General features: G+C 39.4%; 10 protein-coding genes and 2 pseudogenes across 13 annotated transcripts; 8 read left to right on the plus strand and 4 right to left on the minus strand.

The window, feature by feature from the left end:
* Positions 1 to 3,656: 3,656 nt before the first annotated feature.
* Positions 3,657 to 12,351, plus strand: LOC147860810 (CRM-domain containing factor CFM3, chloroplastic/mitochondrial-like). Of its 2 annotated transcripts, XM_087323988.1 has the most exons (12): positions 5,011 to 5,148; positions 5,553 to 5,611; positions 7,864 to 8,387; positions 8,538 to 8,668; positions 8,773 to 9,081; positions 9,187 to 9,343; positions 9,484 to 9,776; positions 9,860 to 9,919; positions 10,022 to 10,105; positions 10,720 to 11,041; positions 11,305 to 11,435; positions 11,843 to 12,351. In XM_087323988.1, exons 2-12 carry the CDS (start codon positions 5,568 to 5,570, stop codon positions 12,278 to 12,280), a joined length of 2,493 nt encoding a protein of 830 aa, XP_087180114.1. In that variant the 5' UTR covers positions 5,011 to 5,148; positions 5,553 to 5,567; the 3' UTR covers positions 12,281 to 12,351. The 2 variants fall into 2 exon arrangements, with proteins under 2 accessions (XP_087180113.1, XP_087180114.1); XM_087323987.1 differs by lacking the exon at positions 5,553 to 5,611 and having other exon boundaries at positions 3,657 to 5,148; positions 7,889 to 8,387.
* A 6,111-nt stretch (positions 12,352 to 18,462) lies between these two features.
* LOC147860811 (zinc finger CCCH domain-containing protein 30-like) lies at positions 18,463 to 21,328 on the plus strand. The gene has a single exon (XM_087323272.1). The coding sequence runs from the start codon at positions 18,463 to 18,465 to the stop codon at positions 19,072 to 19,074; it is 612 nt and encodes a 203-aa protein (XP_087179398.1). The 3' UTR covers positions 19,075 to 21,328.
* On the plus strand, positions 19,387 to 20,517 carry LOC147860812 (zinc finger CCCH domain-containing protein 24-like). The gene has a single exon (XM_087323875.1). It carries the CDS (start codon positions 19,387 to 19,389, stop codon positions 20,515 to 20,517), a length of 1,131 nt encoding a protein of 376 aa, XP_087180001.1.
* A 4,444-nt stretch (positions 21,329 to 25,772) lies between the features above and the next one.
* Positions 25,773 to 31,705, minus strand: LOC147860813 (pentatricopeptide repeat-containing protein At2g39620-like). The gene is made up of 3 exons (XM_087323668.1): positions 30,137 to 31,705; positions 27,375 to 28,734; positions 25,773 to 26,470 (listed from the first exon to the last, which is right to left on the minus strand). The coding sequence occupies exons 1-3, from the start codon at positions 31,607 to 31,609 to the stop codon at positions 26,439 to 26,441; spliced, it is 2,865 nt and encodes a 954-aa protein (XP_087179794.1). The 5' UTR covers positions 31,610 to 31,705; the 3' UTR covers positions 25,773 to 26,438.
* A 1,489-nt stretch (positions 31,706 to 33,194) lies between these two features.
* Positions 33,195 to 36,978, plus strand: LOC147860814 (pentatricopeptide repeat-containing protein At5g27110-like). The gene is made up of 2 exons (XM_087323669.1): positions 33,195 to 33,401; positions 33,609 to 36,978. Exons 1-2 carry the CDS (start codon positions 33,303 to 33,305, stop codon positions 35,712 to 35,714), a joined length of 2,205 nt encoding a protein of 734 aa, XP_087179795.1. The 5' UTR covers positions 33,195 to 33,302; the 3' UTR covers positions 35,715 to 36,978.
* A 1,350-nt stretch (positions 36,979 to 38,328) lies between these two features.
* Positions 38,329 to 42,073, minus strand: LOC147860815 (pentatricopeptide repeat-containing protein At2g03380, mitochondrial-like; annotated as a pseudogene). Its single transcript, XR_015530127.1, has 2 exons — positions 41,939 to 42,073; positions 38,329 to 41,800 (listed from the first exon to the last, which is right to left on the minus strand). The product of XR_015530127.1 is annotated as a pentatricopeptide repeat-containing protein At2g03380, mitochondrial-like (transcript).
* A 3,794-nt stretch (positions 42,074 to 45,867) lies between these two features.
* On the minus strand, positions 45,868 to 52,132 carry LOC147860816 (ABC transporter B family member 19-like). Its single transcript, XM_087323667.1, has 11 exons — positions 51,614 to 52,132; positions 51,367 to 51,421; positions 51,070 to 51,245; positions 50,640 to 50,840; positions 50,112 to 50,371; positions 49,694 to 50,013; positions 49,376 to 49,599; positions 48,736 to 49,106; positions 48,156 to 48,637; positions 47,818 to 48,059; positions 45,868 to 47,708 (listed from the first exon to the last, which is right to left on the minus strand). Exons 1-11 carry the CDS (start codon positions 52,094 to 52,096, stop codon positions 46,434 to 46,436), a joined length of 4,089 nt encoding a protein of 1,362 aa, XP_087179793.1. The 5' UTR covers positions 52,097 to 52,132; the 3' UTR covers positions 45,868 to 46,433.
* A 19,558-nt stretch (positions 52,133 to 71,690) lies between these two features.
* Positions 71,691 to 73,380, plus strand: LOC147860817 (uncharacterized). The gene is made up of 2 exons (XM_087323525.1): positions 71,691 to 71,983; positions 72,906 to 73,380. The coding sequence occupies exons 1-2, from the start codon at positions 71,741 to 71,743 to the stop codon at positions 73,251 to 73,253; spliced, it is 591 nt and encodes a 196-aa protein (XP_087179651.1). The 5' UTR covers positions 71,691 to 71,740; the 3' UTR covers positions 73,254 to 73,380.
* Positions 73,381 to 74,430: 1,050 nt separating this feature from the next.
* LOC147860818 (putative aldo-keto reductase 1) lies at positions 74,431 to 77,551 on the plus strand (annotated as a pseudogene). The gene is made up of 5 exons (XR_015530116.1): positions 74,431 to 74,605; positions 75,580 to 75,747; positions 75,855 to 76,055; positions 76,745 to 76,953; positions 77,299 to 77,551. The product of XR_015530116.1 is annotated as a putative aldo-keto reductase 1 (transcript).
* Positions 77,552 to 109,516: 31,965 nt separating this feature from the next.
* LOC147860819 (uncharacterized) lies at positions 109,517 to 112,421 on the plus strand. The gene is made up of 2 exons (XM_087323848.1): positions 109,517 to 110,973; positions 111,931 to 112,421. The coding sequence occupies exons 1-2, from the start codon at positions 109,587 to 109,589 to the stop codon at positions 111,942 to 111,944; spliced, it is 1,401 nt and encodes a 466-aa protein (XP_087179974.1). The 5' UTR covers positions 109,517 to 109,586; the 3' UTR covers positions 111,945 to 112,421.
* Positions 112,422 to 121,298: 8,877 nt separating this feature from the next.
* On the plus strand, positions 121,299 to 127,411 carry LOC147860820 (calcium-dependent protein kinase 13-like). The gene is made up of 8 exons (XM_087323384.1): positions 121,299 to 122,226; positions 122,962 to 123,085; positions 123,161 to 123,304; positions 123,414 to 123,566; positions 123,644 to 123,759; positions 125,954 to 126,121; positions 126,726 to 126,956; positions 127,050 to 127,411. Exons 1-8 carry the CDS (start codon positions 121,732 to 121,734, stop codon positions 127,188 to 127,190), a joined length of 1,572 nt encoding a protein of 523 aa, XP_087179510.1. The 5' UTR covers positions 121,299 to 121,731; the 3' UTR covers positions 127,191 to 127,411.
* A 657-nt stretch (positions 127,412 to 128,068) lies between these two features.
* On the minus strand, positions 128,069 to 132,961 carry LOC147860821 (abscisic acid 8'-hydroxylase 1-like). Its single transcript, XM_087323385.1, has 9 exons — positions 132,628 to 132,961; positions 131,522 to 131,855; positions 130,627 to 130,776; positions 129,971 to 130,234; positions 129,742 to 129,840; positions 129,417 to 129,495; positions 129,203 to 129,309; positions 128,989 to 129,107; positions 128,069 to 128,700 (listed from the first exon to the last, which is right to left on the minus strand). The coding sequence occupies exons 1-9, from the start codon at positions 132,834 to 132,836 to the stop codon at positions 128,592 to 128,594; spliced, it is 1,470 nt and encodes a 489-aa protein (XP_087179511.1). The 5' UTR covers positions 132,837 to 132,961; the 3' UTR covers positions 128,069 to 128,591.
* Between the last annotated feature and the right edge of the window lie 11,218 nt (positions 132,962 to 144,179).

The raw sequence follows: 144,179 nt of genomic DNA on the forward strand, positions 1-144,179 counted from the left end.
AGCTCATGAACTCCATTGGTGGTGCACCGGTTCATGAGATAGACGGTCGTCGATGCCGCGTCGGCCCAATAGAAGTTTGGCATGTGCTTCTCATGCATCATGGCGCGTGCTACCTCGAGTATTTGTCGATTCTTCCCTTCGGCTACTCCATTTTGTTGGGGTGTGTGTCGGCACGAGAATTCTCTCCGAATGCCTTCACTTTGGAGGTAGGAGATGAATTTGTTGGAGAAGTACTCCTTCCCTCCATCCGATCGTAGGCATTGAATGTGCCGACCAGTTTCTTTTTCGACTTGCCCCTTGAACTTTTGGAAGTGGGAGAACACTTTGCTCTTCTTCTTCATCGGGTAGATCCACACGTAGCACGAGTAGTCGTCGATGAAGGTTACGTAGTATCGGCATTTGAGCCGATCCCCATACATCCAAGTGTATGACGTCGAGGAGGCCTTTGCTTGCGTAGCTCTCCTTCGGGAATGGGAGTCGATGTTGTTTGCCGAGTTGACACGCTTTGCATACTCGGTCGATTCGTTTCGACTCAAATGTTGGAAGTCTGATGACAACTCCCTTTGTTTGCATCGCTCATAGCCGTTGCACCACAACTCGATGTTCATCTTGTTTTTGAGACTTTTGGCGTACATTGTTGATTTCACCTCGTTCGAATCAAGGATGAACATTCGGCCGTCTCTCCGCCCCTTAGCTATGAGTCGGCCATCTTTCTCAATGAAGCAACCTTCGTTGTTGAAGCGGACTTGCATGCCTTGCTCCACGATTTAGTCGATCGAGACCAAAATCTTTGTTATTGTGGGCACGTGCAAGACATTCTTGATGCAAGTTTGCTTGCCTTCTTTCCCAAATGGGACATTGCCGATGTGCCGAATGGGGTGCGTGGTGTCGTCTCCCGTCTCTATGAAGCCGAATCGATCCGACGTTCGTAAATCACGAAACCACTCTTTGTGAGATGTCATGTGATGTGAGGCTCCGGAATCGACGAACCACACATCTTCCGAGTTGGAGGTGCTTGCGGAGTTGGAGGCCATCATAGAGTTCGCTCTATGCCTCATTACGAACATTCCTCCACGGTCGCCGTAGTCGGAATTCAATGCGTGATTCATGAACATTCCGCTACAATTGTCGTAGTTGGAGTTCGATGTGTAATTTGTGAGTTGTCGACTTGTTGAAGCCGACTCACTTCTCTTTTTTCGACACTTCGCCTCGTAGTGGCCGATTTTGCCGCAATAATTGCAAGTTGCGGGCCTCATTTACCGACCTTGTTCGGCTTGGAAGCTCCCCCTTCTTCCGAAGGTTCCTCGATGGCTTCCTCTTCTACTGCCACGACCTCTTCCTCGACCACCGTCCGAATTCGAGAAGAACATTTGTCCTTTCGGTGCCTTGCTTTTGGTTCGAAAGTGGTTTTCTTTGACCAATAACATCGATTGGAGGTTGAAGAACGAAGGAGGCTTTTCTCTCGCCAAGATTGTCGTCCGTAGTGGATCAAATCATTGTGCGAGGCCGCCCAAGCATACTTGAACCATCTCTTCTTCGTCGACATTTATTTTGATGGAGCCAAGCGAGTCGCAAATGCTCTTGATCTTGGCAGTGTAGTCCGACACGGACATATCTTCTTGCTGGATGTTGTTCAACTCTTGTCAGAGTTGAAGCTTTCGGGCAGTCGTGTTGGCGGCGAAAGTTTTCTTTAAATTCGCCCACGCCTCTTTAGGCGTCTTGGCATCTCGAATGTGGCTAAGCATGTGGTTGTGGACACATGTTGTCAAGCAATACATTACCCGACTCGCTCCTTGCTCCCACGTTGGGTAGTTGGTGTTTGTGATGTCGGGCTTGTTTTCGAGTGCGCCATTAATGTAGCTCTAATACCCTTGGCCGACGAGGTATTGGGTCATCTTGTATTCCCAAGATGAATAATTGCTCCGGTCTAGCTTTTCACTAGGGAGCGAGCTACCCATTTGTGTGTTCATGTTGATTGTGTCTTCTCTTCTTTTACTTTTCTTCCTTCGATCACGTACACGTGCTACGTAGCGGCACTACAGTAGCCGATAACCAGATTTTGTCGTTGGCATCTCGAACACACAATCACAGAGTCAGGTGGGCTTAGTGGATTTTCTAAACCACACGCTCTGATACCATGTTAAGAATTAGGTAAGTAATTAGGGGTTAATTAACACCTAATTATGTGATTAAGTTAAGTGCGGAAGATTAAGTGATGTGTGTGTGAGAGGAAGAGAGAGAGAGAGAGAGAGAGAGAGAGAGATACACTTATGAATAACACAAGATGGGGGATGAGTAAGTATATTAACTTTGCATTATAATCATCGAATACAAAAATACCTACAATGTAAGTCTTATATTAAATGTACTTGGGAGTGGAGGATCTAGAATATCCCACTTAAGTACAAGGTCCTATTTAAGGCGTTATAGTCAACACTTCTAACTAGATTCTATCTAGGTAACTACGAAGTTACATGGTTGACTAACTAACTAAACTAAGTTGAGCTTGATCTCTCAACACCTCCATTCGATTGTAACTCTTAGAGTTTTGAATTATACAATTACATTGTCTTGTGCCTGTTGTGATGTCTCTCTTCTCCTTATTTTTCTATTTGATATTGCTTTACTATGCTAACTTAGTGAACTTCTAAGCATAGATGTTATTCTAGTTTTTGCACTGACGGTCTCAAACTTCAACATCAAGGGGTATTAGGTGAGTTCACCAAAGTCGGTAGCATAAAACAAACCTGAACCTAAACCACAAATCAAAACCTAAACCCAATTCAAAGCATGATGCCAAAGTCGAACGCACATTGTCAAAATGAGTGTATATAGTATCAAGGGGTAATAGGTGAGATGACTAGATCCGACGCCATAAACCCTAGTCCAAACCTAAACTCTGAAGTTGAACCTAAAGCCCGAACCCAAATCCAAACCTAGATCCCAGCAAGAGCCCAAAGCTAAACCCCACATCCGAACCCAAAACTTGAGCCTGAGCTTGAGTAGATGTGGCTTCGACTAAATCTCTGGTTCCGAGAGCTTCATTATGCATATATGTAGAGAAAAGAGATGCTAGACAAGAAGAGAAATGAAAGAGAAAGACAAGACAAACAAATGGATATGTATGTATGTATGCATGCATAGGACGTAATATACTCGAATGCATTGGCGAACCTTCATTTTCGGATGAATGTGAACGAATGCGTATGTTATCAAAACATTTGTGCCTTTTTTTTTACACTTTTTACCTTGACTTTCTTACCTTAAATTACCTTATATATAATAAATAATGAATACAAAAGTATGGTATTTGCCATAATTCGAGGGTGTTTACCACATTCGAATGATTGAAACATTCTCGAATGCATTGGCGAACATTCGTTTTCAGACGAATGCGTATGTTTTCAAAACATTCGTGTTTTTTTTTTACACTTTTCACCTTGACTTTCTTACCTTAAAATAAAATTACTTTATATATACATAATAAACAATGAATACAAAAGTATGGTATTTGCCATAATTCGAGGGTGTTTACTACATGCGAATGATTGAAACATTCTCGAATGCGAATGTACGTATGGTACGTATGGTTCATTCTATAGATTGGATAGATATTTTGGCAGAGAGAGAGATGATGGTGTGCTTCTTGTAGCAGGAGCAGGAGCAGGAGCAGGAGGAGTGGATATGTCGCTTGCTCCATCTCGCCTTCTGCGAGCTTCCGAGCCCCCATCCTCTGTTTCCATAACCCACTTCTCCTCCTTCTTCTTCAATCCTCCATCCCTCTTCACGACTCGAAGGAAATGCCGCTCCATCTCCTCCATTGCCAAGCCTTCGGACGTCCAGGAGCAGTACAGAAGGAAAAACCCTAACCCCAATGTCCGTTCTCCGATCGATCGGCGGCGCAGGAATGTTGTTGATGATGATGAAGAAGGCCTCGATTTCGATGGTTTGCAGAGGTTTTATGAGCTTGAACATGGGAGAGATGCCCTGTATAGGACCAAGAGGTCCGTCCTTTCAGAGAATAGGGATTCTGTGCCAAAAGGAAGATTTGAAGAAGACCCAAGTAGCGTTAATGATCAGCCATGGAATTACAGAGTCAGAGATGCTTCTTCATCCATGGATGAAATCAAAGAGAGTGAAGATGGTAGATTATCATGGACAAACAATGGAGACGGGAATCTGCGGAGGAGAGAAGATTATAATAAGAAAGAGGACCATAGGTCCTTCTGGCAGGATGGAGGAGGTAAGGTTGGCATACGGGATGATAGGAAAAAGCATCAGTGGGAACAGGGACAAAGAGTAAGAAGAACAGAGAATCCCCCTCCCCCTCCATGGATTGATGGATATGGAGATATTAACAGGAAGAATTCATCATCTTTCCAAGCAGAGAGAAAACACATGAGTTTCCCTCCAGGCTCTTCTTCATCTTGGCAACCTGAGAGAGCTTTTCGGAGTGGCACAGAAATGAAGCAAAGTCTGAGGCATGGTAGAGAAGGAAATTCTAGCTACGATATGAAGCTCAGAGATGGTCTTCAAACAGGGAAGAATCAGAGCTTAGAGGATTCATGGCCGTATGCTCAAACTAGGTATGGTTCAAATAGTGAAGATTTGACAATGGGATATAATGAAACAGGGGAAGGATTAGAAGAGAGTAAACATGTTACGAAACCACATTCGGCTATAACTCAAATCATGGATAAACTTAGAACTATCAAAGAGAGGAATACTGTGCAAGAGGTCGTAAATAAATACCCTCAAAGTCATATAGTAGAGTCATTACATCTACCTAAAGCTAGTGATTATATGAAGAATATGGATATAACACGTACAGAACCAATAAACCCTCACAAAGAGGCCCTCAGGACGAAGTTCCCATGGGAAATAGAACAAGATACTGAATCTGATATTAAAACTGGAAGGACATCAAGAAATCTAACATTGGCCGAACTCACCATTCCGGAACCCGAGCTTAGAAGGCTTCGCATACTTTCTCTTCACTTAAAGCAACGTGTTAAGATTGGGAAGAATGGGATTTCAAAAGATCTTGTTAAAAGTATTCATGAACGATGGCGGACTTGTGAGGTGGTGAAGCTCAAATGTGAAGGGCCACCTGCTGGGAATATGAAGAAGACCATGGAAATGTTAGAGGTTAGTGTGTTAACCTCAAATTCTGCTGTATTTATTCAGTGTGGTCTCCAGCATATCCACATACTTGTATGTCTATCTAGTAAGCACTAAATTATTGTGATGAAACATGAAATAAACTTTCACAAATATATGCACAGTGTATGTATGGATTCAATATAAATCTGTATATATTGTATATGTATGCATGTATGAATGAATGAATCTATGTGGAATATATTAGCCCTCAATTTACAAGGAATATAATTGGAGTTAACTTACTTGTAATCATTTTATACCAGCGTACTGGCCCGAGATAGGATCCATGCATAAGTATAACTGAAATGCACAGTGCTTCTTAAAAAAATATTGGAAATTTAAAATTCAAGAAAATAAGTAATTTGGTCTAGAAATGAATGCCTTTGCAGGCAAGCCCTTAGAAGATGGTCTACCTGTCTTCAATCTTCTTTTATAATAGAACCCCAAGGTAATTTAGCTGAATGTTTATTATATCAAATTTATATTCTTCAGCCTGATAGGATACCCTTTGGGATTGTTTGTAATCGGGAGTTTAACTGAAATTCTGGGCATCCTCTTTCCCCATGTCCAAAATTTCCACACCAGAGCATGCAAAAACAAACTGCGACCTAGGATCCAGCTAAGATGTTTGAAATTAATTGAATTGAATTGCCATTTTTGGTAGAGTTGGTACATCAACGTCTGTGATGGTAAGCAAAACCAATTCGTATCAAGATCAAGATTTGGTGGTAAAGACAAATTTTCTCAAGGAAAGTCTATTATTCCCACTCATGTCAGACAACGACAACAAATGAAATCTGATATTTTGCTTACATAGGATGGGAGAAAGGAAATGCATGAACCATTTACATGTGATATTCTACATATGAGTGATGTAATACCATCTAATGAGATTTTTCCATTCATAGAAGCTTTTTTATTTCACCAAAGTACAGACCGTAAATCACATTTTTCGAGAAGTGCATCCGGGAATACTTATATGGTGCATTAGGAAAGAAAATTACTTCTCATCTTTGTGGGAGCATTGTTTACAATAATGCTTATTATTTATTTAGACTTAGTTCATTCACACTCTTCAGAGTCAGATTGGATGCATTTGTGCTCTTACTGGGCTGTCTAGGAGATTTGGCCTATCTCCCCCACGATCAGGAGCAAAGTTGACTTATATGTTATTTTTAGACAAACTATAGATAATGGCATCGCTGTTCGCTTCTTGGCTGCTTTGACAGTACTTTTTCATCCATGTACAGGTTTTTCTTTTGTATCATTTGGATAGATGATATCATGGATTCAGGCACATTATATGCAGCGTATGGGTTGTTTATACCATTTTTTCGTAAACATACATGTGTGCATATATATATCCTATATATAGATAGAAAAGACCAAGGTCAATGAATCCTAATGATATATAGTACTGTGTTTGATAACAAGGAAAAAGAAGAAATAGAATGTGGCCAGGGCAAATAGAGCAAATATATGACAATTGAACATCCATTATAAGCTGCATGAGAGGCCATCAGTATTGCTCATTCATTGGAAGACATATGGAACTTGTGAGAACTCCTCCATGGGTCTCTTTAGAATGCTATCAATTTCTGCCATAGTAAGATGCCTTGCAGAGTATGCTTGGTGGCAGTGGTGCACAATGATACTCTGGATTAACTAATGCCATTTTCATCTATAATACACCTAATCATATCAAGAGCAACCAAACGGAATGGCTGCATCCATAGTACATAACATACTCGAATGCATTTGCAATCATTCCTTTTCATACGTTTGCAAACGGATGTGTATGTCATGAAAACATACTTATGTTTTTTACCTTATAATAAATAATGAATACAAAAGTATGGTATTTACCATACTTCGAGGGTGTTTACCATACTCGAATGCGAATGCACGTATGGTTCATATTATGGTTGCATCAATGAAAACTTGGTACCCAAGCAAGATGTTACTATTATACCATTGATTGTGGGATTGACTTTCAAGTATGTCTGGGTTGTCCCCCCTGAATAATTCAATGTCTGGGACCTTGTGGTCTGGTCAACCTTACTTGGGAAAATCTCTAATAGTGCAAAATCTCCAGAAAATCAAGCCCAGTTATCTGTGATCAAAGTAATCCATTGCTTGATCTACCCTTCTCTACAAGGCAATAAAATTGTCATTACCTTGTTTTAGGTTGTGCTCCTTCATAGATTGTCACATCTTGTTGCATGGAGAATATATATATATAATATTTATTTGCACGTACACTATATATATTAATAACCAGAAGAAGTACCCTCTTTTCATTTAATGCTACAGCATATCTATTCCTGGGTGTGATATTTGCCACTAAATGCAATGTTTTTTACATTCGATGTTGATCATATGAATTTCTAGCTATACTTCTGTATACTACATTACTCTGTATTCCTGGGGTGTGTGTGTGTGTGTATAAACCAGAAGAAGTGCCCATTTGTTAGTAATGCTACAGCATATCTATTCCTGGGTGTGACATTTGCCACCAAATGCAATGTTTTTTATGTTTGACAGTGATCATACGAATTTTTAGCTATACTTCTGTATACTACAGTACTCTTTACAGAAGAAAAGAGAGGGAGATTATATCAATATCCCAAAATGGCCTATGAAGTCCAAAAGGCTATAACAGGACTTGAGAGAGAGATCTGGATGATTAATGACTTGCAGTAAAAATAATCTTCGTGTGCAACAGCAAAAGACTGGGGGCCTGGTAATTTGGAAGGCAGGGAGTGTGGCAGTTCTTTATAGAGGTCAAAATTTTGGTCAACCTGTAGCTGAAATTGTTGATGACCTATTGACAAAGAAGATGGAAAGGATATCGGCAGCAAATCGTCAACAAATGTGGCCAGAAGTGGATCAAACTAATGCTGAGGATACTCCATATAGTGGCTCATCAAATGAATTAAATGAATCACAAGCATCAAAGCCCAAGAGATTAAAACCTGAACTCCACAATATTGAGGAGTATACAAAGGAAATGAATGATATATTGGCAGAATTAGGTCCTCGATATGAAGAATGGACAGGTGCCCAACCAGTGCCTATTGATGCAGATCTCCTGCCGAGGATTATTCCAAATTATGCTCCACCTTTCAGGGTTCTTCCTTATGGAGTCAGGGCAAGCCTTAATAATACTGTTGCAACTCATTTACGCAGGATATCTCGCCCTCTGCCACCTCACATTGTAATTGGTAATCTTCTGATTTCATTTATGCAACTGCTTCTATGCATGTTATCTGGTTGTTAGAATTGAGCTGTAGCAAGCTGCATTCTTTGGGTTCTGTTTTTGGATTTTTGTTCCGTTATTGCACTTTAATCTATTATCTGTTTCTCGGCAAAAGGGAGAGATAGAGATTTGCATGGCTTAGCTGCCACAATGGTGAAGCTCTGGGAGAAAAGTGAGATTGCCAAAATTGGCTTCAAGAGGGGAATTTTAAATACCAATCAAGAGAGGATATCAGAGGAAATTAAGGTTTAAGGAACTTTTATCTCATTTTGCTATTGTTTGTTACCATTATCTCAGGTGTTAACAAACTAACAATGTCAAAGCTAACACGTTAATGCCCATTTTGACAGCAACTTACTGGAGGCTTTCTTCTTTGCCGTGATAAATATTCTGCAACCTTCTTTAGGGGGAAGGATTTCTTGCCTCAAGAGATTGCTTCTGCTCTTAGTGAGCGTGAAGCAATGTCTCAAGCATTAAAGGATGAAGAGAGAGCAAGAGCTGACAGGAGCATTATGGTTCAGCAAAGCACTGGAAGCCATGATGTAAGACCAACCTGGGTTCATATCATGGATCCGGAGGAGCAGATTCGGTTAAGAAGAGAAGCAGCTAGATTAAGACGAGCACAGGTGGTAAACTACCTTGAAAGAAAGATTCAGATGGTATGGCAAGTAGTTCGACACTCTAAATTTGGGAAGTAATGGAGATCTAGACAGTAGTAGTAAGCACATGGATTATTTTTTTAAATGTATTTTGGACTTTTGTAGGCTTTAAGAAGGAGGGAAAAAGCAGGGAAAGAACTTGAGAAGGTTGAGGAGCTTTTGAAGCCAGTAAATCCGCCTGCTGATAAGGAAACCATTACAGAGGAAGAGAGGTTTATGTTCAAAAAGCTTGGTTTGAGAATGCAAGCATTTCTGCTCGTAGGTGAGACCAGACATGGAAATTGTTTATTACTGTCAAAAGAGAAATTTTTCACGATAGCATATTCCAGACTTTTGTTTTCCATTTTTCCTGTTTGATCCATTTCTTTTAATGATTGTCGATGTTGGTAATGGTTTCTGCAGGTCGGCGAGGTGTGTTTTCTGGTGTAGTGCAGAACATGCATTTGCATTGGAAGCATAGGGAACTTGTCAAGGTTATCATCAAAGAGAGGGATCCTGTACAGCTTAAGCAGACTGCAAGGTTGCTTGAGAATGAAAGTGGAGGGATTTTGGTTGCAGTAGAGAAAACATCTAAAGGTTTTGCCATTATTGTCTATCGCGGTAAAAATTATGCCCGGCCATCACAATTACGGCCTCCCAATCTATTGACGAAGAGATTGGCATTGAAAAGACATGTTGAAATGCAGCGGCGTGTGGTACTGTGCTCTATGCTCATCTAGATGCATCCAAATTTTCTATGATCATTTGATAGACATTTAAGGACTTATTAATATTTCAGTCTCTGGAAAGACATATTCGAGCTTTGGAAGAGGAGATTGTTTACTTGAGAGCAGGGCTTGTGAGTAATGCTATCCTGCACTGATTTTTCTGAGTTTTAACATATATAATTTCATATTTTATGGAGGTTTTCTTATGCATTTATTATATCAAAAACTTTCAGAGCAAAATGAACAAAGAGAGAGTTGCGAATGATGAAATCGAGGTTTCAGATGAGGTGAATGCTGATTGTGGCATCTCTACAGAGGTATTTCGGATTTGCAATTTTCTTCCTTGAGGCTTCATATGGCGCGCATTTTTGCAGCAATTTTCTTCCTTGAGCCTTCCTTGGATTTCTGCTGCATTTTTCATAAACTTTCATTGCTAGGCTTTCGGATGACACTGTGAACATGTGTCTAAACTTGGGACGTTGATGAAGTGCTTAGGGGGGGGGGGGGCATGTAGCGTGTTGCGAATTTATGTTCTAGCACACTCCTTGTTTTACAGTCGTTCTGTGTTGACTGATCCACTTTTGGAATCATCAAGAAAACTAAATTATAAACTGGAATCTCAATGGCAAACACTAGTAGCACTACATGTAATGGAGCTCAAGTAAAAAGAGGTTGAAATCTCTTCTTGGCAATACTATATTTAGAAAAACTTCAATTTACCTCTATAAAGCATAGATTAGATCATATCCAATAAAAGTAGGAAGGATGCTTGATGTTTAGTATGGTGACAACTTAATACAACCTAGGACCACTTAGAAATTTTGATGCCATAAAGTTCTAGCTATAAAAGCTCGACATTGAGTCTATAACAAATTTAAGAAGGCTGGCTGAGTCCAGAGGACCTTTGTTTTGTATTTTCCTTTCTTTTCAGGAGCAAAAGAATCATGTGGGGCCATTAGAACAATTATCTCTTATCGACACGGGAAACAATGATCAAGACATCGATGAACAAGATGGATTTGATGCATCATCTTTCAGTGAAGATGATGAAGAAGAGATATCAGTTGAAGATGATGAAGAAGAGATATCAGTTGAAGATGACGAAACGTCTCCCTTAAATATCAGCAAACGCAAGCTTCGACGACTCTGTGAGATGGGCCCTGTGTTTAGAGCAGAGCGTCTTTCTTTGTCTGAGAGGCACTCATTCCGAAATGAAGTAGAAAGCATGAGTAAAGCAGCTCAATATCTTGTTGGTATGTAAATTGCGATTATTTCTTTACTGTTATATAGCAGTATTGATTGGCAAAAATACCCAACAAATCCCATAACCAGGAAAGCAAACACCAAAAAGTCATTTTCTCCAAATGTTTTTACTGCAAAACATGAAGGGGTATTTGTTGGCGATAATGAGTTAGATTTGGCTATCAATCTTTCATTAAAACAATAGTTGTTTTTATTTTGGGTGTCCATATTTATAATGATTCTCTAATAGTGATCATTTTTTCTCATGCTCTAGGAAAGAGCAACCCTTTATCCAAGATTGCAGATGCGATCCGGATGTACTTCCTTGATCATGCCTTTGTAAAGATTGGAGTGAGAGGCCGACCAGCAGGCACATCAGTCCAAGATATTGCAGAAGAGCTTGAGGTTGGTAGCTATTTTAACAAATTTAGAAAGGTCAAATTATCACCGAATGCCACTCTAGTTTACTGTAAGTCTGAAAATGTCACCAAATCTTTTGACGTAACCAAAATGCCGAACTATTCTTGTAAAAAAATGTCTCTGGGAAACCTAAATTATAAATGTAGAAATTTACGTTTGAGTATCACTATTAAGTTTCAATTAGCAACTACTATGAAATTCCGTGACTAGTTTTTTTTAGCATGATATTTTGATTATTTCTCTGGATCAAATTATCCCAAAATAATACTTAATTTTCAAACAATTATGGGAAGCAGAGTGGAATTTTAATATTTGATATGCCCAAATTTAGAAGGTTCCGCTATTGAGATACGTGAGTGGTTGCTAAACTTGGATGTTTGTTTGTTTGCTAGGACTTGACTGGTGGAACGGTGTATGCCCAAGATGTAATCAAAATCATTATGTATCGAGGCTGGCCAAGTGGTACGAAAATGCCCACATCCGATATCTATAATGTCCTCTCACCAGAGCAATGTGAGGTTCTGGAGGAAGAAGATGATGAAGATGAGTGGTCGGATGATGGTGAAAACATTGAGGAAATAGATTCTGAAATAAACGGTGAAGGTCATAACTACGAAGATGAGAGCTGGGGCATTTTGGCTGAAAAAGAGTATCAAACTGATGCAGAGGAAACTGATGAAGAAATCGAGTCGGAGATAGATTCTGAAACAAATAATGAGATACTAGATTCTGACGATGAGGAATGGGATATTTTCGGAGCGGAGGCTCAACAATGTGACTATGATGTCGATGCGAAAATTGCAGAACTTGATTTAGATGAAGATGTTTGACATATACATTGGTGTGCCTTGGAAATGTATGTTATGACTCCTGATCAAGAATATATAATCCGTTGGGCCCCTCTCGGTGCTCTTAATTTCTCAGACTCGATTAAAAAATTTGCAACCCAGCCAAATGGGTTTAGGGTTTTAAAATCCGATCGTTGTGCTTGGCTTCTGTTGCATCACAGAGCGTAACGAAGTCTTGGTGTTTGACGATTGCATTTGTTTAGATATATGCCCCACCCCCCTTCATAGATATAGGTAAAACCCATCAAAGCTTTACATGGCCATATATTTTTACACTAGCAGATTTCAAATGTTAGCAATGGCTGAATCATAAAAAATGCTGAAAGAGAATGAAAGGAAAGCTAATAACAAGAGGTAGGAAGCGTCCATGTCATTAGACCATATATCACAGCCATGGGAGGTGGTTGTGTGGACATGCAATACAAGTGTAAAACCATGTAAATCCGTTATCAATTCTAATGTATGTGCATGCATACCCACACATTTATGTGGTAATTGTAAATGCTCAGACAATCACATTGGTTGTTGGGCTAAAGTTCCTTTTCACATCCTTGCTATGTGGCAAACATAATAGTTGCCTAAGATGGAACTCCAGCCTCCTCTCATGCTTATAGAGAGCACCATATGCAACTCATATTGATTGATCTAATGAAATTGTCTTTTACTTGATTGATCGCTCACTTAGTCACCCCTAACTCCATCACTCGTGCACATGTGTAAGCATTAGGAGCAGATGATAATATTCCTTTGATGATAAATTAGAATAAAATTTGCTTGGGTAAGACTATTATATTCATTAGAATGATTGATGAACCACAGCACATAGGGGGATTCTTGCCAAAGTCAATAAAGGCCGCATTGATTGAGATATGTTATGTTGCGACTACCTATACTTTTTTATTTCCTAGATAAAATCAAAGCTTTAGCTTAGTGCTCAAAAAGATAGCACTAATGCATTTTTAAGACCACTTGATATTCAAAATCTTATCCATAAAGATATATGCTTGGAGTACTTAAAAGCTATTCTCTTTTTTATTGTCTAAAGAAATAAGTTATAGTGACGAGACACATGCTCATATATGAGGCGAAGGCAAGGAAATGTCTATGATGATGATGACAACGATCGAATAATGTAATAGAGAAACAAAAATACAAAATGCCTCGTTCAATGATGCATTTCTTTTTCTTTGATGTCGAGCATGTGGAAAGAATAAGGGCCATTTGTCTACATTCTGTATTTTAAAGGTCGGATTCTAGTTCACTGAATGCGAAGGCTTCTTTTTGACATTTGGTATCTTTTGGAACATTTAAAAGGCAAAACCCCAACAAGGATTATAAAATTCGATTCTCTTGGTGTTTCCGCATCAGAGTAAATCTTTGAGGTATGTTGGATAGGGGCCAAAAAATACGAGCTCGTTTGGTAACTGAAACCTTGGATTTGACGATTGTTGATTCGCAAAAGGGATGCTAAAAAAGAGAACTCAAGTGGGTCATATCATGTGTCTCTTAAGGTGATCAATGGACTTTAGCAAACGTTTGGAACGTGAGGATAATGTAGGGATTGGACTAAAGACTTTGTGAGGGTAAATATGGTGATTAATCTAACCTACGATAACGTCTCAATCATTTATAAATATATGGAGAAGGAAAATACATGCAACATCAACCCATATGGGATCCAAGGAGAAACAAACATAATATTGGGCTTCAAGATAACACCTAGCAACATAAAACATGCCCATATTCGTGACGAAAGAGGGACTATGGAAATATTGTCACATTGCATTTAAAACATAGCGAGGTAAAAAAAAATAAACCTTCGTTAAGAGTTAAAAAATAAAATACTCTTTTAATTTTAAGCTTTACAAAGGCTAAAGGTCATGATGATAACATTGGAGCACTACGAGATCTTTTGATCCAAGAAGAAAACTCAACGAATAAACAAATGTTAAATTGTGCTCGAAAATTGTAGTTACTATCATTATCATATAAAAAGCATCGAAAAATTTTAAGTTTGGTTAAAACATCATTATGTACCATTTCAGTGTTATCCTACAACTTTTACTTTCAAAGGTCTTTTATTCATAATTTGCAAAGGGTCCATTCACACAACACATACACACCAGAGTTAGGTTTTTATATACACATTTAAGGATATGTGTACCCGCTACTACATATATATATATGTGTGTGTGTGTGTGTGTGTGTGTGTGTGCGCTTAGCAAGGGTGTCCTCTCATATGTAAGGTTTGAGAGACGTGGATCGACATTTCAAAATAAATGTACACAACTTTCAATAAGAGCCCAATTAACGATAATAGGATAGAATTGACTACCCATCGATGATAGAAAGAACGCAACTCATATCTAAAATTCTCGTTGGGAAAATGGTAGGTGAGTCAAGGGTTTTGTAATATAGACCCGACGACATATTGACAAGTACTTGCAAGATGAACATTGGTTGAACTATGAAAGACTTTGCAGTCTACCATGATAAGGAATCACATAACATGTGACACATACATACTGTGTGGCTGAAGCCACAAAGGATCAAGATGACATGGTTGGGGAGGAGGGGGGGGTGGGCTCAATGTGTGTCGATGCCCTTTGAGTTGCAAGGTCGCAGAAGTGTGGACCATGATATGAAGGAGGGGTGACATAATAAATATGAAAAGAAAAGAAAAAAAGCAACACCACAATAGTAGTATCACTCAATTAGCACCTCCACCTCCCTTCTTTTCTTATTGCTTCTTATGTAGAAATCTAATAATAACAGATGAGAAGTAGATTCTAAAAGAAAAAGTAAAGAATCACCGGACAGATCTAATAATCATCGAATGGAAAACAAACAGTGATACTTGAAAGATAAGCGAAGAAAAGTCAGTGTCATGGATCGGCGAGGGGGTTCAGGTAATAAAGCATCGATGAAACAGTCCCAAGTGGGAATGGTAAAACATCGAGATAAAGAGAGGCCCCTGTCATGCAAGACGGTGACAAGTGTGTGTGTGTGTGTGTGGTGGTGGTGGGGGGTCGAGAGAGTGTACACATTTGTGTCATGGATTTCCCTAAACTGCACCGTTTGTTCCATATATCTTCCTCGTGTGTTTCTGAGTGAGTATGAACGATGTAAAAATCCCACCCATCCTAGGCAATACCAACAGAAACTGAAAGGCAAATTTTGTTTTCGTGGATGTAATTGTGAAAGCCTTTTGATTGAGTATGTGTGTGTGAGAGAGAGGGCTAGTTTTGGCATTTCTCTAAAATAGGAAAATTGTAATCCAGCCTTATCCATCAGGTAAGCCATAAAAAAGAAGAAGAAGAAGCAGCAAAATAGACATAATATGTATGTACATATATGAATACATTATACATACATATATAAAAAAGACACACACACACATACATACATACATACATATTATATATATAAAAATAAATATATAGTTATTTTTTTATGTTGGAAAAATTTGATGTAACAAAAAAAATAAACAGACAAAAATCAGCAATTATTGTCAATTGAATAAACAAAAAAAGAAAAGGAGCAAATTCGGACCAAATAAAATCCAGCAAATAATTAATAAATATATATTAATATATAAAACAAGAGGAAAAGGGCCAAAAAGAAGAAGAAGAAAATAAGAAGAAAAGGAAGGGGGGGGGGGGGGGTGGGGGGTTCCAAAGAATAAATAAATGAAAAAGCGAAGTTTAAAATATAAAAAATAGAAAGAATATTACTATTACTAATAATAATAATAATAATTATCATTATTTATATTATGGGGTTTGGGCGGGGGGGGGAGGCGGGTCCCAGAGCGCACCCAGTCCGACGTGGCATTTGACGGCGAGCGGGCGTCAAAGATGACGGCGGAAGAGCGGGGTGGGGCCAGACAGGCGGCACGTGGCGGGAGGGGATTGGGTGGGTGGGTGAGGGGGAGGCTCCGTCGTTGGTTCGCGTGACAGCACGTGCGTGGCTTATATATATGAGAGACAGAGAGAGAGAGAGAGAGAGAGAGAGACAGACATAGAGAGAGACAGAGAGAGAGAGAGAGAGTACGTTGGTATGGCGAACGCCATCAGACACTGACGGAGCACACTGACGGAGTAGACGGACGGGGCAGACGGCGCTGACGGCGACGGACGTCAGCGGCAGGCCGCCTCTGCAGCCACTAAGCTCACACAGACACAGAGAGAGAGAGAGAGAGAGAGACAGAGACAGAGAGAGATAGAGAGAGACAGAGACACAGAGAGAGAGAGAGAGACGGAGACTGGCTGAGAAGGAAGGAAAGCCGAAGAAACCATGGAAGGAATGATGAGGCAGAAGAACCGTCTTCGCCGACGAAGGACATAACCAGAAGGAGCAGGAGAAGCAGCACAGAATAAAGAAGAAAGCAGAAAGAAGAAAGCAGAAAGGAGAAAGAAGCAGAAGAAGCAGGAAGAAAGAAGAAGAAGAAGCAGAAGAAGAAGAAGAAGGAAGCAGAAGAAGGAAGCAGAAGAAGAAGAAGGAAGAAGAAGGAAGAAGGAAGAAGAAGGAGAAAGAAGAAAGAAGGGAGGAGAAGGAGAAACACAGCCAACAGATCAGAAGAGGAGACAACTATCCAAGAAGAAGAAGAAGAAGGAAGAAGAAGGAAGAAGAAGAAGGAAGAAGAAGGAAGAAGAAAGAAAGGAAAAGACGACTGTTGAACAAGAATCAGGAGAGGAAGAAGAAGAGGAAGAATTGGAGAAGGAAATTCGTCAATTACCCTTCTGCACAAGTCCATAGCCATGCCTCCCTCTCCTTCTCTTTCTTCTTCTTCTTCTTCTTCCCCACCTCCACCACCGCCTCCTCCATAGCCACTTTGTTTTCCTCTCGAGGAGCTTCTCTGAATATTCTTCTCTGTCAGCATAGCAGTTGCTACCTCCGCAGATCAACGAGAAAAATACCTCTCCAGGTTAGTGTTTGTATTCTCTCTCTGTCGCCTATTCTTCCCTCCCTCCCTCCCTCTCTCTGCTTCACTACCTCCATTCCAAGCATTTTGTGCAAAAAAAAACTTGGTTATCTTCTTGCGTCTGATTTCCATGCTTTCTGTGCTCCGCACCCTCCAACAGACACACACGCACACATTTTCTCTATATCCTGCTCCTATGGAAACCGTCATTTTTCACTTCATTTCTTTCTTAATTAGTATGTAGTTCACGACATTTTGTCCTCTTCTTCAAATGGCCAGGTGTATTCTCCCACTCCTGAGTTGTAGAAAAGACCAGTCTCTTGAATGCCGTGATGATCACTATCATCTTCCATATCCACGAGATTCAACAGTACTAACCGCATGATTTTCCACAGTATCTGTCTCTGTATATCAAACACACATGTTTTCTAGCCATCTTGAGGTGGAAGGGCATATTTTCCTTTTAATTATGGCAATTCTCCCGTGTCACCTTCTCGAGTTTTTGGTATTGCTTGTCTGTGTATACTTAACATACTCGATCTCTCCTACTGTCTGTAAAATTCACTTAGTTGTGCACTTCTTTGCACCTTTCCCCCTGAAAAGGACAGCTACTTTTCTGTATTGTATGCCATGAAGATTTCATCACTCATTTACTTTGTTTTATGTGTAACTGGGAATGCCTGTTTCTCCTTACTTCTGGAAGAAGCTTTCATCCTGATGTCTGCGTATGAAAGAATGTTAATGACTGATTTCACTGGATTTTATCTGATTTTGAAAGAAGATTTCATTCTTTTTTGAGAGAGAGAGAGAGAGAGAGAGAGTAAATGTGTGTGTGGTTCTTCTTACTTGATTCCCACAGAAGATGCCACTCTTGTATTCCTTTCATTTTTCTGTTATAGTCGGTTCCTGAAGAAGATTCCATCCTCTTACTTTCTTCTTCTGGTGGTTTACTTTCAGCAAGCTGGCTGTGGCAAATCTGGAACTGAAGTGTGGAGGGCATGGAAACCCAGACAAAGATCCCTCTCATCCAGAGAGAGAATCTTCTTCTTCCTCAAAAGAAGGCAAACCAAACATCCATGACAAAGAAGAAGAAAAAGAGGAGAAAGAATCATCTTGTCATTATCTTCTCGAGCTTGCTGCTAACAATGATTTGCAGGGTTTCCAGAAATGTGTTGAAGAAAAGCATGCTAAAATCAATGGAATAGGAACTTGGTATGTTAGGCAGAATGGATCAAAGCAAATGGTTCTCGAACAGAGAACTCCAGCTATGATTGCATCTTTGTATGGAAGCTTAGAGGTTTTGAAGTATATAGTAAAGTCTTATATCACGTATGGTGCAGATATAAACCAAGTTTGTGGTAGTGATAATACCACAGCTCTTCACTGTGCTGTTGCAGGAGGTTCTATGTTTGCTGTAGAAGTAGTGAAACTGCTTCTTGATTCGGGTGCAGACATTAGTGTTGTTGATGCAATGGGTAGAACACCAGCTGATGTGATCAGCCTTTCATATAGGCTGGGGAACATGAAGAGACTGGCCATGGAGGAGCTTCTAGTTCGCCGAAGGGCAAGTGAAGGAGGAAGTAGTGATTTCTCTGATGAGTATGAGAACTGCTTTCTTCAAGAGCCTTGTGATGCAGTGTATGGAGAATGCTTGTCAATCTCCTCCTCATCATCTTCTTCATCCCCAAAGTCTACCCAATTAACTAGCTCAAAGAATGGAAGTGAGAAGACACGTGATTATCCAACTGACCCGTCTCTTCCAGACATCAAGAACAGTATTTATACCACCGATGAGTTCAGAATGTATACGTTCAAAGTTCGACCTTGCTCGAGAGCCTATTCACATGATTGAACCGAGTGTCCATTTGTGCATCCAGGAGAGAATGCTCGTAGAAGAGATCCTCGTCGATATCACTATAGCTGTGTTCCTTGTCCAGATTTTCGGAAGGGTGCTTGCAGAAGAGCTGATTCATGTGAATACGCACATGGAGTCTTTGAATGCTGGCTGCATCCTGCGCAGTATCGAACCCGGCTTTGTAAAGATGGCACTGATTGTAACCGAAGAGTTTGCTTCTTTGCTCATACTCCAGAAGAGCTTCGACCTCTTTATGTTTCCACTGGATCTGCAGTTCCTTCTCCAAGGTCATCGTCTTCTTGTTTGGATATGTCTATGATGAGCCCCCCACACACATCAGCATCTCCATTGATGATGCCATCATTTTCTCCATCATATTCTCTTCAAGGATGTCATGCGAATCCGACTATGTCTCCTCAATCAGCCTCTGGAAATGGAAGCTCACTGTCTTTGTCGCAACCCAATAATGTTCCTACACTTCACCTCCCAGGGTCTGCCACCCTTCAAACAAGTAGGTTGAGAGCCACGCTGAATGCTCGGGATGTCCAGTTGAATGATTCAATTCTATTCCATGATTTTGAAGGAGAGCTAATGGGCGAGTTCCAATCATTAAATGTACAATCTCTCTCAACTCAGGCTCGTTTAAATGCAGCCTCGGCCAATGGGACAAACCAATCTTCAAAGTATAGGAATTTGGGTCTCATTGTAGCTCCAAACAATCTTGATGAGATGTTTGTGTCAGAGAGTGTCTGCTCACCTAAGTCACTAGGGCATGAATCCACCCTTCTTGCACAATTTGAAGCTCACATGCACTCACCCATCCAATTTCAAAACCATATGTCTCCCCAGGCCTCGGTTCAAATGCAACTACAAGCCCATCAGCAACAGGCAGCTATGGAAGCTCAGTTAAAAGGAAGTTTCTTAAACTCTCCTAAAAAATCATTGTCTTCATCACCCTTCAGTCTCGGCCCTCTTTCTCGCATGTCTCCACTCAAAGTAATGGATATTGAAAAGCAGCAGCAACAAGAGTACAAAGAAGCTTCACAAAGATCATCATTTGGTCAACATGATAAGCTTAATCACAATCATAACTACAGTCATACTTCTCGAGAGCTCCTCGAGAGTGGTTTGCTATGGTCTGATTGGGGATCTCCTACTGGGAAACCTGAATGGGGTTTCCCAGGAGATGATTTATCCAAACTAAGGAGGTCAGCTTCTTCAGGTCTGCGAGCACCCGATGAACCAGATCTATCATGGGTTCAAAAACTTGTAAAAGAAGGGCCGTTGGATGTTGACACGATCTCTTCTGCTAATGGGATCATTCGTCTCGAAGCTAATAATGATGATAATAATGCCACTATTGGTCTTGAAAGAGAGAATGCTGATATGCCACTTGGTTCATGGATTGACAAGCTCCACCTTGATCATATTGTGGCATAACAACAGACATTATTTCCTTGATTTCTTCATCCACTTAAATATTGGTCCATTCTTAACCAATACCTTTATATTCTGTCACTATTTCCTAACGGATGGGAGCTGCTCCTAGTCTAGTTTTTACCCAAGCTCAAGATACTTTATTTATTTAAATACCCAAGCCAAGAAAGAGGAGGTATATATACATTTATATATGCCTATCTATCTAAAGGGTTTGTATTATTTCTTTGTCTTACTTGCTGCTGATCACTGAGTGGAGATGGAAAGTCAGAAGATAAATTTCCACAGAGGTTAGTGAAAGCTTTAATATATTCTTACAAGAAGAACAGATTTAATCTAGATTCACAGTTTAATTTTAGTTGGAACAAAGGAGGGTTTTGTTCTAGAAGAAGCTAAGTTGAAAGTGCAGGTTCAGTGTTCATGGAGGATGAACATATGTTTTCAGTAGACACACAGGTGGGTTCTATTTATTGATGGGATTTCTATATCTGATATTGCTACAGGTATAGATCTGCCTTTTGTTACAGAAAGAGGAAAAAAGGATACAAGATTGTCCATATATTTTTGTTATGTATCAGAGCATAGATTCTGTTACCTTAGCTTTTTATTATTATATGCAAGCAAATGTATGCTTATTAGAACCATAGCTAGGATGTATGAGGTGAGCAAGGTTTCATTGCCACATCATTCCATTTCTCTAGCTTCTTATTAGAATTATTATTGCTATATATTTATGCCATAATTATGCTACATTCTTTTTGGAAGTGATCAGTCAGTCAATTAATCAATCATATATTATTGTATTCATTCTATACTTTGTTCCTTTTTTTTTCTGTTTTCGCAAACATTGTGAAATTAGGCAGATATTTTGGAGCTTAGAATTGCTATCTTTAGTGAGGATCTCAAATTTTTGCCTTATCATTCATTGAAGCGGTTACCTTGTGTATGGGATCATTTAGAGTGTATAGCCCATTCATAACTAGACTTCTGCTCAAGTTGATTGATAACTTCATTTCTTAAGGTGGTGGAATAATCTTTGATAGCTTGATTGATAATGTGAATTGTTTTATTTAGAGGATAAAACATATGAAAACTAACATGGATCATTTAGAGTGTATAGCCCATTCATAACTAGACTTTACACCCAAGCTTGATTGATAACTTGAATTATTAAGTTGGTGAAATAATCTTTGACGGCTTGAATGATAAGGTGAATTATTTTGTCAAGAGGACAAACCTATAGCTAGAATAGTTTAAATTATAAGTGTTTTGTGATCAGAGTGTGCTGTGTTGAATGAATCTTGAGAAGTTGAAGACATCTCTTAAGTTATTGGTGTTTTGAATTGATAACTTGACTATATTATCATGCCGAGAACATATTCATCAACCTTATGGCCATCTATGGCTAGGATAATGTTAGGCCAAAGAAGAGGCTGGGCAATATGTTATGCACTGTAGAAGTTAAATACTTGCTATTGTGTAATCAATGTATAGATGACACTAGCATATATTACTTACTGGTGTTTTGAATCTATACCTTGATTATATTACCATGCTTATGATATATTCATGCACCTTATGGTCATCTGTGGCTAGCATAAGCTTAGGCCCAAGTAGAGGCTGGGCATAATGTTATGTGTTGTAGAAGCTAACTGGAAATGCTTGTTATTGTGTAAATAAGGGAAGTACCGTAAGTAGATGATATTAGTATGGCCTTCACATCTTTTCAATAAAACAAACAGAAGGAAAGATTTATTTTGGATGTGATGGACACAGCATAATAAAGAAGTATGTACCATAAATGGATGACATTAGTTTGGCCTTATTATCTTTTCAATAAAACAAACAGAAGGAAACATCTGTTTGTGGATGTCATATATGTTTATGAGTTGGCTTGCATGATCTTAGGTAAGGGTGAGAGCCTTTCTTTGCATGATCTTCATAAAAGTGTTATTAAAGTCACTAGTTGAGAGAAACTTTAAATATAACTGAGGGTCATTTCAATGTTTGTTGCTTTCTCTTGTGAGATAAGGAATGAACACTATGTAATTGATGTTGGACGGTAAATTTATTTTATGGAAATTTGTATGGAATGGTTGGCATTGGAATAGGATGGAAAGCCATTATCTTTGTAGAGTCGGTGGATGTGCACATCACATATTCACACACAAATCATGCATGATTGATGTACCATGTTTAAAATTCAAATTTATGTTGGTAGCTATGCTCGAGTGGAATCAAACAAAACACAATGGTACGGTTTTTCTATGAGAAATAGGACGAACAATCATATTCACGAGATGAAGAGATTCATTCACACATGTGAATCCATTCCCACACAGTGTACATGATAGAACAATTTGCAAGTGTAGATTCATGTTACTTTTATAACTATCGTCCCTGAACAAGTCATTGAAAAAACCTGTATGTTTACGTTGGTATAGGATAGTAACTCTGATTTACTTGCAAAAAAAGGTTCACACATCCACGCATGCACCCAACACAATCTACATGATGGAAGTCTCATTTAAGATTCATGGTACCTTCATGACTTAACCATTTTTCCTTCCCCCAATATAAGTGCCTTCTATATTTATTTGGGATGCGATAAAAAGTCATTATTTATGCAAATTATACATCATGCTTTCGGTTTATTGGGTGATACTATTACATAAAGATGTTTATATTGTTGTATAAGTATGCTTTCCAAATGGTTATATTAATTTATCAAGTGTAAGTTCTACATCAAAGGAAATATGGTGACTTATTTGATAAACATAAACATGCAAGATCAAATACAACATTACCAAATGTACAAATGCATTGGGTAAAATAACATGCAAATTTGTTGGTCCTAGTATGCTTGATGGAAATTTGTGGATTATGATCTCCATCTCTAATGAGTTTATAAAGTATATGCAACACTCTCACTTTGAACTATTGTAGTGATTCAATCATAGGAATGGGCATGCTATCTCAAATTACAAGACATCACTTAACATTCATTGAGTTTTGCTATTGTTTTCCATGTAAGAGTTTTTGGTGATTAAGAGATAGCTGAAACTTAACGATTTTCTTTATAAGTCTTTAGTTCCTAATGTATGTGCTCACCCTTCGAGGGAACAAACCCTCATTCAAGGCGCCCCCAAACCCAACTATGTAGAAGAGTGCCCCAAAGTTCCACCCTACCGCACAATATATAGCTCCATTGGTAGGTTCATAATCCTAGCATATATTGTATGACAAAACATTTCCACTTTCCCCAAGGTTTAGGCTATATAAAATAGTCCTTTTGTTTGCAACACCTATCACGCATGCCACTGGGCTCGCTACACTACTGTTTTTATGAAGTTCCTAGGATGTAGCAATCACTATATTCAATTCACTCCTACCTCGGAGAAATACATACATAAATAAATATGTCCATTAGAGATATTCAAAGTTATGCATTTGCTCCTTTCATATTTACTACTTCCATGTGCCAACTAACATAGAGTTTTATGTTTCCTTCATGTATGTGAGCAATTCTTGTTTTCCATAACCTAGTCTCATCCTAGTAAGTTCTATCATACATAACATATGTATTTCTTCATAATGCCAGGATTCTAACTGTTTATTGCATCTATATGTGTCTCTAATCACCAAGATCATTGCCACAACTTACTTCTACATCATATAATTCACACATGTTAATGCATTACTCGCTCGCCACATAATTAGAAGTCTTATATACTATGTTCATAATCAATATATTTACTATGATCAATGTTTCTTTTTGTTTGAATTGCACTCTAAACCTTGTCCACTATAATCAATGTTAGGTTTTGTTGAATTCCAAAACGAATTCTACATTAAGATCAATTGCAACTTACACATGTTTTAGGTTACAAGGCACTTCTATGCCCATTGATTTTATGTGGGGAAGTGGTATTGAAACTAGTCAACACATTTACGCTTAGAGAGTGTTAAAATAATTTGTTTGCACTACATAGCAGTCAATTCAAGCCATTCGAAGTACGGAGATTTAATTGGCACATTCCACTTTGTAGGATCATATTCATTGCTTCTTAGTTCTTTTAATATATATATATACATATATATATTGAGTGAATGCATCATTATGAGCATGGACAAATATTCTCCAACTACATATATGATTGGTTTTTCTTATCTTATGAATGATTTTGGTGAGTTTGCAGTAATGGTTTGTAATTGGGTAGAAAACTTGATGTTCATCATTTCTCAAATGGTTCTCTATAAATTAATATTTTGATTTAGTGAAGAGTTGCAATAATTCTATGTTTAATATGGGCTTATTCTACATGTTACAAATTAAACTAAAAACACTACATTGCAGGATCAAAGGATCAAATCTTCCTTTCTATCACAATTATTAGTTACACATATCCACTTTGCTCAAACAACATGCTAAATAAGAAAGACACATTATGATGTTGCTATGGATGAAAACAAATTCAACATTACACTTTAAAACATTAGCCTTTTACAGGCTTTTGATATATGACCATTAAACATATGTCATGATGATATTGTACTAAGAGAAGTGCATTCATTACACAATCCTTGCTTTAAAGAGTGGGATATCGAAAGCCTTGACTCTTTTAAAAGTGTGTGCTATTGATTTCAACATATCTAGATAACCAAGCACGTTTTAGCTATAACATACCCCAAATCCATCAAGCAAGTCGGTTAAACGGAATGCCCTAACTTTGGTTTATGGAACTTAGGTTTAGGAAGTTTTTCAAAAAGCTCATAGAATGAAATAGAGAAAATATAACTCATAAACTATAATGCTTTTGGAAGCTAGAAGAAGGCGATGGAAGAATTGGCAAGTAGTTAATGAAAATTAAGGACAATGTCTCTAACTTGCTTCCCCAAAAATTTCTTTCATTCAAGTCGGTGGAAGACACTTGTGAATGGTTTTGCAAGATGACAAGTTGAAGAGGCTCTAAATGTACATGTATAGGAAAAGGAAAGGATGGGAAAACACTAGGCCATGTTATACTCAACCACATCAAAATCCCTCCACCTGTAATGATGATCAGTCCAAGATCGATCTAAGTTTTCGAGATAGGGGACAATTAACTCTTGAGAAATCTTTCTCGGAAGTGTGGGGTCACTCAACCCAAGCTTGGTGTTCTTGACTTCTCACATAACCATCTCCTCAACCTCAAAATCCACAACACGCATTTGTTTCCAAGCTCTACCTAAATGTGAATGTGCTCTTGAATGGTGCCCTCTAATCACTCAATGGGTGTCACAATCCCACTGATATCCAATTGGACTGGAATGAGACATGGCGCTTGCCCATTTGAACATACCTTGATAAACTTTCAAAGTTCTTTGGGTTGTTCCAATGGAAAAGCTTTCTTCAAGAACATGTCCCTTTGACCTTTGCAATGTTGGCATTCATAGAAGCAAGTTGAGTTGCACCACCCCAACACATCTTGGAAGCTTGGTTGATGTAGTATCCCTTGACCTATCATGCAATAAGATAGTTGGAAGGTTGACATATAATATTGGAATGCTCAACAAGGTCATAAAACACCACTTCTATGTAAATGCATTGTTTTGAACTAACCCCAGTCAAGTTGGGACAATGCAAGAATCTCGTAACACCAGACCTAAATTCCAATTACTTCGTAGATTCCATAGCACCTTCTCTTCAACACATCAACTCGTCAAGTAGTTGCCTTAATCTCTCCCACAACAATCTCTTGGGGTCCATTCTTGCAAAAGTCTCGAAACTTGGTGTTTTCGAAATTCTTATGGTTCTCTCACAATGAGCTCATAAGGGATGATGAGCTTGCTCACATGACTACTCCTATAAACTCCACACTGGTTGGTTCACTCCTCATATTCTTCTCCCTATTCATTCTCCTCATTGAAGGCTTGCTCATCCTTTATATATTTTGCAAGCTTTCTTTGATATAATCTATATGCAATAATCCATGTTGGATGTTTAAACCCCTTCGTATTTCAATATCAATAGAAGAAAGTCAACATTTCAATCCATTAATGTGTATATAGATAAAATGAACATTTAGACACCTCAAAAGTTTGCGAGAAAAACACCCAACAAGATGAGATGAAAAACACTTTCCATTGTTGTAAGGTAAGATGAACCAGAGATCGAGAAAAGAAACTTGAACAAGGAAGAGCAAAAAATTGTGGTCACGAGAAGTTTTCATGCAGAAAAATGTATACAAATGCAAATATGTAGTGTTTCCAAATTTCACAATAATATAATCAAATGATGGTGTCGGGGCCAATAAAGAATCTACATTGAATACTACAACAGGTCAGCAATTGTGAACGAAACTAACCCAGAGAAGTGCAAAAGATAGTGAAGTTTAAGGATTGGTGAATTGGGTTTAGTGACTAGTCTATGAAAGAATATCATCTCATAGTGGACAATACAAAGGAGATCATAGGGGGTCTACATCTTTGGAAAATCTGAACAGCAGGAACCGTATCTCTATAAAGGGGTCGCAGTTATTTCAGTTTTCTTCGACTTTCTCTTTGAAACTATAATGGTAGGAAATATTCTCCATTTACGATTATTTATGCCAATTTCCCTTCTGTCAGAATACAATACAACACACATTGCTGTAGATAACAATCCATATTGTTTGGAGAATTTTAATAACTTATCAATAGCTTGTCTCCACAAAGTTTATCCAAACTATTACTATGATGCTGTGTGCAACATGCACAATGAGTTCAAGCTAACTACCAAATAAAAGTAGTCTTTGCTCATGCTTGAAACAAGCGGCATCAGGTGCGTAATAATGCATAGTTTACATCGAGGTTTCAGAATTGTATGGAGCAATGCTTACCTGCAGATACATATGTATTAGCCATAAGGACATGAGCTGAAGCAAAATGATTATTGAGTTGTAGTAGTTGATTGAACGCAAACCTTCCGAGCTCAACATTTCCCCATCTTTTACAAACACTCAAGAGTGCGAGCCAAAGAGGAGGATAATCTGATGATGGCATTGTCCTAATCATAGCCATGGCTTTGTCAAAGTGTCCAGCATGTCCAAAACTAAAAACCATGGAAGTGCAATGCTCTAAATTTGTTGTTATGCCATACTCTCCACTCATTTTTTTAAAATACAATTGGGCCTCATATAACCTTGTCTGAGAGAATACTTTGAGAATACATAACAAACTTATGGCATCAGGAGAGATACCTTCCCTTCGCATCTGTTCAAAACAGTTTAATGCTTCTTGACCTTGCCCCTCACGGGCATATCCTGAAATAAGTGTATTCCAGGTCACAACATTTCGTGCCTGAAGCTCATGAAGAAGCACTTGCTTTGCCTTTGTAAGGGCACCGCATTTTGTATACATATCAACCAAAGCATTGCAGAGCTCCATATTTTTCTCTAGCAAGTTCTTAATGACAATCTCATTGTGAACTTGTTTTCCTGTGTTAATAGCTCCAGCACCACTGCAAGCAATCAAGGCAGAAGTGAATGTGATTACATCTGGAGAAAGGCCTTCACATTGCATACGCCTAATACTGATTAGTGTGTCATGAACTTTCCTCTCTCGCGCATACATTGCAATCAATGCATTCCAAGAGACAACGTCTCTAACAAGAAGCTGCAAATGTTGCTCTTGTGCTTTCTGAAGAAAACCACATTTCGCATACATATCCACCAAAGCAGTGCCAAGCACAACATCATTCTGTAGAAAGCCCATACTCACAATCCCATCATGAATTTGTTTGCCCTTATGAACATCAGATGTATTACCACAAGCCTTCAAAATACAAGTGAGCGTAATTGCATTTGGACAGACACCTTCCCTTTGCATCTCGTCAAAACAATCCAAAGCTTTTTGACCGTGCCCGTGTCGGGCATACCCTGCAATAAGAGCATTCCATGAGACTACATTTCGAATTGGAATTCTCTCAAGTATTTGTCGTGCCTTTGCAAGCATGCCATGCTCCACATACATACTGATCAAATTGTTTGCTACAAAGGGGCTCTTTTTGGGAATGTCCTCTATGCTAATACATACTCTAGTGAACTCCTTGTTAGTACAAGACCTGAGAAAGTTCTCAATTGCAAAATCTTTCTTATCATTTTCATTGTAAAGTTTCTCCTTGCCCATAGAGGATTTCCCATGACTGGGCCTCACAGTTGCTTTTCCTTTGAGCTTGTGGAGAACACAATCAGAATTGTACTATCCACCAACACAGAACAATGTTTCATTAATTCTGTGTCAACGTTCTATCAAGTCCAGATTTGTGCTAGAATGAAGTCATTGATACACCAACTTGGTAAATGCATTAAGACAATAATTTAGAACAGTGTTGACAAAGATTAGTGAGATAGTGTATGAACTTGAACCAAATCCTTGGGAAAAAAGTTGAGATGATGCTCCTCCCAGATATATCCCATACAAGTGCTCAAAGACATGATAATATTGGATAACCTTAATGCCAATGTCAGAAATATGCACAAGCATGCTGCAGAACTATTACTCCATGGTACAATAAGAAAACAATGCACATAAACTTCTGTACGATTGGGCTGGGTCATCAATGGATAACGAGTCCAAACATAAGGCGTCATCATGATGAGAATTATAAAGATTAAATATATAGTTGTGATAAATAAAACAGAGAAATTCGTATGTACAAATAGATTTACTTGCTTCACATTTAAGAATAATACATGCACACCATGCCTTCATCAGTGAGAGATCAGGGAGATTCGAAATCATCATTACTATACATGGAGGATAGGGGTTGGTATACATCACTTGCACCCAAAGGCAATTTTACAGTGTATTTTTTCACGCAGTATCTATCCATGTCATATATCACTTGACAGATATGCTAGATGAGCATTTATCATTGTCAGCATTACAACGTCAGTCTTTGTTATTAAATTTACCTTTTGTACCTTTGTCATTTTCATTTGTTTTAGATACATGATTTGTTACATAAGCTCATTTTGAAATCTCCAAGAGGTAAAACAAATTGTTTCTTTATCTCTTTTCTCGTGCTCAGTGGGCATATCTCTCTCTAAAGGAACTGCAATTCGTGTTTCTACTCTTAGAGATACAGAGACAGAGGAAAGAGGATAGATTTGATGTGTGTATTTAGTACAAATAAAAATTAGAAGCACGTGACCCAGATAGCTGAACCGTCAACAATACAAGATAGTGATTGTGTCTCTTCCAAGCAAAATTTTGGGAATAAGGCTGACCTGAATTTAGCAATGAAATGTGTTCAATTTTATGTCTTTTTTTTTTCATTTTAGGGTATACCCTAGTGGTAAACTATATTTTGACATTACTGGTAGCTCATGAGTTGATGTTCAAATCTCACTAATTATCCTAATTTAATATATGAAATGTAGAGGTTGAATGCATGCCCTTCCTATCTCAACCAGACAACCTTATCAATGAGCTTACATCTCTTTCTCTCTCATCCCAGGTCTGATCCTTGCCATGGGCTAGGCCAATCTCACAGATTGTAAACGGTCTTCCATGGATGTTAAAAAGATATTTCTCTCTCTCACTCTCTCATACACACAAACAAGCAGATGATAAGTAAAAGAAGTTCCATGTTCCTCACCTTAGCACTGTGACTATCAAACCAGGGGAATGATTGGAAATGAAGGCCATCATACTCATTCAAGCAGACTTCAAATTTAGCGTACATATCCCTCAAAGCAGTCTCAAGAAGGCTATCTTTCTCCAGGAATCCTCTAGTAATTATCTCATGGTGAATTTGTTTGGCCTTGTCCCTATCTCTAATGCTCCCACAGGCCTTCAGGATACAGGTGAAGGCGACTTCATCAGGAGAGAAACACTCATTTTGCATCTGTTCAAAGTAGTTTAACGCTTCACAGAAGTATCCTTGTTCTGTATAGCCTGCAATCAATGCAGACCAACTGACTACATTTCTACAAGGAAGCTCATCAAGCACTTGTTTTGCTTTTTCGAGCACACCACATTTGGCATACATATCCACCAAGGCCGTGCCAAGAGCAGTATCTTTCTCCAACAATCTTCTTTGGGCAACCTCATTGTGTATCTGTTTGCCTTTCTCAAACGATTTTGTACTACCACACGCTTTCAGACCACAAACGAAGGTAACGGTATCTGGAGAAAGCCCCTCCATTTGCATCTGATCAAAGCATTTTAATGCCTTATAACCTTGTTCTTGTTGTGCATACCCTGCAATTATTGCATTCCAGGAGACCGAATCTCGAATAGGAAGCTCATCATGCACTTGTTGTGCCTTTACAAGCATACCGCATTTCGCATACATGTCCAACAAAGCATTCCCCAGCATAATATGGTCCTCAAGCAAGCCTCTAGTCAAAATCTCATGGTGAACTTGTTTGCCCTTGCAGATGTCTCCTGTTTGGCTACAAGCCTTTAGGATAGAGACATAGGTGACAACATCTGGAGAGAGGCACTCGGTCTGCATCTGTTCGAAACACTTAAAAGCTTCATATGCTTGCCCTTGCTGTACATATCCATCAATAAGTGCATTCCAAGACACTACAGTTCGAACCGCAATCGTGTTAAGCACTTCCTCAGCCCTTGTGAGCATACCACACTTAGCATACATATCCACCAGAGCAGTGCCAAGCAGAACATCTTTATGTAGAAAGCCTCTGTGTGCAATCTCTTCATGAATTTGTTTTCCTTTCTCGAGATCTCTTAGGCTACCGCAAGCTTTCAAAGCACAAGTAAAGGTGATCGGATCAGGAAGAAGACCCTCGTTTTGCATATGATCAAAGCAATCCAGAGCTTTGCGGCCTTGCCCTTGTTGAGCATACCCTGCAATGAGAGCAGACCAAGAGACTTCATTTCTACAAGGGAGATCATCAAGGATCGCATGTGCTTTTCCAATCATACCACATTTGGCATACATGCTAATTAACGAGCTAGCTACGTAAGGATTCTTTTGGAGTAAACCCTTCTTCACAATCACGGCATGTAGTCGAGCGCCTCCCTGCGCGTCTCTGTTCTTGCCACAAGATTTGAGAGATTCAACAATGGTACAATCTTCACTGATGTAGCCGCCATATCTCATGTTGCTATCTGTCTTGTTGCTGTGTTAATTAGGGATTAGGGTTTTGCTGCGGAGGGGAGGGGGGGGGTGCTATTAACTGGGTCTACTTAGAAGAAGACGAAGAACCCATCTCTGACAGAGAGTGTGTGTGCCACTCTGTTTGTCTGGTTTGTCAAAACAACCTCCCTCCATGGTGTGCCGCTGTAGAAGGGAATGCAGTGAAACTCACTTTGTATACAGTGTGAATGGAAAAGGAAAGATGGGGGGATGGAAGAATGAAAAGGGAAGGAAGACGAGATAGATACAGAGATTAACAAGGAGAAGACATACTTATATACAGAGATACAAGACGAAGAGATAGATACAGAGATAGATTAGATTAGATAGATAGATTAAACAAATTGATTAATTAGATAGATTAGATTAGAAAGATAAGTTAAACAAATAGATTAATTAGATTAGATAGATAGGTTAAACAAAAAGATTAATTAGATGGATAGATAGATTAAACAAATAGATTAATTCGATGGATAGATAGATTAGATCAGATGTGTTTGAGAGGCCATTCATTCATTAAACCAAAACATTTACGTCAAATTAATTAAAAAACTAAATAAACAAGAATACATTAAATTAAATAAGCATCTAATTAGATAGATAGATATAGACTAGACAAATAAATTAGATAGATAGATTAAATTAGATGTGTTTGAGAGGCCATTCATTCGTTAAACCTAACCAGTTACGTCAAACTAATTAAAAACCTAAATAAACAAGAACACATTAAATTAAATAAGCATCTAAGTTTAAATTAGTTAGATCAATAAAAAAACACATTAAATTAAATAAATATTGACGTTAAATTAAGTTAAATCAATAAAAAAAACATTAATTAAACTAAATTAATTAATTAGATAGATAGATAGATTAGACAAATAAATTAGATAGATAGATAGATAGATTAAATTAGATGTGTTTGAGAGGCCATTCATTCATTAAACCAAACCATTTACGTCACACTAATTAAAAAACTAAATAAACAAGAATACATTAAATTAAATAAGCATTTAAGTTTAAATTAGTTAAATCAATAAAAAAACACATTAATTAAACCATTAAATTAAATAAATATTGACGTTAAATTAAGTTAAATCAATAAAAAAAACATTAAATTAATAAACTATTAAAAGAAAAAAAAGTTAATTAAAAACCAATAAACCTAAACCGATAAACTCGAGTTTTATAACCACGCCGAACCGTTTATTGATCATCCAAACCACTTTAATTATTCTGGAACCGATAAATCGTTAAACCATGGCTTAACGGTTTCGTTCAGTTTGAGCCAAAACCAGAGCTGTCGATTGCCCCAAACTGAGCTTCAAAGCTTCCATTGCCGTAACAAGCGTCTCAATTGGCTGGGTTAATTTTGTAATTTCTACTATATAAAAAGACTATGTTTGCTGGTTAGGTTCGGTTTGAACCGAAACCAGCAAACAAAGAAGCATTGGATGAGTTTCCAGAATTGGCTGGGCTAATTTTGTAATTTCTAACATATTAGAAGACTAGGTTTGGAAATGAGAAATAACACACGCATTCTTTGCTCTGATTGTAGACACAGCAAGCAGCAGCAGCAAACCCACACCCAGAGTATGTACTATGCAGAAGAACAGAGGCCTCTGAAAATTCTGACCATCGACATGCATCGAAACCGCAGATGTGGAAGGAGAAAAGCTGCAGCTATGGCAGGATGGATCTCCTGTGGAGGGAGTATTTCATGGATCCTTCTGTATGGATCGATAGTCGGAGCAGTAAGGTCGTAAAAGAGAGAGAGAGAAAGAGATGATTTCTTCTTTACAGAATGGGAACTCTGTCATTAGTTTTTTAATCTTAAGCTAGGTTTTTAAGTGTTGATATTCATGGTTTTCCCCTACAGAAACTAGAGCAATATCATTTCGGAGGTTTTTAATTTTGAGGCCACCTGAAAATTCTGATGGTATCTTGCTTCACTCTTTCTTTACAGAGTAGCTCCAAATTTCCAGATTTCAAACATAAAACGAATTGTGAGCCTTTATGGATCGATGGATGGTGCAACCCGTTTTGGGTTCATGAAGAGGTGAAGAGACAAGGAATTGTTGTACCGATAGGAATTCTTGACAAAGGGGTAGTGAGTGAAAACCTTCAACAAGAATGCCATGCTTTCATGACCTTACTTAAATCTTGTACCTTAAAGAAGGATCTTAATGAGGGTTGTAGACTACATGCTGAGATTCTCAAAAGAGGATTACTTGAAAACAATCCTTACCTTGCTAGTTCTTTGATCAATATGTACTCCAAATGTGGATTGCTTGCAAAAGCGCAAAAAGTGCTCGAAGTGCTTTGTGTTCGAAATGTGGTCACTTGGTCAGCATTGATTGGTGGGTATGCTCAACAAGGGCAAGGTCATGAAGCATTGGAATGTTTTGAACAAATGAAAAGGGAGGGAATCTTTCCAAATATGGTCACTTTCACATGCATTTTAAAGGCGTGTGGGAGCACAGGATCCATAAAAAAAGGTGAACGGATACATCATGAGATTATAAGCAAGGGCTTGTTAGAAAAGGATATTATACTCGGTACTGCTTTGGTGGATATGTATGCAAAATGTGGGGTGCTCACAAAGGCACAAAATGTGCTAGAAGAGCTTCCTGCTCGAAACCTTCTCTCTTGGTCTGCTCTCATTGCAGGATATGCCCAACAAGGGCAAGGTCATGAAGCATTGAACTGTTTTGATCGGATGGAAAGTGAGGGGTTCTCTCCGAATGCAGTTACTTTCATTTGCATATTGAAGGCTTGTGGTAGCATAGGGGCTATAGATAAAGGTAAACAAATCCACGAACAGATTGTAAGTAGGGGGCTGTTAAAGAATGATATTGTGCTTGGAACTGCTTTGATGGACATGTATGCTAAATGTGGCGAGCTTGGAAAAGCCAAACAGGTTCTTGAAGAGCTTTCTATACGAGATATTGCCTCTTGGAATGCACTCATTTCTGGGTATGCCCAGCAAGGACAAGGAGATGAAGCACTGAAGTGTTTTGATCAAATGCAAAGCGAAGGTTTCTCCCCAAATGCAATCACTTTCATTTCTATTCTAAAAGCATGTTGTTGCACAGGAACTCTAGAAAAGGGAAAAGAGATTCACAAAGAGATTATGAGCAGGGATATACTGGAACATGATTACGTGCTTGGCAATGCTTTGGTTGACATGTATGCCAAATGCGGCGCGCTTGCCAAAGCACAAGAAGTGCTCAAAGAGCTTGTTTTTCAAGGTGTAACATCTTGGAATGCATTAATTGCAGGATATGCACAACGTGGTCGATGCCATGAAGCAATGGAGTGCTTCGAACAAATGCAAAGTAAGGGCCTTTCAGCAAATGAAATCACTTTCATTTGCATTTTAAAAGCCTGTGGTAGCAAAGGAGCACTGGAAAAGGGCAAAGAAATTCATGATGAGATTTCTAGTAGGGGATTGGTGCAGAAGAATATTGTACTCGGGACTGCTTTGGTAGATATGTATGCCAAATGTGGTGTTCTGGCAAATGCACAAAAAGCACTCAATGAGCTTCCAGTTCGAAATGTAGTCTCATGGAATTCGCTAATTGCCGGTTACTCCCATCAAGGACAAGGTGAAGAAGCACTGAACTGTCTTCAATTGATGCAAAGAGAAAGCATTTCTCCAAATTCTGTTACACTCTTGTGTGTTTTGAGTGCATGTAATCGTTCAGGACTATTGGATAAAGCTCGAATTCTCTTTGAAAACATGACTAGGGAGTACGGTATTATGCCAAATGTAGAGCATTATAGTTGTATGATGGTTAGCTTTGGATGTGCTGGGCATTTTGACAAAGCCATTTCAGCTCTTAAGTTGATACCATCTTGTAAGTGTCTAGCAGTTTGGCTTGCACTTCTAAGTACTTGTAGAAAATGGGGAAATGTAAAGCTTGGAAGGATGGCTTTTTATCAGGCAGTTGAACTAGATAGGGATTGTGGTACAGCTTATTCTCTTATGGCTGAGATTTTTGCAGCTGCTGGTATGCAAGACGATGCAGAAATGGTTAAATCCATGAGATTGAAATATGATGTGGTTTGAAGAAGCAAAGCAATAACGTTGGGGGTGGAGGGGGGATGCAAATGCAAGTAAGTATATTTACTCATTTCCTGCCGAGATTGCAAAGCATTTACAAAATGATGATAAATATAGAACTAAAATGTGCCATTTGGCAAATAGTGGGTGATTAATCACGAAATCCATAATCAAGGAAACATGAGGACAAGCTTTTGGCAGAACAGGGGAAGTTCTGAAGGATTCTTTCATAGTGTGGAAGACAGATGCTTTTAACATATTTTCATAGAACAGCATTATTGATATCAGGATTTCTGCTCGAAGAAATTGGAAGTGAATCGCAGAAGAAATGAGGAGAATGTAATAGAGTTGGTCTAGGATGAAGGGCTAACTTGGCCACGGAAAGCTTCAGAGGAGATGAAACCAAAAAGGTGTACATCTGACCTCAGTCAGTATGGTTGTCCAACAGAAACCTGAAGGTCATGCCTTCAACCCCTATATAATGTAGTGTTATCTAGTAAATTAGTCAGATATGATCCTTTAGACACGTTCAACCTCTACATTCTTTAAGATTATCTACAAAATTGTGGGATTTGTTCCCCTGCATTCCACCAGGTCACATTGTAAATTAGTAGGATTTCATCCCAGGGGCTTGGAGTTTAGCAGACCTGGTATGTTCATGTTAACTATACATGTTTGGTAGTAATGATTGATGATATGGATGTGATGTTTGATGCACCAACATCCTGCAATTATATGATATGATTATGTGAAAGGAGTTCTTGTATGTATAAGAAGTGGATGAGATGATACAAAGCCTTAATATCAAGAGGATATTAATGAAACATGTTTCAGAGATTGGTGCCAAGGAGTTTGCAAATGTAAATAAGGGAAAGAAGAAGAAGAATCACAAAGAAAAGAAAATTTGTTAATTGCTCGCACAGGGGAATTGGAGGATTGTACAAATATGTTACATTCTTGTACATGCATTGTGAATTGACCTGGAATTAACAGTGCCATTTTTGCAGGCTTATTTTGACTCGAATGTATCTATCTTACCCACGATTCCCAACTCCACCTAACTTAGAATACCTGTGTACTACAAAATATAAATCCAAATAACCAGCCATTCCTCCTAAACTGGACTGATGGGAAGTTTGTCACTTAACTGCTCAAGAAACTTTTTTGTGTTTTGATAATATTCCCTAGTACTGATTGTTTCTTAGGAGAATATCTCTTCACTACTGACTGTGTCAATAGATGAAACACTAAAACACAAAGTAAGCAATATCATGAGACCTATAATTTAGATGCAAAAACCTTTGTTCTAAGAGTTGGTCTAGGATGAAGGGCTAATTTGGCCACTTAAAGCTTCAGAGGAGATGAAACCAAAAAGGTGTACATCTGATCTCAGTCAGTATGGTTGTCCAACAGAGACCCGAAGGTCATGCCTTTAACCCCTATATTATATAGTGTTATCTAGTAAATTAGTCAGATATGATCCTGTAGACACGTTCAACCTCTACGTTCTTTAATATTATCAACAAAATTGTGGGATTTGTTCCCATGGACACATGTTCATCCCCTGCATTCCACCAGGTCACGTTGTAAATTAGTGGGATTTCATCCCAGGGGCTTGGAGTTTAGCAGATCTGGTATGTTCATGTTAACGATACATGTTTGGTAGTACTGATTGATGATATGGATGTGATGTTTGATGCACCAACATCCTGCAATTATATGATATGATTATGTGAAAGGAGTTCTTGCGCGTATAAGAAATGGATGAGATGATACGAAGTCTTAATATCAAGAGGATATTAATGAAACATGTTTCAAAGATTGGTGCCAAGGAGTTTGCAAATGTAAGGGAAAGAAGAAGAAGAATCACAAAGAGAAGAAAATGTGTTAATTGCTTGGAGGATTGTAAAAATATGTTACATTCTTGTACATGCATTGTGAATTGACCTGGAATTAATAGCGCCATTTTTGCAGGCTTATTTTGGCTTGAATGTATCTATCTTGCCTGTGTACTACAAAATATAAATACAAATAACTGGACATTCCTCCTAACTTGACTGATGGGAAGATTGTCACTAAACTGCTCAAGAAACTTTTGTGTTTTGATAATATACCCTAGTACTGATTGTTTCTTAGGAGAATATCTCTTTACCACTGACTGTCAATAGATGAAACACTAAAACACAAAGTAAGCAATATCATGAGACCTACAATTTAGATGCAAAAACCTTTGTTCTGCGATATATTTATGCTTTTTTCGCCTGTGGGGTTGTCTTTCATTTCCCTTCTCCTTTCTCATTAAATTGGATTTAAGAACCAAATTAAACCGATTACAAATAGGAACATCAAATTTGATAAGGACTTAAAATATTACTGAAAAGAACTGAAGTATGGATATGAGTATGTTTCCTCATTATATAACTAAAAGAACCAAAACTTGATTGCTATCTTCATAAAATTCAAGCATGACCACAAGAAACTAAAATATGGACATGAGTATGCATCCTCATTTAAGAAACCAAACTTGAACACTATCATTACATAGAAATTGAGAACAAATTTATAAACTAACCACGAGGACCAAATATGAACGTGAGCCTCAAGTAATCAGACTCATGCATCACTGAAAACAATTAAAACAGGATTCTATTTCTGTAGCTTTATTTTTAAATTATAAAATAGAACATGAAATTTATAACTTGCATAGGGTATTGCATTCCGGATAAGCTGAAGTATGCCTTTTGAACTTCAAGACTGGTAATACAAAACCTTCTTTCATTCACCTATATGGAAGTAGCTTTCATAACCACAAAAAATATTTTTGTCAACTTTTATCAACTGCTCAAATGCATCTTTTCCCGATTTCAGCTTTCCATGGATCCTTCATCACTGTGAAAGTTTAAGCTGAGGTGTGGTGTCCATACATTCCATGTTAGCATTCACAACTTAAGATGCGATATGATGCAATTACATCACATGTTAGCTAATTTACATCAGGCCTAATTTCCATCTTCAAAATCATGTAGACAATTTAGACATATGACAACAAAATCACACTCGTCTATTTTAGATACAAGCGATGTAGCAATATGGTAGTCGTCACACATCTTCATGTTATTTGTATGGTGTATAATTTTCTTCTTCTTTGATATGTATTTATGAGAGCAGAGGCAATTGACAACATCTCATTTTCTTCATTGAAAATGTATATTGAGATGTTATTTGTATGGTTTGTAGTTTCTTCATCTTTGGTATGTATTCTTCCTCCCTTCATTGAAAATGTTTTGTGACACCAAAAAGTAGCTCCAGAACATGAACTTTAATAGCTTTCATCTTTGCATACGTACCTTTCACCTGAGAAAGATTTCTATCCCCAAATGAATATCTCCACTCATATCTACAGACTCACAATTTCCTTCCTTCCAGCTGGCATATTTCAATCTCATTGCTTCAACCTTTTCTGCATCCTCTTGCATGCCAGAACCTGTGAAAATTTTAGCCATAAGAACATAAGCTGCTGAGCAAGTGTTATCTAATTGCACTGCCTGATCAAACACCAACCGCCCAAGCTTCACATTTCCCCATTTTTGACAAGAACCTAACAGAGCAAGCCAAATTACTGGATATTCTGATGACGCTGATGCCTTAATCAGAGATATTGCATTATCAAAGTGTCCTGCACATCCATAAATAATGACCATGCAAGTATGATGCTCTAAGTTGGGAGTAATACAATATTTTCTAGTCATATTCTCGAAAAGCAATTGGGCATCATACAATAGACCTGAATGACAGCATGCATTCAGAACACAGAGGCATGTAACTTCATCAGGTGAGAGACCCTCATTCTGCATTTGATAAAAACAGTTCAATGCTTCACAGCCTTGTCCTTGTTGAGCATACCCTGCAATCAGTGCATTCCAAGAGACTACATCTTGCACAGCAATTCCTTCAAGAACCTGCTGTGCTTTTATAAGCATGCCACATTTTGCATACATATCAATCAAAGCAGTGCCAAGCATGGTATCCTTTTCTAGCAATTGCTTTTTGATGATCTCATCATGAATTTGTTTGCCCTTATCTATAGCTCCGGCACTGCCACAGGCTTTCAAGCTACAGATGAAGGTGACTATGCTAGGAGATAGGCCCTCACTTTGCATCCGCTCAAAGCAATTCAGTGCTTCATGGCATTGACCTTGATCAGCATATCCTGATATAAGGGTAGACCAAGATATTGCATTCCGAACTGGAAGTTCTTCTAGTACCTTGTGTGCTATTGCAAGTTCACCACATTTGACGTACATCCCAACTAACGCATTACCAAGCACAATATCTTTCTCCAGCATTCCCCTACTTAAAATCTCTTTGTGAATTTTCCTACCTTTGTCCAGCGCTCCCATACTGCCACAAGATGTCAGTATGTGAATGAAAGTGACCACAGTGGGAGAGAGGCCCTCACTTTGCATGCTTTCAAAAGAGTTCAATGCTTCACAATTTTTCCCCTGTTCAGAATAACCTGCAATAAGTGCAGACCAACAAACTACATCCCGAATATGTAGCTCTTCCAACACCTGTTGGGCCTTTGCAAGTTCACCACATTTTGCATACATATCTACCAACGCAGTGCCGAGCATAATATCCTTCTTCAATGAACCCCTATTTACAATGTCTTCATGAATTTGTTTGCCCTTGTCTATAGCTCCTGTGATACCACAGGCCTTCAACGCACAAGTTAAGGTAACCACATCAGAAGTCAGACCTTCACTTTGCATCCGTTCGTAGCAATCCAGTGCTTCACAACATAGCCCCTGTTGTACATATCCTGCAATTAGTGCACACCAAGATTTATCATTTCGAACCGGAAGCTCTTCAAGCACCTCTTGTGCTTTCAAAGGAACGCCACATTTGGCATACATATCCACTAAGGCAGTGCCAAGCAAAATATCCTTCTCTAGCAAGCCTCTACTTGCAATCTCATCATGAATTATTTTCCCCTTTTCTAAAGCTCCTGTGCTGCCACAGGCCTTCAAGATGGAGGTAAAAATAACCTCATCTGTCGGGAATCCCTCTCTTTTCATCCTATCAAAGCATTTCAGTGCTTCATGACCTTGCTCTTGATGAACATATCCTGAGATTAGAGCAGACCAAGAGACTGTATTTCGAATAGGAAGATCGTCAAACAGATTTTGTGCTTTCACAAGAAAACCACATTTCGCATACATATCTATAAGAGCAGTGCCAATGACAACACTCTTTTCCAAAAATCCACCCCTCACTATCACATCATGAATTCGTTCCCCATCATCTATGGCACCAGTAGAGCTACATGCCTTCAAAATACCAACGAAGCTTACTATATTTGGAGAGATGCCTTCAGTCTGCATTTCCTCAAAACAGTTAAACGCTTCATGACAATTCCCTTTTTGAGCATATCCTGAGATTAATGCATTCCAAGAGACTACATTTCGAATAGGAAGAATATCGAGCACCTCGTGAGCTTTAACAATTGCTCCACATTTTGCATACATATCCACCAAAGCAGTGCCAAGCACAATATCCTTCTCTAACAACATTCTATGCACAATCTCATCATGAATCTGTTTACCCATATTTATATCTTGGGTGTTCCCACACGCCTTTAAGATGCATGTTAATGTGATTGCATCTGCATAGTGGCCCTCGTGTTGCATTCTTTTGAAACAAGTTAATGCTTGATGCATTTGCCCTTTTTGAACATACCCTACGATCAATGCAGCCCATGATACAACATTTCGAGTAGGAAGCTCGTCGAGCACTTTTCTTGCTTTTGCGAGTTCTCCACATTTGACATACATGCTAATTATAGTGGTCGCCAGATAAGGATTCTTCTCAACCAGCCCTTTATCCAGAATATTAGTATGTAATCTACTACCCACAAGGAGATCTTTCTTCTTGGCATAATTCTTGAACAATTCCACAAGAGCGAACTCTTCCTTGCGTTTTCCATCAATAATCTCGTATTCATGATTTCCCTTTGCGCATAGAACAATCTCTCTTCTGAACAACTCTTCACAAACCCAAGAGGGGTTGTACCATGCATCAATCCACAAAGACTGGCAAGTAGTTTTATGAGTAAAATCTGGTGATCTGGAAGAACACTAGTGGAAAACTCTCTCTCTCTCTCTCTCTCTGTATATATCTATCTATCTACCTATCTATCTATCTCCATCTCATATATAAACAATACATACCTTGGTACTACAACTGTGGCACCAGAGAGAAGGGTCCTTGAAATACTCCTTCCATAACCAGTCTACCCTTTCGCCATTTGATCTCTGCTGCTTCCCCATGGATTCTGCGCTTTCCTGACGTTGTTCATTTCATCAGAATTTCTGTGAGAATGATCACAAGAAGCACCTGCCCCTCATAAGCTCTCAAACAAATTTTCAAGGCTTTTCACACTGTTATGGGCGGACAACTGAGAAAATGAAGAAATGCCAGGTAAACTTTTATGCTACCGAACTACGAATGGCCATCTCGTCTGATGACTAACAACACATTGAAGTGGTTATTGGAAGACGCCTGGAGCTCGATCCTCATATGATATGGAGGTATGCGGGGTATTGGGTTCACACTACAATGGGCGGACAAATGAGAAAATGAAGACATGCCATTTACACTTTTCTGCTAGCAAACTAGGAATGGCCCCATCTCATTTTATGACTGATAACACATTGAAGTGGTCATTGGAGACAGCTTGGAGCTTGATCCTCGCTTGATATGGAGGTATCTAGGGTGGTGGGTTCACTCTACAATGGGTGGACAACTGAGAAAATGAAGAAATGCTAGTTAAACTTTTTCTGCCAATGAACTATGAAAGGTTGTCTCGTTTGATGACCAATAATACATTGAAGTGGTTCTTTGAGGCAACATAGAGCTCAATCTTCATGTGATATGGAGGTATCGGGGTGTTGGGTTCGCACTACAATGGGCGGACAACTGAGAAAATGAAGAAATGTCGGGTAAACTTTTATGCTAGCGAACTATGAATGGTCATCTCGTTTGATGAATAATAACACATTGAAGCGGTTATTGGAAGCAACCTGGAGCTCGATCCTCACATGATATGGAGGTGTCGAGGGTGTTGTGTTCACATTATAATGGGTGGACGAGTGAGGAAATGAAGAAATGTCGTGTTAGCCCTTTTGCTAGCAAACTACCTTGTTCCATAATCAATGACATGTTGAAGTGGTTATTGGAGTTGGCATTGGAGCATATGTTCAACCCATGAGATGCATTTATCTACTTGACCCCCTCCTCTAGGCTAACCTTAACCTAGTTCATGTTGGCTCAATTGTGCGTTGAATAACCTTATTGAGAATTTGGTTTGCCTAGATGTTTTCTTGCAGATGTTGTCTTTGAGAGCTACATAGAAACATGCAACCTGTGCCAATTTCATTGTGGTAACATAACATCCAAGTCATCGATAATTGGAAGAGGCCATTTAGGTGGAAACATGCAACTCATGACAAAATCATCACAATTTTATAAGGGTTCAAAGAATCGGTAATTGCAGGCAGCCCTTTCCGTGGACAAATGGGTTGTCGTTTAAGATGTGGCTCAATAGTAAATCATAGTAAAAAGGGCATAAGTGTGCTTTTTTGTAGAGAAAAATGAGTGAAAGGAAAAACTCGATATCACATACACAAAGATGGAATTCAGCCAATACTAGCTAATATACTTATTCAATATGGTTCTTGCTTGGGAGATAGCCCTTGTGTACTTGGTTTCTCCATCAATATATATTTAAATCGAGTTTACCCCTTTGAGTTGGAAAATCCATTTGTTCTTACTCAACACAAAAGTTGTGCAATGGGACGTGATCTTGGTCATTTAAAATATAATATGTGATAATGTATGCACTAATAATAAAAATTCCAAGTATTTGGTATAATTTTGTCAAGAATCGATGTTGACCCATTTATCAACGAACAAAAGATCCTATTTTTCCTAATATCTCACAATCACCTTTTCCTCTCTTTAGAGCACATTACAAGCTTCATGCTTATATGCTCACTTCAACTTTTTAATCAGATTTTTTATGTGATCATCACAACTCTCTATGTAAGTGCTCATGTATAAGTACCTTTAACCTACTATTAGTGCCTTCTCTTATAAGGATGTATGAATCAAGGTGCAAAAGATAATGATGTTGGTTTCAGGCCTATATGCTCGCTTTGCATTTTCTTTTATCAAACTCCAATGTGTTCATCACAACTTTCAAGTGATTGTTCTCGTATTAATGCATTTAATCTATCTTAACATCTTCTCTTATCAAGGATAATAGAGGACTAATAAGATATTTCTATGAAGTTTGGAGCTCAATAGGATAGATAGATAGATACTCCCCCACAGGTACATATGACCATGCCATGCCCACTCTACGGAAAGAGGACCCATGCAAGGTTCCAAGAGAACAATTGTGTATGTTTTTCGATATCATAAACATGCAATTAAAGGAGGGGGCAGAGTGTAAAGATAAAAGAAGTAAAACATGAATGAAGTGTTTGACATAGGGCAAAAGTTAAGAAGAATGCCAATACAATTTGTGAAGGTCAACATTGAGGTGGTGACCCTCAAAGCACGATGAGTGCCTTCTATTCGACTACATCATTCCCTTCCTCAACAAAACCTTCTCCATGACAATCATTCATGGAAATTTTGAGGTACACTCCAAGATCCATATACATTGATCCTCCCCTTTATGATCAATCCATCCAAGAGCACAAGTAACCAATCTTCCCCTTGGGGGGATACCATTTTATGACAACAAATACAATGAGAGATGAGTTTACCTAAAAAGGACACGAAAAATGGTCAAAGAATGTAACCAAGTCATTGATCTTCCCCTTGTGGATACACCATCCACAACCATCAAGACAAAGAGAATAGTTTGAAAAATGACAATGCCAAGTTTGGATCATTGAAAAGTTCACCCAAACACGACTCACAAATTGAAAAGTAGACGTATAGAATATGAAAGCAACTAACTCAAATGGTAAGGGAAATGCATACAAATGTGATTGAGCCCTCATTAAAGAGGCTTACAAGGTGAGCATTGTAGCACCATCTTTGAGGCGTTATTTTCATTCTCTAACCTTTTACTGGTTTGACTCTCTTAGAAAACAAGCTACCAACTTTTGTATGCCCATATCGCATTGGTCAAATCTTTTCGGTGCACACATTCGAGAAGAGTTTATAATGGTAAAATATATGTTTATCTCTTTATATTTCTCATATACATATATTAGGGAAGGATTTGTAATTGTAAAGTATATGTTTGAAGGTTCTCTTGCTAGCTAGCCTTTGGAATGCTCATTGATCCTTTGACCATTCTCTTCAACTTCTCGAAAAATCAAATTTCTAAGTTTGTACCTTTTCTCTAAATGTGCCCTCCACTAGGAGCTAGTGTCGATAAAATAATAGAATACAACACTTAGTATAAATGCTCCTTCCTAGGCATGACCTTTTTTTACAAACACACACAAACCAACATCTTATTGTTTACATCATGAATATAGACTTCCAAAAAAAAAAACACAAATCTTGCAAATCTCTTTACAAAGTCTCCTTTGACCAAATTGTAAAAGGTGTCGTGTTAAAAGTAAAACGTGGGTTTATCTTGAATGATGCACCAAATTGAGGACCTATACATTAAGGGAAAAAAAGGAATGATAAGAAGGTTGTGGGTGTCCACACGACAAACAAGGGTTCCAAAGAGGACATGATTAATAGGGGGATAGAGAGGGCAACAGAGATACAATATTTTAACGAGTGGATTGTGTTTGTGAGCATGTGCTAAGAGGACCTTTTGAAAGTTGAACTTTGAACACAAGTAGAGAGAGAGAGAGAGATGTCAATTTTTTTATATAAATTTATATATCTTTTTTGCTCAAAACAAAGAGTTTCCCTCATCAAATTTTGAAGCAAACAAAGACAAAATAAAAGAAAAACAAGCATATTAATGGATCTATGAGAAAGATCATCTATTTTTGTGTAAATAAATTAGGACGCACTTTCTTCTTTTCTTGCATTTTTTTAATAAAAATGGTGGGGGAGAGGGTTTGCTTCATCACATCGAGAGAGAGAGAGAGAGAGAGAGAGAGAGAGATGACATGACAAAGTTAGTTCATTGGTTGGGGCGAAGGCGAAATGTGAGGACCATGGGGGGTAACAACACGAAAGCTCAACAAGTTTGTTTGTTCGTCGAAATGTGTGGATCACGGAGACGTGATGCCGAAGGCTCAATCATTTCATTCATAAAAAGAAAATGTCGGGTCAGGTGCGGGGCACCGAGACAGTTGATGTGGCATGAGAGAGAGAGAGAGAGAGATGTGACGTGGCTGTCATACATGTAAAAAAGAAAGGGGGGGGGAGTTGTTTCTGCTGACTTGGCAATAAGTGGTTGGCCGGGGAAAAGGACATGTATGCGGGCCAAAGCGCCCGCCTTTTTTTGCGGGTGATGATGTGTGGGCGGGCGGATAAAATGGGCATGACATGGCAAAAAGGGCCTTGGAGGTGACGGGTGGATGCGATGGACGGGACGGGACGGGAGTGGCGTGATGGCGCCGGGAGAAAGAAAGGCATTGGCCGACAAGGGTGGCGGAGGCGGGGGCGGCAAGGCATGTCGTGTTGACATGGTGGTGCAAAGCAGAGGCACTTGCAGAAGAGAGAATGGGGGGTCCTTCAGCTGGTAGGAGGAACAGAGGTGGTGGCCAAGACAGCCGAAGTGGTGGCGGTGGCGGTGGTGGTGCTCGATCGCGCCTGCTGAATGTTGACGAGCCGAGCGTACGGCCCATCGGCATTCTTCATGAGCTCCGCGTGCGGCCCTTGCTCCACGATCTTTCCCTCCTGGATCACGGCTATGAGGGACGCGTTCCGTATCGTGGACAGCCGGTGGGCCACCACAATGGTCGTGCGCCGCCTCATCAGCCGGTCCAACGCCTCCTGGACCACCTTCTCTGACTCCGCATCCAATGCCGACGTCGCCTCGTCCAGCAGAAGAATGGCCGGGTCCTTTAACACCGCCCTCGCGATCGCGATCCTTTGCTTTTGCCCGCCCGATAGCTGCACCCCCCTCTCCCCTACCTTTGTCTCGTAGCCCTCGGGCATCGCGCTTATAAAGCTATGGGCATTTGCTGCCTTGGCCGCCTCCTCCACCTCCGCCCCTTTCGCCGCCTCCCTCCCGTAGAGTATATTCTCATAGATGCTCGTCGCGAACAACGCTGGCTCTTGTTGCACTAGCCCTATATGTTGCCTTAGCGACTTCAAATGGAGCCTTTTGATGTCCTTCCCGTCGATCATCACTCTCCCTGCTTGCGGATCGTAGAACCTCTCTATCAGAGCGATCACAGAGCTCTTCCCAGATCCGCTCGCCCCAACCAAGGCCAAGCTGTGGCCAGCTCTCACCCTCAGTGTTAGATCTTTGAAGATGGAAACCTCGGGCCTCGCTGGATATGCAAACTCCACATGCCGTAGCTCGATGTCGCCCTTCACTGAGCTCAACCTCTCGCTATTCGGCTCTTCCGGATCGATAAGGGTTCGACGATCGAGGATCGAGAATACCGAATACAGTGCCTCTCCCCCTTTCACAATGTCCGGGGTCATGCTTAGGGTTTCGGCGACCGCATAGGCCGTCACCATGAGGACCATGAACACCTTGAGCACTGGCCCAAAGCCACTTTCCCCATTCTTGACTAGCGTTGAACCATACCATAGCGCAAGGCCATAGCTCGAGAACATGGCCATTTGCGAGACACCATAGAAGAAGCCTGCTATGTTACCCCGCATCAGGCTTCGCCGCTCAGGTATCTTCAGTTCTTGAGCAAAGAGATCGACCACTTTCTCTTCTGCATTGAATGCAGCTACCGTTCGTATGTTGCCGATCGCCTCGCCTGATACCATGCTTGCACGCTCATGTGCACCCGCAACATCACCGGAGAAGCCTTTCATACAAAACCTCTGGCATGAAGAAAGCAAAGACAGAGAAGATGGAAGATATGAACAACAGCCCACCATAATTTCAATGAAACAGCCCCAGATGTAATGTGATGTGATGCCATATAGATACCTCGGCTACGGCAGCGGCAACAAGGAGAGGGAACGTGCCGAGGACCACTAATGCCATTCTCCATTGCACCACAAATGCCACAATGCATGCAGTGAGAAAGACAGTTATATTTTGTACAATGATGGAGAGTCTATCTCCTATTGCGGCTCGGACATTGGTCGCATCAGTGGACAAGCGTGTTGCAAGACGGGCACTTGAGTTCTCCTCTCGATCGAACCATCCCACCTCATTTTTCAAGATGGCTGCACAGAAACAATAAGAGTCATCAAGAAAGATCTGTGAGAGTCGAAGGAAACTATATAAACATGGCAAGGATAAAGGCTGCATTGCACACTCACAGCTGAGCATCATTTTGCGAACTCGATTCGTTAGGTTCTCTCCCATGATGCCGAAGTAATAGTATTGCACATAATAGATGCCGAGGGAGGCAATACCAGCGCCCACAAACACTAAAGAACACTTCTGAATCTCGCGGGTCATCCGTTCGTGATCTTTCTCATAGTAGATCCGAAGCATTTCACTAAGAACAACAGCAAAGATCGGGTTAAGGAGCCCTGCTAGAATAGAGCCTGCAGTACCCACCACAGCATATGGCCACTCAGGTGCATTGAGCTGTACAAGCCGCCAGTAAGTGCCTCTCGGGACATTATAAAGGCCCTCTTCCACAACAATATTGCCACCCATCTTTTGAATATCAAACTCGAATCTACTTTCGGATCCAGTGCTTAATTGATGGCTAAGCCTGCGGCCACTATTTGAGCGAAGGCTAGGCGATCTCCGCCCCGACTTCGAAGAACTAAGCCGCCCTAGAACTCCCGCCCTACGAAAGAAAAAGAGCCCCAAAGACATCAAATAATGTGTGCATATAGCAATCTAGAAAACAATTATATGCCAAACCCTAGCTTTCGAGATTTTTACCTCGAATCCCGACTTAAGATTGTTCCATCACATGCCATGGCCATCTCCTGGAGCCTCACTAATGCAAAGTAGGAACCTGTGTTTCCCTTCCCCATTAGCTCCTCATGGTTGCCCATCTCCACTATCACTCCATCTTGTACAACAGCGATGGTGTCCACATTCCGAATCGTGGACAACCTATGAGCCACCACAACAGTTGTCCTTCCAACCATCAACCTGTCCAATGCTTCTTGCACCACACTCTCGGATGCCGAATCTAATGCACTTGTAGCTTCATCCAGCAACAAAATCTTTGGATTCTTGAGCATTGCCCTGGCTATGGCCACTCTTTGTTTCTGTCCCCCCGACAACTGAACTCCCCGCTCGCCCACCTGTGTTTTTTGTCCATATAAATATAATCATCATACAATATTCGTTATATTCGTTGAGCAATGCCTTATGTGCTAAAGTCCATAACAGATTATGATTACAAATGTGACGCAGTGCCAAAGCTTGTCCATTATATTGATAACCTTAAGTTCATAGTCTAATGACACTTATCATTGTAAAAAGTATTCATATTTTGACTCTGAGATCATTACACCAACAATTTAACAAACACCTTTCTCCTACAAAAATATAGCTTTCCTTTAATTGATACCTGAGTCTCATAGCCATCTGGTAGTTGGCTTATGAAAGCATGAGCATTGGCAGCTTTGGCAGCTTCTTCTATCTCTGCCATTGTTCCTCCATCTTTTCCATAAGAAATATTTTGTGCTATTGTAGTACCAAACAATGCAGGCTCTTGACTAACAAGTCCAATTTGTCCACGCAACCACTTTAGTTGCAAGCTTCTGATGTCCACTCCATCAAGCAATACCTCCCCTACAACAAAAAAACTCATGGGTTAAAAATTTACATTATATGCCCATAAACCATCGTTAGATAGAGATATACTGCATGACAAGTAAATGCATACCCGAGGTCGGGTCATAGAAGCGCTCAATTAGAGAGACTACGGTGCTTTTTCCTGATCCGCTACTTCCGACTATGGCCACTGACCTTCCTGAAGAGATCTTCAAGGAGAAGTCTCGGAAAATAATGGCATCTGGTCTGGATGGATAACTAAAGACTATATTGCATAGCTCAATATCACCTTTCACCTCAGACAACCTTTTCCCGTCATCCATAACATGTCTATCCATGTTGGGTTGTTTTCTCACCATCTCCAAGATCCGGAACCCCGCGGCTTTACCTTTCCCAAAGGCGGTGAGGTTCGATGCTGCCTGACCAAGTGACCTGTTACAACAAATTAAAACAAGGTTAGCTGACGATTCTTGGATTCAAATAACCACATCTAAGTTGTAAGCCATGGGGAGAGGAAGAATCGATCATACATGCCACCAATAATGACCGAGAAGATTGCCGTGATCGACTTCCCACCATTTGTTTCACCACGCCGAACAAGTATACCCGCATACCAGAGAATGAGGGCCCATGAGCAGAAGAGCAGTACGTAGCTCACTCCCATTCCACATCCCTTAGCAAGTCCACCTTTATATCCTAACTTCCGAGTCTCTTCAAGAGTTTCTGAGTAAGAACTGATCGCCTTATTCTCACCAAGAAAAGCATAAACAGTTCGAACCTGAGCCATCGCCTGCTTGTTGGTCGAGATTATACACCAGAAATTAGAAGAAAATATGTAATGCCATGCATGAAAACCTACAAAACATATCCTACTAATAAGAAGCAAGCCATGTATCATACAGAGTCCATATCTAATTCCATACAAGAAAACCTACAAAACATATCCTATTTAATAAGAAGCAAGCCATGTACCATGTTCAAATCAAACTTGGCTAGAGATATAATACATATGCTCATGTCATGAGTATAGAGTATCAAGAGATGATCAATGACAGTACCTGTTCTGCAATGGATCCAGCTTCGCCGTATGCTTTCTGGCTCTTGGATGTCAACCGCGTAAGAGTGTATGCATAAAGGCCCCCTGCGAAAGCAATGACCGGAACCACAGCGAGAGTGACCAGGCACAATCTCCAAACACATGAGAAACCCACAGCAAAACCTCCAAGGAAGGTGGCCATATGTTGTATGAAATTTCCCATCTGCAACCATAACAAAATGTTAGGAACAGCCTCAACAAGACACCTTGAGACATTCAGAATCAGGTGTTAGTACAGCCAACTCTATGTTGAGAAAACCCTAGAAGAAGAAAACACCATGCCGGCAGTGGCAACCAAGTGGTAGCATATACCCTAACACATTAGGAATACACGTGCTACCTACCAGGAAGGTTTTGCTCAGAAGAAAACTGCTTCTGGGGAGAGGATTTACCTTCTCACTGATGGCATCTTGTACCATAAGCGTATCGGTCGACACGCTGTCCATCAACATCCCAGTCTCCGCATGTGTATCGAAATAAGCCACATCTTGCCTCAGAATTGCCTCCAAGTATCGAATCCTCATCTTTATAGCTTGTCTTTCTCCGGAATGCATCCAACAAGCAACCTCTGCAGAAAAGGGAAAAAGAAGCTCAATTCCCCCAAAGGGAGTTAAGGTTTGTTGATTCATAACCACTATAAAATGCAGAGAATTTCATTCCATGGGTATTATATGTGTGTGTGTATGTACCTGCCCACGACGAAATGAAGACAACGATTCCGACATAGACTAAGTAAAGAGAATACTGCATGCAAAATCAAGTGAATGAAATGCATTAACTTGAATTCAACAGAAACATGAAGAGCTATGGTAAATTAAAAAAGAATGCAATTATATCACACATACAGACATACAAATACATATGTATACATATACAAAGATTTACATACACAGTCATATATGTATGTATGTATGTATGTATGTATATATGTATTACCTGGCTAACTACAGCAACCATCTTAGAGGTATCATTCTGATAAGCTCCGAATCCATTTACGAGGTTTCCAAAATAAAGGAAGAATACCGGGAGGGCAGCACCATGAGCGATGGCACTTAACACGCCAAGAAATATAAGGAAGAAATCAATGGCATCTGCAAAGCTAAAGAGTGTGAAAAGACTCACACTTCCTCCATCCTCTTTCTCTTTCTCTAAATTCTCTTTCTTCTTCTTCTTCTTCTTCTTCGTCTTCTTCTCATCTTCTTCTGCCTTTTCCTTATAGTCACTAGGTCCATTGGTAAAAAGCTCCATTGAGCCACCACTAGAAGCATCTTTAACTGCATTATCTTTGCTCATCTTCTTCTTATCATTAGGTTTCATCTTATTAGAACTCTGTTTATTATCCTCGGCTAATTCTAGCTCTGTTCTCAAAGGGCTCTGTTGATTCTCCTCATTGGAGGACTCTGCAACACCCTCTAACATTGTGCTAGACAGAGCTAAAAAAAAAAATTATGTGTAAGGGGGGGGGGGGGGGGTGGTGGGGGGGTGGAGAGAGATGGAGAAAGGGAGATGGGTTGAGAAAATTCAGATTTTATGCGAGGCTATGGAGCTCTAGAAGGGCACACATAATTAGCCTGTCTTTAATTTCAATGAATTAGCAATGACATATCATTTAATTTAATGAATAGGATAGACAAGAAAGTTAAAAAGGATGAATCAAAGGTCATGTTGAAAGGAAAGAGATGAAGAAGTGTGATGATGATGATGATGGTGGATGTACTGATCTCCACTCCTTCCTCCCTCTGAGACAGAGAGAGACAGAGAGAGAGAGAGAGAGAGAGAGAGAAATGGTGAATTGTATGAGATTGAGGGAGGAGAAGAAGACTCAAGAGGTTGGGGCTGAGGGGACCTCAGTCAGAACTAGACATAGGTGTACATACTACTGTGTTTGAAGAAGATAGAGACAGGGCATGTGTACATGCATCCCATACATGTATGTAGTACATGTATGAATGGATGTATGCATGCAAGTATGTATGTATGTCTTGTTATGTACATATGTATGTCCTGTTATTTATGTATGTATAATGTATGTATGTATGTATGTATGTATGTATGTATGTATGTATGTCTTGTTATGTATTTATATCCTGTTATGTATGTATGTATGTATGTGTGTGTATGCATGTTATGTATGTATGTATGTCCTGTTATTTATGTATGTCTTGTTATGTATGTATTTATATCCTGTTATGTATGTATGTATGTATGTATGTATGTATGTATGTGTGTGTATGCATGTTATGTATGTATGTATGTCCTGTTATTTATGTATGTCTTGTTATGTATGTATTTATATCCTATTATGTATGTATGTATGTATGTATGTGTGTGTATGCATGTTATGTATGTATGTATGTCCTGTTATTTATGTATGTCTTGTTATGTATGTATTTATATCCTGTTATGTATGTATGTATGTATGTATGTATGTAATATGTATGCATGCATGCATGTGTATGTATGTATGTATGCATGCATGCATGTATATGTGTGTATGTATGCGTGCATGTATGTATATGTATGGATGGATGGATGTATGTAGCATGTATGTATGTATGTCGTGTTATGTATGTATATAAGTATGTGTGTGTGTGTGTGTGTGTATGTATGCATGTTATGTATGTATGTATGTATGTATGCATGCATGTATGTATGCATGTATGTATGTATGTATGCATGCATGTATGTATGCATGCATGTATGTATGCATGTATGTATGTATGTATGCATGCATGTATGTATGCATGTATGTATGTATGTATGTATGCATGTATGTAATATGTCTGTATCTATGCATCTATGTATGGATTTAAGTATGTATATGTATGTATGTATGCATGTATACATGTATGTAATATGTCTGTATCTATGCCTCTATGTATGGATTTAAGTATGTATGCATGTTTGCATGTACATATGTATGTATGTGTATGTGCTGTATGTAGGTATGTAGGTATGTATGTATAATGTATCTATTATTGTATGTACATATGCAATGAACGTATGTACTGTCATTGATTTCTATGTCTACTTCTACTGCTGCTGTAGGATAATAGTTAGGTAATACATACATTATATGCCTTACATGATTTTTGTTTTTGTTTTTTTTGTCCTTTTTGAAATTTTCAAAAATTTTGCCCTTTCATTTTTTGTGTATTTTCTTGGGTGTGTACACTTTGATATCACCACCACCACCACCCTCCTCCCCCCCCCACCCCAAACCCAAAAATATAATAATAATAATAAAGTCCTGGAAATAAGTTAAATTACTCTCTCGTCTCTCGCAAAAAGAAAAAAAAGGGTAGGGTGCCGATTAATTCGACGTACATACTGCAATAAGAATTGAGCAAATGGTACTCATTAGCATTGAAACTAAGGCATGGTTCACAATTAGTCGCGTCCACGAGGAGCAGGCTCAAAAAGCATTGGACAGGAAACATGTGGGTTAGGGCAGAGCATGTGGCTTGTTCATGTTTTCGCTTGTAATTCATTCGAGATGGAATTAAGGCACATGGTTCAAACTTAGTCCCTAGTAGGCACAAATTTGACTATACATGGTTTAGGTGGGAACTCCATGAACAATGAGACCAAGGTTTAGATGAGATTGACTATCACGTGGAAATCAATGTTTGACAAAAGTGATGATTGGACATGGAAAATGCAGGGATGGGGATGGGATGGTTCAAACATAGTCCCTAGTAGGCACAAATTTGACTATACATAGTTTAGATGGGGATCTTCGTGAACAATGAAACCAATGGTTATATGAGATTGACTACCATGTGGAAATCAATGTTTACAAAGTGATCAGACATGGAAAATGCAAGGCATAGAAACGATTGGTTGTCCTTGGTGTCAACGACGAAAAATTAGTCAGATGTCCATATTGTGGACATGATACAAAATTATTGCTAGCCTAAACAACCTTTCTCAAACATAAACATGAAACTTGATCAATGCAAAACTTTTTAGAAACGTTTGTTATGGCTTTCTAAGTCGAATACCAAGAAGACACTCATCATATCTACCTCATCCCCCACTTCCATGTACGATGTTGGAAAACTTAAAAGTGGCATGTTTGCATTATTTCTCTCATCATGACATGTGTAAGCATCTCATGTATATTGTACAACACTTAAATGTTTGTATAGACTGCATTGGATATTCAAATTCATGGGTAAAAGGCTCAAAAAGTAAGTCATGGTCCTCTTTTGGGAAAGCGTCTGACAATATTGTTGTCAATGTGACCTTGTTTAAGAGATTCCAATTCCTTATGTATATAAGGTGGCAAAGGTAGCCAATAGTCACCCCCTATCTTTTTCACTGTAGTTGTCGATTCCTTGTTTATTAGGTTGGCCAACTTTGAATGTAAGGTTAGAGGTAGATATATTTCTTCCCAATCATGAGCAACTATGTGTTCTACTTTTTGCCACAATTATGAGCTATATACACTCATCTTCTAGGAATGTGTGATTGTTGTATTCATTGATCTTATTTCATGACCCCATAATACACTCATCTTCTAGGAATGTGTGATTGTTGTATGTTTTACCTTGTGCTTTATCATTGATCTTATTTCATGACCCCAATATTTAAAGCATCACAAACCAAATGTGAAAGATGAATTTGGATTATGATCACGTCGAACATGGGCATGCAAATGAGGTATACATAAGATGGAATCACTAGTTTCCAATGGTCAAACATGCTCGACTTGTAAGGGCAAATGCACCCATTATTTATTGAACCATAAATTTGTGTATAAGATTTGGTCAAATGGGAGCAAAATATTGAGTTGTGAAAATGTATCATAATCATCTCGTGCGCTTGGCTACAAAATGTAAAGCTACAAATGTGGGTACGACTCATACATTGGGAAGTGGTGATACACCATAGAAGAGAGAGCATGCGGATGAGATCATCATATGCTCTTACATTGGGAAATGGTGTAAGTACATCGAGGAAGAAGAGACTTTGTGGTGATCACTATTACATTGATGAGGTCATCATATATTTGTACATTGGGAAGTGGTGGTAAGTACACCATGGAAGAGAGGACATAGTGGCCACCATTACATTGACGAGGTCATCATATACATACATCGGGAAGTGGTGGTAAGTTCACCATGGAAGAGAGGGCATACTTACCTCTATTACTTGGCAAGGTCGTCATACTCTCCATGTTCATAACATGAATGAGAACAATAAAGAAGAAATGTGTAGTTGGTTGTGTTCACATATTGCATTGGAATGAATATGGCTCCCTCATTACACATCTTTATTCCTTATTCATGACATTGCATTGATTATTCTCCTTCCACGGATTTGTTGCGTTTGTTTCAATCTCACTTTGAGGGTTCTTGATCATCTATCTTTTGAGTCGGCCATCTATGTTTGGTTTGTTAGATTGTGTGTTCTTGGAGGTTTATGGAACCATAAGTTGTGACCTTATGTTTTCTTAGATATTTTTAGAACACCAATAGAAAGTGATGAATTACTGTTACAACCATAAGTGTAATTGTGCATTAGATAAGTTATTGATACTTATATGTACCTAGAAGTTGGAATTAACCAACGGTGTTCATCTTAAAGGTGGGTTATGAGGTAATGCACCTATTCTCTTTGGCCTAAACATATGTTCTTATGAGCAAGGTCCCTAGATTTTGAAGTTGCATCATCCAAATGACAATTCAATATATTTAGAAGTATGCTTTTGCATTGTCATGTGGTCATGAACACGATGTGTGAGCAATCATTAAAACAATATGGTCTATTGTTGAAAGTATATGGATATCACTCAAGGAAGAATAGTTGACATGTGCATATTTATTACAAAGAGATACCGAAAACATTGCAAATATTATATTGAATTCACACTCAGGATAGAAGATAAGGTAGATTAAATGACATGTGCATGCTCTAAGAATGTCATATGGCAAGTGGAGCACCCTTCTTGTTGTAAAAGGAAAAGCTCGAGCTAAGTCAAGGAAGCTCCCAATATAGTATTATAACTCAAGGAAGTCAAGATATGCAATATAGCGTGTGAAGTGTGAGCCTCCACATTTTCCCATGTCACGATACATTAACATCACAAAAACACATTGTTCAGACAGGAACCCATTGATGTATCATTAAGCAAGTGTGTTGCATCTCATTTCTGAACCATTTATCTTTTGGACCTTTTTTGCTTGCGTCCATGCAATGTGAATAAGTTCTTTTAATCATGAGCATATACTTAACAACCCTTTTTATGGCCATGATCTCAATAGGAAGTGATTCCGCCTTAATAAATTGGAGGGTATATGGTGTTTCTTGATTTGGAGCATCTTTGTAAAAAAATGATTTTAAACATTTTCAAACTCCTTTTAAAAGGATTTAAAAAGGACATAGGGAATCCACCACCCCATACTTCCACCGTATAGAGTAGCATTGGTGTCACCGCAATGTCAAGACGTATTTCTTTAAGTACCCAACATTTAATTTCTCCACCATTCCATATTTTCTCAAATGATAATGTGTGTGTGTGTGTGTGTGTGTGTGTGTGTGTGTGAGAGAGAGAGAGAGAGAGAGAGAGAGAGAGAGGGAGAGAGAGCCTAGATGGATGTAGCTCAGTTGGTAAGGTTGGTAAGGTTGCTCAATGGAGATCAGGTGGTCATGGGGTTGAAGATATCTATGGTGTAATAGAGCAGTGAGAAAATTAGGTTTCGAACCCAAGATGTAGTGCTAGTAGTGTAAAAGACTTACCACTAGGGTAAGCTAATTAAGAGAGAGAGAGAGAGAGAGAGAGAGAGAGAGGGACACCTACCACTAGGGTAAGCTAATTACGATAAAAGGATAAAGAAAGAAAGAAAGATATATTAACGTCTTCTAAGGCCAAATTTGGCCCATGAGACAAATGGTTTACAACAAAAATGAGATATTTACCCATTCATCGAAAGTAAAAAATAAAAATAAAAATAGAGTTTTAAGCTAAACAATTCTAGTAAATTAAAATAACAAACATGTTCTACAATGAAAATGATGTTATACTAGGCCTAATTTCATTTCCATCCAACTCTCTCGAAGAGAAGCAGGAGGTCAAAGGGTTTTGATGTGGATGTGGCCCGTGGCCCCAATGTAAATGGTACCCCAACCATAGCTTCTAGTCGACGTAGCTCACGTTCCCTTATTTTCTTAATCATTTCTACTCCGTGTCGACTTGTTTTGAAGCCCAACATCTGAGGGCGTTTGGTTGTTCTTTGCATTTCAACTTCCTTAAGAGAGAGGTTGAGTGGTGTAAGTGTATCCACATTCATCGTCTCCCCTTGTTCCTGAAAAATTACACTAGTTACAAGTTGATGAATAGTAAAAGGGTTATGGTTAACACTTTGTAATTTATTCTCCCTATGTTGTTTTAGCTCTAAGATATACCTACCTAGTCTCTTTACATCCGGGGTATCTAATAGTTTGGAGAGGGCGGGAGAGGGTCCTAATATGTCTTGGTATTCCACTCGTGTCTCGGCATAAGTTGGGCACTTGCATGTGAAGTGATACACATCCTCTATCTCTATGTGGCACAACCTACATAGCCTTTCCTCCCTAGGGACTCTATTAGCCCGTCCATTCTCAATCTCAAGTTGGTGAGATGATATCTTCAGTTGTCCAATGGCCACCCTTAGTGCATTTGATAAGAATGTATCTAGATATCTTGGTCATGTAATAAAACCTAACTGAGAGAAGTGCAAGAAGTGTTCCTGTAGTACAACATTTTAGATGGGAGTGGCTCTCGTGGGGTGATCCATTTATGTCAAGTGTAAATTTGCCATATTTCTTGGCGTATCACTTTATTATGGTCTTCATGAGATATTAGAGTTTGGTCAGTCCCATGATTGTACTTAAGGGGGGGTAGGTTATTAATGTCTATGTCGTTTGCAAGTAACCAACTCACCAAAGTGTTATACCAAGAGCTAGTGTCTCTAGACGCATGTAGGGATCGGGATGCCTCGAAGGCTCAACGAGATATCCTATCTTGTGGTTGGCTATGTATCCGATGAATAAAAACTACCACTTGAAACAGTGCTTCTACTAACATCGGGGGCAGACTGAACTCTGCTCTAATAATGTCATGTGGTACTGTCGATTTGCTTCGGAGTTGACGTGATAACATCGTCACCAAAGGTCTCTCTAATTGCGTCCACATGAAAGATGGTAGACTTGGAGCCCATACTACTGATGCATACATGAGGGAAGGGGTCACTAATGAGTCGAAGAGCCATCCCTTAGTTTGTGGCTCTTGAAAGTATGCCTGGTGGCATTGTCTCTCTAAGAGTGAGAGGGATGCATACCCTCTCGTTAGCCTATCTTTGGCTGCTTGGGTCATCGAGAATTTACCTGCGCGAGCACTAAAAGTGAATCCCAAGTATACATATGATTCAACTGCCTCAACTAGTTTATGAGAGAGGATTAGGTGACATTTACTCCTAACTCGGGACGATGTATGAAAGATAAGTATTAAGGACTTTAGTTTTCGCTAGATTCACTACCAGTCCTCGTTGTGTACAAAAGTCATCTAGGGCATTAAGATGCTTTTGTAGGTCGTGTTCCAACTCCGAGAGCAAGACAATGTCGTCTATAGAGTAAGAGACTAACTTGCGTATCCCCAATAGTTACTCCTTTTCCTCCCTTACGAGCAATAAAAGCACTGATCTCATCAATGTAGATCCCAAAAAGAGTCGGTGATAAGGGGCAACCCTGTTTTACACCAATGGTGCTAGTGAAACAATCGGATAGGCCACCTGGGCATCTTACGCAGCCAAAGACTTGCTCATATAAGGCATAAATGGCCCAGATCATGTCATTTGGTATCTCCAAGCTCTTAAGTCTATCAAACAACTTCTCCCTAGGAACTGTGTCAAAGGAAGGCTTTGCGGAAGTCCACAAAGCAACAATGTAGTTTCTTCTTACGAGCCTTCGTCTAGCCGATTAAGCACCTAAGTGTGAAGATATGGTCAATAGTGGAGAAGGCTCGTCTAAAGCCAGCCTGCTCAGTTGCTTGAAGACTTAATGTTTCCATATAATCGCTGAGAGCGAGAGAGCTTTTTATGGGGAGCTTATTGTCTTCTACTTCTAATATTTCATAATCAAGGTTCTAGTCATTTATCCTATGATTAATCTACTTTACCTTTAGATTAATACTATGATTCCCCACTCTTATACTATTTTAATAATCTATATTTTCTTCAATTCCCCACTTTTTCCTTAACAAATATGATCTAAATCTCTAAATTATTATTTTAATCTTGCATCCTTATTTGCATCTTTCCATGATTTGGCATTCACTTGGTCTAGAACCCAAAAAGTTTCGCCCAAGCACACACAATATATAGTGGAAGGCAAACTTCATGACAATGGTTCATCGGTGTTCTATCAAAGTTCAATAGCATCATTTATGCATATGTGTGCATCATCAGCCCTTGACTTTGGGTCCATTTCAATTTTTAAACTAGATTGAATCGTTAGTTCTCAATTACCTCACCGCCACATACATGTTTTTATTGTTCCTCATCTCCCATCTCCCATCTCCATGGGGTCTTTATCTTATTTGATATGCATCAAATGTTTTGATTTTGTTTGTACATATGTGTTTTTGGCCATATCTTCGCTCAATGTTGGTGATTGTATACAATGTTCAAGGGTTTTTCGCAATACCACTTTTTCTAGTGACATTCTTTTACATGCACCTCAGGTGAGTGTCTCCACTATTTTCAATCAAAGAAGTCTCATTCCATTCATATTTAGTATTGTTTGGCCATAACCCTTACACTTCTATTCAAATCCTAGTGAGGTAACAACACTAGTATTCTCCTTAATCATGTTTCGTAGTTTTTTCTCTTCCAAGGGGATTGTCATCCAGTTTATCATTTGTAATATTTGTATATCTAGGAGCATCAATTATAACCATAGTGGGTTCCTCACCTTCAATCCAAGTCCTACTCATCTTAAGTAAACTTGAATCCTCATCTAAATGTTTGATATTTGGCAAGTTGTCATAGCATGTTTTCAAGAAATTGAAGGCCCAAACTTGTGTTAGTTTTATCTTGTCCTTTTAATTTTAATGTAAATTGCATTAAGAATAAAATGAAAGCGTTTTGCATAATCTGAAGGCACCCATGTGGCATGCCCAATTACTTATTCATCATGACACAATCCACAAACTTTGATTACTATAGTAACCAACATTATTCTTTTGATGGGCAAATATATGTGAAAATCAAACATACTTAAGTGATCAAAACAACATCGCAATAGCAAATGTAGGTTGGTCGGGTAGAGCCCAACAGTAATGAAGTTATTTTTATTATTATACATAGCAAGCTCAAAACTATGAGAATAAGTCATCGTTTTAATAAAGTCTTCATATTTGGCCCAACCCTCTTGCATTTATGTGATTTGTCACATGACAGTTTGTTACAAAGTAAGTGACATCACAAGAGGAACTATTTGATGTTATAATTTTTTATTAATCTAAGAGTGAATGATGGATATGAAGTGTTACAAGTATCAACTCCTTCAATATTGTAGTCAAGTGTCCTATCTGTGTAGATTATCTTTAAAAGAAAAAATTGAAGGCAATTGAAGGGGGACTTGCATAATTAGCGGATCATGCAATCTAATATGATGTGCAACTTTTATGAGGACATAACATGCCACAAATATTGTTGAGAGAGAGAGAGAGAGAGAGAGTCTCCCATGAGAATGCAAAAATACGTGTCATGGATGCTTATAATAAATTAACCCTATGTACGATGTTTTAAGTCATACATGTTTAGTTTGTATGTTGATATAACAAAATATATTATAACGTTATTAGGTGAAATAACACATTTTCTATGAATATAGCTACATTGACTACTTTTTTCACATTGTTGTAAGCTTTCCATGTGATCACATATTCCACAATGGCTAATATATGTAGTTTTATAATTGCGTGAGGTGATATAAGCAGAAAAATTACCAAGTGAATTTGCATCACAATCTCGTTGAAGCCATTGCTTGGATAAGCATTTGGTAACAATGATTTGAGATATTGTCGAACTTTGTAAGAGCTGTTTAAAATTGTTTGAGGTGCATTCAAACTTCTAGACCTTGTGTTAGACATGTAAATATTCTCATTGATTGATTCATACCATAAAGATTGTTCAATGTTTACCACTATATTACTAATCCCATCTAACATACACGCCAATGTGGTAGTTTTCCTCAAAGAACCTAAGAATGTGAAAACAACACACTACATGAAGCCACATCCTTCTCAATTTAAGAAGCCATATTTTACCATGTTCGTGGATTGTGGTATAATATTCGCTCTTGGCATCATTAGCTTAGAAAACAAAGATTTCATAAAAATTGGCGAACATATAAATACTTCCTCTTGTACGAGAAAGCATTCAACTCACATATTTTTGCATATCATATTGTAAAAAAATGTATATGTTATTGGTGTATTTGAGTTATTGCATCAATGTAAGATGTCGAGATCTATATAACAAGTTCCATTTCAATAGAGTATTGCCAACTTGAATAAAACAAATTGCACTATATAACATCATAGTTGGTGATTGTATTTTGTTGAGGAGGCATAAAGTCCTTGTGAAAAAACACGTTCGATGTTTTAACAACTTTTTTTATCAAATGGTTTGGAATTATATAGGTGCTCCCATACATGATTGATTTGTATATGTTTCTTTCTAGCAAAAGTACATTGATACACACACAAACATTAAATTGCAGTTTCAAATAATATCTAGATGTTGATGTATCCCTTGCTTGATGTCTTGTTATTTGTTTCACATCAATTATGCACTGTGTATAGATCAAGAAGTCAATGACATCATGTGTTTGTTGTTTTTTAACCTAAATTTAACAAACAATCCTTCAGTATCACATCTATAATGCACATTAGCCATATTTAGGCATTTTCAAGAGACAAAAGCAAAGTGAGCATGTTGCAATGAGATGTATCAAAATGGGGGAGGAGAGGTGGGACAATCATGATTTAATTTCAATGGAGAAAAGTTTGTAAACAAAATTTAGCTTGCACATATTTCAACTTCTTTTTACCAATATTCTAGTTTCGATGTCATGGCTTAGAGACATGTCCCATAAACCTTTTATAGGAAATGTCTATAAATTATTCTTCGTATTCTTTTGTTTTTCTCATTCTAGTTGTAATGGTGTTATTTTGAGTTGCAAATGTATATCTATGGTGTGTATATGCAGAAGGGGGGTAAAGAAAACCTAAACATAACCATGTTTATGGCCTATAAGGAGAACATCATTGTATATGCTTAGATGTGAGCCACTATGACCGACGAGATAAATTCTTTGTTCTTTCCTTCTTAAAAATGTCGTGGTGGTAGGTAGTGATGGCTTGATGGTCAAAGATCGAATCGATCTAGTTTCCTGTTTATTTGCTTTAGTATTTGATTTTGTACATGCACTTTTGAATCACATCATAATTTATTTATTTTAAATACAAAAAACAACAATAACAGAGCCAAAGAAATACCATCATCACTACAGTGGCACCGATCCTCATACATGTGAAACTTTTTAATAAAGGAACCACGTATGTGGTTGATTTTCTTCTTCTAAGTCTTGTAAATTAAGGTAGCAAATTGCGACTTCAAGATGGGTTTTACAAAATCTTTAATAAATAGGCAATTAAGCAAACGAGCACTTGTCGGCACAAAGAAAATAGGATTTAAATTATAATGATGTCATCTCACTAGTGATCAGTAGTTTTTTAATGTGTCAATGTTTCAAAAAGCTCGACAATGTTTGAATGTTACCGTCTAATTGATCTTGAATTCAAGACAATGTTTTGTTGAGAATGATTCATATGGATCCAATGATGGATTCCCATTTAACTCAATCAATAATTTGGACATGAAGGATGATAAATTTGAGTCATGCTTTCATGTTTGCATACATGTGATTCTGAGAGTCGAAGCCATTACTTCTTCATGATATGCATAAATTCTTATGTTGATTAGTACACTTTTCATTCGATGGAAAAATTGACGAGAACATGTTATCAATCAAATGCCTATGGTCTAGTGGTCACTTTTTCACATTTACGATTTGGCTCTTCCTAGAAAGCATTGCACTTGCCTTAAAGTCCCTTTTATTTCTCGAAGGTATATAAGTTTTCTCTATCACTTGCAGCTAATGCTTTGATATAACTACTCTTATTTCATAAATATCAACATGGTTGGGGGTTGGCTTAGATTTTATTTTTATTTTTTTCTCTTTTTTTTTCCAAAAAAAACTCCTCCCATTAGTTATAAAATTTTACAAATGAGACGATTATGTACAAATCCCTGTAGGGACGGGATAGTTCCATCTTATTTGGATGCTCACTGACTCAAGAAAGGGAGAGGACGACCATTGTTGGATGAAGGCTATTCGTTGTCTTTCCACTCCATCGGAGCCGCCCTTGAGGCCATCATATTAGCTCTTTAGAGTGGTTACAATTTTACTCCATATCTCTTGCAGTAACCTTGTTGGATGCGCGGTTTGGTTGGAGAAGACTCGTCTACACCGTTGTTTCCATAGAATTCAAAGAGTTATTGGGCTGACCAATTCCAACACAGTTTTCTCTATCACTTGCAACTAATGCTTTGATATAACTACCCTTATTTCATAAATATTAACATGATTGGGGGTTGGCTTAGAATTGAATTTTGTGTTTGAGAGAAAGCATCCATATGTCTAAGGTTCATCCACACCACAACGTTATATAACATTCTATGCAATAGTTTATTCTCTCTCTACTTAATGCACTATCAATATCATCAAGCCTGCCAATCTATTTCCTCTATAATTCGTTTTCGCTCATTGACAAAGAAGTTGGAGCATCTCAACTCAATAATTCACACGATACAACATTGATCAAACATGAGCCAATATTCTAACGTGCAAAAGTACTCTAATTCTTTTATGAGCATGATTTTTCTCTTCAATAGTATGGAACATGCACAAGGTGACATCATGTTGGTTTATGTTAAGTTGATTAGATTTCATATTTTTGACAACCTTTATCTAGTTATTGAGCTCTTTCAAATTATTTGAATATCTGCTTAGTTGTTAGTGTAGATTATCTATATAGTTTTGAAGAGAGAAATTGACATGAGTTGCATAAAGAAATCCAACATCTCCATGTAATGACTAGAGAAGCTTATACCCTAGGTTGCACATTGAAAGAGAGAGTTATAACCTGGTCGGGAACTCTATGTATAAACAACATGTTTAAAGAATAATATATGTTACATTAGTTGGGAGTCCAAGAGAGAGATCGAGGCTACAAGGTGACGAAGTAGTCATATATGGGTTCTTATATCTTATTCGAACTTGAACAACAAACAAAACATACGATTATGTGTATGCCCATAACGAAATTATATCAGTGGCATGTCATTGCCAGTGAATAGGAGTGTAATAAATGCTTTAGAGAAAATCTAGCCATGAACTATTGGACCTACTTTTAGATTCATCACTGGTGAAGGATTAAAAATAACGGTATGCTCTTATGGTAATGAGTTAGTAAAAGAGATGAAGTAATAATGGGCAAAAGTCAGTACATGAAAGAGGCGGAAAAGATGAAAAACCAAAAACAACAAAAAATGTTACACCATTCATGAAAAGAGACCTCTAGTACAAAAAACTGAGATGATGTTTAGAGAGAACATCGATAGCATTCTGAAGGTGCATTGATTAGAAATGGTTTAAACTTGATGGGTTCTATTTATCCTAAGTATAAAATAAACTTTCAAAATGACACAAATATACTGGCAATCTTTCAAATTGCCACTAGAGTTCCCATTGCTCATTCTTTTCTAGAGTTATGGCTAATAAGGTTCTAAGCTTGAACTTTTGTACCAATGAAAGAAAAGGAGGGGGGATTGTGCGGTAAACACTTGAAAAAGGGATTAGTCAGGTAGACGACCCAAGGAAATGAATATATTGAGATTGTTATATCAAAAAATGGATATTCAAGAGAAAAGCTACACATATACGGAATTCCTATCTTACACAAACTAAACTAACTACGCCACCTAGTGGCAAGGAAACGTCATATTAAAAGTATACAAGTAGTAGAAAGATGAAAGCATGACCAGAAAGTCAATTACCATGTTCCTCCTTATTCAACCATGTGTCAGAGAGGAAATAACAAAATGTGTCTTTAAAGACCAAAATTTGTGTTCATAGCGATCATGTGAAGACGTTGTTGATATCCCATTTTGTCACATCTAGATAGTATATAGCCAAGTTGTTGTAGTCTGGATCTAGCACATATGATGCATGCATCAAAACCATGATTAGTCAGTGATTTACTGCTCATATACTGGTGTCATTAGATTAAGCGACAACACATGAATTGAATGCTCATTTTTGTACATTTTGGTACAAGAAAATGATTGAAGAAGGCATCGAGATATTTAAAGAGAATACATGAGAGGATACTAGAGAAAAAAAAAGGGCATTAATGAGGCAAGATGATGACCCAATGACGTATATGTGTATAATAATATCTTATGAATCCTACACTGTCCAATGATTATTGAATTATGAGTTTTTTTGAGACTCTTAATCCAAATCCAATATACAATCATTCATCAACTTATTTTCTTAATATGTGAATTTGTGATATATGTGTTTGGTTAGGGGACATGCATTGTCACAAATTGTGTGTCCCATTATATTCTAATTTTGTCGCCATTTTTAAGCATATCAAGCATGTGTCAAGATATGCATGTTGGCAATACCTCTCTAATGAACTATCACTTTGAAAAGCGTCTTTATCTTAAATTAGGAACATAAAGTATTTGTTATGCCAAATTTTTCTTTTGTAAGAGTAAGCACTAACCCTCTTATTTTAAACGAAGGTGGTCACATTATAGTCCTTGGGCAAAGATAAGCTAATTAGAGTCAAAATTCAGGGTTGTAACCACGAAAATACATTTTATATTTTTAATTAAGCTCGTCGAGGAATTTATGAATATATTTGGATGTACATCGTGCTCATCGAGCAACCATCACATAAATTAGAAGTTTTATAAAAATGGAGCTACTAATAATAATAATAAAATAAAATAAAAATGCCTTTGGATATGTCGGATGCAAAAAATAAATTTTATGCACACAAATTTGTTGGTTAAATCAAAATGTAAGGCCATACCTTGCATCTGTCATGGAAATCACAATATATTGGCTTCTCCTGTGAGTCTTGGACCTTAAATATATGGATGGATCGTGGGATTTGAGGTTTCATCAATGTAGTTGCTAAAGTGGAGCTAGGTGTGCAAAGGAATATGGTTTATGACCACTAGTTTAGAGATGAGATAAGATGGATGTTGAGCATGCATTTGTCAAGTGGGTAAATCGAAGTGCATTACAAGTTTAGCGAGGTGTAAGTTGTAACATTTGGGTTGAAAATGTCTTCAAAACATTTGCACTTGGTAATGCTAAAGCTAAAAGTTGTGAAGGCAATTGAAGAATGAGGACGATGACATGCCATGACAAACTTTTTGTTTTGATGTCATATGAAAAGGTGTAAACGCAACAAGATTCGATTATCTACCTTTACATGCTAAGTTTCTTGAGATATACATCCAAATATCCTTATATCATGCACCTAACTGCCTATTGTTAAATTTTATGCAAAAGATGGTTTGTTTGGTTAGATATCAACTTTGACAAAGAGCTTATCAACATCTTCGAAAAGAAGTTTTCCTTGTTAGTAACTAAAAAGAGCCCAACAATATAGTGTCATATAGGGCGGACCATCAAAACACAAGCCAAGAAGGGAGCATGTGGTGTAACCATACTCGAGTTTATCTCCCCCAAAAATTAAAAAATATGTATATTCTTGGTGCATGATAGTTAATCAACTTGTTCCTTCAAAATGTCGTACAACAAAGCCAACTTTGTTAATATTTCCCATCAATCAACCTTCTCGGAATCCAATAGTAAATTCTTATCTATAATCATGCTAGTTTTGGAGATTCAAACCAATAATGTTAGTCCCCTTTTTTGAACTTATCATCATCCTAAAGCAAAATTTATGCACAATTGATCCATATTCCATTAGATTCTGAGCTTATAATACTATTCTCTTAGTGTTATATTAAAATAACATTGTGTGTCACCTATATATGGAGCTTGGATAACACATTATATGCTTTAAAATAACACCTTTGTCTTTGTGTTATTTGATTTGTTTACAATGCCAATATGGTCGTCATAGGGAGCAATATGTTTTTTTAGGACAACATAAGTAAATTAAGTGCATTAATTGAAGACATCAAAGTCATTGATTTTAGTGATCTGAGATTAAGTTCATAGCCTCAATCAAGTATGCATATCTCAAACCCTATAAATACATTGTTTATAAAAATTATTATCATCCTTTTCATTTGTAGCCCTTCATTATGTAAAAGACCAACATGGATGCCATGATTACATTTCGTGTAGTGTTTTAGGCAAGCATTGTAGGTTCTTGAGGATGTCTTCCATTTGATGGTGACGTGGTATAATTTTTCGTATGTAGGTAGGACAATATGTTTTTATCCTTTAGTTAAACTCAAGATTCACAATCAAGAATGCCAATTGTTTTGAATGGGAAATGACAAGGAAGGAATAGACGTGTGTAGTATGAACATAGCTCTAAGGGGCACAAATTCCAATTGTGAAAAACGTTTCCATAGAAAGAGTGGGACTCTTATGCGAAGAGCCAAACATGAGTATATTGCCACTAGTATATTACTACCTCATGTATCTTTCATTTAGATCTTCCATGTATCACAAGGTTTTTAAGTTATTCAAGAGAGTTTAATGAGGCATATATTGCTTTTAAATATACATCCTTACATATACACACTAATGCACGAGGTAAAGAATGAACGCATTTAAGCAAATTTATGATTCATCTAATTGAGGAGCTAGCTCCCTAAAACCTCAAATTCTTGATGGACGGTTTCACATGAATATGGCGTTCTTAATTTGCGCCTTTGAAATAACTTCAACCCACGACCTAATTTCTTGATTTAAGGTTATCGTAAAATCACATACTAATAAGTTGTCTCCATTGATTAGTAACTATACATATATAATCGAAAAATAGAGCAATCATAATGCATACCGTTTCAATAATATTATAAGCAATTTTACATGATGGTGTTTTGCAATATTCTGGTAGAACATGCGCCCCATGGTCACATCACATGACCTAGAGTTTGAGAAAAAATACATACTTTCCATTTATACTAATTCTTGGTTAGATTATGATGTAGATCACGAGGTTCCGAGACAAAAAGTGTGGAACAATATGTAAGAGATCGTTGCTAAAGACAACTAAAAGTTTGAGACTTCTAGCCCTATGGAAGGACTATGAATAACACGTAGATGATAATTATTGGGCACGTCCCATCATCTTCTTGTGGTTCTGCTAACATATTTAGTTCATGTGAAAGCAATATTATCACAATTCTTTGTCCAATGCATATTGTTTCATTCTAATGCAAGGCTTATATCTACACGTGACATAACTTAGTGTCCATATTGAGCAAATCCTTTAGAGGATGCTCTTAGAATTATGCCACTATATTTTCTCAACGCAAACATCCAAAACCTAGATTGTTAGATGATGTTCTCCCATGTTCTATTTAACTTGCGAAGGCCTCTACTCTGATGTTAGAGCATATTGTGGGCTTGCGAAGGCCTCTACTTTGATGTGTCTCATCATCGTCTTAAAGATCCTTTTTGAATATGACATAGTTGCCTTGACTTGAAGATAGCATCATAAGAACATTTTTTGCATATGTTCAATTACGTTGCATCTAGGAGATACAAATTCTACCAATTTAGCTCCCCCTCCAACCAATAATAGGTTTGGGAATATGTGCCACCTATTATCATCACAACTCCACTTTGCATTTAGGAAAATGAACTTATGGTAGTATTGAGTATCTAGCTTTCAACAAATGACGTTAAATGCATTCGTTTGCCCTAATCACAACCCATTGTTGCCTCACTTCCTACTTTTTCGAAAGACACAAAGAGGGTTTTGGTTATTTCACATCTAAACGTAAAGAGAGGTCCTTGAGATGTTTGGTTTGCACTACCATGTCGATCTTGTCTTCATTGTGTTTATAAATTATGGATAGAAAATTTCCTTTCGTATAAATCCTCAACAAATTGAAGCATGCATTCAGAAGACTGTATACATCCCATGAGAAAAGCAACACCATCACTTTTGCATAAAGGAGCATAAAGCAAATGCTTACACGGTGAGTCCTAAAACCGTGTCACGATTTCTTGCCGCTTGAGCTACAAACTCTCCTTGCTCTACCCTTGTGTCCCTTGCCAAACTTACTAGAGAAAACGTGCCATTACTCATGGGATGTGTCATTGACCTTGGGGTTGTTGCTAGGTCCAGTCACTAGAGAATGTGTAATGTTGTGTTCTTAGCATTGAACGTCGTACATGTTTGTAGAGATGGTTTGTAGTTAGCCAAATCCAGAAGTTGTACCACCTTACAAGATCTCAAATCTACCTCGCTCAACCCACAAATCTAGGAGTTGGATGGCCTTGAACTTGTTTAAGGAGACCCTAAACCCTAAAATCTTCCCAAAATGATTTCAGGGTCATCCAACACCTAAATTCGTGGGTTGTGTATTTAAAACCTTATATCAAATAGAGCGAGTCCCCCCCCCCCTCGTAAGGCGCACGGGCATCTTGAAAGGTATGAATGAGCTTCGTTACAGAAAACAAAAATGTCTGGAGGAATGAACCCAACATAAGATGAATGAGCCGAAAGTCGGTTGTTCTCCATGTTGTATGTTGTAACACGTTTTGTTTAGCTTATCCCTCCCCACCTCTAATTGTAAAAAAATGCAGAAGTTAGTTAAAAATGTTGTTGTGGAAAATTGCACCATAAAAAAAGGAACAAAAATAACGAACTAAATAAGAATAAGAGTTAAAAGAGTAAAAGTTAAAAGGAAACATGAAAGTATGTAGATGTAAGAGTAAGAGTAAAAACAAAAACAACAAAAACAAAACAAAACACCAATAATGAACAAAAAAAAGTGTAAAAAAAAACATAAACACTGAACCTGAAAATAAAACAAAAAGTATATATACAAATAAAAAAAAACTAAAAGTAAAAAAGCAAATAATATGAAAAGTAAAAAAAAAAAACAGAAAAAGAAAAAAGCCAAAAAGAAAAAAAAACAGAGAATTAAAAAGAAGAAGAAGAAGAAAGAGAAGGAAATGAAGAAGAAGAAGAAGATGATGAAGAAAAAGAAAAAGAAAAAGAAAAAAAAGGAGAAAAACAAAAACAAAAACAAAAACAAAAACAAAAGAGAGCCATAGTACGTAAAATTCATGTTCGTGTAGCATAACATTCGTTTTCCTACTTCGGAAAACGAATGAGAATCTTATTCAAACATTCTTGTGTTTTTTTCCTCATTTTTAAAGTTTATTTACCTCATACTAAATAGTTAAATCCAAAAAAGTATGGTATTTACCATTCTTCCAGGTGTTTTACATACTCGAATGATGAAAACATTCGCGAATGCGAATGCACGTATGGTGCTGCTAAACAATAAAAAAAAGAACAAAATAAAAAAAGAAAAAAGGAAAGGAAAATAAAAGAAAAAGAAAAAGAAAAAGAAAACAGAAACAAAAGTTACAAAAAACAAAAGAAAAATAAATTTAAAAAAGAAGAGAGAGGAAGGAAGTATGTAAACAAAGGAAAAGGAAAGAAAAGAAAATAGAGTTGAAAAAAACAAAACAAAAAAGACTTAAAAAAAAATATAGAAAAAGTTTAAAAAAAAGAGAGGAGGTAAAATGAGTGTAAAAGAAGAGAAGAAAAATCAGAAGAAAAAATCAGAAAAAATAAGAGAACGAATAAGAACAGGAAATCGAAACGTAAGGAATACGCAGAAAGAGAGAGTGAGAGAGAGAGAGATTGATTGATTGATTGATTGCAGGAGCTTGGAAAACAAACGGAAAGAGAGGAGAATGGCCAGCCATGGCGATGCCACCGCAGGTGGTCGCACTGCAAGGAACGAAGAAAATGATGAAGAAAAGGTTGAATCTTTTCCTAGCACTTTCGAGGGATGGATTCGCAGCGTGGACCGCTTGTTGGAGGCACATCCAGCCTTCATCTCTGCTTTCCGATCCGCTTTCATCAGGTTCCAAAACCCTAAAACATCCACTATTCCTCCTGAATCCCTCCTTCCTGCCTTGCATCTTCTCTTCCAGGTAATATGATGTTAATTCACCTCAAACATGATTCCTTCTTTCTGTTCCATTCATTCATTTGCTTCAGTCTTGCATCGTGCCTTCAAATATAGGGATATGTGTTATTGCTTTCTGTGAAGTGTAATGAAGTCATGATTCCATCTCCTTTTGGTAGACACTTCAAATTGTAAATTGTTGCAACTTTCTTTGTATCTTTACGTAGGCAACTGTACTGAATGTAGTTTGCCTTTATATCATGGATGATATCTCTTCATTTGGCATGCTTATGTATCTTTATGTTCTAACTCGCTATATTTTGGATGTAAAGAGACCTATATTGTCTCACAATATCCTTGCTTTTAAGTTTTTGCAACGTGATTATTTTTTACAAAGAAAACTGTGAATCTTTATACCTTATGGCTTGCAATGTGTCATATATTTCAACCCCCCATTTGATATTATTCTTTAGGAATTGTTTCATCTGCGCGGTGTGATAGTGTTCCTACAAAACATCTATTATTTGGCGTACATAGTCCATGCCATTTCATTGCAATAGAATGTGAAGCTTTAAAGGTTTACAATGTGAAGCTTCTACAGCCGAAAAAATAGTGAATTTTATATATGTTTTACTAAAGTTATCTGTTATGTAGTCTTCATGAATAGCAGATAAGGAAATTTTGGAAATATATATAGATGCTGTATGCTTTTGCAAGCCATTTTATCACTAGAATCACATTTAAAAGGATCCATACCATACAATCTTTTTCCCTTTATATTTCAGGAACTTTAAAACTTATTTTTTGTATTGTTACTGTTTAGACGAGTTGTGCCATGCAGATGTGGTATGTTTTAGTTTAATGGTCATGCTTTGGTATGTCTTTTATTGCATAGGCAGAAGTGATCTATCTCACACTGATTTGTAGACTCACTTTATTTGATGTAGAGAGCGTCGGAGGAGCTGGATCCAAGGGCAAACAAGTTATTCTTGAGGCCAGTAACAAGAGAGGATCTGGATATTCTAGCACAAGAAAACGATGACCTTGACATTGACAAACCTACTGATATTGAAACCTTTGCTATCATTGCAAAGAAGCTATTGAAACACATCCTAGTGCATCGGGGTAAAAGACTAGGATTCTTTGTTGTTGGGGGCATTGTGGCAGTTTATGTGGTTAAAGGTGTGGTGAGGAAGCTTCCTTTTCTTGGTCCTGCTGCTGGCATATTTCTTGGTTTGTTGCCATCTATAATAGTTGGTCCTGTTGTTGGTATTACCGCGGCTTTGTACACTTAGCTTAATCAACCACTTGGATGACAAGATAGCATTCACGAAAGAAGAAACTATTGTACAGATTATTGTTGACAATATATGAAGATGCTGGGGAATTTTCATCTAATGGTCATGTCTTCAAGATTTATTATTTTGGCTTGCTACTGTCTGGAGCATTACAAAATTGTGTGCAAAGCAAAAATGTTGAAAAAAGGCTCAATTTTCAGGAATGTATGATTCTCTTGTGATTCCTGAATGTGTATAGATGCTTCCATGCTAATGTTTGCTATACATGAAGTTGGTAAAGGCTTTCTAAAAGGTCATATCAGACAGTTCAAAGATTATCTATGTTTTCAGTGATATTCTACAATGTGTGCCGAGGAAGGTTTTATGAGATGCTCAAATATGATTTTCTACAATGTGTGCTAATAAAGTTTTTTAAAGAAGAATTGATAATACAGGAGTGCATGGGTTGGGTCTCTTGTGATTGTTTCTATATATGTGTATGTGTTGCTTTTGACATATATACTTACATACAATATTGCCTTATTTAGGCTGTCCGGAAGAATTTCATTCTTTAGTAAAAAAATGGTGAAGAATGTCATTCTTTAATTAAAAAAAACCATCTTCCACAAACTGTGATCAAAGAAAAGATAAAATAGATTCTGGATATGAACATTCTACACTGAAAGATTGACAAAGCATTCTTCTATTCAACCCTTTTAATAGGCTTTTATGCTCTAATGTTTTGAATCTTGATAGCACCCAAGGGGAATCTCTGTTCTTATTTGTTCCTATTTGTTCTCATCTTTTGGGGCAGAGGAAAGTAATTTGGTAAGAAATATTTTCTTGGGAGCAAATTGATAAATGCACATGCATGATTGCAACCTTAAAAAAGATGAAGAATTGATGTCTCAAACAATGAACCCATTATCCAACTTGGAACATGTGATTGTCAGTTTACAATTGTGATGAGGTCTGTGTAATCTTTAATATACGTTGAAGTTGAAGGTTCTTTTCAGTAAGATAAGCTCCCAAACCTGTAGGTAAGAGAAATGCTAATTTGATCGAATCTATGTATGTATGAAGACAACACTTTCACGTCTATGTTTCCAGCATGCAGTGCTTCATGATTGTTTTTATTACCTCTCGCTGTCTTTCCCTGGAACGGCAGTGTAACCAATGGAAATGTTGTGAAGAAGATCGAATGTCAAGCCTTGGAAGGATAGAACGTGCATGACAAGCATATTCTATTGGGTCATAAGAAACAAGGACAGCTCTTTCCCACTTGATTATGATACCAATCTCCCAGAGAAACGCAAAACCCTCAGGCTATGGCTGTTCCCCTTCGACCCCTTGGAACTCAAGGACTCCAGGTTTTTATCCTCTCCTTTTTCTTCTTCTTCCTCTCCTTCTTTCTCTTGCATTCTAGACATCTAAATGGAGAATGAGGAAAGTGACATCTAGGAGAGTAGAGGGAGGAGAGTAGAGGGAGGAGAGAGAGGGAGAATGAAGAGATTAACATCTAGGGGAGGGAGAGGGGGAGAGATTAACATCGATGGAAGCAAGAGAAATTAACATCTACTAGAGGCCGAAATCAGTGTATGAGACAAATCATGATTACAAATACCAATACTAGAACAAAACTAAAAGCTTTTGGTTTCTAAAGGATCATCAAATCCATGATAATCATCTTAATGCATGGGGTAGAATGATTCTTGAGATTGGTCAAAGCATGATGTGCATAACTAGTATGTCTGGGATGAATTGTGGTAAGGAGAAATGGTATCTTAGTTTACTTGGCATAGTGGAATGAGGCTATGACGAACTTCATCAAATGCATCTGGGCGTCCTAGGGTGGATAGGACACGGTGAGCAATAATCTCAATGATCTGGTGCAGACAGGAATTGGCCTATTACACTATGGAGCACATGAGATAAATGTGTATCGATACAAGGGGCCTGATGAATCGTAACCAATTCATTGCATTCCTCATCAATTATCTTCCAAAGGCCAAAGTGACCTATGAGACCATAAGTTACACCACGTGAAACTATAGGCATTTGTGACCTATGGAGAGTGCATAATGATATAAGAAAACCTGATCTTAAATCTGTCCTATGACATCTGGAAAAGTTAGGGAGTTTCTTTTCCATTCATGGAGTAATAGAAAATGATGAGAAAGCACCCCAAATTTATAGACGGGAATCAATAAAAAATTTATTCATAAATTTCTATATCTTGAAACTCGTACACTGGCATTGAGTTGTGAACTTCGGTCTGGGTATATGTCCTTGATAGATTAATTGCATACTTTGGCAATCATGTTGCTTATTTTGGGTTGCTTAGGTTTCTGCGTTTGTCTATGGATGTATGGCGCTATCATTTGGCTATCAGCCATTGACATCTGAAGAGCAAAGCATCGAACTCATAAAGCATGCCTATGATCAAGGAATCACCTTCTTTGACACTTCTGATGCGTATGGACCATTTACAAATGAAGTGTTAGTTGGAAAGGTAGAAGAGGAATCTGAAAGAAACATATCCTTAAGTTTACATACAAGAACATTTATGTAGTTATACACTGAAGAATGATTTTCATTTCTCATTTGTGATTCAACAAGGCTCTCAAATTTCTACCCCGAGAGAAAATTCAGCTTGCAACAAAGTTTGGCTGTGTGCATGAGAATGGAGGAGGTGTGGTGAAAGGAGGGAAGGGTTATGTACGGAAGGCTTGTGAAGATAGCCTGAATAGGTTGGATGTTGATTATATTGATCTTTATTATCAACATCGTATTGATGCTTCTGTTCCAATAGAAGAGACGGTATGTGTCATATCAATGGAAGAAAAGTTGGTCCCTTTTTCTGAAATAGAAGCATCTAACTTGCGAAATTTTTTACATCTTAATAGGAACCTAAGTAACCTATTGGCTTTATAGAAATGAAGAAAAATCTTCAGTTTAAATTATAACAAACTTAAGGTATTTATATCAAAAGGCATTTGTTTGTTTTTGTCAATGTATACTTAGCCGCCTGGACCTCCTGAGAGTGCTGGTTTCAAATCCCTGATACTCATGTCTATGACTTAGTTGTTTAGTCTTTTGTATTTGTTGCAAGAACAACACATGTATCTCTTATTTTCATAATGGTTTGTTTGCTTGTACTTTTCTAGAACTAAATAATTGTGCAATATGTTCTTGGTTGTGATGAATGCATGGAATGTTTTGGCTTGAGATTTAAGCAGGAGTAGATACTGGTAGAATGCCACATTTCTCATCTAATGTTTCTAAATATCATAGAGTCATCCACTTTTGTGCTATTTAGCTCACATTTGTTCTTATAAAGAGTTATTATCTCTCATTCTTATAACATTGATTTTCTTTGTCGAAAAGGGTGAATCATCTAATAGAATTCTCTTCCATCCACAGCTCATACAAATGGGAGCTTTTCTGTCTTTGCAACTGTCAAAACCAAAATTTCAACGACCTTTCTGATGGTTTATTTGGAAATTCAGGTTTCTGAAATGAAAAAGTTAGTGGAAGAAGGAAAAGTAAAGTACATCGGTCTATCTGAGGCAAGCCCTGGTACTATTCAGAGAGCTCATGCAGTTCATCCTATCAGTGCTGTACAGATAGAATGGTCCTTGTGGACAAGGGATGTTGAAGATGCAATCATACCATTGTGCACCTCTTCACCAAGGAGATGATGTAGTACCTATTCCTGGTAAGCAAAATGCATAGCATGTTGGTGCAAAGAAATATTTCGACAATGTGGTAGTAATGGCCCACGGGTTAATGTGTCTATCAAGGATTATATTACTGTTTTAGGAAGACCAGCACTTGATTTTTGAAAATGATCATGGTATCCTTCTTGGACTTTAAAACGTAGTGGAATTCCTCTTGACCCTGAAACATTTTCTATGAAATAATCATTTCCTGTGTATACTTGTAAATTTTGAACATCTAGGGGAATTCTGGTAACTATTCAAATAGTTAAGCATCTATAGGTACTATTGTTGTCAAGAAGCGCACGCATGACATTTGAAATCCTAAAAACCAAAATTTTCAGGCACATCGAAGATCAAGAATTTCGATGAAAATCTTGGTGCTCTTAAAGTTGAACTCTCTCGGGAAGATGTGGAGGAGATTGCTGATGCTGTGCCTATAGATGAAGTTCCTGGATTGAGATACCCTGATTATCATTATAAACAGATATTCAAGTTTGCAGATACCCCACCAGTGTAAGCTATGTTAAGGACTTTGGGGGTGTTGTAAAAGCAGTTATTTATAGTTTTTCTTGTATTTCTCAGCTGATTATGATATGTCATGAGTCCAAATATTAGGAAAGGAACATATAAAAATAGTTAATATTATGGTATGCCTATTTGGAAAACAGTAGGCCACATATTGGTACTGGAAAATGATTGCAGGCATCGACTGATACCAGAGAATTATAAAATGGGCATTTATGAGGCTGTATGATCACTCAATGAAGTGCACGTGTCTAATAATATTTTGTATGAATCCTACATCTTCCAATGATGATTGCGGTATGAGTTTTCTTTAAGACTCTTAATCCAAATCTAGTCTACGACCATCCGTTGATCAATTTGTTTGATATGTAATTACGTGTTCTGTTATGGAGACGGGCGTTGCTACAATTTGTGTACACAATTCCACTCCATTATGTTGCCATTCTTAAGCATACCAAGTGTATGTTTGGATTGGATACCCATCGTACAAACACTATTAGAATTTATTGCATACTCGCACTACTGCTCGAATGAACAATCGAATATCTCTGAAAGGCATGATGGAAGTCTTACCTTTAACTAGGAAAAATAGAGTATTCATTATGTTAATAATTTCTTTTGCTGGATTAATCTATATCCCTCCTATTATAAACTTGAAGGTCACATGATATTTGGAGTCCTTGGGTGAGATTATTCTACTCATTGGAGTTGAAGTTCATCATTGTCACTAGAATTCAAGTAGAAGAAATGCATTATGATTGCTATAGCCTATGGATAAATTTTGGACATACATTGTGCTCATGAATCATCAAGCAACCACCTTGTATCTTGTAAGATTTTTCAAGAATGGAGCTACTAATGACCATTCCTTAGCTATGAATCAAATGCACAAAAAAACAATATATGTGTATGTTCATTAAATTCTATATTATGTTTGTCGTGGAAATCACAATATTTGATTTCATTAGAATGCAAAAAAACTTGTTTTTAAATTTATGAATTGGATCAAGGGCTCAATTGGTTTCCTTAATGTAGTAACAAAAGTGGAGTGAGATGTAAAGGATTTGAAAAAATTTAAAGATATTATGGTTGATGAGCACTAGTTTAGTGACGAGTTAAAGAGGGAAATGAGGATGCATTAGTCGATTGGTAAATTAAAGTACTTTAGAAGTGAGGTGAATGTTGTGTGTGTGAAGAATGGGGAGAATGAGATGCCATCACAAGTTTTTTTTTCCAAAAAAAAACTCCTTCCATTAGGTATAAAATTTACAGATGAGAATGTTATATATAAATGCCAATAGGGATGAGATAATTCCATCTTTTGTGGAGGCCCACTGACTCAAGAAAGGGAGAGGACAACCATTGTTGGATGAAGTCTAATCGTTGTCTTTCGACTTCATCAGATCCACCCGTGAAGCCATCGTATTGGCTCTTTAGAGTGACAACAACATCACTCCATATCTCCTGCAATAACATTGCTTGATGCACGGTTTGATTGAAAAGGACCTGTCTACATCGTTGTTTTCAGAGAATCCAAAGAGTTATTGGGCTGACCAATTCCAACATAACTTGAGCTTTGGCATTAATAGGCATTGAGTGGATATTGTCGATGGTGGAAAACATTAATATAGGCACAACCGTGTAAGTCCTATATTAAATGAACATGGGAGTGGAGGATCTATAACGTATCCCACACAAATACAAAATCCTATTTAAGGCTTAAGGTCAACACACTAACAAGATTCTATCTAGGTAACTACTAAGTTACGTGTGTTGACTAACTAATTAAATCTAGTTGAGCTTGATATCTCAACAAGCTCTAACCTAACGTTGTAACAAATACGATCAATCTTGTATCTTGAGTCTCGGAGTACAAAGTTAGAGAATAACGAGAGCTTCCATTAGAGCTTGAACTGTGTCTACGTTTCCATCATTTCTTCTGTCATACTCTCTCTGTTGTTTGCAATACACATAACCGATAGGTCCTCACATTCTTCCGTGCATATCTGCCCACAAGTGGTATCAGAGTGACTTGTTGTTCAATGGCAACAAAAACAACAAAGACAGTTGAAAGAAAAGATTGGGTCAATAAAATCTCACTTTCGAAAGAAGAACATGGCTTCATCATCCGAAAACAGGAGTTGAAATCTGAAAGTTAGATGGCAAAAACTTTACCTCATGAAAGGAGATAATGCAGGATGTGTTGATCATCAGAAGACAGGTCGAAGCCATTTGACACAGTGAGAAACTTGCTTCGATGACAGCCGAAGAGTGGAAATCCATAGACAAAATCGCGCGCTCCACCATCCGAATGCATTTGGTAAAAAATGTCTACTTCAACATGGCCAAGGAGACGACATCATTCTCATTATGGGAGAAGTTGCACGCTGTGTACGAAAAGAAGTCCCGATCTTCGAAATTGATACTGATCAAACAACTGCTCAACATGAAGATAAGAGAAACCAATCCAATCACTTCCAACATCAACACCTTCAGCCGAGTGTTGTTTGAACTCTCCTCCCAAAGGATTAACTTCGAAGAAGAAGTTAAAGCCCTTGCCCTCTTATCGAGCTTGCCGACGAGTTGGGAGGTATTCTACACGACATTTGCCAATAGCCGACCAAATCTAAATCTAGAGGAAACAAGCGGCCAAGTCTCACAGAGGACATTCAATGAAAATCGATGGAACTCACCATTGACGAGTCGGTAGAAGCCCACCACTCGACCGAGTCGATCGAGCGATTTAGTTGATCGAGGGAACAAGCCGACAGAACCGGTCAGTCAATCCAGAAGGGGTCATGAACATAGCCGAAAAGACCGACCCAAACCTATGGCATGGCCGACTCAGCCATATGTCTCAAGCAGACTTGATAGGCTAATGACGGTCGGCTACATTCCGAAGCTCCATGCAAAGACAAACTTTTGCGAGCATGTCGATACGGGAAATAGACCCGAAGTCCGCACTCTCTCCATTACGAGATGGTACGACAACCCCTAGAGCTGATCCATACAGATATATGTGGGCCGATGCCCGAGAGATCACTAGGCGGCTCTCGATACTTCATCACATTCGTTGATGATTGTACTTGGAAGCTCTAGGCCTACTCGATTAGGCCCAAAGAAAAAGCGCTCGAGATCTTCACTCGATGGCTAGTTGAAGTGGAGCATCGGTTAGGACACAGGGTGAAGACACTTCGACCCGATAACAGAGGAGAATACACCTCCTGAGCCTTCAAGCAGTACCCGTTCGACAAAAGGATCTGGCATCAAAAGACCATTCCATACACACCCATGCAAAATGGAGTGGCTGAACGAATCAACCAAACGATCCAGGAGAGGGTGATAGCAATGCTCCAACAAGTCAGAATAAAGCTAGAGTTCTAGGTTGACGCATTGCAAATGACAGTTTAGTTGATAAATCTATCGTCGTCGAAAGCAATCAGGCTCGAAGTGCCATAGGCACTATGGTTAGGCAAACAACCGACCTAAGATAGAATTCGTACATTCAGATATTCATCCCCAGGGAGAAAAGGACCAAATACCCCATGCAACCAAATGCATATTTCTCAGTTATGGAAACGATGGGGAATTCGGCTACAAACTATGGGACCTAAACAACCGGAAATTGATCCGGAGCAGTGATGTAGTCTTTGTAGAAACAAATAGCATGCGGAAGCAATAGAAAACAGAAGACAGAAAACAAGTTTAATGGAGAGCTTAACAGTACGCGGGAGAGACAGAGAGAGAGCACACAGAAACTCAATTAAAAAAATACTACTCAATCTGTACATCGTATGTGTTCAGTGAACACTTTTATACAAGTCCATCCGGACTGACAGAAGTACGGCTCACATGAGCGTATGACACTAACTACGAGATATTAACTCCTTAGTAGACTGGCTTCTACTTGGCTTCCAGTTCCTGCTTGATCCAACTAACCGGCTCCCCAACTCACCGGCTCACTTGCTCACCGGCTCACTGATCCGGCTCATCCTTTTGGATGCCGATCCGAATCTGGTTGAGCTTGCCGCTCAACACTCCCCCTCAAGCTCAATTTGAGGTCGGATCGTAGTGTCAGTCCCTATGGCAGTCGGTCCTTCCACCTGGCTCCTTCTGGTGTCACTCCGCCTCGCTCGCGCTCCTCGTTCGGTCCGGTCCCGTTTGCCGCGACCCTTCTGTTTCTGCGCATCACGACCTCCTTGGTCGGCTTGTCTGTTCAACAGGCCCAAATTAGCTCCCTCGCTGTTGTGACTTCAACGCTTGTCGACCTGCCGATTCCTTCGTGTTGGCGTCGACTTTTGCTGCCATCTCGTCCTCTTGGCCTTGAATTGATCCGGTTCTTCCGAATCCTTCTGTAGAACTGAATCAACTGTCTTGTCTCTGATTCGTTCTAGCTCTTGTTCGAATCGGTTGCTCCCGATTCGTCTTCCCGTTCCAGGCCCTTCACCACATTGGACCATGTCCGGGTCTTGGCCTTCTTCTTCCGATCGGCTCTGTCCTTCTTGACTCTGCCTCCGCTGTCGCTTGTTCCGACTTGTTCGGATGTGTCAACTTCCTTTGTCGACTCGGCTCCTTTCTTCTTCCTTTCTCTTTACTTGTCGGTTCTTCCCCCACCGGCGCAATCGGCAGTCTCTTTGCCTTTGCCCGTTCCGGTGGTCCCCTTGCCCATTCTCCCCCTCAAGTGTGGCACGTTGAGATGCTGAACACCAAGCATTTCGGTGAAGTGTTGCAACTTGTCCGATCCGAGCGGTTTGGTGAAGATGTCGGCAACTTGCCGATCTATATGAACATACCGAAGTTCGACTTCACCGCTCAGGACACGCTCACGCACAAAGTGATAGTGCACTTCTATGTGCTTTGTGCGAGCATGGAGTACGGGGTTCTTGGCGAACTGCATGCTGCTCATATTGTCGCAGTAGATCAGGATCGGGGTCAACACCTCGATCCGTAGGTCTTGCAGTAGTCGCCGAAGTCTAATGGCTTCATAGGTGGCGACGGTAGCACCTCGATACTCAACCTCAGTGCTCGACAGAGCCACTGTTGGCTGCTTCTTGCCGCTCCACGCAACAACCGCGCTACCGAGGGAAAACATGTAACCGGAAGTTGATCTGCGATCTGACGCATCGCCGGCCCAGTCGGCATCCTTGTAACCGACTAGCTCTTCGGTTATACCTCGCCAATATAACAGTCCCCGGTCCTTCGTGCTGCTCACATATCACAAAATTCGATGTGCGCACAGAAGGTGCTCCACGGTTGGCTTTTGCATATATTGGTTGATCACGCCGACCGGATAACTGATGTCAGGTCGGGTGATTGTTAGATATATAAGGCTTCCGACGATTTGTCGGAACCATTTATCATCGTAGGCCGGTTCGGAGTTGGGACAGAGCTTCACTAAAAAATTAATTAATTAATTAATTTAAAAATAAATAAATTTAATTCACTAAAAAAAAGAACAATTATTCATTAATAAATTATAAAAATATGATTAGTATAAACTCTCCTTTCTAGTGTCAAATATAAAAAGAGGAGAGTTTATGAACCTTTATTTTATTTAAATAATTGATTATTTTATTTAAAAAAAACGAATATTTTTATATTTACTATGAAAACATGATTAATGTGAAGTCTCAATTTTAATGTCAGGTAAAAATATCCATAAATTTTGGGAAAAGAAAAGGTGAAGAATTAATGAACCTTTATTTTATTTTATTTATTTATTAAAAATAAAACAAAAATTTAATTTAATTAATTAATTAATTTAGTAAAGAATCAAGATCTCCAATGAAAATTTATTGCTGTCAAGTCTCTCTCAACTCTCTATTTTATTATCCCCTTTTTATTGTCAAGCCCCCCTTTTTTTCCTAAGAAACTAAAAGGAGGGAGTTCATCTCCTTTTTTTTCCTTTTAAAAAAAAAAGAATACTTGACCACACGAATGTATGCGTATTCGTTTGCATTCGAATGGAAAATCCCACGAATGCGAATATGTCAATCTATGTTTAACACATAGTGTCTTTGTGAGAGCAATATGCCGTCGGGGGTTCGGATCACCTCGATCCCAAGGAAATAGTGAAGGTTCCCTAGGTCCATCTCAAATGCGTCCGACAGTCGGGACTTGACTCGGTTGATTTCATCGAGTCCAGGTTCGGTGATGACTAGATCATCAACATACAGCAAGATGCAAACCAAACCGTCCGGACCTAAAAACGAAGAACGAAGAGTCGGACTTGGAGGCCGCAAACCCCAACTTACACAACTGGTGCGTAATCTTCGCATTCCAAACTCGGGGGGCTTGCATCAGGCCATAAAGTGACTTCTTCAGCCGGCATACAGCCGACTTGTTCATCTCCGACTGAAAACCGGGAGGTTGGGTCATAAAGACCTCTTCTTCTAGACCGCCTTGAAGAAATGCATTCTTCACGTCCATCTGGTGAAGATGCCACTCCCTTGCCGCAGCAACCACCATCACCACACGAACCGTCATCATCTTCACTACTGGAGCGAAGGTCTCATCATAGTCGATTCCGTGGGTCTGCGCGTATCCCTTCACCACTAACCGGGCCTTGTACCGGTTAACTGAACCGTCGGCGTTGTACTTTACCTTGTACACCCACTTACATCAGATCGGTTTACAACGTCGGGGAGGGTCGACTAGGTCCCACGTGTCGTTGGCATCAAGTGCCCGCATCTCTTCCTCCATAGCGGCACGCCAATGTGCGTCGTTTGCCGCTTCTGCGTAGCTCCTCGGCTCACGCACTTCCGCCACCTTGGTCATGTACGCATAGTGATGCGCCATGTACTCATTGTACCCGTACCGCTTAATAGGTTCCTTCTGGCGGGTTGACCGGTGTAACCCATTGTTACCCGGTTTGAGGCCCTTCTTGGCCGGTTCGGTCTTCGGTGCCGAAGAACCATCGTTTTTCTTTCCGGAGTCAGATCCGCTCAGATCCGACTCATCATTACCGGTTTCATAATCCGACATCTTCTTCTTCCCCTTCTCTTTGCGCATAAACCGTCTCCTCGGTTCCTTGCGTGGGGAGAGCACGACAGAGTCTTCACTACTCGCCGGTTCCTCTTCTGACTGGTCGGATTGACCCAGTCTCTCGTTCGGCCCACTCAACCGAAACAATTCCGGACTCTCTTCTTGAGTCCCGGATTCATCATCTTCTAGCTGGACCGGTTCAGGCTCACTAGCCTCATCCTCCTGTATCGGGTTGGGGTCGGAAGTCGGAGCCAGTAAGGCATACCATGATGCCGTCTCATCAAACTCCACATCCTGGCTAACTCGGACCTGCTTCGTCCGAGGGTTGTAACATTTATACCCCTTTTGCTCATGCGAGTAATCGACTAGGCTGCATTTCTCCGACTTTGCATCCAACTTCCTTCGCTTCTTATCCGGTACATGCACATATGTAGTGCTACCGAATATCCGAAGGTGTCACAAATTCGGCTTGCGCCCGAAATACAGCTCATGCACGGACACCTTGTCACCGATCTTGTTTTGGATGTAAATGACCATCCGGACCGCCTCCGCCCAGTAGAAATGGGGCATGCTCTTCTCTTTCAACATTGCCCTTGCCGTGTCGACAAGCAACCAGTTCTTCCTTTCGGCCACACCATTTTGCTCTGGTGTGTATCTGCAACTGAACTCTCTCCGAATTCCTGTTTGCTGCAGATAACTGTTGAATTGGCCGGAAAAGTATTCTTTTCCACCATCTGACCGCAGGCACTTGATCTTCCTCTCTGATTCCCGTTCCACCATGCTTTGGAGGTTCCGGAAACAGTTGAAGACTTTGCTCTTCCGCTCAATGAGGTAGATCCATGTGTGTCGGCTATAGTCGTCAATGAAGGAGACGAAGTATCGACTCCCGCCAAGACTCACGTTCTGTGCCGGTCCCCATACATCCGAATGAATAAGGTCGAGCTTGTTACGACTACGGTTTCATTCGGTGGGGAATGGAAGCCGGTGTTGCTTCCCGAGTTGGCAGGCTTCACATACTTGGGCCTTCCGGCCACTGAACTTCGGCAAACCGAAAACAAATTGTTTCGATTGCAGGTCTTGAAGCCTCCGGTAATTGACGTGGCCGATCCGCTTGTGCCAGAGATCGATGTCCGATTCAATCTTCTATCCTTTGGCGAACAAAGAGGTGCCGACGTCATTGGTGTTGAGGATGAATATCCTCCCGTTTCTGCGCCCTTGCGCAATAATCTGGCCCTCCTCCTCGATGAAGCACCCGAGGTGCGTAAACCGCACCTGCATTCCCTGGTCGACGATTTGTCCAACTGACACCAGGTTCTTCGTGATAGTCGGAACGTGTAATACGTTCATAAGCTTCCCCCTCTGTCTGACATGGCTCAAAGGGACTTCACCGATATGCACGATAGGGTGAGGAGTGTCATCTCCGGTTTTGACAACTCCCAGTTGTTCCGGTTTCTCCAGGAAGGAGAACCACTCCTTGTGGTTCGTCATGTGATTTGAAGCACCGGAATCAACATACCATACGTCCTCTGATTTGGAAGTGGTCTTCTTCATCGAATTTGCCTCGTGCTTCATCACCAAGGTAGGCCCCTTACTGGCTTTTCCGGTTTTGGATCCTCCCGATCCTTCTGCGTAGTGCGAGTATTGCCAGTTCTCATGACCGGTTTTGTCGGATCTAGATCTGTCCGAATCGGCGCGCTTCTTCTAGCACTCGCTTTCTCTGTAGCCCTTTTTGCCACAGTACCAACATTCCGTGGCGGATTTGTCTTGCCGGTCTCCGGCGCTACCTTGACTCCCCTTGGTTGTGGATGTCCCGGAATTGCTATCGGCATGGTCTCTGTGCCGTCTTTCCTGCTCTTGCCGGCCGCCTCTAGTGTGTGCTGACCCGCCTCGTCCACCACGCCCACGGGGCCAATCCGCCTCCGTGTATAACATCCGGCTGTCAATGGGTGCATTTGTTGACGCACCGGCGTGGTTCTCCTCTACAAGGAGCATTGACTGTAAGTCGAAAAATGACGGTGTAATCTCCCTCGTACAGACCGCCGTTCGGAAAGCTCCGAACCTGGACGCTAACCCACCAAGTCACACTTGCACCATCTCATCCTCCTCGACGTTTACATTGCCGGAGGTGAGTGAGTCACAAATTTCCTTGATTCGGGCCGTGTAATCGGCCACAAACAGATTTTTCTGTCGGACATTGCTAAGCTCCTGCCTGAGCTGCAACTTCCTGGCCGTTGTGCTTGCAGCAGAAACCTTCTTCAGGTTTCCCCAAACTTCTTTTGGCATCTTGGCATCTCAGATATGGCTTACCAGCTGGTCTCCGACACTGGACACAAAGCAGTACATCACTCTGCTTGCCGATTGTTCCCACACAGGGAAGTCCTTGTGTGTCGCATCAGGTGTTGTGTCGTTAGCTCCGTCGACATAGCTCCAATACCCATGCCCAAGCAGGTACTGGTGCATCTTGTAAGACCAAGATGCATAGTTGGTTCTGTCGAGCTTCTCCACCAGGAGTGAGCTAGCCATTCCTCTGTCCATTTTTTTTTTTACACTGTTCTGTTCTCACAACCTGTAGGGTTTGTCTTGCGAAAGCGAATGTCGGCTGCAGAGGTCTTCAACCCTCGCGCTCTGATACCATGTAGAAACAAATAGCGTGCGGAAGCAATAGAAAACAAAAGACAAAAAACAGGTTTAATGGAGAGCTTAACAGTACATGGGAGAGACAAAGAGAGAGCACACAAAAACTCAATTAAAAAAATACTACTTAGTCTGTACATCGTATGTGTTCAGTGAACACTTTTATACAAGTCCATCCGAACTGACAAAAGTACAGTGTACTTCAATGCTCACATGAGCATCTGACACTAACTATGAGATATTAACTCCTTAGTAGACTAGCTGCTACTTGGCTTCCGGTTCCTGCTTGATCCAGCTAACCGGCTCCCTAGCTCACCGCCTCACTTGCTCACCGCCTCACCGATTTGGCTCATCCTTCTGGATGCCGATCCGGCTCAGGCTTATTTAGCCGATCCGGATCCGGTTGAGCTTGCTGCTCAACAGTCTTCAATGAAGACTCTATTCTCTCTCAGCGGAACCAACAAAAGAAAGTTGGCAAAAAGGTCTCTTTAGAAATCGTAGAAAGACCGACCCACCGGGCCGAATCGGAGATTCGACAAACAGTCGACATAGACCGAGCCGATACCACACCTGCCAACTCCGAATCGGCAAGAGGTCCACTAGTCGAAATTGATCCGACTAAGAGATTGACAAGAGTCGACAAAGACAAAATCAAAATGACCAAGGAAAAGACCACTCTATCAATGAATCCCACAATAGGGGAGGACAACTTGACATCGCCGAAATCCGATCACAAGGGCGGGTCATCCAACAAGACTCCTGAAGACTGTCAAAACAATACCGATCAGTCGATCGAGCCACCTAAAGAAATCGAACAGACAACATCGACACCCAAGAGATCCAGACGAGTCAAAAGACTGACAGAGTTCTATCAACCGGGTCTCGACAAGTACACTGATGCAGGCGAACCAAGCACATATGAAGGAGCTATAGCCGCACCAGACGCCGACACATGGCTACAAGTCATGAAATCCGAGATGGACTCGATTCATTAGAATCAGACATGGGAGCTAGTCGCACTACCAGATAGAAGGAAGCCGCTACCCTACAAATGGGTCTTCAGGTACAAATACGAACATGGAAGGATTCAAACAAGCCCAAATACAAAGCTCGGCTTGTCGCGAAAGGATTCAAACAAGAACATGGGGTCGACTATGACGAGATATTCTCACCAATAGTCAAGATGACCACCCTTTGGCTCCTACTTGGGGTCATGGTGACGAAAGACCTAGAGCTCGAGCAGATGGACGTAAAGACGACATTCCTCCACGGAGACTTGGAAGAAGACATCTACATGTCTCAACTAGTAAGCTTCACGGTGAAAATCCACCACTATGTGCGGATCGTGAGGATGAACCGCCAGGGTTATGGACTAGAAGTGTCATGATATGGCAAGACTCGAACCCGTGACCTTATGTGACATGGGTCGAACTCTTAACCATTACACTATCTATTGTAATACATAGAATATTATTTTTATTTAAGTTTTAGAAAATTAATGTATATTCCAGATTTCTCTGGAACATTCTAGAAGCTTCAGGACTACTCTTGAGAACACTATAAAAGGAGGCACAAGGCATTATTTCGAACCAAATCGGTTCAACACCAGTCTTAAGCCTCCTAGCATTCCTTGTATATTCTTCTCACATAATATATCGCTGTCATCATCATTTTCTCTCCCTCGATCTCTCACTCACTCACACACACACACACACACACACACACTCACTCTCTCTCTTTCTCTTAGCATTTTCTTTCTTTCTGTGCATCTGTTTCTCTCCCTCCATCATTATGTACGTTCTATAGCTCATTGGAAAGCTCTTTCAGAGAGCTTTCTAACGAATGTTTATTTGCTGAATTTCGTTGCTGGAGTGAGGAGTTATGAGCATTTTTGTCTGCAACCCTCTTTGCCCCACGGCTCCTCAAACTCAATGTAGATTTTGAAACCCTAAATCGATTGAAAGGTAGATTCTACTTCTTCTATCATTTTATTAATAGTAAATATGCCAAGAGGAGTAAAAGCCAATGATGATGTGATTGAAAGCCCAAACAATCAAATGCATACATTGTTAATGGAAAAGATCGCAACTATGTATATCTCATTGCAAGAGACAGTGATGCATATGCAAAGCGAATTGTATGCTTGTAAGGAGAGGGAATTAACTCTTCACCATACACTGGAAATGCAAAAGTTAGAGATGAAAGCTTTGCGTGAAGAACTACATGCAATGAAGAACATGACTATTCAAATGCAAGATAATAGGATGGAAGGCAAATGTCGAAATAAAATCTACAATTGAAGGGAAGGAAGACGTGATCATGACAAGGTGGAAAGATGTTCTCTTAAAAGAAACACCAAAAATCACGCAAAAACATCCTAATACCATGAATGTGTTAGATGTAAAGGAGCAATATGAAATCGAAAGAAGAAAGAATAATATTGTCATTAGAGGTATGCAAGAGAATGAAATAGAGAATGCATTATCTCTTGGACAAAATATTACGAAATTCTTTGAGGATCACTTTGCTATGCGAGATGTTATTGTATATGCCGCACATCGGGTTGGCAAAAAGCAACAAGAGGGAAAGACATCTGGAGCTATTATTTGTACAATCCCCAATGAAGGTAAAAGGGCAATGATTCTAGATAGTAGTAAGGTGTACTTAAATGGGACAAGTTATTTTGTAACGGAGGATAGAACTCCACAAGAGCAAGAACGTAGAAGGCAAGCACATGCACCACGAAAAGCAAATCAAAATGCATAGCAAGCAATGACCTATGGGACTATAAGTGCTTCACGTTTGAAAGTAATGTTTTGGAATTGTAGAGGATATCCATGGAATAAGGGTTTAGGACTCAATGATGTAGCTCAAGGTATGGAAATTATATTTTTGGCTGAAACATGGGAGCATGAGGCAAAACGTATACCTACGATAGACGATTACCTCATAAAATCGATATGGCCTCACTCCAAAGGGAATATTGGGCGTGCCGAGATAGCATGTATCTACCATGAGAGCTTAGATAATTCTATCAAAGTATGCAAATATGATGACTATAAGAGATACATATGGATAGAGGTTAATTTGGGGAAAGAGAAGTTGTATATAGTTGCATGTTACATTCCTCACAAAGACTCAAACTACTATAGTAGGTTTGGGTTAGATTGTGATGATCCTTTTATAGAGTTATGCCATGATATACTTTCATTTGAGAAGCTTGGTAAAGTTTTAATTATAGGAGACTTCAATGCAAGAGTGGAAATTTCCAAAACGTGGAGAAATTTGAAGAAAATGTAGTAGAACATTGTCTATTGCATGACTTAGAGGATTGTGTCATGTCAGATTATAGAAAACTTTTGATACATATGCTAAATTGCACAAACTTGATTATCCTAAATGGTATAAAGGCATTCCCATTGACAAATGTGCTCACATGTTTACCATCCTTGGGTGGAGGAAGTGTGGTTGATTATGCATTAATGTTGGCATGTGATCTATCATTGGTGAATGTGTTTAAAGTTGGTTCTCTATCTCCGGACTCAGACCACAGGCCATTGTACTTAGAGTTTGCAATTCCACATTCCACTAGATGTCGTGAAGTGAAAGATGAAAAGAGATGTATCATCCGACCGTGCCACGAAAAAGCTAAGATGTATGCAAATGAAGTGGAGAACCATTTGTTAAATTTCTCTCTAAGCAACGCTGTTAAAGAAAATTGGCAACATTTGAAGGATATAATCCTTAAGGTTGGATATCAATGGTTTAAGAGACATGTGGGTGGGCATAAGGTGTTTAATTTTCCATGTAATTCTTGGTTCGGATGTATGTAAGATGTATCTCAAATGGTTTAAGTCCATAGAAGGGGGAATGAAAAGATTGTTGCATGGCACATATACAAGAAAGTAGTGAGGAGAAAAAGAAGAAGATATTTCCAAATGCAAGAGATGAAAAAGAAAAACTTGTTTAAGCTCAAACCAAAATTAGCATGGGGACAACTCAAGGGTAAGAAAGAAGATGTGAAAGGTCACTTTACAAATACAAGAAAGTAGTGAGGAGAAAAAGAAGAAGATATTTCCAAATGCAAGAGATGAAAAAGAAAAACTTGTTTAAGCTCAAACCAAAATTAGCATGGGGACAACTCAAGGGTAAGAAAGAAGATGTGAAAGGTCACTTTACAAATGAAGAGATGCTAGACTATGTACAAAGGTTATATATGCATGAAGGTGTGGCTCCTATGGTTGAGAAAATTGAAACTCCATGCACTACATGTATCGATATTGATGATGTCAATAAGGGAATAAAGAATATGGCAAGTGGGAAAGCAATAGATTCAACCTACGTCTCAAGTGAGCTTTTAAAATGGACAATGCCACACACTCGTCATTGGATAATGACAATTTTAGAGCAAGCTATAAAACAAGGATTTCCAAATGATTGGCTTATGAATTGGATTAAACCAATATTTAAAGGCGGAGATAAGAATCAAGTAGCAAATTATCGTACAATAATGGTGAGCTCAACTATTGCTAAATTATATAGTACTACTATGGAGCAAAAGATAAGCACATGGGCTGAGAGTACAAGCAAAAGAGCACTTGGGCAAGCCGAATTTAGACCAAAACACTCCACCGTGGATCATTAGGTCACATTAAGAGTAATCATGGAAGAGAGTCGACTACAAGGAAAAACACTTTATTGTTGTTTTGTTGATTTCAAGAAAGCTTTTGATACCATACCACGAAGTGAGCTTTGGAATAGAATGGTAGACATTGACATGCCATTAGAGTACCTAGTTGTGGTTGCACGCCTATATGAACAAGTTAAATGCCAACTAAAAATGGATAGTGGATTCTCAAAGAGCTTTTTAAGTAACATGGGGGTCAAGCAAGGATGTCCACTATCACCCACACTCTTTGGCTTATGTATTGATAAATTAGAAGAAGTGGTGAATAAGGTTGCAAGAGAAGAAGGATGGAATGGCCCCAATTTGATGCAACATGTTATCTTATTGCTTCTATATGCAGATGATGTGGTACTCTTCTCATATGATGTTGATAGTATGCAACATTTACTTGGGGTATTAGAAGAATTTTGCCATAGTAGTGGACTAGCAGTGAATGTGGAGAAAACAAAAATGATGGTAGTGCAAACCATCCAACCTCATCATTACCCTATGCTCACATATAAAGGTGAACATATACAAGTTGTTAAAAGCTTTAAATATCTTGGTATTGATGTACCTGCCACAAATAAATGGAGTGCATGCTTTGATTCTAGACTCCAAGCTAGTTGGAAATCATATTACCTTTTGGAGAACCAATGCAACCAAAGTGATACTTGTGGATGGGAAGTAAAATTAATGTTGTTCAATGCCATGGTAACTCAAGTATTGCTTTATGGAGTAGAAGTATGGGGTGGCACCATCTCTCTTAATGCATGGAACGAGATTGAGAAAATTCAAAAGATGTTTTTGAGGCAATTAGGAGTTAAATGCACTACCTCTTACCAGGTTATGCTCTTGGAAACGGGTGTTCGACCCATAGAACTATTGGCACTCCAAAGAGTATATAAATACATTACAAAAGTCAAGAATATGCCGAATCATCGATTACCACATCTTTCTTGGAATGTTGGATGTAAGCTACAAAAGAATCATAAAAGTTGACATAAAGAAATGGTTTAGAAGATGGGGTGTGGATGATCTTTTAGAGCTTTCAGGCAATGCTATGCAATATGTAATGATTGAGGAAAGGTTGGTGGAATCATTAAGGATGAAGTGGGAGGATGCTAAGAGGACAAAGCTAGAATACTACATTGCAAATGTCAACCCTAAATGTTGGTCTCAATATAAAGCAAGAATGTCTATTGATCGTATCCAACCTTATCTCATTACCAATATGAGTAGCAATGCTCGTAGAGCCCTTACACTACTTCGCACTCGATCTCACAAGTTAGGTATTGAAGTTGCATCATGGTATCAAAATGTAACAAATTTGAAGACATGTAAAGTATGCAATGAAGGCATGGTAGAGGATGAATGTCACTTGCTCTTCACATGCTCGACATATAGTGCAATTCGTTCAAGATATGTTGACATACTAAGAGGGAGTGATAACTTAAGATCCATACTTAAGACACCACCTAGAAGGTTGAGCTCATATGTGTATGCTTTATTAACACATAGAGACTTTGTGCTTCAACATATGAATACCCCTTCTTAGGAAGGAGACATATATCAAGAACACATGTATACTCTAGTCCCATAGGTCAAAATTGGCCTCTTTATGGACGATAAAAATTCTAATTCTAATTCTAATTCCTTCTCTCGAGTGTTCTACACCCTCTATTCCTCTTAGTACTAATTTATTCTCTGTCTCGGTACTATTCCTGACAGTTTGAATCGATTTTCCCTCCTTTCCTCTTCCTTTTATCTTCTTACATATCCCCTTTTTTCCGGTCTTCTTTCCGGTTTTCCTCATCTTCTTACCCCTTTTTTCCCTTCATACTAATCCTCTTATCCTCCCTAGCAAAATGGAAATTGTTAGCACTCAGGAATACCAATTTGTTTTCTCGAAGCTCCAGTGCTTAAAAGAGAAATTTGTAGCACTAGAACAAGAAAATCACCATTTGCTGGGGGATCTTCAACAAATAGCGCTGGAAAAACAACAACAACACGGGGAGCTGACATTACATGTACAACAACTTGAAGCGACTATTGTATCACTACAACAACAAGGATCAAGCACTCAAGGGATTCACAAAGAACCTAAGATCGGTCTTCCTGCAAAATTTGATGGGACCCAATCATAGTTTAGAGGTTTTCTGAATCAGGTACATTTAGTGATTCAAATGCATCCTTCTCGATATCCCACCGATGCATCATGAGTGGGACTAGTAGGCACTCTACTTAGTGGCTCAACATTGGCATGGTTCGCTCCGTTGTTAGAAAAGGAATCTCCATTACTAAAAAAATTTGAAGAATTTATAAGGGAGTTTAAAACCTGTTTTGGAGATACTGACAGCATAAGGACAACAATCAACAAAATCCGACGATTACGCCAAGGTGATTCTCTAGCCTCCGCATAGGCTGCAGATTTCCGCCTACTCGCCGCCGATATCCCTTGGGATGATCAAGCATTGATGGAGCAATTTCGTTATGGTTTACGCAACAATGTCAAGGATTTACTCTTGACCTTCCCCAAAGAACCAAAGTCATTAACAGAATCAATCAGTCGCGCGGTGAGATGCGACAACCGCCTTTTCGAACGACATTTGGAACGGCAATTCCAGATGTCGAAGGCAAGATCAGAGCCCACCTACGCCTCAGTGGTAGCGAAACCTTTTCCGAGGGAGTCATATAATGCGTCTCCAGTGAATACTCCGACTCCGATGGAGATTGACACTACACGTCGTTGCGGACCATTATCGGAAAAAGAAAAGCAGCGATGTCGAGCAAATCGACTATGTCTTTATTGTGGTGGACCAGGGCATATTGCAGTAAATTATCCCTATAGGCCAAGAAGACAGGTAAGCCAAATAGTTGCTAGTTCTAATTGTACTAAACCCGAGTCTATTTCAGTAGGAATATCTTATAGTCCTAATAGTACTAATAGCCGAAATCTAGCGAACAAATTTGATGTCCTTAGTTAGTTAGAAGAAGAGTTAAACGACAAGTCTAGCCAAAATAGGAGCCGTTTGGTTGGACAGTCCTAGATCTGTGCAACCCATTAGTGGTTCCATTCCCTCTAAGCAAGTTAGCAATGTGTTCATAGCCCAAGTAACAATTAGTACTAAAAGTACCCCTCTAGTACGTGTCTTAACACTTCTAGATTCCGGAGCTACTTCTTGCTTCATGGATAGGAATTTTGCCCAAGCTCATCAGATCTCTCAAAAAACTCCCGTGTCCAGCCTTTGTAGTAGTCATTGATGGTCGTCCCATTGCTTCCGAAAATATCATAGAAGAGTCAGAGCCCGTTAATATTTTCCTAGATAATCTAGCATTGTCGTGTGGTGCATGACACACATGCCAAGTGTCGGGATGTGCGCGTCACAAGTGCGGACAAGCACCGGGCCTCTATACGCTAGTGGTTATGGAGGATTGACTATGGGATTTCCGCGTCTACGGGTTGGTCGAACGGGACCACCAAGGTCTTTGACCGAAGAGAATGAATCGGGTGAGTTGTGCCTGTAAGGAATTGGCCGTTTAGGTTTATTGTTAAGTCGTCCTTTGTTGTCAAAGACGCACCCGAACCCGACTCAACGGCACGGTGGATTGACGTGTAGGCAGTTGAAGTAACGCACTAATGTGGTTGAGAGTGTGTGAGAGAGAGAAACGAAAATTGAGGAAGTGTTTAAGATAGATAAATAGATAGACGGATTGAAATTCCAATTCTACGTTTGAACCCTTGACTTTAATTTAGAAAACCAAGACACATCACCAATAAGATAACTAGGTTTTCTTATTAAAATATCTTGATTTAATCCATAGCTTGATTGCTTGATACATAGCTTGTTTGATTCATCGATTGATTTCCACTTATATAGATGCCCCCATGCATATGTGCATGTGAGGGTGTAAGACATGCATACAATGCATGAAATGCATGCAATGCATGATGACCATACACCTCATCCAAGCTCTCATTATGAGCATTCATATGTGAAAAACATAATGATAGTCTAAAGAAATAACTTAGCCTAATGGTAAGTCAATTGTCTTCTATCTTGGAGGTGCAAGGTTCAATACTTGCACCCCTTCGTATGCTTGAAAATGCAAATAGGCTTTAGGTGTTCTCATTACATTTATATTTACAACATACTAACGTATGAGTGTAACCATCACCCCTTTCATTCGTGTGCACATTACACCTTCTCGATTCCACACGATTTTCACACCGTTGCCGAAAATCTTCACGACAGCGTGTGTAGTATCATTTAATATAATTAGTATCCCAGAACATCCCATTGTGTTAGGATTACCATAGTTCAAATTACATAACCCAGACATAGATTGGAGAACAAGAGAAATCCGGTATCGACAAGCCCGAGGATCTACTCATAAGATTGCAACCATTTCACTACATTAGTTGCGGGAAAAAGGATGCAAGGAAGAAATGTTTCTCTTCGCAATATCAGTAAAACCCTTCGACACCACTAAAGAGGAGTCCACCATTGAACTTCCAAAGAAGTATCATCATTATGCCGATGTGTTCAATAAAGTACAAGCCAATACGCTTCCTCACCATCGACCGTATGATTGCCCCATCGATTTACAATGGGAAAAGAGCCACCATGGGGACCGATCTACAATTTTTCACCAACCGAGTTAGAAGTCCTTCGAGCCTATATCAAGGAGAATTTGGAAACTGGTTTCATTCGGCATTCGAAATCTCCAGTCGGCGCACCCATTTTCTTTGTCAAGAAAAAGGATGGATCACTTCATCTCGTTGTAGATTACAGTGGCTTGAATAAGGTCACCATCAGAAATAGGTATGCACTTCCCCTTATCTCAAGTCTTTTAGAACGGATCAATGGTGCAAGGTTCTTCACGAAGATCGACTTATGGGGAGCATAAAACCTCGTACGGATACGACATGGAGATGAATGGAAGACCGCGTTTCGCACCAGATATGGGCACTTCGAGTATACGGTCATGCCGTTCGGCCTCATTAATGCGTCAGCAGTCTTCCAGCACATGGCAAATGTTATATTCCGAGATCTCTTAGATGTTTGTTTGATCATCTATTTGGATGATCTATTAGGTTATTCCAAGACCCAAGAAGAGCATGATTCTCATGTACTATTAGTACTAAAACGATTTCGAGAACATGGTCTTTATGCAAAGTTGGAAAAATGTAGTTTCGGGTGCAACCAGGTGGAATTTCTAGGCTATGTCATCTCCTCGGAAGGCATCTCCATGGATCCAACTAAGGTCAAAACGGTGGTAGAGTGGCAAACTCCGCGTTCGTTGCTAGATGTGCAATGCTTTTTAGGCTTTGCCAATTTCTACCGCAAGTTTATACAGGATTACTCAAAGTTTGTTCTGCCTCTCACACAACTTACTAAGAAGGGACAATCGTTCGTTTGGTCTGAAGAAGCAGACATGGATTTTGAGAATCTTAAGAAGGCATTTACATCGGCTCCAATTCTAGCTCACGTTGATCCGGAAAAACCATTCATCATGGAAGCGAACGCGTCGGATTTCGCATTGGGTAGCATTCTGTCACAACAAGGTAATGATGAAAAGCTACATCTTGTGGCTTTCCACTCATGCAAGTTTGACGCCGCCGAAATCAACTATGAAATCCATGATAAGGAGCTATTAGCAATAGTGGACTCTTTTACGCAATGGAGGCATTTTCTAGAGGGATCCTCTCATCAAGTCACCGTATTCAGTGATCACAAAAACCTTGCCTACTTTCAGAATGCTTGTGTGTTAAATCGACGTCAAGCTCAGTGGGCCCAATTCCTCACGCGTTTCGACTTCAAAATTACATATCATCCGAGGAAGCACCAAGGGAAGGCAGATGCATTATCACGGCGTTCATATCTAGCACCACGTCCTGGCGAGCCGGCTTTCGATAACCAAAAACAAGTAATCTTGGGACCGGCACGACTGCAAGCAACACAGGTCTTCGGCATGCCCTTGGATTCCGACGTTATCGATACCATACGTGAGGACTTGAAGACAGATGCTTTCGCCCAAGCAATTCTAGCACAAATTGATCCCTCTCGAGCATCTTGTTCACAGTCGCAACAACCAGGTACAGACTATCGACAATTCAAATATCATGATGGATTACTATTCTTTAAGAAACTGTTGTATGTTCCTAATGGTTCTTGCCGCCTTCGAACTGTCCAAAACTGTCATGACACATATACAACTAGGCATTTTGGTAGTACTAAGACATTAGATTTAGTACAAAGATCATTCTGGTTGCCCTGTATGCGACAATTTGTCGAAGATTTTGTTCGGACTTGTGATACATGTTGCAGAGCAAAAATCGCAAGGCATCATCGATATGGTTTATTAGAACCATTACCAATTCCAAGCAAGCCGTGGCAATCCATTGCTCTAGATTTCATCACAGATCTTCCAATCTCAAAGGGATTCAATGCGATTTTAACAGTAGTAGATCGATATACGAAGATGGCTCATTTCCTACCATGTACTAAGGAAATCTCCAGTAAAGAAACCGCCGAAATTGTCATGCGTGAAGTATGTCAGCATCATGGCCTTCCTGATAATATCATCAACGATCGTGGACCCCAGTTTGTCTCGAAATTCTGGAAGCACCTGTTTAAAATGCTCAATGTCACTTGTAACCTCTCCTCCATCTACCACCCGCAAATCGACGGCCAAGCAGAACGAACAAATCAAACGTTGGAGCAGTATCTTTTGGTGCTTTCTAAGCTATCATCAAGATGACTGGGCAGATATTCTCCACTTCGCCGAATTTGCCTATAATAACTCTATCCACTCATCGACTAAAGTTACGCCATTTTATGCTTACACGAGTTGTCACCCCCAGTGGTGTGTATTTGAAACCCCAGAGTTACCCACAAATCCTTGCGCAAAGGATTGTTTGGAGCATTTACGCAAGATACAAGCAGATTTATCTACTCATCTACAACAAGCTCAACAAACACACAAGGTTTACGCGGATCGTCATTGGTTCCATCCAGTTTTAACATTGGAGATCAGGTATGACTACTACGACACATCAAGACTTCTCGCCCATGCAAGAAGTTGGATTATCGGCGATTAGGTCCTTTCCGTATTATCGGAAAGATTAATGGTGTCTCTTTTCGTCTCAATCTACCCCTGTAACGTCGCATACATCCGGTGTTTCATAGTTCTCTCCTCAAACCCTATCAAGACAACACCATCTTAAGACGTATTCCACAACCTCCACCCCCGATCGAACTTGAGGATGGACCTGAGTAGGAGGTTGCCACCATCCTCTATTCCAAGATTGTTCACAACAAGCTCTACTATTTAGTCGATTGGCTAGGATATAGTCCCAGTGAGCGTACTTGGGAACCAATAGAGAATGTGACCAATGCTCGTGCTCTTCTTGAAGACTTCAATCGTCAATATCCAGATAAACCGGGTCCTCAATACAAAACGACTCGTGAGACTCGTCGTTTTAAAGGGGGGATAGTGTCATGATATGGCAAGACTCAAACCCATGACCTTATGTTACATGGGTCGAGCTCTTGACCATTACACTATCTATTATAATACATAAGATATTATTTTTATTTAAGTTTTACTATAGAAAATTAATGTATATTCCAGATTTCTCTGGAACATTCTAGAAGCTTCAGGATTATTCCTGAGAACACTATAAAAGGAGGCACAATGCATTATTTCGAACCAAATCTGTTCAACACCAGTCTTAAGCCTCCTAGCCTTCCTTGTATATTCTTCTCACATAATATATCGTTGTCATCATCATTCTCTCTCTCTCTCTCTCTCTCTCTCCCCCCTTCTCTCGAGTGTTCTACACCCTCAATTCCTCTTAGTACTAATATTCCTCTCTTAGTACTAATTTCTTCTCTGTCTCGGTACTATTCCTGACAAAATTTGCTTCAACCCCGCTCCCCATTAATCTTCGGCTTTCTCAGCAAGACTGCCCTACATCCGGTTCGAATGCATCAATAGTTTGCTCCTTGATGTACGCAATGGTCGCGACACGGCCTGATATTGCTCACGCCATAGGAGTCGTCAATAGATTCATGCACAGCCCAGGTCGATCGCATTGGAATGCAGTCAAGCATGTATTCAGATAATTGGTGGGCACACAAGACCTTGGCATCCTCTTCAGTCCGAAAAAGAACTTAGGCATACTCGATTACACCGACTCGAACTTTGCCAGTGGTGTGGACAATCGAAAGTCAACAACCTGATACTGCTTCAAATTCAGCAATGGAGCAATTTACACCGACTCGAACTTTGCCAGTGGTGTGGACAATCGAAAGTCAACAACCTGATACTGCTTCAAATTCAGCAATGGAGCAATTTCGTGGAAGTTGAAACTTCAGGATTGCACGGTCACTTCAACGAGTGTAGTTGAATACGTAGCCGCGTTCGACTCGGCAAAAGAGGCTCTATGGTTCGGTCGGTTGGCATGTACGTTTCTACAAGCCAACCCCAATTCAACCCAGTTGTCTACAATGACAGTCAGGGAATTGGTGCTCTGCCGAAGAATCTGGTTCATCACAACACCTCTAAGCATATTGACATTTGGTATCACTTTGTTCGGGACTGTGTAACTTCAGGGAAGCTCGACCTCAAGAAGATCTCCACGACTGACAACATATCAGACGGAGTGATGAAGTGTCTCGCAATTGACCGATTTCAGTCACTTCGGCACCATGTGGGCTTAAGGAGTATTCAGTCCGATCGATTCGTACAACAAAGATAGCTTCGAGCACTCAACCTTGACAACCGAACCAGTTTATGCACTCAAACCAACTGATTCGGCCTTTGTTTCCTTTCGGTCGTCATTGATTCGACTACAAGCCAATCTACTTAAGAATCTCTTAAAGTTTGTATAACCTATACATCTTGTTCTATATTATAGGTTTCTCCATAATGTATACGCCCATTACGGGGGAGTGTCAAATATGGGTTTCTAATGGTCATATTCACACTGTCCCTTGGACAAACTAGGTTACCTAGCTCATAAGGGGGTTACTGTTGAAGACAAGGCCGTCAATGCGGAAGATCAAGTAGCATTCGAATGGGGTTGAGTACCTGCGTATAACAGTTTCCAAGATCTTGCACAGAGATAGAGAGAGAGAGAGAGAGGAGGCACAAAAGACTCTTTCTATTCAATAGAAACAAATAATACAACCAACCTTACAAAAAGGTTACTAGGTCACTTTATATAGTGCCAAACTTAGGGCAACTACCATTTATGCTAATTACACAAATGGCCCAAACTTGAGCTATACAAAGGGATAGTGTGAATACGTCCATTATACACTTGTATTCGACACTCCCCCGTAATGGGCGTATACATGGGTTATCTAAGATTACAGGTATAAACCTAGGTTCTCGGACATATCAGTTTTGTTCGAGTCGGCAGGGTCCGAAGGCAGAAGGCCGGACTGGTCGGGTCGGAAGAGTTGAAGTCGATCATTAAGGAACTGATGTCGGTTGTCTGAAACCATCCTGCGCTGTGTCCGGCTCTAACCGGACTGGTTTGTCGTTACGCCCATCTGATGCCGAAGGGACCGAAAACGGTCTGCCGAAAGACACTTGGTCATTCCATCTGCGACATTGTCGGTTGTGGCTATTTTCTCTAGACCGATTTTCCCTGAAATGACGCAGTCCCGAACGAAGTGATATCGAACGTCGATATGTTTGGAGGCGTTGTGGTGAACCGGATTTTTCGACAAGGCAACAGCACCTTGACTGTCGCTATAGACAACTGGGGCCGAGTCATGGTCGACTTGTCGAAACGTGTGCGCCAGCCGGCCAAGCCACAAAGCTTCTTTTGCAGCGTCGGACGCAGCTACATATTCTGCTTCGGTCGTTGAGGTCGCTGTGCACTCCTGAAGTTTCGACTTCCATGAAATTGCTCCATTGCCGAATTTGAAGCAGTATCCGGTTGTTGATTTCCGACTGTCTATACTGCCGGCGAAGTCCGAGTCGGTGTAACCGACAACGCCCGAGGTCGAGTTCGGACCGAAAAGAATGCCGTGGTCTTTTGTGCCAGCCAGATATTTGAACACATGCTTGACTGCGTTCCAATGCGATCGGCCAGGATTGTGCATAAATCTGCTAACGACTCCTACGGCATGAGAGATATCAGGCCGTGTCGCGACCATCAGGTACATAAGGGAGCCGACTGCCGGTGCATACGGTACCGACTTCATATCTTCCCCCTCCGGACCGGATGTCGGGCAGTCTCGCTGAGAGAGCCGAAGATTCATGGGGAGCGGGGTTGAAGCAGATTTGGCTGATTGCATGTTGAAGCGTTCCAAGACACGTCCGATATAGTCGGTCTGAGACAAAAAAAGATGTCGTTTGTCGCGATGCCGACTAATCTTCATGCCAAGTATGTGTCGTGCCGGACCGAGGTCCTTCATGGCAAACTTCAACCGCAATTGCCGAATGAGATCGGCAAGTTCGCCCGCGTGGCGTCCAGAAATTAGCATGTCGTCCACGTAAATGATGAGGAAGATGGGTGATCCATCTTGAGCTGTGTTGGTAAAAAGACAATGGTCCTCATCGCTTTTGGAGAAGCCGATCGATTGGATGAAGTCGTCGAACTTCTTGTACCATTGTCGCGGTGCCTGTTTGAGGCCGTATAGACTCTTCCTAAGTCGGCAGACTAGATGTTCTTGGCCAGTTGCCACGAAGCCTTTTGGCTGCTCCATATAAATTTCCTCTTCAAGATCACCATGGAGGAAGGCTGTTTTGACATCTAGCTGAATCAGCTCCAAGTTGTCGGTTGCCACTACGCCGAGTAGAAAACGAAGGGTTGTCATTTTCACCACTGGTGAAAAAATCTCGTCGAAGTCGACGCCATATTCTTGTCGGAAGCCCTTCGCAACTAATCTGGCCTTGTACTTTGGGGTGGTCGAATCAGACGTCTCTTTTAGTCGATAAACCCACTTGCAAGGAAGAGCACGTCGATTCTTAGGTAATTCGACCAGATCCCAAGTCTTGTTTGCCCGAATGGAGTGCATTTCCGACTCCATCGCCAGATGCCAGGTGGCTGAATCAACAGATGTCGATGCTTCTTCGTAAGACGTCGGTTCGCCGGCGTCAGTGAAGAAAATTCCAGGAGAATACGTCTCCGGAGGTTGCGACAGTCTCTCGGATCGTCGAGGTATAATTGGACTGGTCGTATCGGGTATCGAGGTCGGATGGTCCGAAAGCGAATTATTCTGCTGTGCCGAGTCAGAGTTGTCCGAGTCGGTAGTGTAAGGTTCAGCTACCCGTGAAGCTGACCGTGTGTTAGGAGCGGGGCCTTCTTGAAGGGTCGGCACATCGGAAAATGTTACCCTTCGGACTTCGATCGGTGTTTCGACTGATGGATTCATAGCCGACTCGTTGAACACAACGTCCGAACTTCGAACGATTTGTCTGCGTTCGGGGTCCCAGAGTCGGTATCCCATTTCGCCGTCTGATCCATATCCAAGGAAAATGCATTTCCTGGACCGAGGTGCAAGTTTTCGGCGATCATCTTTCGGAATAAGGGCGTACGCCTCGCATCCGAAGATCCTCAGCTTGTCGTAATTCGGCTTACTGCCGATCCATAGTTCCTGAGGAATTTGAAGTCCTAGAGGTCTGCTTGGCGACATATTGATTATGTGTACTGCCGTGAGTAGAGCCTCTGCCCAGAAGCCATCCGACAGTCTGGAGTGTTGGAGCATGGAAACTATCCGTTCTTGGATTGTCCGATTCATGCGTTCTGCAATCCCGTTTTGCTCCGGACTGTGTGGTGCCGTAAATTCACGTCGGATGCCGCGTTGTCGGCAGAATTTGACGAATTCTTCTGATTTGAACTCTCCCCCATTGTCGGTCCGAAAGCATTTCAGTTTTCGGTCAGTTTGATTTTCTACCATAGCGAGCCAATCGGAGAAGATCGAGAAGACACGATCTTTGGTGCGAATTGGATAAGCCCACACCTTTCGAGTCGAATCGTCAATAAAACTGACGAAGTAAGAGGCACCGCCGAGAGACTGATGCGGCATTGGGCCACAGACGTCTGAGTGGACTAAATCGAGAGGTCTCGTTTCTCTTGGTGCTGATGTCGGGTGTGATGCGGCTGCTTGTTTGCCATACTGGCAATGTTCGCAGAATTGATGGTCCGAGAAGGAGAGTTTAGGGATGTATCCGGCTCTAGATAGGTGCGTAATGCCGGCCTTGCTGAGGTGTCCTAATCTTCTGTGCCATAGTGATGACACAGGAATATCCACCAAAAACAGGTTACCCTCTCTAAGCGTAACATGTAACGGATACAGTGAGTGTATCTTGGGTCCTCTAGCAAGCAGGAGGTTCCCCCTGTGGAGTGTCCACCCTCCCGAAGAAAAACCGGCACGAATGCCGTCTTCGTCTAGTTGTCTGACTGAGATCAATGGCCTTGAGAGCTCGGGTACATGTCGGACATTGTGAAGTACAAGTGTAGAGCCACCTGCAAGGTTGAGCTCTACTGTGCCGATTCCAATGATGTCACAGTGTTGCGAGTTGCCGACTCGAACTGAGTCGGAGTGACGGATCGTATATTGCCGAAATTGGGATCGATGAGGAGTCACGTGAAATGACGCGCCCGAATCTAAGAGCCATGTGCTCGATTCTTCAGTCGTGAGCAGAACTTCTGATTCGACTGGATTTTCGATTGATAGTATATTCGGGTCGTTTGGTAGCACATCAGCTGAGAAGCTGACGTAATTGATCTCCTCATGCCGGCCACTCTTCTTGTCTGATTTCTGAGACTTGTCGTTCTTGTTCTTGAGTGCGCGGCAGTCGGCTTTGATGTGTCCGGGTTTCTTGCAATAGTTGCAGATTCGATTATCCCGTGACTGGCTCCGTCTTCGCTGATTGTTCGGCTGCCGTGAGGAATCTCTTCCTCGTATGTTCGATCGTTCTGTCGAACCTTGTACTACATAAGCGTCGTCTGTTGAGTCTTTGGCGAAAGACTTTCTCCGAGCTGCTTCGGTCAGGATTGCGCTCGTGACTTTGGAGTATTTAACAGCCGTGGTTGACGCGTTGCACACGGTTGTGACGAAAGTTTCCCATGATGAGGGAAGGCTGCTCATGAGTATCATTGCTCTGAGTTCATCCTCGATTGCCGTCCCCTGAGATGAGATTTGGGAGCTTATGCTTTCGTACTCATTGAGATGTGCTTGAACCGAATCTGATTCTTTCATCCGCAAGTTGTAGAGGCGCCGAATCAGAAACATCTTCGTTGCAGCGACCTTCTTTTCGTAGGTGTCCGACAGTGTTTTCCACAGTTCGAATGCTGTCGTACACGATTGCACCGTAAAGTATACCGATTCCGATAGGTGCGTCCGAATCGTGGCGCGGACGATTCTGTCCAGCTTCTGCCACTCAATTGGTTTGTATCCTTCTGGAGGTTCTTCATTTTCGATGGGATCGATTTGCCCCTTGACTATGAGATAGTCCTGCATTTGCTCCTTCCAGAAGTTGAAGTTCGATCCATCGAACTTTCGTAGACTCATTTCTGACGAGCCGGATGTTGATGTCATGACTCTGCCCTAAGTCGGCTACGAACTTTGGTGAAGTGCAGCGGTTTGGCCCACTCAGTGTCGTTCTAGCCGAAGTTGGACACAAGTGATGTCGATTACGGAGAATCGGGGATTTGGTTCGGATTGACTACCGACAACTGTCTTAGTCGAGTTGAACCTAGATTTAACGATCCGACAGTACTTCAAGCCGATTCGGTTTCGGTTGACTGCAACGGTGAGAGCAATGGAACCGACTGGTCCTTCCGATTATTGTCCAATCGAATGAAACACGAACTGGGGTTGTCCTTGAAGTCGTCGTTGTGCAGGAAGCCCACCTCAAGCAGTTACGATCAAGGAAGTAGAGTACAGCCGACTGGTTTACTCCGAGTGATGATCTAACGCAGCGAGATTCAAGCTTGTGTTTGCCTACTTTCTTCTCTTTTTCTTCGAATGACGCAGGAAACCGAATGTTGTGCAGGCTGAGACGACGGCCGACAGCGGGTTGAGGAACCGAGTACTGTGCAGGCTCTGATACCAGATGTTGAAGACAAGGCCGTCAATGCGGAAGATCAAGTAGCATTCGAATGGGGTTGAGTACCTGCGTATAACAGTTTCCAAGATCTTGCACAGAGATAGAGAGAGAGAGAGAGAGAGGAGGCACAAAAGACTCTTTCTATTCAATAGAAACAAATAATACAACCAACCTTACAAAAAGGTTACTAGGTCACTTTATATAGTGCCAAACTTAGGGCAACTACCATTTATGCTAATTACACAAATGGCCCAAACTTGAGCTATACAAAGGGATAGTGTGAATACGTCCATTATACACTTGTATTCGACAGTTACCTCCATTTGTTGTAACTCTAAGTTTGAATAATAAAGTTACATATTGTGTGTCTCTTTGTCTCTCTCTTACTCTCACTCTACCTCCTTGATCTTTGCTCTACCATGCTAACTTGGTGATCTCTAAGCATAGATGTTGTTCTTGTTTCCGCATTGACGGTCTCAGACTCCAACAAGAGTGCCATAGATCTAGCCAAGAATGTTGCGTATCACTCTTGAACCAAGAACATACAGAGAAGGTATTACTGGTTACGAGAGAATGTGGATGAGGGAGAGTTTACCCTTGGAAAGATCCATGCTAATGATAATGGATTTGACATGCTTACGAAAGCACTACCTACGGACAGACTCAAAGTCTGTTGACAGAAGACAGGACTAGCCGACTTTGCCCATAGGAGTGAAGGGGGAGTTTGTTAGGAATTTGTCTCTCCTATGGAGAAGTTGACAGTCGAAATCAAGGAAGAAGTCAGCAGTCAAATTGACAAGCCGACTTCAGGATGGTCGATCAGTAAGTTGACTTGGTACTCTACTGATTAAAGGCTACGGAGAGTTGGTTGTATTGTTTGGATGGTCGAAGGCAAGGGCGACTAGTCGGGGCAACTGGATGGTCGCAGACAAGGCCGACCAAATGATCGAAGTCAAGGGCGACAAGTCCAACCGATTAATTATTATTATAATATATATAATAATAATACCATATCCCTCCTATAAATAGGAATAGCTAGCCTGGGCAAACTTATTGGTAATGATGTATATAGAGCTTCTGTAGGAGTGAGCAGAAGAGAGTGTAGCAGAGAGTAGGAAGAGACTCGAGAGTGCGCGTGCGAGAGGCGTAGTTTAGTGGAACTAGCCAAAACCCTAGTGGGTATTCTCTGATTTGCAGATATTTGTAATATGTTTTTCCTTCCTATACCTCTGTTCATAGTGAAAATATGTTACAACGTGGTTTTTTAACTGCTCTAGGGTTTTCCATGTAAATCTTGTGTACTGAGTTTTGCTTGTTCTCCGTCTTGTATAATTTTCATTCTATCTTTCTTGTCTGTCTACGATCATAATCACAACAGCTTGGCACCCCCCTTTCCTTTCTTTGGTCTATAATTCTTTATGTTTTGCTTTAATTGGTTAGATTCTAATAGTGCAGCTTGTGACTTTAAGAGAAATTCGTGCAAAGGATTGGGTTTAGTTGAATATGTGTGGAATGTATGATCGAATGTAATCAAAGTCAAAGCATTGTATCAAAGTGTGATACTCATAATCCCGACCTTATTTAGGGCAAATTGTGCATAGTCGATTATTACTCTCATCACTTCTGCCCCAACACCCTGCCTCACATATTATTGAGTGTGAGATAAGTCACATGGAAGCAATGGTTTAGATGACAAACAACATGATGGGCTCTAACATGTATTGAAATGTGCAATTTCCTCATTTGACGAAGGACATGGTTTTGTAGTCATGTGCAACATATATTTTATAATGCGTTAAGCATGAGTCTCCACATTTTTCGCATGTCATGATACATTGGTGTTGCAAAAATGGCTCATTCGTAATGGAATCTTACATCAAACCAAAACATAAAATTTCACTTTTATATGGATTTTGGATATTTTTACTTGTTTCCAATACGAGTATTGGAAGTCGATGGGAGGGACTTTTTGAACCTTAAACATGTAATGCTTTCCATTGCCATAATCTTAATGGGAAGTGACCTTGTCCTAAGAATGTTTCTTGACTTGGGCAAACTTTGTTAGAGAATGTTTTGAACATTTTCAAACTTTTTCCAAGTGGACTTACGGATGCTACTGTCCCATACTCCCACTCCATAGAGAAGCACCAATGTCACTAATGTGTTGAAAAGCTATTCCTCGAGGACCCAACACTTAATTTCTCTAGGATTGCATGCATTATCAAATGCATAATATGCTCTCTTTCCCACCTCTTAAGAATTAGCGTCACCAAACTATCAAAAAGATATTTCTTGAGGACCTAGCACTTCATTTTCCACGATTGCATGTATCCTCAAATGCATAACATGCTTTCTTTCTTGCCCCGAATCAGTAGTGTGTAGTACATTCAATCCATCTATGATTTGAAGGAATTTCAAGGCCAAGGTATTTACTACTTCCCACAATTTCAAGTGGCACATTATTGCACATAATGTATGGTTTATCTTTATTGTAACCCTTCGAGCCAAAACAAAATAGTGTGTGATTGGTTTAATGTCACTCACGAGAATAGTTGTTGATATTAATGATGTTCGAGCACCTTTTTTATGCTCTCGACTAATCATGGCCCTATCCACATGGGGAGGGTGTTCTGAGCCAATTTACCATGTATGTCATAGAGCAAAATTCAAATATAATCTCCCACCAAATTGAAGCACATAATGATATAGTCGAGGAATCACATAATGATATAGTCGAGGAATCAGAGCTAGCATGTTTAACCAAGGAAGGAGGTTATAATCATGAGGCCTGTAATTGCGTGGGAAAGAAGAGACAACACATGTTCTAATTAAGCAAAACATAAGAAGAAGAAGCTTGTAATCAGTTTTTCACGCCGTGGATTGGTCGGGCTCGACCATTTGATGCCAAACTTTGGGTGCTCCAAAGAAGAAACTTTGGTGGACCGTGGAAGTGAAAAAGCTTCGAAAGGGGAAAAAAAAAAACGTGGGAAGCCAGAAGGCGCTCGAAAGAAAAAAGAAAAGAAAGAAAGAAGGAAAGCACGCAGTAAATCTCACAAAGCGGCAGTCATGATTGATTCAGTGTTTAGTTTCTAAAACGGATGGGCGGTTTAGGGTTCCGGATGTGTCGGTTTAGGGTCCCGTCACGGCGGTTAAGCGTTGTGGATCGCCGGTTTCGAAGTGCCGGTTTGCCGGCTTAGGGTTCCGGCAGCCGGATGGACATTCTAAACGCACGTGGGAGAAAGGGATTCCCCCGGTAAAACACACACACACACAGAAAGAGGCGCGCAGAAAGAGAGACGATGATTGGACCCGCCAAAAAAGAAAAACCACCCAATTTATTTAGTAAACAAATAAAAGTAGTAGTATTATGTATAATTATTATTGAATAAATAAGCTTATTTGGTATTTGTTTTTTTTGTTTTTTTAAATAAAGAAATTAACACAAGGCCCTCCTCCCGGCGCCCGCCCCAAAAGCTGAGAGAAAATAGAAATTAAGAATGAATCAATTATAAACAAAAAAACAAAAAAAAAAGTAATGTGATTTTTAATTTTACCTATCCCCCCCCCCCCCACCCGCCTACCCAAGGAAAAAAAAAAGCAAAATCACACACACACAGAGACGCCGACGACGGAGAGAGAGAGATAGAGAGAGAGAGAGAGATAGTGAGAGAACGTCAACGTTAACGTCAACGTCAACGTGCAGGCGGCGGCGGCGGCGGCGGCGGCGAACGGATCGAATGAATGGTGGCGTCTGCCGCTGGCGACGGCGTCGTTCCGCCTCCCACCGCGGAGGCGGCGCCGCCTAATCCTCCTCCGCCTCCGCCTCCGCCTCCTTCCCATGTCTCGCCCTCCGCTACCGCAAGCCCCGCCTCTACCTCTTCCTCTTCCTCTTCTTCTTCTTCTTCTTCTTCATCTTCTTCTTCCTCCACCGACGTCGACGCCTCCAATTCTCCTGCCACTTCTCCCTTGAATCCCTACCACCAGATCCACCCCTTCCCGCCGCCGCCGCCGCCGCCGCCGCTTCACCTCCCCCAGCAGCGCCTCCCCTCCCTAAACCTCTCCCCCACCACTACCACTACCACTACCACTACCGCCGCCGTTCCTCCTCCTCCTCCTCCGCCGCCGCCGCCGCCGCCTCCTCCCTCTGACCGCCACTTCCGAGACGACTGCTGGAGCGAAGACGCCACCGTCGCCCTCATCCAAGCCTGGGGCGACCGCTACCTGGAGCTCAACCGCGGCAACCTCAAGCAGAAGCACTGGCGAGACGTCGCCGATTCCGTCAATAACCGCTCCTCCAACTCCAACTCCAACTCCAACTCCTCCTCTAAACCGCCCAAGACGGATGTGCAGTGCAAGAACCGGCTGGACACGCTCAAGAAGAAGTACAAGATCGAGAAGAGCAAGATCGTGATGGGCGGCACCCCCAGCAAATGGCCCTTCTTTGACCGCCTCGATGACCTCATCGGCCCCTCCAAGAAGCCGAAGCTCGCGGCGCTTGTCGCTGGGAAGGTCCGCCAGATCTCTGCCTCTGCATCTGCATCTGCATCTGCTGTCGCTAGCAACCGGCCATTGGACGAAGATCTAAAGCCTTTGCCTCTCTTGCTTCCTGCACCGCCGCCGCCGCCGCTGCCCATCAGAGCTAACCCTATTTCTGCCGCCCCTGCCCCTAACACCAACACAGAAACCCCCCCCAAATCCAAAGCCGACCACAGGTCCACCCACACCATGTCGCCTCCCCCAGCGCCTGCACCTCCTGGCAGAGAAGAGAATTATAATGGCGGCAAGAGATTGCGCAAGAAGAAGAGAATCGCAACTGCCCGGTTCTGCGAGGAGGAAGAGGAGGAAGAAGAAGAAGAAGAAGAAGAAGAAGAAGAAGAAGGAGAAGGAGAAGGAGAAGAAGGAGAATACTCGAGTTTCAGGGAATTGGCTGCTTCCATCATCAAATTCGCAGAGGTATATGAGAGAGTCGAAACGAAGAAGCAGAAACAAATGGTAGAACTCGAGAAACAGAGGATGGAATTTACGAAAGACCTCGAGATTCAACGCCTGCAACTCTTTATGCAAACGCAGGTGGAGCTGGCTAAGCTCAAGCATAGCAACAACAAACACAGCAACAGCCACAATACTGGTAGGCACATTTCTCTCTCTGTCAATACATATCTGTATATACCTGGCCATCAAAACCCTGTAATGTCAAACATGTTGGAAGGATTGTGCTATGTTAATGCCTAACCATCAAACTGCCGTAATGTCGAACATGTTGGAAGGATTTTGCTATGTTAACATCTAGCCATCAAAACCCTGTATTGTCAAACATGTTGGAAGGATTGTGCTGTCTTATTGCCTAGCCATCAGAACCCTTTAATGTCGAACATGTTGGAAGGATTGTGCTATGTTAACATCTAACCATCACAACCCTGTAATGTCGAACATGTTGGAAGGATTTTGCTATGTTAACACCTAACCATCACAACCCTGTAATGTCGAACATGTTGGAAGGATTGTGCTATGTTAACATCTAGCCATCACAACCTTGTGATTTAATGTCAAAATTGTTGGAAAGCACGATATATATTATAACCAATTGCGAGATTAGAACTTGGGTGCTCGCATGGCTCTCATGCTATGGTGTAAACCACGAAGCAAGTAACCGGAGACAGAGTGAAAGAAAGGGATAAGTCTTAAGATGTAGAATCCCCAATCAATTGTATTGATTTAAAACAAGAGAGAACTCTTATGCAAAGAGGGGGTGAGGACATGGGTTCTCTATAGAAGCGAATTCTGCTATACTTATAAGATTACAATGTAGAGAAACATGAGAGGGACTAAGTTTATGTCTATCTTGCAAAATGGGCAGCACTGTGTCATAAAAACCCTCTTTGTGAGCTTCATCATATCTCTCTCCACTTTATCTGTTATTGTTGTTGCTTTATCATAGGTCTTTAATTCGCTTACCTTTTCAGAGTAAAATTTCTTTTGCATTTTGTTTTAGCTACAGCTTAGCTTGTTGTAAAAAGATAATTTTATTGCGTAACTATGTTTAGCCTTCCTGACGGAATTCTTCTCTCATGCATCATCATTGCAGAACACTACCGTTGATCCTGATGCCGCGATATCATCTAATATATCCGGAAGCAACATATTATATATATGAAACATTGGTCGCACATTGTGGCCTCAATAGTTGTTCGCATACTCCGTCTCAAGACATGGAAATATAGAACATTCGCCAAGGATGGGTATTGTCTTTACAACGTTGATTGACATGTTAGTTTGACCTCTCTGCTGTTGAGAATATGCCTATTTTGCACTCGAAATCACAACCCGGAAAATGTCTGTCTGATGGGGTTTTCCAATGAGTTGGTGGTGCCTTTAACCTTGATTTTTACTACTGTATATTACTGGAGCTTCCATGTAGTCTTTGCTCAGAAGAGAAATGCAAGAGATTTGAGGATGTAATTTTCAAAAGAAGCTCAAGTTCCAGCGTCACATTCCAAAAATGATCCAGTAGTAGGACCTGAGTTGAGGGATATATTCTTACCCTAACCTAACATGGTTTCTTTTCTTTTCTGTGTACATTCATGTTCTAGATTTAACTCATTTTTATCTGGTGCAAGCTTTATTTTGGAGAGAGAAAATGGCTATTGTTCTATTTATTTTTGCTACTACTACTGACTGCCTTTGGATTGTAAGGTAACAAAGCTTTCAACCTTAAAGCTCTCATTTTTTTTCCAGTGACAATTACTGACTGCCTTTGGATTGTAACCTAACAAAGCTTTTAACTGTAAAGCCTAACAAAAAGAACTGAAATTGGGAGTATGATTGTGAGCTTGAGTGCATTGATGTCAAAGAAACTTCCATTTGCTCATCCATTGCTTACTAAAGATAACACATGAATTCCATGGAAAGATATGTGTAGAAGTGTTGTAGGTAAGTGTATGCACATATGTGTAGCTGCTGGTTTCAGTGTGTTTCTACATGTTTTCTGTATGACTGTCTACATGCCTGGTTGTGTGTGTGAATGCATATCTACTTGTAGGTCAATTTTCAAGCTAAATACGCAGTTTTCAAGCTAAGAAGAGAGATATACATGTCTGAACTATTATTATCTATGCATGGGGAATTTTACTAATCACCAGCAAGGCCAGAGGTTATTATTGTCAGTGAGACTCACAATGTGATCTAGAAGTTGTGGTTCAGAAATTTTCTGTGTTCTGGTAGTCGTCTAATGGAAGTAAATGTTCATTGTGGTGTAAATCCATGCCCATGCCCTCCTCTAATGGAGCCAATGTGACACAAATCAAAGAGATGAGTTTTAAGCATTTGATTCTTTTCGTTCCAAAACTGTGAACTATATGGATATCGGTACGAGGCAACAATGACAACTTGAGCTCGGTAATCCCTCACTAATGGATAAACCCTAAACTTAAGCTAATTAGGTGAGCAAAACCATGTTCATCATGCACACTCTCTCTGTTGTTGCCATATTTGTATATGTAGAATGGTTGTCAAAAAACATATATTTCTTTACTATTTTACAATCAAAATTGGATAGCCGTGTTAGATACAATTTCTTGAAATAATTCTTCAGAAGGTACAATGCCTTAAAGGCTTGGATGCACCAAAACATTTTATCCACCCCTCAAAACTGTTGGATGAAAAGGTTACCCCTCTCTTGCACAACCGACAAGGTTTTACCAACCTGAACTCTCAAAACCTCCTTGCACCTGTTGTGGATTAAGCCTAACAAGCCTAAAAGGGAGTTTTAAACCTCAAAGATAAAAGGAACTCCTACCATAGTGGGAATAGACTTTGTTTAGATACAAATAGAAATGCGTGCAATGCAACAATGAACCACAACAAGAGGTTCAAATTATTAGGGTATGTATAAACCGCACGATTCCAAAACATGTTCATGCTTTGCTTTGATCTTACATAATAGATCAAAACATCACTAGAATAACAATGGTTAAATGAAAATTTGATATTTGCTTCGGTAATAGAGTGAAACATCACTAGAACTAACAATGGTTAATGACAATTTGATAAATGTGTTGATGAAGCTATGTACCATATCACCCGTTATTGGATATCCCATTTGTGTCGAGGGTGTTTGTACACTCTTCGATTAGATGAGAATAGCAACCAAGTCTGATCATCCTAGCCATACCTTGCTCAACTTCATCATCAACACTCTATGATGGACTGCAAAATATAATGAAGTTGTTCACATTTTAGTGTCAAGTTGGTAAATGTGTATTTTGCTTGGACTTCAAAGTCCGAGCCATCCATATCTAAGTACCAATGACAAAAATTATGGGGCTCGATCCTCTATTATTTTGTATTTGGGAAAGTGATTTTCCACTTTTTCGGTATTTATCGTGATGTCTTTTCTTTCACCAGACCTCCCCCATGACATCTCAAAATAATAACTAGTGCCCATGGTTTTTAAAAAATAAAAAGATGTCAGAAAGGTAGAAACTCAGTTAGGCTAAGTTTCTTTTTTCCGGCCTAGATCCTACGTGTTCAGTTCGATGGGGGAACTGACAACACTTTTGGTTGGAACTAACGATTGGGGTTGTGTATGGGCCAACATAAAGTAATCAAGTTGAAGGAGATGAAGAGATTGTGTGTGTTGTCAAGTAGCAAATTAAGAAAAGAAGGTGAAGAGACAACATGTGTGTGCTCTTTTCTTTGCCTTGAACAACTATTGATTTTATAGATAGGCATGAAGCTCGATGGGGTGGGGCATTCTTGAAATCACATTTTCTGTTTCTAATGGAATGACATTGCTACGATTTCCATCAATCAAGTTTACTTTGGTACTACAATCAGTATAAAGTTATTTATATGTCAATTCTATTAGCCTTTTCGTGTTCTTCTCGTATGTGATCATTGACAACTTTGTTGACCTAAAGTGTAATAATTATCATGTTGATCAAAGGTATCACAACAAGACATAAATTGCAAGTTTATTCTTTGGTGAGAAGTGAAGTGGTGGAAGGGCTTCTTTCTTAATTCCAGAGGTGAGCAATCCATAATCCATTCATGAGATGTCCTTCACACATATATTACAATCCACACCCTTCCATTTCATTGCCCGACCATGCATTCTCTTATTGCTACTACTTTGTAATTACGTAAAACAATTAGTGGCAAATGTGGCCTATGAGAGAGAGAGAGATATAGAACAAAAAATGCCACTCTCAATCAGCATTGAACAAAGTCTTTTTCAAAATAATTGTTTGGAAAAAGAGATGAGGGAAACATGAACGTACCCTAACTTATTGACAACTACAACAGTTGCATGTTTATCAAGTTACCAGTTGATCCGCACTTTTTTAGGTCTAACTAACTAACTTGCAATCATGAATGGTCATATACATTGGTAATTGCAGATAAAAAAAACATGCTTTTAAGAGCTCGTCGATTAGCACTGAAAGCTTGTCTTCATTGGGGAGGGGAGAGAATACTCACCCACCAATTTAAGAAACTCACTTCCACTTGCTCACCAAGAATTCCCCCATGTTTTGCATTTTCAAGATATGGTTTAACCAAAGGCATCAGGAAAACCAACAATAATTGGATGCCTTTATATTATTTGTGGGAGGCCTTGTGAGAAATCTTGACAATCACATTTCCTTGCTTTGAAGGGTCGCACATTTTGCCAAGAATCAACAATGGATTGTTTTTCTCTTCTAGCGAATAAATTAATAATGTTTGTTTTCCCATATTGAAAATGTGTATGTACTACATAACAAACAAACAAACTTCCTCTCATTGCGAAGAGAAACTCGAATTTTGACGAATATTTAGTACATTGGACGACATTTGTTGAAATGAGAGTTATATGGCTAAAAATTGTTGTACAAAATATGATTAGCTCTGTCTTAAGAAAATATATATATGTACCCCATTGTCACATACTCTTAAAGTCAATGTGACAAAACATTCTTATTGTGATGGTATTGACATGGTCAATGTGCACACAAAAAAATTGTGGAATTTCTATTCAAATTGAATGGTCACAAACCAAGGCATGTGAAGGTACATTCCCATAGAACCGAGCATTTGTAAAAGAAAAAGGTGCACTGTGAATCAGAAAGAAGAAGAAAAAGAAGGAGAGACATCGTTCATGTTTTGGGTTGGAACTCGTAAATATCCAAAACACATGGGTTTTGTCCCCAAAGAGGAAGGCCTCATATCCTAAGCTAAAAGAGTTAATTGGATGAGAACGTCATCTTTGACCTAAAAGATTATGTTTTTGAAATGTCCAAAGCTCTAACTTACTCCAAAAGATGAATGCTAATGATGGTGACACCTACAAGTCTCGAGTTGAAACAAAGCAAGCAGTGGAGCCGCATGTACATCAACTTATAGTGGTATTGACTATGCAACAGTAGGATGTCACATGGGCTTGGAGAAATAAGGCCAATGATCAAATGCGAGAATAACAAAGATTGGAGATAAAAGGATGGGGTTGATGAAAAACCATGATGTGGGGAGCAAGAGCAAGAACTCTTTGAGTGTCACACATGGAGAACAAGATAAAGAACCTATTCATTTTTTAAAGTAAATACATAAAGTAGAAATTTACATTTGGAATTAAAACTTAAACCTTCCTTGGACATAGTTACAACGTTTGGAAATGGGCCCCATCTTTAGAGTTTCTCGAAATTTCATAAAAAAAGGGATACTTTGATTTTTAGGGGAACACCTTACCTTGCATTTAATAAAAGTAAAGGGATGCCATACCTTGGGAATCTTCCTCCTACAAGAAAAAGGAAGGTGGTAATTCAAACTTCAAAGTTGATGATATAGAAGTAATGATACATTTGCATTCCTCGTAGTATGTTGTGTTGACGAGGGTTTCATACTCCTAGGCATGGGAGTAAGATGCGCGTGTGAACCACGCATTATGAACTTGGGTAGCAACTATGCATTGTTTGAAAAGGTGTGAAATCACGAATCAAAATAGAGAGTGCCGGTTCTCATGGTGAATTGGGGTTGTATTTGGGATTACATGACATGTATAGACTAGGTTGTGCATGTGAACCGAACTCACGTACCGAGAACCATGCCTATGAGAAGGTGTGAAATCTCAATAAAAGAGACATTACCTCATGGTTAATTGTAAATAGAGATGCATAGCTCATATTTGTAACGGAAATATTGTATGATTGTTTTCGAATACAAAAAAGTAATTTGTATTACATTTGCGTGGCTTATGCTACCCTCGTTGTATCATCTCGTTTCCTCGTTTAGTTGCAATCCTAGCATGTAGAGACTACCTTCAAGAGTAATTTCATGCGAAAATCAATGAATTTGTTCAAAGTTACTTATGTGATACACCACATGCCCGTGCGGATTTTGATGGCCAAAATAAATGTGATTTCCTCAATAATGAAGATATTATGTTTAACTTGTTCACTTCTTATTCAATATTGTAAATTCAATGCGTATCTTCAAGAATCTAAGCGGAAAAAGGTGAGTTATTTGGGGTATATGAGTACAGTGTATTTGTGTGGAAACACGTGCATAAGTATGTGAAAATATGTGAAAACTCAAGCAACAAGGCGAAGTCTCTAGAGAATGAGAAATACTCACATACAAAGGCCTTTACTAAAGTTAAATTTGATAAAAATGTCGAACAAATCTCTTTATTGCATTGTGTGGCTTGTATCTACATCCAAAATGTTCATTTGTTAAGGCAATTGATACTTTGGGTTGATAATTGAAAGGGCGTGTGATCTTTTAACTTTTCCAAGGTTTTAGCTAGCAAATATATGGTGGGTTGATAATAGAAACCACATGTGATCTTTTTTAACTCTTCATTGTATTTGCCCCACACAAGCTAGAATTAGTGGCTAGACATTTGGAATGTACATGTCTTGAATTAGGGATAAATAGGAGAAAAGAAGATTAAACTTAGAGAATCTCAATTATAGTACAATATATTGATGCTTTCATGCCTATGATTCGCAAAATTGTGGGTACATGTTCCTTTTACCTCAACACGAAAAATCTATTTGTTTTCATAAAGGAACTATAAAACAAGTATGCTAGTACCTATGATTACGGAAGTGTTTGCATGGAGAAGTTCCACTCAATCATGAAATATGTGTGACAATTGGTAGTTGACGACATGCATGTAAATATAAAATCCTATGAATAGGTTGCACTTTGAAGCATGACATAAAAGATTGTCAATGTTTATATTACTTTTTGAAAGATTTTCACTGAATCCTCACAATGTAGATAACCTTTACTTGTACTAGACCAAAAGATTAATTTGTTTCAACGTGTCAAAGAGCAAACATAACATCAAATGGAAGAAGATGATCAAAGAAATTCATTCAAATTGTTGAAAATCAAAGGGCCTATTTATGGCATGCATTTACCTAGAACCCTTGGTGGAAGATTATATTTCCAAGTACAATTAGAGACGAATCAACATAAGTAATATTGTACAAGCCTTCGTTGTCAATGAGACCCTTGTATTAGGTGTTTTGCCTACATCTCTACAACTAATTATTCATAGTACATAAACGTGTACAAAAATTGGGACAACATTAGCCCATTATATTTGTTTCATCTAACTTGATATAGGAAAGCAAATAACAAAAATAATACAACAAAGGAAATGTTGATTTAGTTTCATTTGAAACATCAAATATACAAAAATTGTTTGTCCAACAAAGATCTCTCGATATGATTACATGAGAAAAACACATTATGCAAGGTAAGAAGCAACATTTTCTTCTATGTTTCTACATGTTGGCCCTACAAATTTTTGCACAAAGGGGTTGCTCTTAAAAGTAATATTTGTTCACAATATGCACTTCACATGAACTTGTGGGTGAAGCTTTGAGCATCAAATATCCAATGAGAGAGAGGAATGTTTTCCATGGAGCTATTCACTATGGAGTGAGAATGTGATTTGATATCCTCTTCATTGTTAAATTGTAATAGTGCGTAGAGGCATATTTCCTTTTCCACGACAGCGGATGCTTATATTCGTCTTATTTGAAAGGGAAGCGCAACACAATATGTTCTTAGGAGTATGTTGAGACTTGTTTGTCCCATTTTATTTGTCTCATTTGAAAAGCATATAACCAAAGTAAATTCGACAAATGTAGTGCCAGTTATAACATCGGATTCAAACCAAGTTGTTAGGATATTAAAATGGATTCATCCCATTTTTCTATAGATTATGTATATTGTTCCACCATTGCCTAACTATGAGGGTTGATGGAAGGAATATCATTCGAGTAGAAGAAGTACCATATTTTTGTTGTTTACGTGGAGAAAAAGATACATAAAGTATATCAAGATAAAGATACACGAAAAAGGAGAAAGAAAGAAAGAAATGTTAATGTCTTCTAAGACCAAATTTGGATTTTCTATGAAATTCAAGCATCGAATTCTTAATCCGAAGTAATAAATAAAACTAGAACATCACATAAAAGTTTTTCAATGCTTTACTTTAACACCACACAATTTAAGATAACTAACTAACCATCGTTGTTATGACGATAATTTTATGATGGCCCTCTATGACCTTTTTGTACGTAGTATAATTATGGGTTAGGGATGGAATCATGCACCACTAGGCATTGAGGAAATCCTTCAATGTGGGTAAGTAGGATAAAGAAAAGGGGCAAAAATGATAGAGTACAAGGTCAACAACATAAGCATACCCATATTGTGAGCCTAAACGGTTCCACATCTAATATCACATAAGATAGAAGCGTCATTGAATTTTCCACTCTACCATCCAATATTTAGTGACCCTTATGCATGGGCCTACCCCAAGTTAGGCTAGTCATATATAGCATAATTGAAAGTTGGACAACCTAGGATCTATCCCTAATTCACATTCTTTCACATTGAACCCTTAGCCTAACAAGTGTCCTTGTGATTGAACCCAACCATTAGACATTTTTAAATCATGCACCACCCCATACATGTGACCACCAAACGACATGATTGCCATTGATGGACATCATACAAATGCGAGAAGAGCAAAGTTTGGACTTTTTTATGTTGGTAATTCGTTGAGTTTCCTTTTCACAGAAGGAACTTTGCCACACATCATTCTCGAGTGTCATGTACTCTACAAGTGACATCCATTCCCAGTTAGTTATGTCCATTCACAATCGTTGTATGGAGACAAATGACATCCACTCCCTCTCTATTAGATAGATGGTTGGAAAGGAGCGATAGGGGTGTGTGTGCATGTAATGTAATGTAGTTTGGATTCATAGCCAAGTTTAGGATGGAGGCTAGACAAGTGTGAAACCGAATCATGTGTCATAGCTTCTTCTAGTTTGAATAGAGGAGCTCCATTCTCCTTGGTCTGTTTTGTTCAGAGTCTCTGCTTTCTATACAATATGCTTAATCATTCATCGTATTGTGTGAGAAGAGAACAAACAAATGCGACACCCACACATCATTCTCGAATGTCTTGTACTCTACAAGTGGCATCCATTCCCAATTAGTTATGTCCATTCACGATCTCCGTATGGAGGCAAATGACATCCACTCCCTCTCTTATTAGACAGATGGTTGGGAAGGAGAGACAGGTGTGTGTGTGTGTGTGTGTGTGTGTGTAATGTAGCTTGGTTCCATAGCCAAGTTTAGGATGTAGGTGGGACAAGTGTGAAACCGAATAATGTGCCATAACTTCTTCTGGTTTGAACAGAGTGCTCCATTCTCCTTGCTCTGTTAAGCGGCATCCATTCCCAGTTAGTTATGTCCATTCGCAATCGCCGTATGGAGACAAATGACATCCACTCCCTCTCTTATTAGATAGATGGTTGGAAAGGAGAGATAGGTGTGTGTGTGTGTGTATGTAATGTAGCTTGGATCCAGAGCCAAGTTTAGGATGGAGGTGGGACAAGTGTGAAACCGAATAATGTGCCATAGCTTCTTCTGGTTTGAACAAAGTGCTCCATTCTCCTTGCTTTGTTAAATGGCATCCATTCCCAGTTAGTTATGTCCATTCGCGATCGCTGTATGGAGACAAATGACATCCACACCATCTCTTATTAGATAGATGGTTGGAAAGGAGGGACAAGTTTGTTTGTTTGTGTGTGTGTGTGTGTAATGTAGCTTGGTTCCATAGCCAAGTTTAGGATGTAGGCCGGACAAGTGTGAAACCGAATCATGTGCCATAGCTTCTTCTGGTTTGAACCGAGGAGCTCCTCCATTTTCTCCTTGCTCTGTTCTGCTCAGAGTCTCCTGCTTTCTGCTGCTCTCCCCTTTCTCCCTGCTGCACTTCTAACACTAGATCGCCCCCATATCTGCATTGGGTTCGCCTCATTTTCCCTTCTATTTCTTACCCCATTTCAAGACCTCGAGGTAAAGAGCGTTTTCCTTCCTTTTCTTCTGTAGCCGGAACGATTTACTTTGTTTTGACAACAGATGGAAAAAAAACAAATGCAATGTGATTCTATTTATTTATCTGTTATTTTGCATCAAGCATAGCCTCATACATTTTGCTGTGAACACAGTTGGACCTCCTTTCTCCACAGTTTGGATGTGTATTGTGCAAAGATTGTGGAAAGGCATCAAACTCACAGTTCCTTCTCGAAATGCTTTTTCTTCAGAGATTTCCTTTTGTGTGTGGGTATAAGTCAGTGAGAATTACATGCTTTTCAACCATATTGGAATCATCCATAATGCTCACCTATATATGTTGATAATTTGTGACTCAGAAACTAGGGTTGGTTTGATCCAATTGAATGGGTTCACGGGGAGCTTTTCCTTATATCTGAGAAAGAATCACATGTAGTTCAAGCACATTGGATTCTTCTGAGATAATGCTCGATAATAACAATCATATTTGAATCACTCAAACTAGGTTTGTTTCGATTTAGTAGAAATGGGTAATTGTTGTGGAGCCCAGGCTTCGAAGAACAAAAAACCTCTCCCAGACTCACCGAATCGAGAAGAGACAACACCTGGAGGGGGTGTTCCAAAAGTGATCTTATTAGCAAAGCTTTCTTCAAGAGGCGAGCAAAGCATTTCGGAGAAGTATAATTTAGGGAATGAGCTTGGACGAGGAGAATTTGGTATCACATATCTTTGCACTGATCGAGAAAGTGACGATGTTCTTGCTTGCAAATCTATCTCAAAAGGGAAACTTCGGACAGCTATTGATGTAGATGATGTTCGAAGAGAGGTGGATATCATGAGGCATTTGCCTAAGCATCCTAATATAGTCACTCTTAATGGTGTCTATGAGGATGATAATGCTGTGCACCTTGTTATGGAGCTTTGTGAAGGTGGGGAACTTTTTGATCGGATTGTTGCCAGAGGGCATTATAGTGAACGAGCTGCTGCTTCTGTCACCCGAACTATCCTTGAAGTGGTCCAGGTATATCCTTTTTTTGAACTATCTTGTACTGTTCACTATTGATGAATTTGTAAGTTTAAAGCATTTTTTTTAGACTTTTCCAAGGGCATTCCACTTGATGATGGCTACACTGTCATATTATTCAAACCATCTCATATGGTTTAGTGTTGCCTGATTTATAGCTTTATGAATGTTTGAAGATCTTTTAGAAATTCTCAAAGAGAAGTGCCATTAGGTGGCGTATTAATTGTTTAATGGCAACTGTTGTTATATGGTTCACTATTGCTTGATTCATGCCCTTCATGTTACTTGTACCCAGATTGAGAAAGGCAAGGTGAAGTAAAAATGAAAGAGGAGACTGTTTGTAGTTTGAGACATTTTAGGTGTGCTGAACAGGCATTCTCATTAGATGGTGTAGTTATCTTTGTGTCAACCGTTTAGTGACTTGTACCGCTTTCTTTCCTCCTCTACCATGTGGTGATGCCTATCATTTTATTGATTTTCTCCTTTTCTCTTGTCTCTCCCATGCAATGACTTATAAACTTTGTCTTATTGTCTCTTTTTCTATCTTCTCTCTTCCCGCTCCTCTGGAACAAGAATGTTAAGCTTTGTTTCATCTTGATTTTGTTTCTCTATCATACGCATGGAATGTGAAAACATTTTTCTCAATGTAATGTGTGTTTAATTGGTTGATTGATCCTTCTATGAGCAATGAAAAACTATAATGTAATAACACGGACATATCTTTGCAAGCAGGTTTGTCACAAGCATGGTGTTATGCATAGGGATCTGAAGCCAGAAAATTTCTTGTTTGCCAACAAAAAAGAGAATTCACCATTGAAAGCGATTGATTTTGGATTATCAATCTTCTTTAAGCCGGGTAAAGTTTGAAACTTGATCTGAATCTGCAAAGAGAAGCACAAAAGCTAACTGATATGAACTTTCTAATGTGCAGGAGAAAAATTCACTGAAATTGTAGGCAGTCCATATTACATGGCCCCTGAAGTATTAAAGCGAAATTATGGTCCAGAAGTTGATATTTGGAGTGCTGGTGTAATTCTCTATATTCTTCTTTGTGGAGTTCCACCTTTTTGGGCAGGTGCTTTATAACATCATTACAACTTATATGGTTTAGATGTTTTTCATTGTAGATCAATCTCAAACTTAAGTTAATTCATATTCAACACAAGTTTATAATGGTTTTGCAGAAACAGAGCAAATGGTAGCCCAAGCGATCCTACGCTGTAATATAGATTTCAAGAGGGATCCTTGGCCAAAAGTTTCAGATAATGCAAAATCGCTTGTTCGTCAAATGCTTGAACCTGATCCAAAGGTCCGGTTAACTGCACAACAAGTTCTTGGTATGGCCAATTAATTAAATATCATCTTATAGGATCTGATAATGATATCTCTTATATGGACAAAGTTTCTCTTGTAGATCATCCATGGCTCCAAAATGGGAAAAAGGCACCAGACATCCCTCTAGGTGATGCAGTGCTCTCTAGGCTGAAGCAATTTTCTGCCATGAACAAACTAAAGAAAAAGGCATTAAGAGTAAGGATAATGATATTGCACTTTAAATGGTCTAATTCTCTATAAGCTCAAGAAAAAGGTATTAAGCCTAATGTTTAAGGTCTTATGTTAGTTATGAAGGATTATTGGTATGTTTTTTGTAACAAAAGAGTATTTTTGAACTAGGCTACTACAAATTAGATACCTTGTTTACATGCTGGAAAGAAGCAATCACCATGGATTTACTGGTGGCCATTCATTTAATGATGTATCTTTCTTCGTGTTATATGTGAGAAAGGAATCTTACCTTTGTTTGACGAACACTTAGATCATAGAGAAATATGACAATTAATATTATGATATGTAAACACTCATGTAGACGTTTAGGATGCAAAAATTTGCAAATTTCATTTATTTTTGGAACTCAAAATTACATAAGATGATTGCGATTATTATTAGAATATAGCCACACCTTCATTTGATTGTCATGTGTATCTACATGACGAGAATATTATCTAGATCCATAAAGAATGCATTTGGGTCTTCATGCAAATTTCACATGGTATCAGACACATTAGGTGGTCCTTGTAGTTCCTTCTCCTACAAGAGATACGACTTGATTTGTTGGTTGGTGAAACATCCTTTGGAGCTTCTGTGCAGATATTGTTTCCTTCCCTTCCAGTGAGAAGCTTGATGTTCCCAACAATCCATTCTTTGGAAAATGAACCCAAAGTGCATTCTTATGCTAGAGAACATTTAGGGTTTGTCTATTTTTTTTCAAGAACACATCCAGGAACATTATTTTGACTGTATCTTGTTTAGGATCTCCCAATCTACCTATCATTGGAGATATTGCAATTTTTTTGCAAGAAAACAATTAAAAGTAGTTTTTCCACTAAAATCTGCATATTTCATCTGATTTTTTTGGGCTTAACAAATGCTGGGCATATCATCTATTATGTGCCGGTGGAGAGTTTTCCTGCTTTGGAGACCAAACTTTTCCTTTTCATCTTTGCAAACACTTATTGATGCATTTAAACCTGCATGATAAGCGTGCATCTTCTTGTTAGATGCACTATCTAGAATACATTGACTAGGCTGCTATTCAAGCTTCTGGCCAATTTGGATCCATTCTTATTGCAAGTCCTATTTCTATCACATAGGAGGATCAATGAGGACATCTTGCAATCAGTTTGTCATGTTCTTTTGACACTTGAAGACATTATTTCCCTCTCCATCCCAACTAGAATGATGAAATCTAGGTAGGATGATGTCCAGCTTCATTTATGGTAGTGATGATGAATTTATGCAAGCTCTCTGATGGTATTTCACTCTTAATTTCCTTGTATCTGTATTTTGTTAGCTGTTTGTGACTTTGATGTGCTGCATAGTCATTCTTTAACCAAGGTTCACTTACAATGCTTGGTCTGCTGTCTGGTGTTTAGCATAGCTGCGTTCTTTAGAACTGTGTACACCCATCATGATGGTGTCATTAACTCGAATATGATGAGGTCTTGGATGTATTCACGGAGTTTTTTTGGCTCTGGCATTCTCTTAAAATTTACTGGCACTTGGTGTTGAAAGAGGCACTGTTCAAGGTTTCATCTCTTTGCACCTTTAGATGCTTGATCACGAATCACCCTAGTTTCTTTTTCCTGTCTATCTAGAGAATGTAGGAAGTTATATTCATGCTTCCATGCTCTTCTTGCTTGTAGAATTCCTTTTGGATTAAGATCTTGATATTGAGCTGCATATTTTTTAAAGGTGATTGTATTTAATCCCTCATGCCTACATCAGACCATGTGAACATAAGGATTTTTAACATGAAGTTATCAGTGAATTTTTGTGGTCATGCAAGAAGAATTTGATGTAAGCAATGAAAGTTCAGACTGGATCTTTCATGAATAAAGTTTTGACTTTTTCAAAAAATCCCATATACAAGCGGTCAATAGTTATTACCTTCATTAAGTGTTTCTTGAACTGATAATATCTTCAATGATATTTATGTCTATATATAATATACTTATGTTAGGGAATTTATTTGAAGCTCATGTACTGGTTGTTTGAAAGGCTTCCTAGCATCCTAGAGTTAAGGTTCTTCATGAGTAAGAGAGAGAAACTGAACCAGATTGTTTTGCATATATCATACAAACTTCATATTATTTGCAACAAAGAAGTATAATATGTATGTGTCAATTTTTTTAGCTAAAATTTTGATGGATCTTTTTATGTGCAGGTGATTGCAGAGTGTTTAACTGGTGAAGAAGTAGAAGGCATTAAGAGCATGTTCAATATGATGGATGTCGATAAAACTGGATTCCTTACCTTTGAGCAACTAAGAGCTGGCCTTCACAAAATTGGGTCACAACTTGTCGATTCTGAGATTCAACAGTTAATGGAGGCAGTAAGTACTCTCTGAATCTGATGTAATCTCTTATTTGTGTTTGGACATTGGCAAGTTGTTTTCGTTAGTTCTTTTTTTCTCCTTCATTGGGCTATTTTTCCATTATCTCATTCAGATATTTAAGAATTGGCATGCTGTGATAATAATCTCTTTCCTAAACTCTATACTTGGTTTTGCTGCATATACATGTAGCTTTTACTTTTATACTCGACAATAAATTCCATTTCCTTGTTTGCATGCATCATGATCATCAATAGACACATTACATGTATCTAGTTTTGCTTTTGCTATTATTACTTGGATTTTGTTGAAGTAATCGAAGCTTCTGATATATCAGACATGTTAGATGATAATGTTAGCGTCATCATCATCATCACCATCATACATATATTCTACCTTTGCTTTCATATTGTTGTTTGGAGTTTGTCAAAGTGTTTGAGGCGTTTGATATATAATCAAATACTTCCAATTTATTAGACATGTGAGACAATAACATCACTGTTAGTCAGCACAAAGGCTAGCTAACTGTAATCCTAGTATGTGTGGAGACTAAAAAGGAACCCCGAAAAAATATATGCCAATCACAAATTTGGGTTTTTTTCAGGCAGATGTCAATGGCAATGGAACTCTTGACTATGGTGAATTTGTAGCAATCACAGTTCACTTGCAGAGAATGGATAATGATGAATATTTGAAAAGAGCCTTCTCATTTTTTGACGTGAATGGTGATGGGTTCATTGATAGCAATGAGCTCAAAGACGCGCTACAAGAAGAATTGGGTCCAGATGGGCTCGATATGATTAATGATATCATCCAAGAAGTTGACACTGACAAGGTAATCATCCCTTCTTTGTAGCTTTTTCAAGTATATAGATGATAGTTCATGTTATTGAATGTTTTTATTTGTATTTCTTTTTGTTTCATCTAGGATGGAAAGATATGTTATGATGAGTTTGCAAGCATGATGCGTACGGGTACAGACTGGAGGAAAGCTTCAAGAAACTATTCTAGAGGGAGATTTGCTAGTTTAAGCATAAAACTAATGAAGGATGGTTCTCTAAAGGCATAAAAGATGGAATTTGGTGTAAGATAGATTATTACTAGGGGTGGGGTATTCATCCTCATCTGAGATCTCATTTGTGTGAACTTAAAAATCTATTGCTATATAAGTTTGGCCCTTGATTTGGGTGATTGTATCTAAAAATTGAATATATAAGCTCGAGTAATTTATACCAGCTTGTATGTGTTTTATCGTAGAATCAATCATTCAGTTTCCTCGATTTATACAAATCTTGTGTGAAGATCAATCTCAATTGTTGGAGTCCTCTCTATAAGCACAAAATGCATGGGAATTACACAAATGAATGCCATCATATTTGGCTTATGCTTCTATTTGTAGATGTCTGCTACAAATAGACAACTATGGGTGAATTTTGGCTATCTATGACTAAATTACCACCACACTCTCTTGTGGGTGTTAATTATAATTATATATAAGGTAACATGTTTTATGTGAGAGTTGACATGTTTTCTTTTCAAGACATGATTGAAGTTGGTGATACTTATGATCAACCAACTTCATCTAGGTCATTAATGCCATAATTTCTTCCTAATGCTCCTTACATGGCATTGATATTTAATGTACATGGTTTTTGTGTGACTATGGTGGAATTTGTTGCTATAACCATTAGAAGGCATTTCCTTTCAACCTTGTAACTCAACGTATACTTACATTACAGGGCGTATTGCAGAAGCATATTGGTTATAGCTCATTTGACATACAACATTGAATACAATGCATGGAGCATCACTAAGGCTTGTCTACTTTTGAAGAATGATTGTATCGCTAAGTAGTAAAACTTGCGTGAAGTGCTTCGGGTTATAGAAATATTTGACTTTATTGCATGCCAAACCGCCATCATTTTGCAGATGTTGTCCACCATAGAATGATTAAAAACTTGTAAAAGATTTATTAATAGGTTCCATAAATTTTTGAATAAAGGTAAATCATATTAGATGGCAAGTGCACATGGTCACGAGTGTAAAAATGGATGTAGTGAACCTAAAATCTGGCTGTAATGAAAATCTCTTGTGGTATGGAATGATGTTTTTCATTCCAAAGAAAGTTTCCGACAACTTTGGTGGTGCGATGGTAATCGATGGGCAACTAAAAGAAGATTCAATGTGTGATGTTACAATAGAAGAACTCCCCACTTTTGGGTTTTGTATATGTAGAAGAAATGGGACATCTCCGTCGATTTGCAAGTTTTACAGGTAAAAGTGAAGACAATCTACTCGAAACTCCTTCACTTCCTTTTGATGTCCACATGAATGAGCCAAACATGTTTTGATAAAGGAAATCTTATTCCTCCACTTGTATTGCTTTATAAAATTCATAGGGATTGCTAGTGTTGTTGAAGAGTTGACATTGAAGTACCGAAAAGGAAAGTCGAAACCAAATTCGATGATTTTACAATCTTCCAAGGTCTCTTTGCATCTCCACCCTGATTGGCAAACCTTCTTGAGGTACTTGGAAAGGACTATATTGTATCCCATTCTTTGACTCGTCCAACTCCCATCTATATGAACAAAACATAGTTAATTAAATAAACTATAACCCAAAAACATTTCACATTCATAAGCACTTATGACAATAGATCTATGTTACAAAACATATATGTTTAGTAAAGAGAGTTCAAAATCCCTACATCAAATGTACGATTAGACTAATGATGATAGGTAGAGTATGGCATATAAAGAAGAATCCAAATTTTAATCACATTTAGAATATATAGAATTTCGAGGGGGAAGACATGTTAATTGTGTTCAAGATTCAAAAACTTCACTTTTGTGAGGATGGTGCAAACCTTAATTTGGTGGTTAAATGATGTATGAAGATTAGCATTTCCAGCTTCGCCAGCTCACTTCCTGGACATGAGTGTGCACCACTCCCAAAGGGCATGAATGTGTTTGGCTTTGGTTGAACCTACATAGAGATTTTATGGAAGAGAAATAGTCTTAACATTTGAATCAATGCCAATTGGAAGCAATTACAACGCGTGAATGCAATTCTAAGGTTACCTCAAATCTCGTGGGATCAAACTTCAAAGGGTCTTCGAAAAACTCAGGGTTGTGGTGAATGTTTCTAAAGAGAGGTAGAACCTTCCATCCTTTGGGAATAATGTAGCCTATTACATATCCAAGTGAAAAAAATATAGTTAGCAAGTTAGCTCATTGCCCCGAATAAATATGACGTTTTGGAAAAAAGCCCCTAAAAAGACTCTTAAGATTTTACCTTTGTACTCTACGTCTTCAATAGCCTCCCTAAATGTAAAGGAAAGAATTGTCACAATTCGTAAGGTCTCTTGGATGACCTGAAGAAAGAAATAGCAAACAATCACGTTTAGTTGTAGGGGAAGTTGACAAAATTCGTAAGCAAATGTTAAGATAGAATGCAAATGAATTCCTAAGAATATTTTCAAGCTTCTTATTCCTATTGATGACAACATTTACACATTAATGGAAATATGATTCTTTAGAGCAATGTTTTCTAACATTGTTGTGCATGCACACACGCACGCACGCACGCGCGCCCACACACACACACACACGTGTTTTACCCTTGATGTCAATTGCATGTTTTTCGTATCCTCCCAAGTGAGGTGAAATTGCTCCTTCCCTTCTTCAACCTTAGCATGTTGAATTCTTTCATGCTCATCCTATGAAAATTAAGCAAACCAAGTTGACATACAAGATGAGAAATCACTTACATGTGGTAAAATGTAAAGAATGCTTATTTGTTTCTCGGAACTTTTAAGTTAAAATGTGAATATAGGCTTGTAAACTCACAATGATAGATCGGAGGAGGTGTGGGTTGCTCTTAAGAAACTTAATAATCCATGTCAGAGCACTTGCTGTGGTATCACGAGAGGCAAATATAACTCCTATAATGTTGTCCACAATTTGTTCGTCACTTAAAGAGATTGGTCCATCACCATTGTCATCAACCTCGGTATACATCATTAAGGTTCCGAGGAAGTCATTATTCACTATATTGTTCTTCCTTCTTTGTCTAATTATGCCTTGTATGATGTCATGGAGCTGCCTTCTTGCCTATAGTGAAGACAAAATAAAATGGGAAATCATATAATTAGAAAACACAACATTGGTACAACACCTTCCCTTCCAACTTAGAATAATTCCAATAGCATGTTGTATTGTCTAAATTTACAATTTAAATAAAGTTTAGACTTGGTTAAATTGTGCATATTGACAACAATAGTTTATGTCACAATATCAAATATGATAGAAATATTACAATGTAACTACAATCCGATCTATTTGTATTTTGTATTGTACATATATGAATGATTATGCTTCAAAGTCTAGCCGCATAAATTGTATGGTTATGTCCCATCTTGCGGTGGCTTTCCACACATTTGATTCTAACATTAAACAACCTACTATAGATCTAATAATTTTTTTTGATGAACAACTTGTTATACCTTCATTGATTCATAATACTTGGTCCCCGGCACGTTGATTGGCATAGAATTATAGCCTTTCTCAAGGGTAGCATAAGCAAGGTCCAGGGCATCAACATCAAGGTTTTCGAGGGAGCCAAAGATTCGAATCATTCCAACTTTGAAAGTGAACTAGATACAGAAAGAAGACAATAAGATCAATAAACAACTTGTTGAAGGGAACTCCTAAGAAAAGGAAACACCAAAAGTGAGCAAATTGGGAAGTGAATTTAGACACATCGCACCCTTTTTTCAAGAGGGGACCCAAAAACTAACCCCTATATATGTTGATTGCTTCATACATTCTTGCACTTGAGACCCACCAACACATAACTAGGATTACTATATGTGTATACCCAAGGCAATTGAGACCCAGTAACACATAACTAAGATTAGTGACCCCATGGGAAGCCTAGCATGTTTGTGTATACCTATTGCAATTGACACCCACTAACACTCAACTAGGATTAGTGACCCCACTAACACTTAATTGGGGTAAGTGATGGGATCCCAAGGGAAAGCCTCGCCTATAAGTGTATATCTAAGGAAATTGAGACCCACCAACACATAACTAGGATTACTAGCCTATATGTGTATACCTTAGGATTCGTGACCGATCCCATGGGAAATCCTAGCCTATAAGTGTATATCTAAGGCAATTGAGACCCACCAACACATAACTAGGATTACTAGCATGTATGTGTATACCTAAGGCAATTGAGACTCACTAACACATAACTAGATTAGTGACCCTAAGGGAATCCTAGCCTATATGTAATATACCCAAGGCAATTGAGACCCACCAACACATAACTAGGATTAGTGACACATAACTAGGCAATTGAATCCTAGCATATATGTGCATATGAGCGAGTACCTTCTTCATTTCGGCGAATGTGTTCACACTTCCGTGGCGCTCCTGGAGGCTCGGCCACGACTCGAGCGTGGCTATGGCGAGGTTCTCGGCGTCGGGGATGACACGCCGGATGGACTCGGGTGCGAATGTGCCCGCCACGAGCTTCCGGAGGCGGGCATGGTAGGGGCCATCGTGGAAGAAGAGGGCCTGGGGCCCGATTAGGGCCATCTTGCTGGCCGGGAATGTCGGCCGGAAGAGAGCTGCCTGGCTCACGAGGACGAGCTTCGCCGCGTCGGGGCTCGCCATCATCACACACGGACACCCGAGTATGTGTGTCTTAAAGATCTCGCCATACCTGCGGAAGGATTCAATCAATCGAAAGGCCATCTAATTATGTCCCCGCCCCAAAATCAAACAAAAACTTCTAATTACCTAAATTCAGCTTAAATTAATTTTGACAGAATTGGGCCTTTAATTGGGGTCCCATTGGGTGCCAATATATATATATACATACATTTTTAACATGGGTTCATAATTGGGTCCTTCAAAATGTAGTGCAATCAGTCTGCCTTTAATTGGGATCCGATTGGGTTCAATATATACACTTTTCAACATGGGTTTATAATTGGGTCCTTCAAATGTAGTGCAATCAGTCTGTCCCCAATCGGATTGGATCCGATCATAAATTCACACCTCGAAATCAATCAAATCTATACCCTCCTTGAAATTTTCAAACAAGCATTTTCTACTCAAATCCAGCTACAAATTTAAGTGGATTGGATCCTTATCGGGCTAGAGAAAATCAAAGCAAGTTTCATCTGACTGAGTAGGAATCCGATGAATCAAAATTTTTATTATCAATTGGTCTATTGATTATTATTTGTCAATCCCTACTAGCCAATTGTTGAAAATGGTAACCATCAATTGTTAATAAGAATATTATTAACTAGTAGAGATTAGTGATTAATTGGCATTTGGCGATTAATGATGATCCATTAGCGATTAAAAGACAAATTAGCTATTAACAAGTCGCGATTAGCAGAAAGGGAGTAGAAAACTAAGGATCTAGAGAATAATAATTAGCGATTATGAGGATTGGATGATGCCGAATAATTAATTGGGCTCACCTCTTCTGTTTAGAGGAGAAGAAGGCATTGGGGTGTTGAGAGTAGAGTTGAAGGGTTTCTCCAACATAGGGCCATCCCATGGAGCCAGGAGGAAGCTTAATGCTCCTACACCAATAGAAGAAACCATGGGACCTTGCAAATCGGAGCAAGAAGAAGAAGAAGACAGACATTACTAGGAGGGATTCACCCAAAAGCAGGAGGATTGCCATGGCTAATTACTGTATATAGGTAGGTATATAGTTGGGGAGATTTTGGATTGAAATTGGGATATGATAGACTTAGAGATGAATGTCTTCCAAGAAGAAGAAGAAGAAGAAGAAGAAGAAGAAGAAGAAGAAGAAGAAGAAGAAGATTAACAAATCAAAGCCATAGAATGTGTTGCCTTATGTCTCTTTTGAGTGTCTTTCTCTATGTATATATACACATTATACATATATACATGTACATATATATATGTGTGTGTGTGTGTATATGTGGGACCTCTCTATGTCTACTAGTTCTTTCTTCCTAAGTGTGTATGTGTGTGAACGTGTGTGTTTATTATCAAGTGAATTGTAAAGGTGAAAGATAAAGACTTTAAGAATGAGAGGGTCATCACTTACCTCACTAAACCATTTACGGAAACGTATGACCACGACAGCCCGATGGCGATGGCGATGGCGACGACGACTCCCCTTCCACTTGGCATGACCCCATTGAAAAACCCGAAAGAAACAAACCACCGAGGGGCCCACCTTTCCTTTTGTCCCCTCGCTTGCTTGACCACTCACTCTATGGGGAGGGGTGGTCTTTGTGGTCAAAGTCAAGGCCACCTTCTGGCCTCAGTCATGACTTCTTACTTATCTCAATGTGTGTGTGTGTGTGTGGAGAACGTGGTACAACTAGCTTTCTACCTAGGACCCCGTACTTTTATCTCGATGTTTCTCAACCCTAGTGAAGCTAGCCTTCTTCTACCTCCGACCCCTTACTTCGGCTCAATGTTTCTAGAAAAACGGCCTCGGCACCACTGGATCACTGAGGCTTGCTTTTTAACCTTGCTTCGAGTGACTGAACATTAATTTTAGTCAAGCTCCCTCCATTCTATTCTGCCTAGTGGCTCTTGGTTTGCTTCAATGCTTTTGGAAAGGATTTAAATGCCAAAGGCATCTATCTATCTATACTTCATGTCTTGATGCATGTTAAATAGTATTGTGCTTGGTTCATTTTTGGATACCATGAGGTTGTATGAAGACTAGTAGCTTTCAAGTGTGAATTCTTTACCTGAGGAATCCCACTAAGAATTAGTAGCAATTCGGTATTTTAACATACTAAAAAAAATGCTATGGTAATCCAAGACTTGGGTTATACAATAACAAGGGTGTTGTAACACTTCATCACTACACATTAGGAAATTAGAAAGACGATACACTTCTTAAGAAACTCTCACCGTGGTTTGTGTGAGAGAGCCTTGTAAAATTTAGTAGCACAATGCTATCTAACACAAGTCTACAAGAGACGTTGTTGTAATCTAATTTTGTGTACCACAACAAGGGCATTACAACACTTAACACTACACATAAGGAAATTAGAAAAATGACAAAATTCTTAAGATACTCTTTGACTTTAAATTATTTGTGAGGTAAGTGCACCATGTTATGTGCTAGAGAACAAAGTAAGAACTATTAGCACTATTAGATTTAACTCACTAAAAAACACAATTGTAATATGGTCTAACATGCAACAACAAGGGCATTGCAACACTCAAGCCCTACACATAAGGAAACCAAAAAGAGGACAGAATTCTTAAGATACCCTTTGACCTTTAAGGTTTTAATGAGGTAAGCTCACCGCGTTTTGTGTGAGAGAGATGGATTGCTATAAAAAAACATCACTTTATTCATAACTTTGACTTTCTGTAAAATATATTTATGAGGTACATAATGAACAAGGTGGGCCATCACACGGTGATAGGTGGCTAATTTGAAGTCTCAAGCTTAATTCACTTGATAGAGCTTGGTTGAGCTACAAAAATGTATCGTCCTTATGATACATTTGACTTTTTATAAATTTATGACAGTGATGAAAAGGGGTGGGAAGGCAAGTTGCTTTAAAGTCATGAGCTTAGCTTATAGGTCTCTAGAGAGAGCTTGACTCTATAGAAAGGCATCACTCTTACGATACCTTTGACCCTTAGTATATTTATGAGGTAGGTGGGTGACGAGAAGGGTTGTAAGAAGGCAAATGGCTTTGAAGTCCGGAGGCTTCTTCATTCTCAAGAGATTGACTTGTATACCAAGGGATGAGAAGAATAATACCCTCGACTTTTGATACAACTAAAAGCTATGAGTAATGAAGATGAAGGCTTGACTACTATAGAAAGGATCCATACCAATGATACATTTGACCTTTGATGTATTAATATGATGAAAAGGCAATTACTTTAAAAATTAGTCGGAGATGAATTGATTATTATAAAAAGGCATGACACTTATGAATTGTGCCTTTGACATTTGATAAAGTATGTGACATAGGTAATATTCAAAGGGGTAAGTCATATTCAAAGGGTAGGTTCACTTTTCTCTTTGAGGTGTAAAATAAATTGCTCATTTTTCTCTAAAGAAAGACGAAATTTAACATCCCTTTCTATTGAAATGAGATGTAAAGTGCTCTTGTTTCACCAAAGAACGCGGTATGGTCGGATGTTTTTACATTTTCATAGTGAAAACTACACTAATATACAACTATAGAAACTCTTGTGGATGTTATGCTACACACTAGCACATTGAGTCACCAATAGATGTTAAGTCACATCCAAGAACCAATACTATGCGATGTTCTTCGATAGATGTTTGTGATACCAAGGTTTGATGGAGTGTGAAGATAAAGAAGGTTGTGGTCATTGGTTCACAAGCAAACACTAAGTATGCTAGGGCATCCACAATTGCAACATCAACAAGGAGATAAGACAATGCAATATTTTCCAAGAGATAAAGACAATCATGGTGGTTGGGCCACCTACAAAAACTAGGAATGCCATGACAATCATGAGGTGGAGTTGCACCGGTGTCCCAAATTTGGAAAGCGTTTTAAAAATTGTTCAATATCCCAATATATAAACAAACGGGGATTTATATTCAAGAAAGGACCTCAAATTGAAGGGTACAACTTTCATCATCATAGGCCATAGCTTTGATCAACCAATATTTCCATCGTTAAAAGTATTACATTAGACAATCACTATCTTCTCATTTTTTGTCTAATTTGTATCCAATGTGTGCTTGTCAAATGAACCTCATTACATGTTCTTGAAGCTTTGGGTTGCAAGACAACCATAGCTCCAAAATGCAGAGGCACATTTTTTACAAATGACCGAATCCTCATTAGTATTTGTCCAAGCATGTGAAGCCACACTCATTCAAGTCTTTTAAGCCCCATTTGTGAACCCCAAGCTTTTATGTCTCATTTCAAGTTTCTCATTGGTTGATAGTGAGGACCAACATTCGCCATTGCTCATTGATATTGACCTCTCTTGGCTTATGTCAAGAGTTCTTAGTGAGAGGAAAAGCTTGATCACGTGTGTATAAAAATATGTATACGAATAGGGTGCAACCACATGTTATTTATCCTTTCAAAATAACTATTATTACTTTAGATATTTGTATGACCCATTGTAATTGAAAATGGTGTTTCGCACCGTGATATGTCTTAGTCGCCCATGTGTTTTATGCTAAATTAAATGTGATTAATTTTGACAAGTTGACAACTAGTCATGATGCCCAAGAACGTTATGCACATTTAAGAGAAACATCTATAAGTATTCTATGACTATTTCTAGCTTTATTGTACAACTGTAACATGCAACATGGTTTACGACATGTTCAAAATCGCATTTTGGTTTTGTCAAATTGCCAAGACTTGCAATACTAACAAGAAATAATGCTAGCAATAGTCTTGGCATGAGGAGATATGTTGGATGTAGTACAGAATAGACACATCAATTTTATTAAAAGGATTTTAGTATCAACTATATCAGGTTTTGGCCTAATCAAGACCTTGCATTATGCACAAGTGGCTATGGAAGGCATTGTTTTTATATTCACAATTGCCGTATTCTAGTAGATTGGAGGCCTTGGTAGACACCACATTATTAAAGAAATTGTTTTGCAAACTTAAGATAAGGTCACAAGGAAGTCCATGTTGGAACAATAATATAAATGGTTTTAGGTGCCCTATTATTCTAATGAATATGTGTTCGAGAAAATGTGGTTTGCATTATTGATTGGTTACGATGTTTCAAACTCAAAAGTGGGTTAAATGGTCCCAAGGCATGCCAGATGTTGAAGCTAGGTTGTTTAGAAATATAATGGAATTTACTTCTATTGGTTTACTATAACTACTTCATAGTAATAACTACTTTTAACTAGTTATTGCTGTTGCTTTCATGGTGGCCACATTTTCTTGCAAAAAGGTGTGAGCTATATATTGCATTTAGGGCAATGGATATTATGGTGATGGCATAGTTTAGAATATCAATTCATCACAAGTTATTTTCATGTCAACATGGGATTAATTCTAGGTTTCCATTTTTTAAGTGCGATTCAATCAACATTGATTCACAAGACCTAAGTTTCTTGAATTCAACCTTGGAGAATATATTTAAAATGGAAAAGAATTTATCAAGGGTTATGTGGTGGACATATCTGAGACCTCTTTGGAATACTCTAAAACTGGACAACTATGAAACCCACATGATCAATTGGAATGTTCTAGAATATGACCCTTGATAATAGTTTAGAACTATTAAAGGATGTAACCATTGTATTGTAGTTTCAAAAACAAACAATTCTTCTCTTCTCAATCAAAATTCAAGTTAATGAAGATATTAAAGAATATGATTCTCTCTCTCTCTCTCTCTCTCTCTCTCTCTCTCTCTCTCTCTCTCGTAATCGTTTTTGCCTTTGACCCCACCTCTAGGTCGTAGCCTAGTCTCATGCCGTAGTTTTCTCGTGAAAATTTATTTGTTTCGATGGCACACAATCACCATGTAGGTCAATACTTTGAACTATCTCTTCATCTATTGTAGATTATGGAAGCCCTCATCGTCACTATGCTAAGAGAATTATCAACGTTATCGAGCCCTTGCTCCAACGCCCTTCCAATCCATTAGGCACACTAGCAATGTGGCCACCCCAATCCAAGATTAGCCTACCAAAGAAGTTTGGAACTCATAGTTAATTCCATACATTCATGAAACTAGTGCAAGTTCTTTTTGCAATTGCACCCCCATGTGCGCCCTAGAGACATAACATGCATTAATAACATTGGTACATGTCTTCCTCACCAAAATCATTATTTTCTTAGTTTGCATCCTTGCTCCATGATTGCAATGATTTGGTTGAGCTAAACACCCTTGCAATGTTGGAACATACTACCCTATGAAGTCGATAATTTGGCCAAACATTGAACTTATGGGCATAATGTAATGGTTACCTACCTATAAAGCGGCATCAAGATTCATGCCCTTACAATTCACATAAACCAAGAAAACATTGCTCTTGAACCCCTTACTCTATGGTATATTATTCTTGCTTGCCAAACCACTTGGTGATCTACTCAATCTTCCATGTATTACTATGAACCACATGTCTCCTTCGAGATACTAGGTTGCATCCTAAAACCACTTGAGGAAGAATGGGGGGAAATCAAAGAAATTTTCCTATAGTCATTCTAAAGAACCGCAAAATAGCTCACACACTATAAAGACCTAGCCAATGAATTTCAAATGATACTTAAACGAGCTAGGATCAATGACACTAGAAGTTACCATTGGAGGGGAGGGTGTTGTTGTGAACATATCTCAAACCTCATTGGTATGCTACAAAAATATAACAAGTATAGAATCGATACCGATATGTTTGAAACCTCACAAGAATACTCTAGAATTGCACAATTGTGGAATCAACTAGAATGTTTTAGAACATGACCCTTGTTAATAGTCTTACAATATAAAACGATGCAATCCATTATAATTTAGTCTCAAAATATAAAACCCATTGTACAATATAAAACTCCTTTATTTTCTTCTTTATTATGATTTATGTTACAGGCATGACCATATAATATCCCGCGGTGAGAATGTACCGTAGTATTCTATACACATTGATAAAGTGTGAGGGTTAAACGAGAGTGTAAAGAAGGGGAGGATTACTTTTAATCCTCGGGATTGAGACAACCCATTAGGCCAAGTGTGAACTTGCATGGGGGCCTTGGGTCTGGCTATAAATATGAGGCCTGGCTACCCTCATTTGATCATCTCTTGACTACGTCGAGACTCCGTTCTTGTGGTGGGTTAACTCTTGTAGCGCTAGCACCAGGTATGACTCAACGCCACGACGGTAGTATGGGACGCCGATTGAGGCTCGAGTCCGTCTTGATCCCTTCGCTCGGGGGTGGTCGGGTGGATCGACACCCTTCTTTCTCTCTCTCCTTTCTTATTAATCTATCATTCTTATCCTTATCATATGCTTACTTTAGAACATAACTCTAACAGTTTAAGCGATTGCAACCCAACATTAATGATTATTTGAATATAACTAATCCCTTTTACTCATTTCTTGCATTGTCTCTCTCTTCTCCATATTCTTGCTTTGTTATGCCTTGTCGAGCCTTAGGTTGCACCCAAGTCTCCTATGCTTCAATTGCCTAGCTTTTACATGGTGGTAACAATTTTGGAAAACAAGAACAAGAAAGTGGGCCATTTCTAGGCATGTAATAATGTGACTTAGATATACAATGGAGTTTCAACAGTTCTAATACAAATTGATTAAGTATGATAGAATGTCCATTCAAGTCCAACATCTTAGTGATCAACAACTTATACACCATGGCCTCTATGCACAACTAAAATATTATTTTGGAAAAATATTAATGTTCGAAGATAGTATACCCTTAAAATGTTCACTATTTTTGTCCTCACAAGATGGCGTGAAATAGATTTAATAGGTTGTGGGTTCAAGTTAAGGAAATGCAACATTTGTGGATAGGCAAAATATAATTTCTTGAATTTAAGGTAAGTGGCTCTAGGTTGCTTCTTCGATGTGGAACATTACTAAGTTAGACACACACCCTTTTGATGATGATGATTTATGTAAGTCTAGATCCTAGATTCTAAATTTATGATCTCTTCTATGCAAATGCAACAACCTTGAGACAATTACAAGATAACATAAAATAATGTTTGAGATGGTAAACGAGTCAAATATAAACTCCTAATGCTTAAGATTGATAGAAATAAAGATAGAAAGTGGATAAGGATGATAATAGTCATAACTTTTATTTATGAAGTGTAGTGAAGCATTGCACTCAAAACACCGCATGTGTTTACTAAATGTGATAAACTACATTCGTCTAGAAAACTAAAAATAAATCCAAAAAGGTGTAAGACAAAAGGATGTATGCGTGATGTTTCATCATTTTGCAAAGATTTTTTTGAAGCACTAACCCAATTGCAATACAAATTTCAACTTTTTGGCCGCATGCTTTGTATCTAATTATCGAGTTTAAGGTCCAAATGTCCGGAGATTCTATTCATAATAATTTATAATGAGCACATTTGACATATTTTAATTCCCCTTTTATCTCGCAATCCACCTTTCTATGTTGTGTCACATTTCTTTGACACTTCAAATACGCGGATTGTTGTACTTTCATCGCACCGACATTATCCTATTGCATCCATTACATATGCCACTTAAATATAAAATATCATATAACTTGCTTACGTCCAAATCACAACCTTTTCTCATCCATCACTTTTAAATGTTTATGAGTTGGTACATCTTCTCAAATAAGGACTCTTGATTTCTCAAATGCTTGTCACATTACTTGTGTGTCCTACAACACAAAGGCAATGTATGCCGTTTTCAAGGTTTGTTTGAAACCAGATTTTTTATTGCTTTGATTTCATGCTTCCACTTGGATGATAGATAGTGGGCTTTAGGAAGATCCAACCTCAACATATTTGAAGCCTTTTCATGCTCCTTTACTCTTGCAACTTACCTTTCTATGTCTTGTCACATTACTAAACTCATTTCAAATACTTGAATTATTGTACTTTTATTGCACTTTAGATCCATTACATATACCCCTTCGATAATTGTTTTATAACTTGGTTATGACCAAATCCATGCTTTCTCATCCACCCCTTTGAATGTCTATGAGTTGCTACCCCTTCACAAATAATGACTCTTGCTTTCTCCAATATTTGTTGCATACTTATGTGCTCTCAAACCATGAATGAAATCTATCAAATTTTATTGAAATGCGAGATTTATTGATCTTTTTTTAAAATCAAAGATTCAATTTAGATTCCTACGGGGAGTTCTATATATGTTCGTGCCTTGTAAATGTCTATGCCTTAATTAGTTTGCTTCTTTGTATTTATTTACATGATTGTGAAGTTTTCTAAATTTAAACGGAACTTATATAGTTCTTTTATTGCATATTTAATAATCATGAGTTAGTGGCAAATCCTATAACAATCTTCTCATTGTAAATATTTTACAATAAACCGCAATATTCACAATTCAAGTTTCCATAGTCCTGCCTGACTCAGTCAACGTATCCTATGGAACCCATGTATCAAGGATGAATCTAATCAACTACTGGGATCACATAAGGGGTTGTCATGGGGATACATTGTAGAAGGTCTAGGAAAAAGTATAGAATGTTGACGATGATTTATGTCACTGCCACTACAAGATCAAGCCAACATACTCCATTGAATTAGGGGCGGATGGACTATGAGATCGGAAATCATTAATGCTCTATTGATTAGGGAAATTGCTACTCAAAGGAAGACAATGGAGAAATGGATAGGCTATGAGGAGGAGGGATCTCTGATCCTGAGAGGTAGGGGAACACCAGATAGGATCGAAGGCTTTGAATTGTGAGACACTGAGACACCAACACAAAATTACGCAATTCAAGTACTCGCGTTGTCGTGAAGATGCGTGTGTGTGCGTGCTTCGCTTGAGCGGGACCACCGGGGTCTCAGACCGGGGAGGACGTTCGCGAAATTGTCGAAAAGATGACGATGTGTATGTAGGAATCGAGGAAACTAATGTCACACTTGAGAAGATCAAAGATTTTACACTTGAGAAGAAGATAGATTTCAAGAAGAATATTAAGAAGAAGATTATAGATGGTGATGATAATGATATCACATATTGAGCCCCCCCGTTACACAAGCCTTACGAGGGTTTTTATAGGTCTATCCATGCACAAAACCATGGGCTTGGACCCATGGTTTTTGGGCACATGGTTTTTCTTGTGGCATGCACAAAACCATGGGCTTGGAACATGGTTTTGTGCACACGGTTTTTCTTGTGGCATGCACAAAACCATGGGCTTGGAACATGGTTTTGTGCACACGGTTTTGTACAGTTGTTTTCCTATGTCTTTTGAATATGAAAAGAAATTTACATAATATCGAAAGTACTTGGTAGTTGCCCTAATGGGAAGATAAATGTCTTCTATCCGAGGTGCAAGGTTCAAATCTTGCTTGCACACCTCTATATGCACTCGAATACCACTAGGCCTTATGATAATTTTCATATTTATAATCGTTTGTGTAATGTGCGTGGAACTACACTATTTCACAGTTTCTCCCACCAAATCGCACATCCTTCAGCATGTGCCAAGAAGAAAAGAGTGATGTGGTGGACTCAAAGGTGGTTGGCCTTTGATTTCTTTCTTTCTTACGCCTCGCCTACGTCGGCCTTTGTCCTCCATTTTGAGCACATGCATTCCTTCCACCCGAACCATCATCACCACCCGATCAACCATATCATTCGCTCGCCCTTCGCATTGCCATGACCACTTTGCATAGCCCCTTTTGCTCCTCCTGAGCGTAACCCTTCATGCATCGTACATGTGCCGCTTTCATCTCGACCATCTCCTTGGTCATCAAACTTCCTCCGATCGGCCTTTCTCGTCTCATTCTTTCCTTTCCTCATGCTCACTAGCCTCGACCGGGTGTCGCGACTCGTCTGCTTCAACCTACGGTTAGGTCGGCTCAACTTCTGTCTGGATCGGTCTCGACCAATCAACTTCTCGCTTGGTCAGCCTTCGTCCGGATTTGCATTCAGCCAAATTGGACTAAGATGAACGACTTCCATCCGGGTCGGCTTCCGTCCGGGTTTCGGTTGGGTCGGGCCCGATTGATTAGTTCCCGTCTGGAGCGGCTTCCGTTCGGGTCGGAATACTAACCACGTCATCTTCCATCCGGATTGTATTCCGGTTCTTCCTTTCTTGCCGTTCTCTGGCTCTTCATCGAACTCTATTGTAGCTTTGTTTTTGGTCTCCTTGTTGGCCACTGTTCCTCTATATGCAGGGGCTTCGACCCTCATCTCCTCGTCGCCACCTTCCATCTCTCCGGTCTTATGTTGGCTCTCGGACACAATTGCTGAAGTCTCCGGAACCGGTGTGGAGGGATCCCTTCGTCTGTGGTCATTCACCTCGTCTTCCTCATCTCCGTTTTGGTCCTTCAATTTCTTGTTGCCACCTTCCGTCTCTCCAATCTCACATTGGCAATCAGGCACAACTGCCGAAGTCTCAGGAACAATTGTGGGGAGAGCCTCAGGCACCATCGGTCACCGTCTTTTCATCCATAGCCATCTTTCGCTCAATGTTGTTATTCACATTGTCTTCAATATTTGCTTCCCCACCACTTTCCGTCTCTTGGGTCTCATGTTGGCTCTTGGACACAACTTCCGAAGTCTCTAGATCAAGTGTTGGGAAAGTCTCGACATGGTCATCCGCCGTGGACTCTTCCATAACCATCTGCGACTCGATGTCGTTCCTTGTGACTACCGCCTCAATCACGTTGACCTCACACTCTTTACATCCCTTGATCACAAAAGCTTTCCTCATGCTTGCACCTTCATCACTCGATATTTCGGACACAACATGTGTTCCGAAATGCTCATCCACTCTTAAAGCAGCATTTCCCGTTCTTGAGTCTTCGGCCTTTCTCTTGATCTTCATTCCTCCGCAAGTCGAGAAGGTGGCTTGTTTCACACCTTCTCCCGTGGTACTGTCGTACCAAACCTGGGCCTTCGTATTGGCCGTATCATTAGTCTGCATTTGTCGGGAGGTTTCCTCTTCGTCGATCACCAGTTGCCTCGGTTTTGGCTCCATTCTAAGCTTCTCTTTGGCCTTGACTTGCACCTTTAAACTCTTATATGCCTCCTTTACGAAGGCTTCTATGTCGAGTACCAACCTATCTCCCCACTTCGAGCTCTCTTCCTTTAGTGGTGGCACATTGTTGCATGTCGTTCCTCTTCGATCTTCCCTCATGGGTCGTGACAATGTCGACAAGATTCCTATCTTCCTCTTGTCATATCGCCGGCATACTCTTTCAACTTCGGCCCAATTCTCGGTGAGGCCATTTGCTCCATCATCGTCTTCAAGTTGGATTCCAAGTGCCTTCCTTTCCTTTCGATCAACTGACTTTACAAACATAAGGACTTTACTCATCCCCACCAATCCTTGATCCCTCTCCGAGAGTTGAG

This window comes from Azolla caroliniana, unplaced genomic scaffold (genome assembly GCF_043228905.1).
Source record: "Azolla caroliniana isolate FFs.n. ecotype wild unplaced genomic scaffold, voAzoCaro1.0.p SCAF_8, whole genome shotgun sequence".
Classification (NCBI taxonomy): domain Eukaryota; kingdom Viridiplantae; phylum Streptophyta; class Polypodiopsida; order Salviniales; family Salviniaceae; genus Azolla; species Azolla caroliniana.

What these genes read in the sequence shown, in the direction of transcription:
- LOC147860810 (XM_087323987.1), top strand. Translation starts at nt 3,685, where the DNA reads ATGTCGCTTGCTCCATCTCGCCTTCTGCGAGCTTCCGAGCCCCCATCC. An exon ending in AGACCATGGAAATGTTAGAG is followed by an intron (nt 5,149 to 7,888) that starts GTTAGTGTGTTA and finishes CGTGTGCAACAG; the next exon opens with CAAAAGACTGGGGGCCTGGT. An exon ending in GCCACCTCACATTGTAATTG is followed by an intron (nt 8,388 to 8,537) that starts GTAATCTTCTGA and finishes TCTCGGCAAAAG; the next exon opens with GGAGAGATAGAGATTTGCAT.
- LOC147860811 (XM_087323272.1), top strand. Translation starts at nt 18,463, where the DNA reads ATGGTTCTCGAACAGAGAACTCCAGCTATGATTGCATCTTTGTATGGA.
- LOC147860812 (XM_087323875.1), top strand. Translation starts at nt 19,387, where the DNA reads ATGTCTATGATGAGCCCCCCACACACATCAGCATCTCCATTGATGATG.
- LOC147860813 (XM_087323668.1), bottom strand. Translation starts at nt 31,609, where the DNA reads ATGAGATATGGCGGCTACATCAGTGAAGATTGTACCATTGTTGAATCT. An exon ending in TTGATAGTCACAGTGCTAAG is followed by an intron (nt 28,735 to 30,136) that starts GTGAGGAACATG and finishes GTTGGTGGATAG; the next exon opens with TACAATTCTGATTGTGTTCT. An exon ending in TAATACATATGTATCTGCAG is followed by an intron (nt 26,471 to 27,374) that starts GTAAGCATTGCT and finishes TATTGCATATAG; the next exon opens with ATTATATCAAAGAAAGCTTG.
- LOC147860814 (XM_087323669.1), top strand. Translation starts at nt 33,303, where the DNA reads ATGTGGAAGGAGAAAAGCTGCAGCTATGGCAGGATGGATCTCCTGTGG. An exon ending in TCGATAGTCGGAGCAGTAAG is followed by an intron (nt 33,402 to 33,608) that starts GTCGTAAAAGAG and finishes CTTTCTTTACAG; the next exon opens with AGTAGCTCCAAATTTCCAGA.
- LOC147860816 (XM_087323667.1), bottom strand. Translation starts at nt 52,096, where the DNA reads ATGTTAGAGGGTGTTGCAGAGTCCTCCAATGAGGAGAATCAACAGAGC. An exon ending in AAGATGCCATCAGTGAGAAG is followed by an intron (nt 50,841 to 51,069) that starts GTAAATCCTCTC and finishes TTATGGTTGCAG; the next exon opens with ATGGGAAATTTCATACAACA. An exon ending in ATCTTAAGTCGGGATTCGAG is followed by an intron (nt 48,638 to 48,735) that starts GTAAAAATCTCG and finishes TTTCTTTCGTAG; the next exon opens with GGCGGGAGTTCTAGGGCGGC.
- LOC147860817 (XM_087323525.1), top strand. Translation starts at nt 71,741, where the DNA reads ATGGCCAGCCATGGCGATGCCACCGCAGGTGGTCGCACTGCAAGGAAC. An exon ending in CCTTGCATCTTCTCTTCCAG is followed by an intron (nt 71,984 to 72,905) that starts GTAATATGATGT and finishes TATTTGATGTAG; the next exon opens with AGAGCGTCGGAGGAGCTGGA.
- LOC147860819 (XM_087323848.1), top strand. Translation starts at nt 109,587, where the DNA reads ATGGTGGCGTCTGCCGCTGGCGACGGCGTCGTTCCGCCTCCCACCGCG.
- LOC147860820 (XM_087323384.1), top strand. Translation starts at nt 121,732, where the DNA reads ATGGGTAATTGTTGTGGAGCCCAGGCTTCGAAGAACAAAAAACCTCTC. An exon ending in CTATCCTTGAAGTGGTCCAG is followed by an intron (nt 122,227 to 122,961) that starts GTATATCCTTTT and finishes CTTTGCAAGCAG; the next exon opens with GTTTGTCACAAGCATGGTGT. An exon ending in ATCAATCTTCTTTAAGCCGG is followed by an intron (nt 123,086 to 123,160) that starts GTAAAGTTTGAA and finishes TCTAATGTGCAG; the next exon opens with GAGAAAAATTCACTGAAATT.
- LOC147860821 (XM_087323385.1), bottom strand. Translation starts at nt 132,836, where the DNA reads ATGGCAATCCTCCTGCTTTTGGGTGAATCCCTCCTAGTAATGTCTGTC. An exon ending in AGTATTATGAATCAATGAAG is followed by an intron (nt 130,235 to 130,626) that starts GTATAACAAGTT and finishes TCTTCACTATAG; the next exon opens with GCAAGAAGGCAGCTCCATGA. An exon ending in ACATGCAATTGACATCAAGG is followed by an intron (nt 129,496 to 129,741) that starts GTAAAACACGTG and finishes TTCTTTCTTCAG; the next exon opens with GTCATCCAAGAGACCTTACG.